The sequence below is a fragment of the Telopea speciosissima genome, chromosome 1 (genome assembly GCF_018873765.1).
Source record: "Telopea speciosissima isolate NSW1024214 ecotype Mountain lineage chromosome 1, Tspe_v1, whole genome shotgun sequence".
Taxonomy (NCBI): Eukaryota; Viridiplantae; Streptophyta; class Magnoliopsida; order Proteales; family Proteaceae; genus Telopea; species Telopea speciosissima.
Genome location: NC_057916.1, coordinates 21,653,843 through 21,776,245, shown reverse-complemented (window position 1 = coordinate 21,776,245; position 122,403 = coordinate 21,653,843). Strand labels below are relative to the sequence as shown.

General features: G+C 39.3%; 6 protein-coding genes and 1 long non-coding RNA gene across 13 annotated transcripts; 4 read left to right on the top strand and 3 right to left on the bottom strand.

The window, feature by feature from the left end:
- Positions 1-5,708: 5,708 nt before the first annotated feature.
- Positions 5,709-8,038, bottom strand: LOC122648868 (pentatricopeptide repeat-containing protein At3g09060). Its single transcript, XM_043842152.1, has one exon. It carries the CDS (start codon positions 7,973-7,975, stop codon positions 5,870-5,872), a length of 2,106 nt encoding a protein of 701 aa, XP_043698087.1. The 5' UTR covers positions 7,976-8,038; the 3' UTR covers positions 5,709-5,869.
- Positions 8,039-25,113: 17,075 nt separating this feature from the next.
- LOC122647958 (protein OCTOPUS-like) lies at positions 25,114-27,386 on the top strand. The gene has a single exon (XM_043841250.1). The coding sequence runs from the start codon at positions 25,196-25,198 to the stop codon at positions 27,197-27,199; it is 2,004 nt and encodes a 667-aa protein (XP_043697185.1). The 5' UTR covers positions 25,114-25,195; the 3' UTR covers positions 27,200-27,386.
- Positions 27,387-33,762: 6,376 nt separating this feature from the next.
- LOC122658868 lies at positions 33,763-34,566 on the top strand. Its single transcript, XM_043854009.1, has one exon. It carries the CDS (start codon positions 33,877-33,879, stop codon positions 34,210-34,212), a length of 336 nt encoding a protein of 111 aa, XP_043709944.1. The 5' UTR covers positions 33,763-33,876; the 3' UTR covers positions 34,213-34,566.
- A 5,506-nt stretch (positions 34,567-40,072) lies between these two features.
- Positions 40,073-53,886, bottom strand: LOC122662053 (alpha-glucan phosphorylase, H isozyme). Of its 3 annotated transcripts, none has more exons than XM_043857619.1 (16): positions 53,530-53,886; positions 52,519-52,739; positions 51,148-51,327; positions 50,493-50,669; positions 50,320-50,405; positions 49,970-50,159; positions 49,454-49,546; positions 47,711-47,895; positions 47,438-47,555; positions 47,223-47,351; positions 45,710-45,928; positions 45,404-45,607; positions 43,924-44,082; positions 43,083-43,346; positions 42,210-42,400; positions 40,073-40,262 (listed from the first exon to the last, which is right to left on the bottom strand). In XM_043857619.1, exons 2-16 carry the CDS (start codon positions 52,726-52,728, stop codon positions 40,136-40,138), a joined length of 2,532 nt encoding a protein of 843 aa, XP_043713554.1. In that variant the 5' UTR covers positions 52,729-52,739; positions 53,530-53,886; the 3' UTR covers positions 40,073-40,135. The 3 variants fall into 3 exon arrangements, with proteins under 3 accessions (XP_043713554.1, XP_043713546.1, XP_043713562.1); XM_043857611.1 differs by lacking the exon at positions 53,530-53,886 and adding an exon at positions 53,380-53,442 and having other exon boundaries at positions 52,519-52,756; XM_043857627.1 differs by lacking the exon at positions 53,530-53,886 and adding an exon at positions 53,053-53,058 and having other exon boundaries at positions 52,519-52,756.
- On the top strand, positions 42,407-43,135 carry LOC122662075. The gene is made up of 2 exons (XR_006332969.1): positions 42,407-42,553; positions 42,592-43,135. It is a non-coding gene; the product is annotated as an uncharacterized LOC122662075 (long non-coding RNA).
- Positions 53,887-63,621: 9,735 nt separating the features above from the next.
- LOC122648850 (mitogen-activated protein kinase-binding protein 1) lies at positions 63,622-83,518 on the top strand. 5 transcript variants are annotated; one of them, XM_043842124.1, is made up of 20 exons: positions 63,622-63,748; positions 64,042-64,260; positions 65,363-65,471; positions 65,618-65,980; positions 66,084-66,139; positions 66,447-66,693; positions 66,783-66,838; positions 67,083-67,356; positions 67,626-67,786; positions 67,915-68,060; positions 68,143-68,244; positions 68,431-68,569; positions 74,481-74,567; positions 74,647-74,808; positions 76,106-76,435; positions 76,729-76,847; positions 76,950-77,068; positions 79,356-79,726; positions 80,904-81,116; positions 82,927-83,518. In XM_043842124.1, exons 1-20 carry the CDS (start codon positions 63,704-63,706, stop codon positions 83,341-83,343), a joined length of 3,735 nt encoding a protein of 1,244 aa, XP_043698059.1. In that variant the 5' UTR covers positions 63,622-63,703; the 3' UTR covers positions 83,344-83,518. The 5 variants fall into 5 exon arrangements, with proteins under 5 accessions (XP_043698059.1, XP_043698057.1, XP_043698058.1 ...); XM_043842122.1 differs by having other exon boundaries at positions 76,654-76,847; positions 76,953-77,068; XM_043842123.1 differs by having other exon boundaries at positions 76,654-76,847; positions 79,368-79,726.
- Positions 83,519-84,555: 1,037 nt separating this feature from the next.
- Positions 84,556-120,759, bottom strand: LOC122669809 (protein DEFECTIVE IN EXINE FORMATION 1). The gene is made up of 13 exons (XM_043866666.1): positions 120,512-120,759; positions 120,081-120,191; positions 119,716-119,798; positions 119,118-119,235; positions 118,855-119,015; positions 118,016-118,521; positions 117,827-117,897; positions 104,551-104,807; positions 93,994-94,175; positions 85,692-85,975; positions 85,417-85,534; positions 85,136-85,318; positions 84,556-85,036 (listed from the first exon to the last, which is right to left on the bottom strand). Exons 1-13 carry the CDS (start codon positions 120,658-120,660, stop codon positions 84,719-84,721), a joined length of 2,541 nt encoding a protein of 846 aa, XP_043722601.1. The 5' UTR covers positions 120,661-120,759; the 3' UTR covers positions 84,556-84,718.
- Positions 120,760-122,403: the final 1,644 nt, after the last annotated feature.

The following is a 122,403-nucleotide window of genomic DNA, read 5'->3' as shown; positions in this document are numbered from 1 at the left end:
GATTGATGAGTACATTAGTGAGATGAGGAGTATGTGAGAGACATATGGGGTGACTATAATGGCAAATGGATGGACTGGGCCTACAAGAAAGTCCATCATCAATTTCATGGTTTATTGTGATGGGAGGACAGTGTTCCTCAAATCTGTGGATGCATCCAAAGAGATAAAGGATGCAAAATATATTTATAGATTGTTAAAGGAAGTAGTGGAAAAAGATGTAGGTATTGAGAATGTTGTCCAGATTGTAACGGACAATGGAAGCAACTTCAAGCTGGCCGGTGAGAAGATGATGAACAATAGTAAGTACCGGCTCTTCTGGACTCCTTGTGCAGCCCATTGCATTGACTTAATGCTAAAGGATATGGGAAAGTTAAAGTTAGTGAAGACTGAGGTTGAAAGTGCAAGACAAGTCACCAACTTTGTATACAACCACTCCTATGCACTCAATCTATTGAGGGAAAAATATGGGGGTGACTTGGTTAGGCTTGGCATCACAAGATTTGCCACCAACTATATTGCCCTCAAAAGTATTGAGACAAAAAATGCCGGGCTGAGAAGTACGTTTGCTTCTAAGGAGTGGTTTGGATGGAAGGGTTCCAAGACTGTAAGTGGGAGGGAAGCACAAACAACGATGTCATCTGAGGACTTCTAGACCCAACTAAGCAAAGTGGTGAAAGTTTTGGAGCCAGTAGTTAAAGTTCTACATGTTGCTGACTCAGCTCTGAAGGGCCCAACCATGCCAGTCCTATATGCTGCAATAGACTTGATGAAAGAAAGTGTCTACAGTATGGCTCCTCGCAGTAGTAAACACTTCTTAGATATCATCAATGCTCATTGGGAGAATCAACTTATGCATCCACCGCATAAGGTCATGAGTAAATTTGTTTTATGTTTACTAATTCATAGTATTATTATTTACTAATTACCTATGCATTTGACAATACCTCTATTCTATATGTCATATTTCGCATACTACTTGAACCCTAAGTATCAATATAACAATAGGCTTGGGTTGGAAACTCAACTTATTGATGCTGTGCAACAAGTAGTGAAGAAGTTGGAGCCAGATGGTGTACTACAAGCAATTTGCAACAATGAGGTGAGTCTTACAATTCATTTAGAAACTCAACTTATTGATGCTTTCAAACAAGTAGTGAAGAAGTACTTACTAATTTTCCACATGGGTGTAGATCAAGGTATTTAGGGATGCATTGGGAAGTTTTAGAACTGAGGCTGCGATACAAAGCAGAGCACATGGTGATGCTGGTAATTCTTTTAAGTTTTAAATTACATAAGTATTGAAATTTGAAAGTTGAAACAACATTTAACACATGTCTTTTTTGTTGTAAACTTGTAATGCAGCTGAATGGTGGGTGTTGTATGGGGAATCGGCTAAGAACTTAAGAAGAATAGTAATTAAAGTCCTTGCCCAAACATGTTCTGCATCTGGTTGTGAGAGGAACCGGAGTACCTTTGCACTCATCCACTCCAAGAGGCGCAATGATTGGGGTCTCAACGCTTATCCGACATGGTGTATGTGCACTACAACTTAAGGCTGAAATCGCAACACATACGCACGGGACATGAGGGACGAGGGGCACTATTGATCTCGCTGACATCTTTCAAGTTAACTCAGACGATGAGGACCATATTGTGGATTGGGTGAGGGATAGAGGTGAGCCAGTGTTGGATGAGGAGGGAGGTAGGCCCGACCCCATGATAGCTTCTGAGATTGGTGCTGATGTGGATGAGTATATGGCTGACGAAGGTCAGATACATGCACGGGAAGCCTCACCCATACCATTCCAGCCCACTGGTGGCAATGTTGCTGATGATGAAGACTGGTCTAAGTCCTCAAATGATGATGATGCTGGTGGTGGTGATGGTGATGCTTGTGGTGGTGGTGGTAATGCTGGTGAAGAATTTAACGGCATGCGAGAGCGTTATGTAGTAGGCCAGGATACGGCGCCTGTAGAGCCACTCCGATTCACTAGAGAGACACAGTTTGATCATGCCACACAAGATACGACCGACGGAGCACGTGCCCCCGCACCCCCACCCTCAGGACGCCCCCTACAACCATACAGCAGGAAGTGTAGGGGTCGACAAACACAGTTGCAACCTGATCACATGGACATTGATGACCTATCTAGCTCTATTGGTGGTTTAAGTATGGGTAATAGGGAGGGAGGACCGATTGGACATTGGCGTGCCCCATCTTTTGACGCACATACCACTCCATTGGCATCGGATTATGGTGCATCACAACCTTACGGTGGATATGGATCATCATCATATGGGCAGTTTACTGGGGTAGGGGACTATGACTACCAGTCCCAAGGACATACTGGATCATCTTTTGTAAATGACATCTTTACATACCTTAGCGGGACTAGCTACCAACCTCACTAGCCATACATGCAGCAAATGCCAACGCCTCTTGCGCCGGCGCCGACATCATATCACAGTGGATCATCTTCTTCACGGATTGGATCGATTAGTAACCCTAGTTTATATCCTAGGATTGGATACCTACAGTATGTTGATGACTCCATTTACATGACACTTGTGGATGACTATACTCATTTCTTCTCCGATTCTATACCGTGGTCCACATATGTCCTTCAAACAGAGAACAATGGACGTCGACTCCAGCGGGGTATGAGTGGGATTGATCCTGGGAGGCACAGTAACTATTATTAGCACTTGTAACTTATAAGTTGTAATTTGTGAACTTGTGACTTTGACACTTTCTGTATTGCCTTTAAGGCTTTAAGCATTTGAGCTATTGAGTTTTGACTTTTGAGTTATTGACTATTAATGTGTTATGGAGTTTATGAGAATATGATTATGAATTATGTCTTATGAGTTTTAATTAGTTTGTTTACATTTCTTTTATGTCTTTAAGACTTTAACTGCCTAACCAATGTGTATTTAACCAAGGTTTATACATTAGGGTTGGCGACCGTATGTCAATCAAGGGTGCAAGCCCACAACACCAATTTCAATTCATGTTTTTGTAATTTTATGGTTTAAATGTGTTTATTTATCTTAAATAAGGGTGTCCATGAAGTTTTAGGCCTAGATATGGCCAAATAACCCCCGAAATATTGCAAAAAAAATGCAATATTTCGAGAATATTTCGCGATATTTCGGATATCTCGGTAGGCCCGAGATACTAATATATCGCGAAATATTAAACCTTGCTAACAATACAACAACTCAACCTTATCCCAACTAAATGAGTTCGGCTACATGGATCCTTGCCCTCCAATCAGCCCAGCTAATAGTCAACTAGTACTGTTTTGTCATCTGTTGTGATTAGACCTCTTTATAAGGTACTGTTGGGTATAACTGAAGGTTGTAAAGGTTTAAATACCACATTGTTCACCTACTGATGGGTGATTCTTTTATGTGTCGTTGCTGGAATTGGGTGTTACGTGCACAGTTGTCAAGGCGTTGCTTAGGCGCCGCCTAGGCGTCTAGGCAGATTTCTGGGGCTCTAGGCAATTGTGGCTTTGAGGTACTGAACGCCTTGTCCCTTATTTATGCCAAATATCATTTAAGGAAATGGTTTTTAAATTATTATTTCATTTGTTTTTACATTTGTTATTTCATTTGCTTTTATATTTGTTATTTCATTTACTTAAGATATTATTCATAAATCAGCAAATATCCCCTATTTGAATTCAATAAAAATAGTTTAAAAAATAAATTTCCAAAAGGATAAAAAGTCAACCCACCAGTTCAAAAACAAAAAATGTATTTTCGAAGATAGGAGGTGAAATTTACAACTTTCTAATGTTGAAGTTTTTCTCAAATCTAAAAAATTTCATAACTCTTAATATGGTAAAACATTGATAAAAACAAAAAGGGAGGCAAAATATTCATTTGTTTTGATATCTAAAAAATATATTTTCATTCAGAGCGATTTTGACAGCATTCGCGCATACCAAATAAGGTTTGACCGGATCATAACTCCTTCAATATAAATCAGATTTAAGCAATCTTGGATATGTTGGAAGGCTGGTTTTGTGCTCTATCTAATACAAAAAGTCTCATGTAAAAATAAAATCATTTGACTAGTCAAACTCCTTAGAGAAAAAGAACATTTCTCTAAATCAAGAACAGTTTAATTACTAAACAAAATGTGAGACTAGGTATACCATGACAATGACTAATTCCAAGAGCAATATAAACCAACTGTATGTTTTGATTGTTTCAAACTTCCAATAGCTTGATTCTTCAGTTCTGCAGTCTTCTAGTTCTATGTTGATTTTTTATGACTTGATGTGGCTTAATATTGATTTTTGACGACTTAATGTGACTTAATGTTGATTTTTAATGACTTGATGTAGCTTAATGTTGATTTTTTATTACTTGATGTTGCTTAATGTTGATTTTTGATTACTTGATGTTGCTTAATGTAGGTGTGCCTTGTCGCCCAAGGGCTTAAGCACCCCTCCACTGCCTTGGGTTGCCTTGCCACCTTGACAACTATGGTTACTTGTTCTGGTTTGTTTGTATAAGAGACCCTACCTGGGTTAGGTCACTTGTGACTTGGCCTTACATTATCTTTGTATTTCCTCCTGTCCAGCTGAATTTTGTATCAAACACTCTGATTTAATTGATGCTAGTACCTCAGCACTGTGTAGCTAATCAGTCCTATAATCTAATTTGCATTTAAAATGGGAAAAGGAAAAGACAGTTTACTTCTCTTACCTTTTTAAAGGTAAGACCATTTGATTAATGCATATGACAAAACTAGTTTAACTGTGCGAAGAAGGAACCTATGAAAAAAACAACAAAAAAGTAAGAATAAAAAGAGCATGTGAACTATTGGAAGTTACATTGATACCTCAATTCCTTTGAACAGAAATGCTGTTATGTCACATCCTCAACATTATCATGCACATCTGCAAGCAATATTTTTGGAATGAAGCAGCATCCTGCAATTCCAGACCCTTGGCAAACTGCAGAAAAGATAAAGGTTACAGTAAGATACGCACTCATCCTTGTAAATGTCATACACAATGAAGGTATAGGGTAGCTCACTCGTTTCATACCTTCTTCCCAATGCATGAACATTCTTGGCCTAATCCATCACACAATCAAGACCAGTCTTAACACCACAGAGCCACCACCCTACACACTGATCCTCCTACTCCCCTAAGTCCCCAAATAGGTCAAAACCTACTTAGCCAGCACATGAGTTCGAAATGCCACAGCTAGCACCCATACCACTACAAGGTTCCCGTATATGGCATCACTGTGCAGCAAAGGTCTTCAACTTGCTAGGAACCCATGCAAGTGCAATAGCCTCAAGCCCCTATCCAGTCAGCCAAGCACACATCAAATAAATCTGTGAGTGTCCACCATATGGAGGGCAACTAACCCACAGCACAATTTTTCAGTACAATCCTGGACAAATAAAGGCAGGCTGTAGCACCAAGACATTAGTGACATTACCAAGGCAAGTATAGCAGATAGCCACCAAGTGACTGGGCATGCATATAGATGATCCTCCTAAAGTACACCTTATTGAGGCCCCAGTACTGGCAGATCTTAGCTCCAGGGCCAGATGACTTACTCAGCCAAGTATTGGTTGCTCTGAGAGCGAAAGACATCTAATGGGTAAATGCATATGCAACCCCAGCACTGCACTTCTAACAAGTTGAAACCTTTAGTGCAGTGAGTTCCTCTTCTTGTTAGCTGAGTTCAAAGAACTTTTTTCATCTTAGTCTCACTGTAGTACTTTAAGATCCACCACCATTCCACCTACTACAACCACTTCAGAAACGAGGGGCAAGTCAAATCACAGCCTGTCCAGCAGTACCTAGCCTTCAACACATTGTATCTTTCTAAGAGATCAGGTTGAATAATTGCCAGTACTGAGAACTGTTTTCACAAGTATGTGCCAAGTGACTTTAGTTGGAAGTACTCCCTGGGCCAAGGCATCATCCAACAACCTCAAAGCATCACAGATTCTATTGCAAGAACAGAGCCCATTGAGAGATATATTATAAGAGATTATATCAGGCTGCAGCCCATCTTCTAATATTTGATCCCAAATCTCTGACGCTTTTTCATAGTCTCCTGCCTTGTACAGCCCATCCATGAGTGTGTTATATGTCACAAGATTTGGGATGCACTTTTTACGTTTCATCTCTGACTGGACCTGCAGAGCTTCTTCTACTCTACCCACAGAGCAAAGCCCATGAATTAAAATATTGTGCATGATAACATCAGGCTTGAAGCCCTTATCAAGCACTTCACCCCACAACACAAGAGCCTCTTTGGTCTTCTTGTCACGACAGAGACCATCCATCAAAGAGCTATATGTGACCATGTCCGGTTCAAAACCTTTTGCTAGCATGTCTTTCACAAGAGTAAAGACCTCATCAAATCTTTCTGCCCTACACAAACTGGATATGAGAGTATTGTAAGTAACAACAGTAGGAATGCAGCCCTTGCCAACCATTTCCTGAAAAGTGCGGAAAGCATCAATGAATCTAGAAGCTCGAATGAAACCATTAATTAGTGCATTGTAAGTCTCAGAATTCGGTTTGCATCCATGTTTAACCATTCGATCAGTGATACAAACAGCTTCATCTACTCTATTTTCTCTGGATAGACCATTAACCAATGAGGAGTAGGCAAACACATCCAGATCTGCCCCTCCATCTTCAGCTTCTTTCAGTACTTGCAGTGCCTTGTTCAAGTATCCGTTTTCACACAGCCCATGAATTAAAACCCCGTAAGTTGTTGCTTCTGGGATGCAACCATTCTCTGGCAACGATTCCCAAATTGAGATTGCATCGTCCACTTTTCGATTCTCAAAGAAACCTCTAATCAAAATGTTGTAGCTAACACTGTTAAGACAACCCCTATTTCTCATTGATTCCCACAACCGAAATGACTCACTAATATTACCAGCTCGACAAAGCCCATGCAGCAGCGAATTACATATAACCACATCAGCAGCTGCCCCACCTTCAATCATAGTTGTATAAACCCTCAAAGCCCCGTTGACATCCCCAGACTCACATAACCCATGTATCAAAGTGCTGTAAGTAAATGAATCAGGGAGACGCCCATTCATCGTCATCCTTTGCCATATCTTTAAACTCTCATCGAACTTGCCACACTTACACAAACCATTAAGCATAATATTATAAGTGACAACACTAGGATAAGCGGGAGATGCTCTTAATAACCTCTCCCAAATCTCCATGGCCTTGACGAAATTCCCTCTCTTGAAGAACCCATCGATCAGAATATTATAACAGACAACATCAGGGGAAATACCCCTGTCAAACATTTCCTCGAACAGTTCCAATGCATTCGATAAATTTCCACACTTTGTCAGACTACTTATAACCGTACCATAACTGACGATGTCAGGTTCGAAGCCCCGAGTTCGCATCCAATCCAACAGGCCCCTGGCCTTGTCAAACCGATTTCTCTTGCAGAAAATCTTGATGAGGACATTGTAGGTCTGTAAATTGGGAGAAACCCCGGCGCTTTCGAAATACCGAAAGAATGACTCAGCATGGTCCCACCGATTCGACCTAACGAAAGCATTAAGGAGGGAATTGTAAGATCGAATGCCCGGTTGGCACCCAAAAATCTCGTTCATCCGGTGGAAGACTGCCAACGCTTTATCCGGCATCGAGTTCTCCGAGTAAACTTTGATGACCGACAAGGCAACGTCCTCGGAGCATTTGCATTGCTGAGCTCGGATGAGGTCGACGAGCCGGGTGACCTGAGCTACGAGTTTCGAAGCGGCTAGGCGTCGGATGATATAATGGAAGACGTGGGGTGTGTGGGAGTAACCAGGATTTTGAGAAACTGAATCGAAGAGGGAGAGAGCGGAGATAGTGTCTTTCTCCGCTTTGAGGAGCTTCAATACCTCTTTTGGCGAGAGGGTTTTGGAGATGCGACCAGGGCTGAAAGGGGTTTCGTTGAATTTCATTTCTCATTTCTGTGGGAATATTATCTGTCCTCCAAGTTTCATGTTCGTGTTCATAGCAGTCGAGGCGTTTACCACTCACCCAGGCACCATTTCCCAGCAACAAACGAAGGATAATAAAGCTCACCACTGCTAATCATCGGTGAGAATTCTTGAACTAACGGACGAGCCGCCATAGCTAGCTAAAACAAGCACCTTTGCTACCACGTGTTTACAGCAGCTGAAATTTTTGAAGAAGAAGATTAAAAAAGACCGAGTTTCCCTCCATTTACCGCGGGGCGGGGGAGGGCGGGAAAGGCATCGGAAAGGTATTTTGCAACATATCAAAACCCTAGATGGTGAGTGAACCATCCACTATGGGTAGGTGGAACCTTAATCCGTATAAAAAATACGGACTCCAACAGCTGTTTAGTGCAGTTGGTGAGTTGTGATGCGCTTAATGCCCATGTTCACTAGGATGTTTCGAGTTTAAGTCTCCTGACTGGTACCTTTCCCCCTCTTTAATCCCCCTCACCCCCTAAAAAAGTAAGCCTATACTTATTAAATCGGTTGCCACAAGTATCCCCATATCTGGGATATCAATGTTCATTGTCCCTAGTAGCGACACCTGCAAAACTCACATTTGCTTGATATTATAGGAACTTATCATGACAAAGGCCAAATATATCCCCTAGAGAGTCATTTCCGAAAATGTGTATGTAGCACATGAGTTGTTAAACCAAATGCACATCAAAAAGTAAAAAAGGAGGCTTCATGACGCTTAAGTTAGACCTTAGCAAAGCCTAATGCTGAAATCGGATGGCCTTTTCCTGAACAAATGCTAAACGGATTCGAACTCAGATACGGAAACGGATTTTGACTATTCATTTACTCCCCTACCCTAAATGTCCCACTTATTATTCGCATATGATAGTATGCCAATGAAGCTTAAAGTAGGGCCATCTCTAGAGTGCTCATGGAATATTGCCTCGTATCTGGCCATGAGATTAGTCTGGGCAAGTCTAGTATTCGCTTTAGTCTAAATAGCCTCCAAGAGATAAAGAGGGCATCCACTCTTATATCTGGTTTTAAAGAGGTCACTAGTCATGGCAAGTACCTCGGATTAATCCAGAACATGAACCCATTCCATGTCACGTTTGGCGTGGGTTGCAAATCATTTAAGCCTACCCTTGGATTATTAGATGGGCCAAGGCCCAGATAAGTTTGGCCCGCATGTTTATATATATAAACTGGGCTTTATGCAGTGGCTGGTAGAACTAAACATCGATGCAGTAGCGCAACCTGGGCCTTTGCCTTTAGGATGGACTGTTTGGTACGGTGCCAAGATTTTGAGATCCTTGGCCTTCGTAGTTTTAATTCAAGGATTAAGTTTTTCTACACTTGTAGAAAAGATAAATCTCTTTTCCACTGGTGATGTGACCATGTGATTGAACTCTTAGGTTATTATTACTTTCACCTTTTATTGACGAAGCCGAAATTACCCCTCTCCAATGCAATCTGATGGTATCAATGAGAGTGAATCTTGCCCATAGTTTAAAACACGTTTTAGATGCCCCATCTGACCAATTAAGTTTCAGTTAAATCCAAACATGCGAGGGGTCAATACTAAGACAGGGTTTGAAGTTAATACAAGATTATGAGAATACCACAAACCTCTATTATGATATAAGTTAGGGAAAAATTACACTATTTGGTTGAGTGATCCTGTGCCCAAACACAGGAAAGCGCAAAATCAGCACCCGACGGCTGGGTTGCCTGGTCATGTTGACTGGGCACCAGGCAGCCCAGCCGTTGGATGCCTCATTAGGCAATCTCCTCATTGGAGAGGATCCAGATCCAATTAGATTAGGAGACATGAAAGCATTTTCAGGTTTAAAGTTGTAAAGCCATGGTATTAAACTCCTGAGGTTCAACTCAAAATTCTCTTTAGGCATCTTAATGTTCTTAAATCGAATTGATTTACAATTCATAGAAGAATTTCTTGAACATTCCTGTGTAAATATTCTCCTTTCTCGTACTTCCTTAGCACAACTCATTAGGGTAACCACTTTAGTATAATTAAAAAAGAAAAGGTCAAAAAGGAGAAAAAGCAAGACTACCCTCTTGCTTTTCTCCACTCCCAGACCACCAGACCCTTTAAATCCCATTAAGTGATGATTTTCATGCAATCTAATCTAAAATTTTATTATAATAACACACTACCTCTTCATATTATAAGTAATTTATTTTTTATTTTTTGTAAATTCCAAAGCATGCCCTTGAATAATTGGCTCCCTTAACACTATTTTAAGTACCCAAGATCTCAAATGGAATATTTGTAAATCCCTAAGAAGGTGTACCTTGGAATTACCCCCTTTTATGCTTCTATGAGCTTTGTCTTCCTCTACTAACATGCCAAACTCTACTTTCTTTCTTGGGATTCCTTTACAAATAGAGTTGCAATTTTGTATCATATATAATTGTCCTTTTCATAGAACTCAAGGTTTGGTGCTTGCCCCATATATATGAAATTATGAACTAACATACTAAGGTTCAACATTTAGGGTTTGTTTATTAGTAGGCTTTCATTCAATCTAGGGTTAAAAAAAAAAAAAAAAAAAAAAAAAAAATCTAAAATTGTTTTTGCGTGAGAGGTAAAGTCCTTAATTGAAGTTGTTGGGAAAAGAAGATCCATCACCAAGAAACAGAGGCACAAACATCACATGCTATAGGGGTTCCCTTTTTCTTCCATTAACCTTTGTAATCATGAGGTTTACTGTTCCTTTTCTTGTTTTTATTCACTCCTTTTAAAATTCTTTTTATATAGATTTTTTATTCTCACCCTTGCTGTTCTATTTGTTAAATACAATAATGATCAAATTTGATGAGTAATGCTCCATTATTGTGTATTAGGGCTAGCTCCATGGAGTGTATGCTTCCTAACATTAGCTGAATATTAAGAATCCAAAGTTTTAATTAGTAATTAGATGCCTAGATCTTATTTTTCATCTTTGGTCATCTTAGGGATAAGCCTAGATGATTAATAAGGTTGTAAAGTTTTGGAATCCTAGATTTAGATGTATTATTAGTTAAGGTGATTATGATTATCTCCAATACAATGATGGGATACCTTGATAGTAGAAGCATGTCTCTTATCACAATTTTTAGATCATATTTAGCTCTCTTATAGTCTTTGTTTGAGGAAGCGAAATCCGTTGGAATCGACCTGAACCCTAGAATTCCCAATTATTTGAAGTAAGAATCGAGAATCATTCGCAATCGATTCCAAGAACCCTAGAATTGGCTAGAATAGAGATCGATAACAGCCGATTTACACGATTCGCAATTTTTGAAACTGTTCTCTCCTCCCCTCTCCTACTTGTGTCATTGATAAGTCCTTACAGAGAAGCTGGTTTTGATGGACTAAAGCAAGTAATGTGGGCCTCAAGATAAAGCCTTCAGAAGGTGCTCGTGAGTAGTGATCAGTAGTGAGGAGTAGATCATTGATTATCTACGGTTTCTTCACACACTTCTTGCATGTAATAGAATTGTTTGGGGGGAACTAAATTACAAAGCAATGGATTAATTAGGAGCCTAATAGCTTCAATTACATAGTTAAGGTACTAGGACCTTCAATTCTTATAAAGGCTCTGTGTTAGGTTAATTATTCAAAAACATAAGAGCTTTCTTCATTTCAGCGATGAAAGGCTGGAAAAAGTGAGTTTTCCAGTAATAAAAGTTTGATCATGGAGCTCTATCTTTCTGGGGTTTGCCATTAGTAAACTTTACATTTCAATTTGAGGTAGCTCATGCCTGATGTGATTTTGGAAAAACCCTTTTGCCCTTAATTTCCTTCATCAGTAGAGGAGAAGATGAAAGATTTCAAGCTAAAAATAAATTTTTTTTGGAGGGATAAAGAATGCCACCTGGTCGTGCATGTCACCCCTGTGCCCAGACACATGGGTGTGCTAAATGATTGCCACACCCTTGATCATTTTTCGTTTTTCCAAGGGGGTGCAATAGTCATTTAACGTGTCCCTGTGTCTGAACACAGAGGCGGCGTGTGCTACTCCAACATGTGGCATTCTTTCTCCCCCCCCCCCCCCTTTTTTTTCTTTTTTTTTTTGGTCTTTGATAACAACCAAAATTGTGTTACCATGTGGCTACCTTCGATCAATATAAAGATAAAAATTAAGTGAAATATTAGTGTCACTAGGGTTTATTATTTATCCGAGTATCATAAGATATTTGGGATAGTTACGTGGATAGATAATGTGTGGATTCTGATCATTAAATAGAGAGGGTATATTTTAGATTAACCATGTGACAATTTTAGAGTCTAATTCAAATATTCAATCAAATACTCTATTCATGCACAATTGCACATATACCAATACTTAACCATTACTATGTCTTCTTGCAAACTCTGAACAAGAACAGACGATTTAGATAGAAAATACGTACCATGAATATGGATGGCTTGGCTCTTTCTTGTGACTTTTGGAAACGTCACAACACTTGTGACACTAACTATTAATTACCTTAAAATTCTTTTACTTTTTCCTTTTTAACTTCCTTTGCTTAAAAATATCATATAATATTGAAAAGAAGAAAAAAAACAAATTCCAATTGTATAAAGCTTCATATGAAAACTCAATATGACGATCTGATCACCGAATCTTCATAAAGTAATATAAAATTAACTAAATAAAAATGACCCACAAAAAATAATAAAGTTGTCGACCCCTAACTATAAATGCATGCTTGAATAGTTTAATTCTCTTTTACATATCATCGTCGTATGAGACTATGAGGAGGGAAAAAAAATAAAAGGAAAGAATAGAAACAAATTGGAGACTCACAAGAGATTGGTTTGGTTGGAATTCACACGCACGAGTTAACATGAGACAATCTTCTCTTATATTTTAGTGAGTGTGTGAGACACTGAACAAAGAATATATCTCATTAGCCACATCTATTTTGGGAATGAGAATCACATACAATCTCCCTCCAAGGATTCTTATTTTTTATTTTTTTCTAACCCATGATTGCCTAAACAAATATCTTAAATAAAAGACCCAAACACCATTGTTTTTGCTGGGCTGATCCTCCAACTCTCGCCACAGCTAGAAAAAAATCGAATATAAAATAAAGTGCTTTTAACAGTAAGAGTAAATTCTATAGTCTAAAAAAAATTAAAAAATTCCCAAAGGAAATTCTATAGTTTAAAAAAAAAATTCTATAAAATTGTTTATGTTTTCAACCTATGTTAATATTTGAATATTAATAATTTGCATAAATAATATACGGAGTCATATTAATTTTTATGTTATATATGTTGAAGTATTCATTGTATTTTTAAATGATTGTAAGATAGGTGTGTGTGTGTGTGTATTTTTGTTGAGCGGTCAAATTTCCTTTTTTTCATTGATGAAACCTGGAAACTAAAACCCTTACCATAAAGCTATGAAGTCAAAGATTACAACTAAATCCATTGAGTTTGTTAAAACTATTTAAAAAAATTCACAAGGGTTCCTTTTGAATCTTATGAAAGTAATGATGAGATATATTTCATATAAATTTTGGTTTTAGTAATTTATCTTTTATTTTTTCAGACAAGGAAATGGAGGGAAAGTTATTTCCTATCAACTTTTGCTTGTTCATTCTTTGGATTTTCCATTGGAAAACTAAACTGAGTCAATCTATTTCTTTTATGTTTTAAGGAGAGGGGAAAAAAGAAAGAAAGAAGCAAGTCTACAATGTTAGTCTTGTTTAGGTACCCTAGACATGGCAAGTTAGATCATTCAAACAAGAATGGATAATTATAATGAAGCAAAGAAGAAGAAGAAAGAAAGCATATGAATTGATATGCTAATTAATCTAAATCCTTCATTTAACACAAGAAAATGATACTCCCAAGGCAATGATTGAAATAACTAAGATGGCCATGTTCTTGTATTCCATTCACAAGTTGGCTTCCTTCATAAATTCAAAGAATGAAGTACCATTGAATCATAGAGAGAGAGAGAGAGAGGGATGATGCATGCAATAGCTATAGACATTTAACATTTTAAGAAAGAAAAGAGAAGGCAAAAAAGAAAGACATTTGAAAACAAAGGCTAAAAAATGTTTAAAGTTGGGGTAGGGAAGACTGAGGAAGGACAGAGGTGATGTGTTGAGACTTGAGTGGGTCCACATAGAGAATATATGTCTCCTTACTTTCTCCAGTTTCCACCATTTTAGTCTTTCATGCAGGTTGGTCTTAAAGGGGTATTTTTTGATGTATCTTTTTTATATATATTTTTATATCCTTCTCATGAAGAAAGACAAATTCTAGAGAGACTACAAAGAGAATGCCCACTATGTTCTTCACATATATATTCTTTAAAGAACACAACAACAAACAGAGAAATTTTACAGAGAAAAAACCCACAAACACACACAAAGGGTAGGTAAGGTTGAAGACAGAATTTCACTTTATGTCTCACATTTCCTTGGCCCTTACCCACAAATACAAAATTCCCTTATCCTATTCCCCCACCAATAAAGACATTTCTCTCTCTCTCTTTCTTTGGTCTTTTTAATTGTTTCTCTAAAAGGGAGAGGTGGAGAGAAGAAAAAAAGAAACTCTTGCTTATGGGATTCATGGCATCCTAGTAGTGAAGGGAAGGTTGATAATAATGTATATAATGGGGCCACTAAGGCATGAATAAGGCAAAGATTAGAATAGTATATGGGTACCACTATAATTAATCATCATAGCTGATCTCTATAAACATTTAAAAAAAATATTGCAGAATATCTTATTAGTGATTACTAATTAGTGATCTGTGACCAAACCCTGAGGCTAGTCTTCTTGGGTCCTTGATGAACTGTGATGCCATTAATATGATTGACACGTGTGAAATGAGCACAAGATTTCCCAATCCCCACGTGTGTAATCCACAGTATAATAGTCCACATATTTACTACTCAAAGTTGTAGATTGGAGTGGGAAGAAAACTACTAATTAACAATTGGGCATGCATGAGCTATGGAGGCCTCACAATCATCAGTAGAGGAAATCTTTATCCCCAGCAATTTCCTGTCCAGTCCAGCTAGTTTCCCTAGTGCCCTAATAAAAAGGCGCAATGACCATTCCACCCTTGCCGGGTTGGCGTCCACCTCCTTCTTATTATAGGCACTAGAGAACTGGACCGGATAGGGAATTGCAAGAGATAATTTTCTCAATGGAAGTTCCTTCCAAAATTAATTTCCTGCCAAGAAGGAGAAACTCATTAATTATAAGGAAGAAAGTTTTATGGTCCGCTGACCAGGTAATAGACTTCGTGATCTGGAGTGCTTGACCACAGAAACTGAATATTTCTCCCCCTTCCTTTATTAATTGACGAATCATTTATAATATCCCTGCATTTTGTGTTTCTTGTCAAGATGTTATATGTCCTCTCATGCTCTCCCTCCTACCTGACATGTGGACCTCCTAATCTTCTGTACAAATCATGTGGTGCGTCTTTTTATGCGTCCATTCGCTTACTGGTGGAGGATTCCATTCCACATGAACAGTATAGGGATACCCTGCCCTAATAATAGTTTCATCTTTATAAATAAAACAAAGAAAAATGTTCTCTATGCTACAGCGTAGGTTGCGCCCAGGCACATGGGGAAGAGCGCCCATATGCCTGGGCGCACACAAAGAACAACCCCCCATAAAGCAAAATGGCATTACTAAGAGGCAGAACTCCTAGGACGAATTCCATCACTGAAGCACGCAGTAGTAGTACATAGAGAATCTGAATTCAAACCATCTAATCAATGGTCCAAAAATGGGTAGGTAGATGGCTCACCGACGTTCAGGGAGCTTAGTCGTACAACAAACGTATAAGAAAAATGTTGCTGTTCTTGTGGCTGTGAGTCTGTGACCTGTGGTAGTGGTAGATAAATAGATTCATTCCATTTCTGTTTTCTGGTCGGATTTCGGAATGATATCTATAAATAATTATCAGACAAATAGCAGCAATAATGGACGCCGCATCTCTCTCTCTCTCTCTCTTCACTATCACACTACCTTTTCGTTTTTGTGAGGCGCACATCCCGAGGAAACGCGTGTTTGCCAGCCTCAGATGACTCAGATTTGAGACTCCCATTAGTGACTTCTCTCCATCGAATCATTAAATAATTTTCCTTTTTTTATTTTTTACCCGTTCAGTTAAAGTCTTAAGAAGAAGGAAAAAGAAATAGCGATTCTGTATATCCACATGTGTAGTGTAGCCACTAGCCACCATATATGCTACTGATCTCATCTTCTCAATCTCAACCATCCGATTAATTTGTAGCTCACGGGATCACCGACGAAGTAGCTTTTATTTGTTGGGTGACGTGGACATACGTACGTACGTACGTACGTACATGCATGCAAAGGTTAAAAAAACAATAACTCCGTAGCTAGAGAGATAGAGAGAGAGAGATACGCGTGGCTGCACTCATATCGTAATTATCAGTTACCAAATTCCACGCTTGAGATGTTATTTTCATGGGAACAGAACAGAAGACAGAGTGGGGCTCTATGTTCCGTAACGGCTCCCCAAGGCAAACATACCGGATGGGACGTTTTTTCACATTTCCCTTTCTGCCCTTCTAACTTTCTTTTAATTTCCTTATTTCTCCCTTACCTCTTTTCTCTGTCAAAAAATTTTCCACCTTTTTCTTCCTCGGGTAATCAATCATCTTCATTTTCCCATTTGATTCTCTCGTATTCCAAAGGATTCTTAATTCTCAGTGTCTCTCTCTCCATCAGAGATGTGGCACGGCTCAACATGTAGTTTCAACTTTCAAGCTGGCTAAGAGATTTTTTTTGTATTTTTCTGTATCTGGGTTGGACTGATGGAAATTGGACAGAAGTTTATCGGTTTTCATGGCATTGATCTGATTGGGTTCAAATGACAATGTGTCACTATGCTTAGTGATGTGTACCGCTTTAGTGTATTTGTCACTTGATCATGTATATCAACTTGGCTCTCCTCCAGCCATGACAGAAGCGGGTTTTTGCTGGGCTGGATCCTCCCGCTTCTGCCATGGCTGGAGGAGAGCCAAGTTGATATACATGATCAAGTGACAAATATATGTTTTTGTTGGGCTGGATCCTCCAGTTATCACCACGATCGTAAGAGAGCCAGATCCCATTTATGTGATCAAATTTTAGTTCAAAGTACGAGGAAAATTACTCATACTTTAGTTCAAATTTTAGTAAAATTATTAAAATGCCTTTAAATGAAGATAAATATAAAATATAAATTGTCATTTTTTGCAATTTTAGGTATTTCCTCTATTCAATTAAAGTTGAAATTGTATTAATGAGATACTTGTCTAGCGGTCTAGCCCTTTATTACATGGACTAACCCATTTACTGTCTGTCATGTAATAAATAATGAAATGTTATACTTCACTAGGCATAGTGAAGGGGGGAAGAAACCCTTTATATTATTAGGATTTTAATTTGGCAAACATTATAAAAGTGGTTGAAGGGATTCTTCCTCCACCTGTTAGATAGATTGTAATAAATGAGAGATTAAATAAATAATTTGTTATTTTAGAAAAAATGATTTAGTCCCACATCGGAAAACTACATAAATTATAAATGGTATTTATTATATTACCTTCTTTATCTCTTGAATTAAATCAGAAAAGGGAGACATTCTACAGTGTATATGCGAGGATGGCGTAGCCGTCCGCACACGCGCACGCACACACGCGGCGTGGGCAGTGGGCTGTAGAGGCGTTAGTGGCGTACGCACGCACTTAGCACTTTGCACTTGCCCCACACGACAAATTCACCTTTAGGAATCACCTTTAGGAATCAACAAAGCAATAAATATAAAACACATAACTCCACTTAGAGATACTGAATTGCAAGAGGGAGAGATAATTTGTTTGAACACAGGACTCCTATTTTATAGAAGTGGAGCACCTCTTCTGAATAGACATATCTATTCATTCTGTATCCATTAGATCGATTGTCATCTGATCTAACGGTCCAGATTAAACCAGAGATGAACCTGTTCATAACAGTCATATCAGACCTTAGGATCTTCTAATCCGACGGATCTGATCATTTCAAAAAATCAATGTACCAGATCAGATCGCTTGCAAGTGCTAAGTGCGTACGTACGCCACTAATGCCTCTACAGCCCACTGCCCACGCCGAGCGTGTGCGTGCACGTGTGCGGACGGCTACGTCGTCCTCGCATATACACTGTAGAATGTTCTCCCTTTTCCGATTTAATTCAAGAGATAAAGAAGATAATATAATAAATACTATTTATAACTTTTGTAGTTTTTCGATGTGGGATTAAATCATTTTTCCCAAAATAACAAATTATTTATTTAATCTCTCATTTATTACAATCTATCTAACACCACCTTCGAAAGAGCAAATGGAAGTAGATGAAAATTGAATTCCTTTTGCCGCATTATGGTCTAGTTGGTAGGACCATATTTGGTCACAACTCTTCCGTCATCTGGTACGTCCACTTCTAACATTACTTAAATATTGACTTCTTCTTTTTTTCTTTTTTTTTTTATAGAGGAAAATGACTTTTGTTTTTTTTTCAACTCTCGTTTTCACAATAAAAATATAAAATAATTAAAAAATATATATGATTTATTAAAATTCAAAAAATAATAATAATCTGGTGGAGCACTGGAATTACTTAAAAACCAGCATGGTTTAAAATTTGAAAATGTGGATTATTGTTTGGAGCAATCAAGTTGATGATAAGGATTTACCAAAATAAATAAATAAATGAAGTCACAATAAGGCATTTATCACAAACAAAATAAGGAAAATTAATTTCTATGTTCTTAACTTCTTTCTTTAGCAAAAGAAAAAAAAAATCTTAACTTGATAACTTCTTTCATAGTTATGTCTCTTTTCAAATCACTTCAATTGGAAAAGTTATGTAAATTATCAAATTTATTTGCCTTGTATTATAATATTTTTTTACCACATTTTAATGTTTCAATTTTCTCACATTGACAATTCTATTGTTTTTCTTAAAAAAATTGTTTTTCTGTTTTTACCCCTATGAATGAGAGGAAGTTTAGAAAATTAGTTTCAATTGAGGGTATTCAATAGAATGAAGGAGTGGATTGTACATGAAAGAAGTTAAAATTTTGAGTTCCATGAGAAATGTTCTATCGGGGAATTTTACACAACTAAAGAATGAAAACCTTACATTGTAAATCTATGAGGCACACATGCCATGTGGCTATCTCTCTCCCTTTTATTTAAATAAAAAACATTATAATCATACGGCGAGTTGGTTGAGCCAATGTGTAAATTTCAATCCAATGTCTTCTCTTCATGTGGCAAAAGAAACCCCCCCTTTCTCTTCCCATTTCGGTGGACAATATGTTACTTAAATTTGAAACTCAATATCTTTTTTTTTTTTTTGGGGGGGGGGGGGGGGGGTGGAGAGGGGGGAGGGTGAATTTTAAACTTAATATCAAATACAATAAGATAGGGAGTTGGCATTGAGGGTAACCCTTCACAAATTCACAAGGTCTCTTTATCAAAAAAATAAATAAAATTCACAAGGTCCTATAATTCAATGGAGTAACCGAAATATAGGAAGCCATCTAGCCATGTTTATATATCTTTGAAAGTACATGCTTTACAATTGAAATTAGGAAAAATGTGATAATTTTTAATAATTTTTTTATTCTATTATGTAGTTCTATTAGAAAATACAAGCTCCCCAACCTGTTGATATTGAAGGTTTTTTATCGTTCGTTTTTCTAATTATGTTAGATATTTTTCTATCAAAATAATAATAAAAAAATGAAGGATTAGGTCTCTCAATTGTTTGCTTTTCTAAATTTTTTTTGTGATATTATACGACCCAAATAACATAGAATTAACTCCCCTCCCCTGTTTATGACATTCAACAAGAAATGCTTGGAGGACACCAAGATCCATTATCTATATAACCCATAGCATTTTATTGACTATCATGACTTCCACATATGGAACTTGAAATTTTATGTATATTTTTTATGGGAAAAGGCTGGGCTGGATCCTCTGACTCCCGCCACGATCAGAGGAGAGCCAGATCCCATTTATATGGCCAAATTTTAGTTCATAGTACGAGGAAAATTGCTCATACTTTAGTTCAAATTTTAGTAAAACTACTAAAATGCCTTTAAATGAAGATAAATATAAAATATAAATTGTCATTTTTTGTAATTTTAGGTACTTCCTCTATTCAGTTAAAGTTGAAATTGTACTAAGAGATACTTGTCTAGTCCTTTATTACATGGACTAACCCATGTACTGGAATGTAATAAATAGTGAAATGTTATACTGCCTAGTGAAGGGGGGAAAACACCCTTTATATTATTAGGATTTTAATTTGGCAGACACTATAAAAGTGGTTGAAGGGATTCTTCATCCACCTTCTGAAGAGCAAATGGAAGTACATAACAATTGAATTCCTTTTGCCGCATTATGGTCTAGTTGGTAGGACCATATTTGGTCACAACTCTTCCGTCATCTGGTACATCCACTTCTAACATTACTTGAATATTGACTTCTTCTTTCTTTCTTTTTTTTTATAGAGGAAAATGACTTTTGTTTTTTTTTTCAACTCTCGTTTTCACAATAAAAATATAAAAAAATTTAAAAATATATATGATTTATCAAAATTCCAAAAAAATAATAATTTGGTGGAGTACCGGAATTACTTAAAAAACAGCATGGTGTAAAATTTGAAAATGTGGATTATTGTTTGGAGCAATCAAGTTGATGATAAGGATTTACCAAAATAAATAAATAAATGAAGTTCACAATAAGGCATGTATCACAAACAAAATAAGGAAAATCAATTTCTATGTTCTTAACTTCTTTCTTTGGCAAAAAAAAATGTTCTTAACTTGATAACTTCTCTTCATAGTTATGTCTCTTTTCAAATCACTTCAATTGGAAAAGTTATGTAAATTATCGAATTTATTTGCCTTATATTATAATATTTTTGAACACATTTTAATGTTCCAATTTTCTCAAATTGACAATCCTATTGTTTTTCTTAAAAAAATAAAATAAATTTTGTTTTCCTGTTTTTACCCCTACGACTGAGAGGAAGTTTAAGAAAATTAGTTTGATAAAAAACAATTGAGGTATCCCATAGAATGAAAGAGTAGATTGTACATAAAAGAAGTTAAAATTTTGAGTTCCATGCGAAATGTTCTATCAGGGAATTTTACACAACTAAAGAATGAAAACCTTACATTGTAAATCTATGAGGCACACAGACCATGTGGCTGGCTATCCCTCTCCCTTTTATTAAAAAAAACATTATACTTATATTACGAGTTGGTTGTGTTAATTTAACTCAATATCTTCTCTTTTTTTTTGGGGGGGGGGGGGGGAGTGGGGAGGGTGAAATCTTAAACTTAATATCAAATACAATAAGATAGGGAGTTGGCATTGAAGGTAACCCTTCACAAATTCACAAAGTCTCTTTACGAAAAAAATAAATAAATAAATAAAAAATTCACAAGGTCGTATAATTCAATGGAGTAACCGAAATATAGGAAGCCATCTAACCATGTTTATATATCTCTGAAAGCACATGCTTTACAATTGAAATTAGGAAAAAAGTGATAATTTTTAATAAAATTTTTATTCTATTATGTAGTTCTATTAGAAAATACAAGCTCCACAACCTGTTGATATTGAAGGTATTTTATCTTTCATTTTTCTAATTATATTAGATATTCTTCTATCAAAATAATAATAAAAAATGAAGGACTAGGTCTCTCAATTGTTTGCTTTTTCTAATTTTTTTGATGATATTACACGACCCAAATAACTTACAATTAACCCCCCCTCCCCTCCCCTCTTTCAACATTCAACAAGAAATGCTTGGACGACACCAAGATCCATTATCTATATAACCCATAGCATTTTATTGACTATCATGACTTCCACATATGGAACTTGAAATTTTATGTATTTTTTATGGGAAAAGGTTGGGCATGACGTTAGGGTGCGTAACATCCTCTCTCCTCCCCCTTCATAAGAGACCTCCTTGACCTTCTATGTTCAGCCCTATGATTGGTATATGCCGCTAACTTATCCCAATCTGGTGGCATACCCAACTCTCTCCCATTTTTTATTTAACACCATAATCACACGATTCAATCATTGTTGGGGATTTTCCAAATACACAAACTCATGGCTCTATAAACATTTTCCCTCCATTCTCACAACATATTATAAAGAACCATACGACCTTACAACAATGTTTAAAACGCGACTAAGATTATTTGGTTAGATTGAATTATTCCCACAACAAAAACATTTCCATGCTTTTTTTTTTGGAAGGTAATTCACACTAATTATAATTTGGGAAAGGGTTGTCTAAGCCTACAACATTTCCTACACTTTATCACAAAGTAGTTATTTATTTATTTTTTTAGATAAAGAAAAAATTGGTACAAAAATTCATATGTGAGAGGCTTTAAGAAACGCATACATTATGAGTTATGACCCTCTCCCAACCCTATAGTGTTGGGAGCTATAGGGTTGGGAGCCTCGTGCATAGGGATGTAAACGGATCGAACTCGGTCGAATAGTGGCATTATCATATTCGTATTCGATTATATTCGGATGGATTCGGATAATATTCTATCGGTTTTCGGACAAATTCGGATAATTTTCGGATAGTGATTTTTTGAACACATGTTCTCCTAAATGGATATGAATACGGATCGAATATGATTTTTCAACTATCCGTTGATACATTTACCGTTTTTATGATGAGGATTAGGGTTGAGACTTGAGAGTTCAGTAACTACCATTTCTTCTACTTTTCTTAGTCTTTTATTCTCTTACGTTTTTTACTTTTGATTTTTTAATAGATATGTAATTTCATGTATCACATTGCATAAAATAATATATATAAACCAATAGCAAATCTAGAAAAAGAATCACATTATCTTAACTTATAAATTTATAAAAATAACATAACAAAATCCAATAAGATAACTTAAAAGGATAGACAAATATAGAGTTATATTTCAGATATTTTATTAATGTCGGACTGCTAAACGAATCGGATAATAATTGGTCGGATAGAGGGATTATCATATTCGTATCCGATTAGTTTTGGATGAATTCAGATACTCCTAAACGGATACGAATGCGGATCGAATACGGATTTATGAATATCCATTTACATCCCTACTCGTGCACTAGGTGTGTCTTTTTTTTTTTTTTACTCATAATCTTTTCAAAAAGATAATGACCAATTAATCAAGGAAAGGGATGTAGTATAATTCCTTTTCTGTGGAAAAAAAATCCAAACTTAGTCAGAAAATCTAACTTCCGGTTATGGTATTTTTTATTAGAAATTAAATGGTGTGGTTTAATGTTAAGCCGTTTATCATAAACTGTGTGTCTACCAAACTTTATGGTTCAATTAGATTTTAGAAAAACCAATCGCACCACCCAAATAACCAAATACAATTAGTGACCCTACCTAAAAACACTAATAAATAGCAATGGAGTTTAGATGACCTATGGGCACATTTGATATAAGGAATGATTTTGATTTTTTTTACTATTTAAAGGAGCTTCAACTATAATCATTTTCTTATTTTATTAACTGGGGATGTAGGACGGGACATGATATAGGAGGGGTACGGGAGGAAGACAGATATATAATGTCGCTGATTATTTAATTGATGTCTAAGGAAATTTGCCTACAAGTTTGTTTATGGTATTTAGTAAGTTCAAGGTAGTCTAACTCAATCAAAATCTGTTCACCCAAAGATGTAGCTTCAAACATGGCATGTTTGAATGTTTGATTGATCAGTCTGAGACATTTGGCAAGGGAAAACAATAACTTCAATTCTACAAGCATGTTTGTCAAAAAATTGATTAATCTTTTCACTGAATCAAAATCTGTTCATTTTCTGTTATAGAAATAAAAAAATTTGAATTTGGTTTCAATTTTATGTGAATAATCATCCGTTCGAACCTATCGATTGTAGTGTAACTCGTATAAATTGAACTTGAATTGAACAAAAATCATACTGAACCCTTAAAAGCTAAAATACGAGTTCTAAGATTTCAATTTTAATTTCATCTCTTCTGCCTCTGTCTTTGGCTATCAACTGCCCTCATTTCTCTTTTCCTGTTTTGCATTTCTGTTCGATTCTTCTTTTGTGTCTTGCTTCTTCAAGACCAATATTAGATAATATAAAATCTAGTACAGATTGAAGAAATTTACCTAACCAAAAAAATTTGAATTACCAAAATCACATATGAACTGAATGAAACCGAATTGATTCGATTGGGTTTCAATTTGAAGTAATGAAAAAAGTATTCAAATTCGGTTTGATTTTGATGTGTACATATTGTATTATGAACCAAACCAAAACCGAACCGATTATGGTTGATGTATAAGAACCATTTGGAAAGAAGTGCTTCACAAAAAGAATACCAGCAAACGCCAAACGGGACTTTCCATAATAACTAATGTACATATTAGCCAAGCCGAGCTTAGTTGGGACCCACAACAAAATCCCAGACCCGTAAAAACAAAAAAAGATGGGAAAAGGGGAACCAAAAAAACAAAAAGAGCAATGAAAAAAGAATCGAAAGAAAATTATTAAAAAAGAAAAGGGGAAAAACCAAAGCAAAGTTATTAATAAGAGTGGAAGTGGCCAGTGGGGCGTGAGTGAGCCGTGAGAGATTACTTTTGCTTTTTCACTTTACAGGAATCTTTGAAATTCGGGGACTTGATAGACGGAGAGTGTTTTTGTTTTTGTTTTTTTTTTTATTTATAATTTTTCTCATTTTATTTTTCTAAAGAAGTAAAGAGAAGGGAAAGAAATAGAAGAAGAGGCTAAAGTGAGAGAAACGAACAGCAAAGAATTACACAATCTACAGATTGCAGAGGAAGAAAACAAGAAGATAAAACGGAGAGATAGAGAGAGAAAAGGGTTTTTTGGGGGGTTGGTTTTGTTTTATTTTTCTAGTTTCTCAATTCTGTTCTCCTCTTCCTTCTCTCTGTGAAGTGTGTGAAGTGTGAAGTTAAGCTTCGTTGCAACCGAAGCGCTCTCTTTTCTCTTCTCTGTGAATTTGTGAGTTCTCAGATCATCTCTGCTCTCAGCAAATCTATCCTTTACAAGTAACATGAACAGAAGCACCATCAGTAGGGTGCGCATTGTACGCAATCTGTTATGAATCTGGAGCCCCAAGCTCAGCGCTTCACCTCCTGCGACCGTCACCCGGAAGAGAACTTCACAGGCTTCTGCGCCTCATGCTTGCGCGAACGCCTCGAAGGTTTGGACCCGGCGACCCGCCGAGGGAAGACCAACAATCCCTCTGCTTCTACTTCCAACACCGCTGCCTCCGCCCTCAAAGCCATCTTCAAGGGTTCTTCCGCTGCTGCCGCCGATAGTAGCCTCGCCAACCACCGTAATAAACCCTCCTCCTCCTCTTTCTTCCCCGAGCTTCGCCGTAGTAAGTCCTTCTCCGGCGGTAAAGTTGAGGGCTTCTCCGGTGTGTTTGAGCCTCAGCGCAAGTCCTGCGACGTTCGGGTTCGGAGCACTCTCTGGTCCCTCTTCCACCTCGACGACGAAAGGAAGGTCGACAACATCAACCACAGCAACAACAAGGAAGCTTCGGGCTGGGGTGAAGTTGAAGTCGAGACCAGAAACTTAGGGTTTTCTGGGGTTGGAGAGCCCGTCTTCGAGTCTAGGGAAGAAGAAGAAGAAGAAGAGAATGACGAGGAAATTAGGGTTTCCGAGGAGCCCGCTGTCCCTATTGTGAACCCTGTTGTTGTTGTTGTTGTAGAGAGAGCTCCAGAGATCGAAGAGGAGCAGGAGCAGGAGGTGGAACTGGAGCAGGACCAACTGGTGGAAGAGGAAGTGAAGACCATGAAGGACCATATAGATCTCGACGCCCAGATCAAGAAACCCCCCGGCAGGGACTTGAAGGAGATTGCCGGGAGTTTCTGGTTGGCTGCTTCGGTTTTCAGTAAGAAATTGCAGAAATGGAGGAAGCAGAAGATAAAGAAGCGTGGCGGTGGCTCGACGACAATGCGGACCGAGAAGCCTGCTGGGAGGCATTACAGGGAGACGCAGTCGGAGATCGCCGATTATGGCTTTGGACGGAGATCTTGCGATACTGATCCGAGATTCTCTCTGGATGCCGGTCGGATGTCCTTTGACGATCCACGCTACTCTTGGGACGAGCCTCGGGCTTCTTGGGATGGTTATCTCATCGGCAGTAGGACTCTGTCGCGGCTTCCTACGATGCTTTCAGTGGTAGAAGATTCCCCTGCAGCCCCTGTTCGAAGGTACGATAACCTGATCCCCGTGGAAGAGCAGCCCAGAAATTCCACCGCCAATGAGGATGACACCACCCCCGGTGGATCGGTTCAGACTCGGGACTATTACTCCGATTCGTCCTCTTCGCGAAGGAAGAGCCTCGACCGTTCCAGTTCCATTAGGAAGATGGCGGCCGCTGTGGTGGCAGAGGTTGATGAGACTAAGTCAGTATCGAATGCGAAGGTGTCTCCTGCAACCATCGATTGTGTCCATGGGACGAAGCTGTCTGTTACAGACAGAGATTTGAAGGATTTGAACTCGAAATCGAATTCTAATTCTATCAGAGATGACTGTTCGGAGAGCTTAGAGTCTGCTTTCAGAGATGGAGCTCCTGTCGTCGGAGGTCTTGATCGCAAGGGTTCTAAGAAGTCCAGCAGATGGAGTAAGGCGTGGAACATATGGGCTTTGATTCACAGACGCAACGGCAGCAAGGACGACGACGAGGATGAGAGATATTCCAGGGGAAATGTGGTGGAGCGCTCCCTCTCTGAGTCTTGGCAAGAGCTGCGGAGGGATTCCAATGGAGATCCCAGGGGGACCTTCAACAAGAAGGTCTTCCGCAGCAATAGCAGTGTCAGCTCCAGGAGTTCCTTTAGCACCGGTATCATAGGTGGTGGTTCAATTGGCAGTTTGAGGACAAGTGGCAGAGAAGCTAATGGGCATGGTAAGAAGAAGAGAGATGATTTTGTATTGGAACGGAACCGGAGTGCAAGGTATAGTCCCAGCAATCTTGATAATGGCCTCCTGCGATTCTACTTGACACCACTGAGGAGCAGTCGAAGGAATGGCTCTGGGAAGAGTAAATCAAAGAATTCACATTCTATTGCCAGGAGTGTATTGCGGTTGTACTGAAAGGTGCATCAGGTGTTCATCGATCAAGTGTTGATTTACCATTTTTGTTGTGTAAACACATATATAATATATATATCCTATATATTTCTTGTTGTTGGATAGATAAAAGCACATGTTGATGTTGCCTTCCCCATGCTTAGCATGCTTTTGTCAATCGCGTAAATAATGAGAATTTCCATATTTCTTCGTCTCTACTCTTATTGTTCTTTGCACTTAAGTTTCCTTGACAAATTTGGTTTCCCGGCATTCTAGCTTTTTTGGTCTTGTAGACATCAAGAATGCAAAATTGTTAAAGCATGTAAATCTCATTCTCAGCGACTAAATGTTTGTTCTTCAACATCTTATTTACATGGTTGTGTGGAATGATGGAACTTGCAATGTTGATTGTTGCAAAAAATAACCTTGAAATATTTGGGAGCTCATTCATCCCAAGAAAGGGATAAAAAAAGGAGCATGTAGTTTTAGAATACAGATACAGATGGGTATTGGTAATGAAGCAGTAGTGATTTTCTGATGGAATGATGAGAACAAAATTTTAAAGTGAATTTACCTAGTTCACTAGATGGTTAAACGCCAAAATTAAGTTCAACTTTGGGTCTGGCTCCAACATGTAAGGACCTTAGCTTCTGTCCTTGGTTGACTTGAAGCTATGAGGTCCTTGCTTTGAGTTGAGTGCTCCAAGTTAAAGTTTTTTGTCTTTCAAATATTTCTTTGAATTAAACTTCACTTCCTGATAATCCTTGTGAGATTAAGCTAAGATGATCAAATGTATTTGAGGCTTCTGTTAGGTCTACGGGGCTTTCCAGGGTTACTCCTGTTTCCCTTGAAGTTTCTCTGCTGTGCTTTTGCAAGAGTACACCCTTTTAACAAATGCTGATTAGTTCTTTCTGGGACCCCATGCACATAATGCATCTGATGTGCTACTTTAGGATCTCACACAACTATGTCACTTTTTTGGGCTCAAATGATCCCCTGTAGTCATTTGGTCAATGCATGGTCTTTTACATACTCCTGAAACAGGTGTTTTTGCTACAGTAAACAAACCCCCCCCCCCCCCCGGGGCCTCTTCTTCCCCAAATAAAAGGCTACACTTTACTGTTGCATGTATTGAGAATAAGATAAAGCCAAAGACACATCCAGTATTGGAGATTGGCTAGTTAATATAGATTTCCAGGAGGTTGTTCATTAACATTGGACGAAAGAAACATTTTCAAGGAATAGTTTTCTACCACTTGGATCTTTTGGACTAGCATATTACAGAATCACAAACTGCAAATAGACTCTTGCTCCATTGCAAGTTCGATGGGTGACCTACTTGGAAATCTACTTATTTATTAGGGTCATTTCGTCTTCAAAGTGACTTGTCTTCTTCCCAATGTTAGAATTTAATTTTCCTGCATGTGCTTTTCAGGAAGATACTAGGCCTCATTTGAAGCATTGGCATCACAATAGTCCGTCTAAAGATTCTTGTCTGCCTACCAGTGGTATTGTGACTATTTCTTTCGTTCGAAATGTTCCTGCTTCCTTTCGAAGGTAATTAAGATGTTCCGTTGGTGGGCTTTATCCTGGATAACTAATCCATTAACTCAGTTAGTTGGTTTCAATCCTCCAACCTCATTGCTGAAGCATGGAGGATTTCCAGTAGAGGGAAGCATCTCATGACTAAAACTGAGATCTAGCATTTCATCTGTAGGCATTGAGCAACCATTACCATTATTGCATAAAGGCAACTTGTGGATATAAAAGGAGCATTGAACAGCTTATTACCTCTGATGATCTGGATGATTTGCTGCTTCTGAGGAGATGAAACTGATGTTGCCTTAAATGTGAAGTTGGATCTGATCGACATCAATGCTCTTGATGATTCCAGAGTTGCAAATAGAGTCTGTAATTATATTTTTTAATTCTTCTGGATGACTAAAGCTGGGAGCAGGAGCCCTGGCAGTGGCAAAGACCCTCCCCAGACCCCGCAATGGCGGGAGCCTTGTGCACTGGGTACACCTTTTTAAATTTTTTTGGCTGAAGCGGAAGACCTGGCACCTGTTCTGGTTGGACAGATGATGGGCTGAATGAGATTGTTGATGCCTCGATGTAAGCATATACACAGCCTTGAAGCATCACTCTGATGGAGTTGATGAAACCTGAAAGCTTCGCTCTTCACTGAAGGCCACAAGTGTAGAGCAGAATGGTGAACACTGGTGATCACAGGGAGGTCTCATCTGCGGCTAGATTTGAATTATGGGGGTTGTGGCCCTAGAACCTGGTGTTCCTGCTCTTCTCTCAGAGCTGTTTTAGGTTGCTTCATGTTTTTCATTAATATGGTGCCTATCTGTTGCTGGGGAATAATAAATGGAATAATTGATTCTTCTTGTATCTCTGTCTTCTCTTTTATTTTTTGGTGGGCAGTGAGGACCTGGGCGTGTTGTAATTGTGTTGAGTTGATGATCAAGTGAAAATTGATGGATTTATGTTATATTTTCTGTTGGCAAAATAACACTAACTGTGGGAGCAGTACTGGGTTGCCACATGGGTTCTCTACTGTTGATTGGCAGATCTTGAGCATCCATGAGAGTGTGGCTTCCATTGAGCCTCTCATCGCAGAGGGCTATCAAGATGGAACAGGTTCCTATGGGGTCTGCACACAAGCTTCTATGCAGGAAGAGTAGTACTTTTCCTCTTCTTTTTAATGGGAACGGTGGACCCAATTACTGTCAAACTCCCATTATTATCCATGTCTGAGAAGAGATGTATCTGGATTCTGGGGAGCTGGTTCAGCCATGCCATGTTTCATGCCTCTACTGAACTCAGCTGGCCATACCATTATGATTTAGTATTGAGAATGTTCGACAAAAGCTCTAGCTTGGTTGCTTGATGGAAGTGGACTTGAGCATACAATGGGTTTATATCATTATATGGATGGCTGTGGTTGAGTTCGGATTCTATAAACACATTGCAGAGATTAATTCTTCCTCACTGGTGAATGTGGCATTGTTTATGGAATATATATTAATTGGCAACTGTGATGACAGTGACATTCCAGGGAACATATCCATTAGCGTGCACTTCTGCTATTTCGCTGTTCTTCCTGTCTCCCACAATTTCAGCCTTAAGGTTACTCCTGGCATTGTCATTTTCATTCCCTAATTTTAAGCTATAACCTGTTATTCCTATAAATTTCTGCAAATGCATTCATTTTTATTTCTTTGTTCCAACATTCAACCACATAAAGCTATGCTGGGCTTTTTATCATCTTATGCCATTTATCCTTCAGTGTCTTACCTCCTATTATTCTTTTCCTCTTATGTTAACTGTTTAATTTGATACCTCAAATGTGAGTCCAACATTAATCAAGAAACTATACTGCCTGAAAGTTGATATTGACTGAGGAAAGGACTCTTGAGTACTCCATCACTTTGCCGCTTCCCCCCACCCCTTTTTAAGCATTTCATGTCATTAAAGCGGGATGCGAAAATGGCTAAAAGCGGTGTCCAGTTTTGCAAATTTGCAGCATCAGAAGGCAGAAGGAAAAGAATGCCAACTGATGACGCGCTGATAGATGATGGATCGTAGAAGTATTATACAACCACCTTGAATAGTTTGAGTTTTGGCCGGGACTTGAGTAAGAGACTAAGACAGGGGAGTGCAGTCTAAGGCTGTATGCAGCAGCACTCCAGCACCAACAGGCACACCTGCCTTGAGACTTGACGATCCATATAAAGTTTCTTCAAATCTGATAATCTCATTCTTTGATCTATAAGCAACTTGTGTTCTGTCATCAAGATTAACAATCATCCAGTCCAGCAGAGACTGAGTGCCATCGCTGCTGTTACCTCCAAATTTCTCTATCAACAAGCCCAGAGGAGCCACCTCAAACAACAACCTCAGCCTGGCTTTGGCATGCTAGTTAGTAGTTCCCATGACCTCAATCGAGTAGACCCAGTTGTTATTATTATTTTTTTCTTTCTGCTCAAGCTCTCACCGTTGGATGAAGCATTTTCCACATGTCGAGCTCGTAGACCCGAACTGCAAAGGCACCGCAAGATAAAGCACTGCAGAGGATTTTGGATAATAGCAGACAAGCAGTGAACTGGGCTAATGCCAATTGCCTTGCTGAGTAGATAGATAGCAGCAGTAACGGGTAAAGCTCTCGATTTCAATTATCTAAATATGTATGGGCTCTTGCCTTGCCCTCCGGGCCTCCATAATAAAGAAGTGGCCTTCCACTGTTTTTGTTTTGGACTTTTGTTGGTTATTTGTATTCCCAATGCCTCTGCGTACATAGTACGGTAGGTAACCCTTGGGTAGGCCTGTAAACGGATAGGATTCGGCTCGGATACGGATCGGATGTAATCGGATTCGGATATTTCTTGGTCGAATTCGGATACCTCTAAACGGATCGGATGCGGATCGAATTTGGATTTTCGACCATCCGTTTACACCTCTGCCTTGTGTAACCTGAACCTTCCTCCCCCTAGTGGATACAATTCACTCTCAATCCATAGTTTTAGATCATGATTCTCTTTTCCTCATATTCTAGAACCTGTTGAATCTTCAAAAACCCTCAAAATCATTATTTACTTAATTTTTTATAATTAAGTATTCGGATTTTTTTTTCCGGATATCTCTAAATGAATTTGGATGCTCCGAAACGGATACGGATGCGGATCGAATTCGGATTTTCGATTATCCATTTACAGCCCTACCCTTGGGCCCACGGGGCTGGATCAGGTTCACGTATGAGAATCATAAAGCCATTCTCGTATGTTGGATGCCGCACAGATGGAATCTAAGAGAGTTGGACTGGGCTTCCAGTGTACAGCATCTGTGCTGCATCCAGCGTACGAGAACCTGAACCATTCTTTGGGCCCACGATGTTTTCATGCTTTGAAGGGATGAAACTTGGGCCAAGTCAGCCTGTGGCCCAGTTTGTCCTCCCGGAATTTAGACAAATAGCCAAGCCCAACATATAAATTAGAGCTGGACTGAGCTTCCTAATGGGCTGGCCCCGCCCAACCCAAGCTATATAGGGACAGGTATGATTAATAGTTTTTGGAAGATATTAGGCAAAGACATAAGGTTGCGGCCCCTAGTAAAAAACACACCACTTTGTGAAGGAGAAATTCATTGGTCTTCACTACACTAGGGAACCTTAACAATCTGATCAGCCACATGACTGGGAAAAATGTCATAAATGACTTTGTTTTTATTATTTTTGCCCTTTGCTCAAAATAATGATTTGTTCAATCAAAATCCAGCTGAACCAGAACCAACAGTATTTCAATCAGGGTTTTAATACTCAAATCGGATTGGCCAATCCAGCCTATCTTGATTTCCCCGATTTGGCTCGGATTGATCTTGTATGGATAAATCCCAGATGCTTAGAATATGCCGATTTCGAGTTCGGTCAAAACCAATCCAGGCTGATTCCGATCCAATCTGAATAAGAATCTACTAGATCTCGAGTCTGGGTTTTGATACCGAAATGAAATCGGTCAAGACCGATCCAGATCCTGATTCAAGGTTTTAAACCCTTATTTCATTTCACCCTCTGGTTTTTTAAACCACGCAATCATGGTTTGAGGTATCGGTTTGGAATTGGTTGTATCTGTGGACTCAAATTGATATTGGTGAAGCCCAATCCCAGAGCAGTATCACGGATCCATATCACGGTATCGGCTGATCCAGCAATATCCTCTTTATAACCCGCAATCCGTGGTTCACATACTCAAATCCAGGTTTTTAAAGGTTTTTGATTTGTAGAACTTATCCACCCCTCCCCCATGGATCTTCCTACTCTTGAGTCTGATATTTAAAATATGTTTCTATTCTCGGTTCAATTCGATTTTGAATTTTATATTTTGTATCTTGAATTGAATCGAAATTAAACCAGAGAATTGAAATCCAACTAATTGACATCCTTAAGGAACTTCTGATTGGTATGATACGTTTTAAAACCGTAAGCCTCACCTGCCATAGCAAACAATATCATACTATATGTGGTGACTTTCATGCTTTACGATATTTTCTAGATTCTTGTATTCCGTATACTCTTTCACTACGTCGCTGTTAGTATCTTCGAAAATATCTAGTAAATAAATCACTAGATTCCACCTTCCCCTCCCGATCCCTCGATCACACGTCTCAGACTTTCAAATGAAAACAGAAACCGACTCATCTCACTGTAGCTGTGCAGCACAAGAAACTTACACCTACCTATCCTACGCCTACCTTGAAAGCAGAAGAACATTTGAACCCCATACTTACAATCTCTCTCTCTCTCTCCCCTCTCTCCAATTCGAGGATCGATCGGTGAAATAATTCTTCTCTTCTCTTCTCTTCTCTGAAATTTCAGTCGCAACGAAACGGCAGGGGTTGGTCAAGAGATCGCAAAGTTTTTCATTTCTACTGAAAAACTTCCCTTTTCCCGCTAGAAATCACTGGAGAAACAGAAAGAACTCATGGGCTGGCTCCGTTTTCGTTCCTGTTTTCTGGGGAAATTCAATTCGTCTAGGAAAATCTGTTGAAGCTTAAAAATCCAAATACAAATCTTGGGATCTCATTCTTACCTCGTAGACGTTGATCCAAAACTCGTCAGAGGTTTTCTTGGTTAGGGTTTTCAAGAATTTCCAGAAATCGAATCTTGATTTGGGATAAGTTTGTTTCTCTTTAAGGAAGATATGAATTTCAGAAGCTTCGATGAGTTCTGGCCGTTCTACGTCAACCAACATTCAAAACCATTGACGAGGCGTTGGCATTTCGCAGGTACGCTTTTGGGATTTAGCCTCTTGGTATACTCAATTTTCTTCAACTGGTGGTTTGTGTTCCTTGTGCCCATATTCGGCTACGGATGTGCTTGGTATAGCCATTTCTTCGTCGAAGGGAACGTTCCGGCTACATATGGGCATCCCTTTTGGTCTTTTCTTGGTGATATCAAGATGTTTGGGTTGATGCTCACTGGGAAAATGGAGAAGGAGATCAAGAGGCTTGGAAAGAGGCCATTGCAGGTCTTCTGAGATTCCTTTATATGTCGGGTTTGGTCGTTACTGTACGAGTCTTTCTGGTATACCCCGCAGCTGTATCTGGTGGTGCTTTCATTTCTATGGGGAGGACTCAATATTGTTGCCTGTTCTTTCTCTCTTTATTTTTACCCCCTCCACCACCTCCTCCTCCTCCTCCTCCTCCTTACAGGCCAGATGAATGTTATCTTTGTATATGTTTCTTTAGAGTTTTATCTACATACTTGAATGTATAGACATGGTAAATGATTTCAGCTGCAACTCTTTCTGGATTGGGTTTTGTAATCATAAAATTTACTCAGAATTTTATGCCATGCGTCTATTGCAGAATACGTGCTCCTTTTAGTTTTACAGCACATAAACAGAATTTTATGCCATGGTAAAGGGGGGGAAAAAGAAATTTAGGGCAAAATTGGTTGATAGACTTAGTAAGTGCCTGTTCGACTTCCTTTGTAGTTACTGTATCTGCAGTTGCTCTAGACCTTCACTGAGTTCTTGCCTTTTTTGTATTAAATCAAAGTCAGATCCAGACTTCCTGGACTCGGAAGAAGTTGTTACTGTTTTATTCAAATCTTTGGCTAATGATTGCTATAGTTATGGGCTCTGCTGAATAAGCTTTGTGTCCAATTTCAATTTATTATGATGTCAAGAAGTCGATCCTCTGGATGTACTTGAGTCCCCTGATCTTTAAAACTGAAAACTATTTTTTGTTCCTTCAACACTTAGTAGCTATGTTTCAGATTCTTGTGGTGGACCTTTTAGAACTCCATTCTGCATGTATGATGAATCTTATTTCCCATACAAATGATGTGTGTTTTGACCCACAGCCAGTGTCACAAACCCTATGAGATGTGGGATGTGAAGTTAAGAAAGATTTGAGACAGGACATGAACCGTTGACAAGTTGGCTTTCAAGATTAGAAGTATTGGTTCTTGGGCTTGGGATATGCTTGAAAATTTTGACCTGGGGAACCCCGTTTGATTGATGTTGTCCTCTCTCCCAATCTTTGCGATCCTCTCAAGAAGACATGTTCTTTCCTCCTGAAGTATGGTTAGTGTGCACATTGCGCAAGCTGGAACTTTTTGAGGAACATAGGTTCTATATGAGATTTAACTTCTTCAAATGCTTCTGTTGGGTAATAAGAAGAGTGTGAAGGCTATGCTTGACTTCATGAATGGTGCTTCCAGAGGTTTTTCATTCCATTTGGTATACTCTGGTATGGATTAGATTTATGTGCTTGGATAAAGATCAGTCATGTAACTCTTTGGGTGTCAGAGAACATATAATTCATATGCTTCATTTAGTATTCTTTGCATGGATTGGATCTATGTGCTTGGCTGAAGGTCAGTCATGGTGCCCAAGTGTTACATTGGTGGAAGGTTTTGCGGAGGTAGATACAACCCGTAGTAGACTTCAAAGCCATGTTTAGCAATCTTCACCACTGAATCCTGGTCTGCACACTCAGTAGAGTAATATTTTGTTCCATATGTGAGAATGTGAAAGCTGATAACGCGGGGAACTTGCTTCGGCCTGATTGGCATTGGAGATCATAGCAAAGTGAGAGCTGACAACTCTGACGGAGTTTCTTAATCTTTGGCTACTAATTGAGTGAGTCGCGTATCATTGAGGGATAGCATCTCTATTTTATCTGTTTGGTGTCAAAATGAGCTTCTTATCTGTGGACTTTAAATTTTATCATGTAGTTGGAGAGAGAGAGAGAGGATGGTGTATCAGTTTAGGATGGTGTACAAACAAAATGATCTTTTTCTTCTGGAAGCAAGGAACTTAATTGGTCCCCTCAGCCTTCCATTGACTAGTTTCCCCGAATGGATGGTGTACGGTGTACCAGTTTAGGTATGTGTGCATGAATTCATGAGGGCTTTCATTTATTGGATGGAGCACCTGTAATGCATTTTTTTGTAGAACTTATTCCTAACATTTCCTGTCCAGAGATTGCAAATGTTGGTTTGGGGTGTGGGGCCATCCCCATCAAACAACAACAATTACTGAGAAACCATCCACACAGTAGAGTGATCCTATTGATAGCTAGAGCTATGCTCGGAGGATACCCATTTCATCTATTTATAATAGACCATCGGGCTACCTTGTCCCATGTGAACCTTATGTTAGTACTTATGGAATCAGCTTTTACTCCAATTCTGCTCATCTCTGTCATCATCATCACTGTTCTCTCTCTTCTGCACGGCTTCTTGGACACTATTGCCACTGCCTTGCTTCCATAGCCATGGCAGTTAAATGTCATTACTCGTATGTTTAGTTCAGTTGAAAGGAAGGAAAGAAACAGAGATAATGTTAACGTTCATAAAGAGTTGCTGACTTAAACGAAGCATAGAAGCTTTGAGGGTGCATTTAGTTATTTTACCAGCTTCTTCCAGGGTCTTACTACACCTGAATCCAGAGCGCCTGAGAGTCATTCACCACTCTGTCATGCTTGAAATTTCATGTATGCCCTACCAAGAGTGTTCCTTCTGTGGATAGCTGCTTCGTTGTGGTGGTGGAAAAGCTGGAATCTGGAAGTGTATGGTTGGATCTGAAACTTTGCTGGAGAAAGGTAAGATGCTGTAGTTCCATTGGTTTCTGGAAAGATGTCTCCACAACTTCTTTGATTGAGAATCAAATTCTCTCTATCGAGTGGATTGTTGTGAACTTTAACATTATCCTTAACAGCATAAAGGCGCCATAAAAGAAAGGTAAAAAATGATGCTGCCAAAGTAAAGCAAACAGAGAAAAGGGTTTAAGCTTTCTTTCATCCTATGCTTCCATTCCTTCATCTCCATACATAAGCATTGAACCGATTCTCTCTAGTCTGTTGGACCGACCTCGTTCCCCATTATTTCGAAGCAGGAGGTTACCCCTCCAATCAACTTCCTTCAACAACGTAGAGTCACTACTCTTCCCTCCCTCTTTTAAGGTTCAGAGGACTCTGTCCATCCATGCAAAGGATTCATTCTGATCTGTTCCAGAACCTCCGTTTTTTGCTCATTACCTGTTGCTCATGGAAATTTCGCTTATGCCACTGTCACCGGAAGCTTTTGAAACCTTTATTGATTTTAGACTCAGAGAGTTCTATCCATACAATTTTATTTAGGGAAAATTGTCTAGATCTACGTGATTAGAAAAAGATTTACAAACTTGGTAGAAATAAATTATGTTTTACAATCGTCAGTTACTAAGTTGAATAGATTTACCAAATTTCTATAAGAGTAATAAAAATTAAATGAATAGTCTAAAATACCCTTGGCATCTTTCTCTTTTCGCTATTTTTTATATCTTTATTTTACCTCTCTCCTCCTTGTTCTTCTTCTTCTTCTTTGTTAGGGGATGAGGTTGCAGCGGCGGCTGTCACCACACTCCCTGCTCCCGCCCTCCCTCTCTCTTCCCTGCTCCTCCTTCCTGTTAGTTCCACAACCTTCCCTTTTGCCCCTTTCACCCCACCCTCTCTGTAGTCAATTTTCTCAGAAATATTTCAGGAGCTTGATATCTTCTCGATCTGCTCAGTTGGGGAGAAGACAATTTACCTACATATAATATACAAATCATAAACTATTCTTTCACAGGATCAATGCTGTGATAAAACAAAGTGAAAGGTGGGGAGAAGCCAATTTACCTATATATAAACTCCATTGGGACAACGAAGGTGAAAGGTGGGTATAAATTGGGATATGAACAAAGGCATTGCCATTTAGGATGTTATGAGGTATGTGCAACCACCTATTTTCACCCCATAAACAGCATTGCTTCTAGCTCTTGGAGCCAAAGGAAAATGCTCTGTTTTGTCCTCTTCAACCTTTATGATAAAGCAACCAATTGCAAGGTTTGAAGGTCACGCAATACTTTACCACAAAGAAAAAAAGGTCACGCAATAAATGTTGATTTTGCAAGAAAGGAAAACCACTTGAGCAGATTGAGGAAGATATCAAGCGTCCGAAATATTCCACAGAAAATTGGTTGTAGGGGATAGGGTGAAGGTGCGGCTGGAGGGAAATTCGTAGAACTAACAAGAGGGAGTGACGAAGAAGAGGGATGGCGGTAGCAGGTGTGGGGAATAAAAAATCAAAAGGCAGGAGCAGGGAGTGTGGTGACAGCCACCGCTGCAATCTCATCCCCTGGTGATGAAGGAGGAAGAGGAGGGAGGTGATAAAAACATATATAAAAATGGTTGTAAAACGCTAAAATGGAAATAAAAAAATAAAAAGAAAAGACACAAAGGGTGTTTTAGGTTATTCCTTTAGCTTTTATTATTCTTATGAAAATTTGATAAATATTTTCAACATAGTAACTTATGATTGTAAAATATAATTTATTTCTATCAAGTTTGTAAATCTTTTTTTAATCAAGTAGATCTAGTCAATTTTTCCTTTATTTAAAATCGTTTTAATCTATTAAACTCACTGTTAACCTCCCTCGAGATGCACAGTTTTACTTATTACCTCCCTCTTCCCCGCCGCCTCCCCCCACTCTCCCCCAACAGTCCAACACCCCCCTCCCCCACAAAGGAAAAAGACAAAACAAAAAACGAACTGCACCTGGACGTTTAAGTGGAAGACATGAGAATGGTCCCATGCTACAAAGACACCTTAAATGGAACCATTCTACACGAATCTCCTTTTTTTTTTGTAATATCCTAAATTGGGGACCATTTCTTACATGTCGGTTGCGAGTTGCGACCTTTGTAGATGTTCTAAGCTTGAGACGTTAACGGAACAAATTTCAGAATGGATACACCCATACTCGAATTCGTATCCTATTAGTATAGCCGCTATTTGGATTTGATATTCAATTAGATATTTCTCTAAGTATACGAATTCGTATTTTGCCGAGTATTCGGATAATTCCAACCATTAGTCTATTCTATAATATAAGTAAAAATAGCATAAAAATGATATATAATTGTTCTTACTTGATTAAAGTGTAAAATTAACAAATAAAAAATAGATAATATATAAGGGGGAGGGTTATCAACATTAATGGGTGTAGACTGTAGAGGGTTTCTCTACACTAGCATCCCAAGTTATACTAGGCTGGAATTTTATGGACAGGTTAACCTGGAAGTTTTCTACTCCCATGTCAATGCCAAGTGACAGTATAAAAACATTGAAAAGTTCTTAACCTATTTACCAAAAAAAAAAACTTGTTCTTAACCTTGAAAAATTCCCAAATGTGGAGTGAATATGCATGCCCACATGGGATGGTACGTCATTAGATGGGAGGATATATGATTAAATGAGAGTCTAAAGTTTAACATGCGGCCAATTCACACCATTATTTAAATATTCATATAATCATATGATAAAAACTGCCACATCATCTTCAAAATGGGAAGAAAAGGATTTTAATAGCAAAGTAAGGTAAAATTTAATACTCAAATTTGAAATATTTCAGAGTTAATTATACAATCATATTAGGTAATAATTATAAAAATTTCCATTTTAATATTGATATGATTCCATTTTTCTTTATTTGACAACAAAGAAAGGTAATTAATTATACAATCATGTTAGATAATGATTACAAAAATTTTTATTTTAATATTGTTAGGATTTCACTTTCCTTCCTTTTTTTTTTCCCCTTGCAACCAGATGGAGCTTATATATGAAGTATTAATTCTAAAATAAGTATTATAATATAAATTATAAGCATAGATGATACATCGGTTTCGAATCCATATTCGATTACCATCTAAATATTGAAAGGTGTCGGAATTCATATCCGATATCCAACTATTTAGATAAATATCTAAAAAACAGATATGAAATTGAATTTAATCCTACATCCCTATCTGAAGCAAAATGCCAACTGAGATATAGAAGCGTCCAACCTTTGCACGTCATTTCTGTTATTTTCAAATAAATGATAACTGTGATATGCAAGTGCAGCAGAATCAGAGCCTCATTAAGATTTATGGTACAGGGCACTCTTCTATGTTCCAGATATCCTTTGCATACTGTGAGATTGTCCGGTCACTGCTGAATTTTCCGCTTCCAGCAGTGCTAAGTATTGACATTCTGAGCCATTTCTTCTTATCCCTGCAAGATATGATCGACACAAATGAATGTAAGCAGATTCCATGGTAAATCAACAAGTCAACAAAGCATTTCATTTAAACAAAAAAAAAAAAGCCAAGAAAGCAAGCTAACAGATCTCTACTACCATAAAAATTACTAGGCAAGGGCCAGGTCTGGAACCTAAACAGTGCAGAATTTCTTTAGTTCTGAACAATACTAAATGAGAGAGAGCTATGTGAATAGCTCATTCATGCATCCCACACCACACAAACTAACCCAACAAAGTAAAAATTCCTTATTAGCTAGCAATGTATCATCTTTGAATTTTATAATTCCTAATTTTCAATGGAAAAGAATTGTTTGAAGGGTGCTGTTTTAACATGGGCAGCAATATCCTAATGCCCATTATCTTTCAGTGCATAGCATGTCTGATATGTCTAGTTGGCATATTTCACATGTGCCCCTAAGTTAAAAATCGTTTTAGTCATCCCAGTTTTTCTCTTTCCACCTCTTCCTTCTGTGTGCGTTCTCAATTATCCACTGCCAAAATCAGAATCATTCTACTTCTCACCTTACCTCTATGCTGATGCTGCTTTGAGAGAGAAAATGTAGGGTAAGTATGGACTAGTAGCACTACCAACTATCTGGGGGGGGGGGGGGGCAAGTGGTGTTAGGTACAACCTATGCAGCAGGATAATCCCTACTTTCATGGTAAAGGAGAGCTGCGTGTAGGGATTGGGGCACATCACACACAATGGTTAACTTGAACCAATTAATTTAAGTACTGAATCTCAAAGCATTTGGTCACTGGTTCCAGCTATGGCAGTAACCATATCTTTGGACAATGGAGAGGCCAGGAAGAACAGATATGAAAAAGAGGTTGGATCACTGTTTCTGTTGTTTGCCATTGCTGGTGGTTGGATGCTGACTGCTGCTGTCACTCTCTGGGAACATTGTGTTGGTAACTGGAGTTGGACTATAGTTGCAGAAAAGGCCGTTGGAACTTGGAACAGAATGATGTTTAACTGTCACTAAGATGTGGATTTTGAGATGGATGACAGACAAGATTATAAAGTACCGAATTAGAAATGGAAGTATTTGTGGAAATCTACGGGTAGTTGAAGGAAGTTTAGTCATATGCCAAATGCATTGAAATGTGGTAAGACAGGGTTTTGTAGTTATGTCTTCCCAGGATACGAAGACTGACATAACCACAAGCAACCTAAGCTTCCAATTTTCTCGTTACTTTTCTCAGTAACATAATGAGAATGAGAATGAAGTTTATGGGGACCCTCTGAATGAGCCGTGTGCATAACTTCCTTTGCCACATCAGCTCTGTACCTAGTGTATTTCACTTCTTTCTTAGCATTCTGCTACATGGCAGAACTCTGTGGGGACAAAACTGGTGGAAAGGAGCATGTGTGATTTGTGAAACATGTAGAGCAAAATTTGGCTGCCACACGCAAAATTTGTCTGGTTTTTTTTGTTAAAATAGCATGGAAAGCATCAAGAATACAGAGTAAACACAAAATGAACTAGTTTGTTCAGAAACAGCAAGGAAAGCATCAAGAATTAATCGAATATACCCCTCCCAAATCATTAAGAATTTAGTGTTCCAATTTCCAGAATGTGAGTAAATTAGATGGCCATGAGCAGAAGGCATGACAGGTTGTGTACGAGGCATATTGCCAACCAGTTCTAAGGGACACAGGGCCAGCCCAAGCCTCACGAAGTCCATCCTTGCACCTATGCCAGAAATCTTGGTCCAACCATCCTGAAACCCAAGGTGGACGAATGGTTCACCTAGCCAGTGGCTAGATGTGAATCTTAGCAATATTCAATTATGTAACCTCCCACAGAAGACCCATGAAGAGTCCAAGAGGTTTAAACTGCACCAAAAGTTCCAAAACATGACCCAATATTGCATCCACCATCAGAAAATCGAAAACAAAGGTATGTGTTCCTTACTTGTAAGCTTCATCCACCTTTGCTTGAGCTTCCATATAGCTAGGGAAGTCATGACCAACGAGAAAATAATCACCGCGCCCATATCCACTGTTACCCTCTAAAGATTCAAGGAGTGGATTATAGTCATAGCTTCCAAATGCACCACTCCTTATAAATTGTTTTGCCTCTTCGAACCGTGGATCTGGTTTGAACTACACAATTGGCAAGGACTGATGTCAGATCATGAGAAAAAAATGTCTCCAGAATGTGTGAATGAAGAGTTCTATTTCTGTTATGTTGAGACATATGAACTTGTGCCTCTACCTGATTGTGGTAAAAGAGTAATATGTGAAATCCAAATGAGGGTGAACACCAAAAAAAGAGTCTAATCATCTGTTGCCAGCACTGTAAGGATTACAGTGGCAATCATGAGTCAATAAGCAGCACCCATGATTTTAATCAATATGGAGGGTGTGCACAATTATCAAAAGATTCAAAACCGACTAATGATTAGAAAATCTCCTGATTAATGTGCAGGAACGTTTCCTCCTACAACCAATGGCAAAGGATGCAGGCACCACAAAATGCAACTACACTTGTGACAATAAAGGACATGTAAATGTTTCATAAAGAAAAAAAGCTTCTGTAAATGGACACTCTGACAGACTTGGAGAAGGTCTGATTCGGCTTTCATCTCAGTGACTCAATTATTTAATCTTTAAATAATTGAGTTGATAAGCTAGGTTTTTCAACAATAGTGTGAACACGAGGAGGATCCCAGCAACTGCAAAGACCTAAAGTTTCAGGTGAACAGAAGGATTTCATTTTTATTTTACATTCCAATAATATGTATGTAATTCCTTTGTCATTGAGTAGGACATTGCAGCACATTACCAGTCCATTTTCTCGCTCCTTGCGCAACCTTGGGACTTCATCTGCTTTGGCACCAAAAAGGAAAAAATTCTCTTCCCCAATTTCTTCTCTGATTTCCACATTGGCCCCATCCAGTGTTCCAATTATGATGCAACCATTGAGAGCAAATTTCATGTTGCTAGTGCCACTTGCTTCCATGCCTGCAGTGCTGATGTGCTGTGACAACTCACTTCCTGGGATTAGCACTTCTGCCACAGACACATTGTAATTTGGAACAAAAACAACCTGCAAGTTATAAGGATTAGAAAAGTATCAACCATTATAATTTAAGCGTAACATCAAAGAACGATGAATGCCGATAAATTTAGCATAACTTCAAAGAATGATCAATGCTGAACGGAGGAAATATATCTTGAGAAATTATCCATAATTTTAATGTTTGACCTACGAACATTACCATATATATATATAGTAGTTGCATTTACAAAATGGTCTTCTAATCTCAGAGGCATTGAATTAAGGGTTTAACACTAAGTGAAAATCTCTATTAACCTATCCTTCAGTGGGTTTACTGCCAACCTCCTTCAGTGTGAAATTTATAGTGAAACAGGCTAAACTAAATTTCAGCCCCTTATTTTTATTGGAGCAGTCCACCTGCATCCCTTAGCTGGAAATTTTGAAAGAAGGGTAGTCCAGTGTTTTAACTGCAAAAAAGCAGATATTTGGAGTACTCAAAATTTTATGTAGTGGCCTCATCCATCATGAGTGGCAGAGATGACACATCCGTAACAGAGCAAAGGAATGATATTTTTTTAAATGAAATCATGCGTATTCATAGAAAAGCAATATGAAATATTTCTACCTTCAAATAGTCATTTACTTCAGGATCAGTGTTGACAACATCACCAACATCATTAACCAGCTTGACAATTCTTTTGGCATTTGTATACGTTGCAAATGCTTTTCCTCCGATCATGATAGTACGTGGGGTTGTCTTCTTCCTTTCTTCTGGGCTCATTTCCTTAAAAGATCAGTTCCAACATAAGCATCTCAGCTATAGCCACCCAAAATACGCTAAATGAAAGATGCTTCCAAAGTACAAACTGGATTTTTCAAGTGATATAAAATGCAAATATAGCCTTCATTTCGGTGTTTATAGAGAAACTCATTTTAATTGTTCAAAAGAGGTCTACAGGTTATTATCTTAAGCTAAAGACAATAATCATGACAAATACCAATCTGAGGTAATCAAGACACAAATATCAATCTGATGCAAACCTAACAAAACCATAGTCTCCTGATAGCATACACAGGCATAAGCATTAATTAAAAATCAAATGACCCTCAAAAAGTAGATTTGAAGCTATCTTATAATTTCACGTTTCAAATAGGCTGAAAAGATAAATATTGGGATAAGATTTTGGACAGACACATCGAATCCGTGCACATCAAAATTTCTGAATATGAAACATAAAAAAGCAAATTGATTTATAAGCCTTAGCCATCAGTACATGGTAAACCGTTAACAAAGAAAGGAACAGAGCATGTCCTACTTTTTCCTGCTAGATCAAAACCAATTCAGTCAAATGACCTCAGCCGTCTAAGCGTGACAATCCAGAAAGCAACTACTTGGTAGGTCACAATTTAATCTTCTATTTCTTCATCTTCAAATAACAGAATTTTTAGAAAAAAGAAAAGAAGAGAAAATGGGGAACACAAGGAGTTGGCCAAGGTAGAGCAAAACGTAACGGCGAGCATCTCCTTAGAAATTCAGACAAAACGAACTTGGACTGCTAGCTTTGCTAGGTCATCTATTAGAGAGTTTTCTGTTCTACGCATTTATGAGAACAAGGTTTTCAATTAGTGGTAAGGGACTCATAAATGAAATGAGATAGTCTCAGTTGTGCAAGATGTGAGCAGGCTAATGACTGGCAGAATCTCCCTCCATTTTACAAGTCCTGAAAACCCTGTGATGAAGCCAAACCATGGCTTTATGCAATAATGCAAATCTTCAACCTCATGGGTCTCGTAAGCCATAGGGCTACCCAAACTACCAAATTTAAGGAATTCTTTAGAGAAACACCATCAAATTTAAGCTCGATGCTTCCCAAATCATACACCCCGGAGGTGGGGTTTGAAGGCTGGATAATCCCATTCCACATCTTAGATTGTAGGGACCATTGGAGGAGTTACATTACTAAATCTTGCATATGTTTTAAGAGCAGTGAAATTTACCAATAAATGATGTTGATAAATTATACATTACTTTATTCATAAAAAAGGGGAAAAGTTACGTAACCATGGATAGTTTACGATTATATTGGCAAGTGTGCCTGGTATACCTTTAATTTCTTGTATCTATAAATTGCACCCAGAATGTTCAGCAGCTGTCTCTTATATTCATGGATGCGCTTAACTTGTATGTCAAAAAGGCTGTTGGGGTCAATGCTTAAACCCGTCACTTGCAAAACATATTGTGCCAGACGCTGTTTGTTAGCCATCTTGGCAGCTGCCCATTCAGCGTGCAATTCCTCATTGTCAGCAAACTGTTACACATTGGTTGGTCAATACTTTTAGTTACAATAAGTATTTGATTAAGAGGGAAAACAAAGTAATTTTAATTATAAGAAAATATTTCAACTGTGTACCTGTCGAAGCTCCAAAAGAAGGTCAAGATTGGTAACCCATTTATCAGTTTTTAACCATTTTGTGATTATGCTACTCAATTCAGGGCTGCAAAAACGGAGCCATCGGCGAGGAGTGATGCCATTGGTTTTATTCTGAAACTTGGCAGGCCACATAGAAACATAGTCTACAAACAACTCTGATTTTAAGATCTCACTGTGCAACTCTGCCACCCCATTTACCTACAGAGAAATATACAGAAAATATTATATTCAAATCTATATCAACTGAAAGAAAACTCAAGAGGTTTTTAACTTTTTATTACTACTGTTTTCCCAGAGGCGCAGCAATGTAAAATGGCCAGAAGATAACAAAAGAATATATACAATGTGGTTATGTATGGTATGGTTTGATATGACCTACTAAGGCCAAAGGCCCTGATGGACCACTCTTCTTGGCAACATCTTGATGGTTTTGGTAGTATGAGTCGGTTCCTGATTGAAATTTGTGGGGGGGAAAAAATGAAATTTGCCTCAACAAACTGTAACTTTTTTTTATCATAAACTCCTATTCCAGCAGAAAATTAAGACTCACATTTACTGAATTTTTAAGTTAAAACAAATCTGTGGATGTAGATTAAATGCTTTTTAAAATGAGAATATATATATATAATATGTACTGCCTTATGAAATCATTTCATATCATGTGATGGTGAACAACTTTTGCAATTCAGCCATCGACTGATGCCTTGGCAAAATTCTGTTCATTAAATCAAAGACAGTTCACAACCTCAAAATGACTGATACGGAGTAGTTCAGATCAGGGATTCACTCTGTTCTGTATTCATTCAATCCAATCGATATTTGGATCCCAACATCAGATCTGCTTTAAGAATTTGGTTAGTCGGGCTCAGATCCAGAGTTGGGATCCTGGATTAGAAGAGTGCCGATGTATCTTTTACATAAAGTCAACTAAGATTGAGCTTAGACATCCAGAGTTCCAGATCTGAACCATATACATCGTCGCTTCTATCCTCTGTTCTGCAGCAGAGTGAAAGAGGAGAACTCATCTCCGACTTATTGTAAGGTAATGCACATATAAAGATATTTTCTGTTCTATGACTATTTTCTTTCTTATCTGTTCTTGACTATACAAGCCGAAGACTACCTGCAACAACGGTAGATCAATAAGGGTTACCCCCTTTGAGTGCAGCGACGGATCTTTTCGTAGATCTCTAGCACCGGCTATCACACAGTCCATATTTAGTATCTAATAGGATTTGGATCAGAAATGGATCAAACATTATGGCACCGACTGGGATATAGAGCTAGACCTTCCAATGGTGAATAGGATCTAGGATCAGATCTATGTTAATCTGACCTGTTTATGTCCTATCTTTGATTCTCAAATAATAATTTGCTTTGTTTGTATTTTATAATTTCTTGAAATGCAATTACAGTTTAGTAGCACCAATGAGACTGGAGACAAAAAAGGCCAGTTCCACAATCTTGGTGCATCAGCAAGTGATTATCTTACCGTGTGTGAGGACACCACACATAAGTTTGCCATCCGCACAACTGGCTTCTGAGGATTACTGTCCAGGATTCTCATGCTATGAAGCTTACTCTCAAGATCAGGTCGGGTGGAACGTATCATGGCCACAAACTGAAAGGGAGGAAATTTCACCATTCTACTCAGCATACATAAGATTATGGATATGGAATACATAACAAAAGGGTGTGGAATTATACTTGTTTATCTATTTCTTCTATGATCTCCATGTGGCGAGGGAGAAGCTTCCACATAACAGATTGTGACCATTTCTCTAGCGCTTCAGGGAGGACTGTGTGATTGGTATAAGCAATTGTCCTGTTTGAAGAAAATCTCCCATTACATTGTGAGCAAGCAGTATCAACAAGAATGTTACAAGTATGCTGAAAGTCAACTCCAAGATTGCAGTGTCAGACAGCTGAGTAAAACAGTGCTCTACACTTTCAAAAAGAAGATGGAACTAAACAAATCACCTAGTTGTTATATTCCAGGCTTCATCCCATCCAAGCCCTTCATCATCCATCAGTAGCCGCATCAATTCTGGAATTGCAAGAGTAGGATGTGTATCATTCAGTTGCACTGCAACCTTGCAAGGAAACTCAGACCACTGCCATGAGCCCTTTGCAGCTCTCCTCTCCTTAAATCTGAAAATTATGTCCTGTAAGCATTTCAAAAAAAGTAATCAACTTTATTTGATTGGATTTGAACCCTTAACTTTGTCCATTGTATATGTAAGAAAAGTTCTATATCAACTCATGGCTCAACCGCTATCTGAAAAATCAACATAATGGTAGGTTTTGCTTTGAAGTTTCAGGTAGAGATACTCCCAAGGACTTGTGCATTCTTACTCGTTAGTGCACAACACCTTAAGTCATAGTATAATTTTATTTTCAATAACAAATCCATTCAGATGCATCATTATTTACTCTCATTCTTTTGAAAATGGTAAAAAGAATTCAACCCACGGTGAGGAAACCTCAATATTTGAGATCTAGAAGTAATTGGATTCTGAAAAGTTCATCAGGTATCTATGTTAGCCCTCTTAAACATTGAAAAACCTAGACTTGGTTTGCCCTATCCCAAAAGGCATGATTCAGTGGCAAAACAAATTGTCATGGTTTTTGGATGGGCCTGTCCATAGGGTATATATGGATGGGCCATCTACTTGTGCCATGTGGCAGGTCAGATGGGCCTGAAATTTTGTGGACAGGTAGATCCGAGGATCCCCTGATCACATGTCAAGTCTCAACCCAAATGGAGTTGGCCAGTGGCATAAGAAGACAATGAAAAATCCAGTACTACGAAAAAGGGTGCACGCCAATGCTTGGACAACCTTGGTGGTGAATAACAATACATGGTAGGATATAATTGGTTATTTTTGTCGAAGATCTTTTTTTACTTCACAACAACAACTACTCAGCCTTATCTTTTTTACTTTGTTGGTCATTAATTTTTCCTCTGAAATATAAAGCCAGCAAACCTAAGTAGAACAAGTTGTCTTGTATCACAAAAGTAAGAGCAATATCGTTCTTTTTGCTTTATAATTTTAGTACTTTCAAGTATGGCGAAAGGTTTTATTTACATGCCCATCCCTTGGGTATCTATGGGTAGCCTGTGCCACATGGAAGGTTTACTGTGGCAATGTAGGGAAATGGTCTGGATTGGCCACTTGTCAAATTCCAAACTCAAAGTCTTAGTCAACAACTCAAGGACAATTCAGCTCCAACCAGTCTAACTCACATTAAATTTATGCAGAAACAAGTCTTTTCAGATCATGACCTGGTTAAGCCTAAACTTTGACTCCACTTAGTGACTTGCATAGGTCAAGACCTGGTTTTCTAACCTTGATTCCCATTATGTACTGCATCAACATTTGTTAATTGCATCTCACAGATTTCTTGAGTAAGTGAAGTTTGTACTAGTGGCACTCATTAAGATGTGTCATGTTACCTAGGCTGGGGTACAGTGTAGACAGGCCCTTGGTAGATCACGGGGACAGCAGTTACAGTTAAATTATAGAGTTCTAAGCAGATAGTATAAATACACTGGGTATATTTGCTGAATTAATTTTACAAACTCTAATTAACCATTAAAATCCCTCATTACTTGCAGAGATTTTATTTCCTTTTTTTGGTTAAATTTTCAGAGAGAAGCTGTAAGGAATCAGGAATGTAGTTCTAGAGAAGACAGGGACACAATAAAAGGAATAAGAATACCTGAAGTGAAGCACTGCAAAGGAAAAATTGTTGCTTTAATCGTAAAAGCTTTCCACTTTCTGTAGCATCTCCAGGATACAGAACTGCACAAATCTGTAATGCCAAACTTTGATATATTGCATTACAACATTGAATAATATACATGTAACTAAGTAGATCTATATGATTAAATGTGAACATGTGTGGTGTGGAAGTAATGCCTGATTGCTTTCAAAACTTTGAATTACTGTTAAACAGGGAATTTATAGGATCCAGCAAACAAGTTCCCACAATAAATTTGATAAGAATGTGACCTTTAATAACTATTCATAACATATAAACAGAAGAATTATAATGCACATTGCTTTTAATTGGTGGAAAGGCTAGCATACTAGTTCGATCCTGTAAGTATTGACACCACATGCCTCAGTTTGGAACCCATTCACAGCAAATAGTCAACAAATAAATAACACCCTTAATTGAGAGGGGCCAAATGGCTGTACTAGTAGCCTTTTGACCAGGGCAACAGTAACCAACCTGCTGAGCACTAGAATGAAGCTGTGCAGCAGACTCATATTGTCCATCGTTAAATTGGAATAGATTGAAATCTTTAGCTCCAGCTTTTGCTTCCCAAAGACGAAGACTAATGGTGTTCTTGGTCTTGTATCCTGGAATGGGAACATCATAAGCGAGAGCTTGAATAACCTCTCCCCCAACCCACTCTCGGCTGTTATTCATTTAAAAAAAAAGGATCAAGATTGAGTATAAGGATGTGGGTATTTTTTTATCCCAAAAATTGAGGAAAAAAAGATATAAATATTAGTACAAGAAAGTAGCATAAAACATCAAGTTCTTGTCAACAATTGCATGAAGGCAATGATGCTTACGATCCAGTAGGAGAGACCTCCACGTGACCAAAAAACCTAATAGGATATATGATGTCATGTCTGACAACTTCCCATGGACTGAACTTCTGCACAGTTCCCATCAGCAATTACTGATACAATGTATAAATGATCCAAAAAAAGAAAAGCTTAATAGAACTTGCATCCAAACAAACCTCGAGCCAATCCTCTGCAATTTCTTCTTGGCCCTCCCTTGTAATCCTTTGCTTGAACAGTCCATATCTGTATCGTAAACCATAACCCCATGCAGGCAAATTCAGTGTAGCCATGGAGTCCAGAAAGCATGATGCAAGCCTCCCCAAACCACCATTTCCGAGGGCCGCATCTTTCTCCTAAAAAAAGCAACCATCTAAATTAACGAGAAATATCAATGGTCTCTCTAGAACAAGACCAAAATACATTATTATCATCTTTATCCATGGATGGATGGATGTAAAGATGGTACCCTCACTGCAATGCAACCATGCAAATACAGGTATTCTGAGGTTACCTGAAAAATAGAACCTCAATAAAACCAATATGGAGTGTCTATACGGAAACTTTACTGTTAGTATAGAAACATCACTGAAGGAAGTAATATCCATCAAACTTGAACCCTAGTTTTTCGGTATGTTCTCATGGATACTTCCAGGGGATTAGTCCAAACTAATTGGGTGAAAGATAGGCCCTTCATGAATAAGAAACAAGATGAAATGAATAAGAAACTGAAAAACCTCCTTAGTGGAACTCTGTGCATATATGTGAACCTAGAAAATAAGTCTTCTAACAACACAATTATTTCATGCAAAGAATTGAACAATACTGGAATACCTGTTCAGAAATGTTCTCAAGTTCATGTCCCAACTTAATCAGAGCGTCGGCATATGCATCTTGAATGTCCAGATTTCCAATTGCATTTGTTAGAGCACGGCCTTGAAGAAACTCCATTGACAGGTAGTATGTTTGTTTTGGATCAACTTTGTGAAAATGAAAGTATGTTTCATTCCATTGCTGCAGAAGGAAATAGTGAGTAAATATCATTACCATTAAAAGGCTTCATCCCAAAACCAAACCATTTGGTAAGATTCTAGCTGCTGGCGAATAAAGAAATGCTGACATTACTTTTGCAGCTAAGCTACACCAAAGCAATAATTGAGATGGTTTGATGACTTAATGATATCCAAGCGTTATGCTTGATATTCCAAGTCTTGGACTTCAAGATGCTTCTATTTTATCAGAATAAAAGAGCATGGAAACCATAAATACTTAAACTAGAAATAAATAAATAACAGAAGAGGATTTTTCAAATAAATCCAATGATGGACACTTATTAGCCCAATTTATTAATAAAATCTTTTACTTTATTTTCTTCTTCCATATGTAGACATCAACCATATTGCCATGACAAATTCTGTTCATTAGGCACTCTTCACCACAGCAATTAAGATTATTGCCATGACAAACTCTCTCTCTCTCTCTAAACAATTAGAGTAGGTCAGATTAAGATTAATATGTGTAGCTAAAAGTTATGCCATGTTATTTTTTCATTTTCCATAATGGCATCATGTCCACATCAGAGCATCGTAGGCTGCAGACATAATAAAAAAAATCCCCAACCTGCAATTGTCACATCTGAGGGGGTATATAAACAAACGGCAATATTAGATTATGTTGGAGACTGAATAACTTCACAGGTGACACAATGGTCTTTGAATCCTGTTATGGCAAGTTTTGCTACATGGTAGATGAGATGAGCTCACAGGTTTCTTACCATCCTCTTTCCACATAAAAAGTTTCATCTATTGGTACTTCAGCAGGAGGAGGCAAAAGGAGTCCATTTCCTGGCATTATCAATTTAAAACACAAGAAAATTCACAGATTCATTATGGAAAAGTGAAATACATGTAGGGCAAAGGGACTTGAGAGTTTGAGGTCAGAAGATCCCCGTCTTAGCAGGTTTCAAAAGCCTCAGCATCATTCATAACAGAAAACACAGTCCCCTCAAAGCAATTTCAACTTTTGGTAAGGATTCATTTGACATAATAAATCAGAAAAGGAATAAAAAGGATCAAAACTAAATAAATCACCTTCCTAATAGAAGAGGCGTGATGTAAAAATTGATAAATATGCAGGAAAGAAGCAAACTGACAGAAAATTATATGCTAGAAACAAGGAGTTTCTCTAGGATTTTAGTAGGCTCACTTGTATGAGGCGGTCACGAACACTCTCTGCTGTTGCATAGTATACTTGCTCCGGATCAAACTTGAAAAGAGAAAAATGAGGACTGTATTGTGCGTGGTAATTGATATTGGCAGCAATATCTGATGGTTCTCCTGCCAAGGGATGTGCCACTGCCTGGATTTTTGTAGAAATTCCAGGAGCAGAACCATTGGCTTTTGCAGTAGTTTCCATCTCTTGTTCTGCTAGCAATTCAGTGGTACTGCTAACAGCATAAGAAATTTTCCCGTTAGTTGTCTATAAATAATGCAGTGAAAATCTAGCAAAGAAGAAACAGCAGGAACAAATGAGAAATACAAAATCAGGAATTGTAAACTCCTTTCAACCAGAAAACAGACACGTACCACCTGAAAGGTAAATTACTACCATAGAAAGGAAACTGACTATGACCAGAATACCTCATTTTCATTTTTATGTGAATATATAACTGAACCATTTCATTAAAGGAAAAAGAAGAAGAAATAAACTGAAACAGAGGACTCATGATGGAAGAAACATAAGTAGAAATATTGAAACAATCTTTTTTTCAGTCAGAATTCAGAAAGACCACGGTATGAAGAAAACTGTACAACATTATAAACTATAAACTCGTCAAATTTTCAGTTTATCTGAAGAAAACTATTAAATATGCAGGCCGAAGGGATCTGTATGAAATTAATAGAACTTTCATTGGCAAAAGAACTACAAATTCCAGCGGAAAAGAAAAGTAATCCAGTTTACATCAAACTAACTTGTTAATTATCGACCAGCAAACCCAAAGAGAAATGAAAACCAATTAAGATAAATCAAAAACGGTGAAACTGGGATAATAATTATCAAGCGTACAAGAAGCTTCTTCTTCAAAGATTAACTTTAGATCTACTGGCTTCGATATTCAAGCTCTCGAGTTTTTTTATTCTTATTTTTTCCATTCCAATTCCAGAGCAATATAATTTATGAGAAAATTTGACGATAGAGCTCCAGGAGATCACTCACCTCACGGGATCCAAGGGAATACAGTCACGAGGAAAAGAAAAACAGCAATGAATGAATGCGGAAAGCTTGTCAAAGGAACTCTTGCTTCAAAAAATCAAATCTGAAACTGAGTGGAAGAGATATCAAGAAGGCACATGGACATGACTGAATGAGATAGGTTTGAGAAGATATTTACAGATAATTCGATCGAGGAAGATGAGTGGGTGAGTGTGGGTGCGTGTGTGAGATTTAAAGGAATTGCAGACAAAACAGAGTGGTTTTTGGCGCCCTTGGAGACAACGACGTCGACGGCTGATCGCAACGAAAGTAAACTATCAGAGCTTAAGCGAAAAGGAAGAACCAAAAATGATTGAAAAAGAGCTCACGCAAGCGAGTTCTCTTCTCCAGAAGTGATTATTAGAGTCTTCTTTATATGGGCAATTGGGGCTTGGAGATGAGAGGAGTGGAGGAGTGGGTCACTCTCAGTCACAGAGTTGCAGTTGCCACGAGAGAGATCCGGTAGTTCTATAAATAGGACACGTGTCGCTGGGTCATCGGTTTGGGAGTTTTAAAATGGCGCGGAAGTCAAGGCAATATTATATGGTTCTTTAATTGGATATTTTCTTCGTGGTGCGCTGGTATACGTGCTCAGTAGTCTGCGTACCACGTCACATAGGAATAACTAGGGTTGTAAACGGATTGGATTCGGCTCAGATGGTGCTATGTCTGCATCCGCATCCGATTAGCTATCGGACGGATTCGGATAGTGCTAAACAAATACAGACGCAGATACGGATCGGATATTTTATCCGTTTATATGTAAATATAACTTTTCGGATAACTATAGCCTATCCGTATCCGCATCCGTTTAGCTTTCAAACGGATTCAGATAGTGCTAAACGAATACGGACACGGATATGGAAACGGATTTCGATTATTCATTTACACCCCTAGGAATAAAAGGATTGGGGGAAAAGGCATTCTATGCAGGGTTTCAAGAATCGACGAATCTGATTGGGAATCGCCCGATTCAGATTTGAATCGGTGGTCAACAATCCTGATTTTTTGATGATTCGATCAAGTCAATTCATGGATAAAAACATCAGAAATCATTGGAATATTCTTTAGATTTGCCGATTCTAGATTTCTAGGTCTTTTTCAGATTGATTTAAGCCGACTCAGATCCGAATCGTATCAAAATCGGTACTGACTGCTTCTGTCACCAATTCCATTGCATGGCTCCGCACTGTGCGAACGCCACACCTGTCTCTCCTCTCACATGAGTTTGTTGAAATGACAAATCCCCATTATTTACGCAACGTAACTCGTTCCCTGATGCGATTGTGCATGAACAGGCTTTACCTGTGTTTGTTCACTTTCTTAATACACAAAAAATCAAACAGTTCTAAAAGGTACATAACATCAGTTAACAGGTAAAATACATTGTCCATGGCCAAGTGTTGAAGAATTCTCCACCTTCAACCAATATTCAAGTTGAGCAGAGTCAGTCTAGATTTCTACATTTTTAAGGCCATCCATGTTCTGCTGCATTTCCCAGTCCTTGCTCGATTGCTTTCCCTTCTGCTTCTTCTGCTGAATCTAAGAAAAAATAAGAGAGCAAATTAAAGGATATAATATTCATTCCATGATCCAATGAAGTTAAGGATGCCTATCCTTCTTCCTCTGTTTCCTTCAGCAAAATCCCATTTGTGGCGAAGATTGAATGACCATCCAATGGACTTAAATGGATAAAAAAGAATGAAGAATGTGAAACTAAGCTTTTTTTCCCAGAGAGAGGCATACCTCCAATAAAACAGAGTTCTATCACACTTGAAGTGGCTACTGAGCTTCCCTGCTGGCACTAGGAAGGCACACGATCAATTGAGAAGCTTGTAGAAAGATGACAATTATTGAACCTGGGGCATTTAGCATGTTCATTTCCTATAAATGGCAGATGTCGACGTGCACATTAGCATCTGAAGTATGATTCTGAAGACCAGACCAGACCAACAGGTTGATCTCAGTGAATCAGAACACCTATTTGGTTCCAGTTTTATTGAAACCAGCCAGTAAAACTGATCTAGCTACCTTTTTTATTTGCTGTATAGTCCAGTTTCTATAAAAATAGTCAATGAGATGAGTTTGGACACCTAGACACCCCATTCTAATCAGACTGCCTTGTATCATTATCGCAAACCCATTTCAGACAACAGAAAAGATAAATTCTACATAAATGGAACTTAATTACATCATGAGAAGATTCAAAATATCTATATCATCACCAGCATGTAATAAATGAAAATCAAAATCCACCTATCCAACTACTCATAGGAGGCATTTACAATCCTTCTCACTTCACTAAAATTTGTAATCATGTCAGAGTACCTTTTTCCTTTCTTTTCCCATGACCTATCACCAAACCTCCCAACTTCATTTCATCAATTTGCAAAGGGATCCAAGAAATATATTGAGTACCATAACAAAATATGCAAAAGGCCCAGCAAAATGTTGTTGCTGATCAAAACATCTTGCCAATTTATAGGACCTTAGTCCCATTTACCAAATCCACAGCCATGTCTACAGCTTTAGCCAATTCCACTGCAGCTCCAACATAGGTATGGGGAGTTAGTTTCAATAGATTACTCTTTGCTTCCTCAGGCAATTCCAACCATTCGATAAAATCTTGTATACTTTCTTTGGTAACTGCCCTTCCTCGGGTTAGCTCGTTTAGCTTCTCGTAAGGCTCTGGTATGCCATAGCTTCGCATCACCTAAACAAGAGAAATACAAACCATTAGATACACTCAAGAATGGGTTGGCCCTACAAGAAACATCGGACAAAATAAGAAAAACTGTACAAATCTACCATTTCAACTGATATGTGCTAAAGTTGAACTCATCCAATTATTCACAGAATTTACACAGTGACGATACACAAGGTAAAAATGCATCCTATTAACAATAGGAGCAACAATCGACAAAATTCTGTTGGATTGGGATTATTATGCCTCAGGAAGTCAGGATCATTAAATTACCAACTTTCTGTGAATATTCTGGATATTATAATAGGCCATTTGTACCAATGAGTGGCATTTAATTGAAAAACTTGAATAAAGGTGAATAACCACTACAGCTCAGCATTTAGGTTACTTACCATTTCTTTCATATATGAATGTAGATCATAATACTTACTTTCATTTGTACTTATCACTGATACAGCAACTAGTAGAAACACTAGAACATCGTGCAGGAAATGTGCACATCCTATCATCTTCTAGAAAAAGGGATTTCTAATAAGGTTGTTGAGAATTGGGGGTAGTTTAGTCTTATAGTTTTGGGATTCAGGTCTCTATGTAATTTTCTTGATTTTCTGTTCTTAGTTGTAAGGTTATAATAGGTTGGGGGTTGGGGGTTAGGGGTAATATTGTAAAAACCCTAACCAACTTATCTTACCTTTTTCTATTTTATTATAAATTGAAGTTTAGGCTCCTACAATAGATTATTCTAACTTCTATCGCAGGCTGCCCTTTCACACTCTTGCGGCTGGCTTGTTCTTCTCTTCTCTTCTCTTCCTCTTTCTCTTCTTCCTTTCTTCTCTCTTATTCTTCTACTGATTAGTTAGGTCCTGGTTCGTAACATGGTATCAGAGCTATACTGATCACTAGAAGGGTTCTTCTAATCTCCTTCTGCTGATCTCTGTTTTTTTATTTTTAGTTTTTTTTTGGGATGTGGAGCCACCGTTTGCTGCTCTTATTGCTGATGGATTGAAGCCTCCTTGTGCATTAATGAAGTGCTATTTTTAATACATCCCTTGTAATGTGTTGCTGCTGATATGAAGACCCTCCTTTGAAGAATCGATTGGAGTATGAGTTGGTTTTCTTTTTTTTCTGGAATCGATGGAACTTCTTCATCAAATTTGATTGCTGTTGGTTCCTTTCAATATTCCTTGCTAGTGGATTGTTGATGGTTTGCTCATGGATTGTTAGTGATTTAAAAATCTCATTAAATTCAAACAAGGGGTTTAGGGTTCTGTTTTTTTTTTGAGATCGATAAAGTGCTTCTTCAGGCTTTGGTTGCTGCTGCTGGTTCCAGGGTTGATATTGATTTTTTTTTGCTATTGGAATTCTGCTGCTTCTACTCCTGGTATTCTACTACCATTAGTTGCTGGTTCTCCATGCTCCATTGTGACAGTATTCTAGAACCCTGACTCTAGTCGGTTTTTTTCTGGAAATTATTTTTGGTCGTTTGGTGATTGACCACTGCTGCTCACTTGTTGCTGCGTATTTGGCTTTTAAACTAAGCCCTGTTGAGATCCTTGTTTTTCTTGCTGGTTTGGTTCCCTGGTTCTGGTTCTTGCTATCCTATATTTGGGTTATTAATTGAAGGTTTTCTTGTTGGTTCTAATGCTTGCTACCCTATATTTGGGTTATTAATTGAAGATTTTCTTGCTGATTATTTCTGCCCAATCAATCTTGATAAATTTGCTAGTTGTTTGAGTTGATTTTTGGTTGATTATTGGGACTATGGATAATAAACCCACCCCTGTTACTTCTCCGGCTGAGACAGTGAATGTCACTATTACTTCCATTAAGCACAAAGGAAGTTCAAATTATTTGTTGTGGGCTCAAGCTATGAAAGTGTATATTATGGCTAGGAAGAAGCTCAAGTATATTACTTCAGACCCTCCTGCCTTTGATTCTAGTGATTATGAGGATTGGATGCAAGAAATGTTGTTATTTTGATATGGTTGTGGAACAACATAGAGCTCGATATTGCTACGAATGTGATGTTTCACACCACTGCTAAGGGTGTCTGGGATGATTTGAGGGACACCTATTCTCAGGAGAAGAACATGAATCGAGTCTATGATTTGTATGAGAAACTATTTCAGTTTCGTTAGTCCAATAAGCCTCTCTAGGACTACTATAGCTCTTTCAAAGGTCTTGTTGAGGAATTAAATGTTTTTCAGCCTCTCATTACTGACATAGACAAACTCAAAGCACAGAGGAATGAGCTCTTTGTGTAACCATTAGAATCTGTTAAAAATTTGATCAAGTCTTTCTCAAACCCTAAGAGAGACTCGATTCAAATTTCAGCACCATCCACCCAGCCGATTGTCTGAAATTACAGTTTTACCCCTCTCTCCTACTTCTACTAGGAAACCTCCATAACTCCAAATCTGTCCATCAGTTTCAAACCAAACTTTCAACATACATCCCTTACATCATTGTTGACACTGATCCAAGTTTCAGCCCCAAACTCCCACTTTATCCCCTCCATTCCTTCACTCCATTAAAACCCAAAACCTGCAACACAATTCTGTCCAAACTGCAGAATTTTAAAACCTTCCCAAATCCTATTATTTTTATACCATATTGACCCCCTAGACCTGCCCATTAATACCCTATAAACCCCTTTCCCAATATCCAACCCTAACCCTAGGAATTGACCTAAATCCTAGTGCTGTCCATTCTGAACCAGCAACCCCTTTTGTTATTTGATCTTGTTGTTTGGCTCCTAGTAGGCCTCCTACCTATCTAGGACTACATTACTTTGTTTCCAAATTTCTGGCCGGACTGGATTCTGATTTGAAGTCTGTCAAAGGACATATTCTTGCTGGTGAGACAGTTCCCACAATTGTTGACACTTTCTCCCGCCTTCAACGTATCTCTTCTCCTGGGAAGAATGATAATGCTCTTAAGGATAACTCAGCCTTTGTTGCTGGTCGTGGTCATGGTCGTGGTCGTGGCCGTGCTCGTAGTTCAGGAGGAGGTCATGGTGGTGGTGGTGGTTGAGGCACTCGGTGGTCAATCGTGTGACAAACCTACTCGGAAGTGTACTCATTGTGGCAAAACTGGTCACACTATTGATTTTTGTTGGGATAAGCAAGGTAAACCAGATTGGGCAACTCAGTCAGCCAATCATGCAAGTCTCAGATGGTGGTCATAAACTCATAATGGTGCTTCCCATAGTGATTCTCCACAGGGTCCGATGACAGGTAGTAGCTCTACTACAACTTCTCACCGTGATGATCTCTCCCAGATATGACGGCATTTACAGAACCTGGAGGCATCCAATCATACATCCACCGAGCCCTTATCTTCCTGTACTACTCTGGCTCATGTAAGTACCCCTGCCTTCTTTACCACTACTACTACACCCTGGATCATTGACTCTGGGGCTTCTGCTCATATGGTTGGTGAGTCATCATTGTTTACATCTTACTCACATACTCAATTAAGTCAAAGCGTTAGATACTTCTGACAATAGAGTAGGGGAAATATTTCCACCATACCCCTAAACCGGGTCTTCTTCATCACACCCACACACTTTTGCCATATGGAATCATGATTCGGCAGTCTAACCATTGGATGGATGGGATATAACCTGAATATTCCACCTAAGGTTGGTGGCATATCTCAATCACATGGCCCTCCATGTATGGTTCCGGTCCAGCCTACTTCCCCAGATTCTCAAAATTTTTTCTAACATTTAGAACGATTTTTGCATGTCTGACTGATCTGAAATTTAGATATCGATGCAAACAACTTGTCCACCAAATTAGATCTAAACTAAAGTGCCATGTGGCAGCTATTTGTGAAACTGCGAAGAACCCAGATCCAACATAAATATATAAAAAGTAAGGCCTCTTGTAATAATCATAGCATTAATTTCTATGCCTCAAGCTTAGTGTTGGGAGGCTTGTTTTCTCGCTAGTTGGTCAATTTCTTTGAAAAGAGTCATGTCTGGTTACGGTCTAGGGTGGTTTGGATGTTAAGAGTCATTGAGACAGTTAGACTCTATGAGTCAGTTGAGTGTTCATATCATTGATAAACATTTTGTCTTGTAAAGTACTTTCTCTAACAAAGATCTGCTAGGTTATCAACAGAACAAAAATTAAAATTCTATTTCTCTTTCAAAGAAATAGCCTTCACAAATCCAACCAAATATTCATTTTTGTCCAATTTCCATGTCCATTACTATAAACTAAAAACTATAGCAAATAAAGGTTTGGATATGTTTCAACTTGTTTTTCTTTCTATAACATGATAGTATAAAAGAGAGTCAGTTTTTATCTGTTTCAAGAACAAAAACGTGTTTGTATGGTATATAAGCTTAAGTATAAACCTGCTTTTGAAAGAAAAAAACATTAAACTTCAAACCCAACAATTGGATATCGTCTATAAGAGAGAGAGAGAGACCCACTAGCACCTCCAACAATCTCTTCTGTCCCTCTAACTCTTTCAATTTATCTTTGAAGAAGGTAAACCCTATGAGTACAGTCGAGTAAAACAAATAAATAAAATTCAATAAACTCAATGCCATTTAAATTCACGATATTCACCCATGTTACTGGAAAACAAACTATAAGCTCCATTAAATTAATAAAATTCAATAAACTTAATGAATCTGTTTGACATGTAGAGTTCTATGATAATCGTCAGATTACCAAAAACACTGTCTGCATCAGCCAAGAGACTCAAGTTGTGAATGCAACTCCTGAAACATTGTTACTATTGCAAAAGATTACATTCCCCGTTGATGGAGAGATATTGAAGTCAATGGACTCATCATTCCCATAACTAAGAAATGGCGGAAACCAGGGCCCGGGAGGAACCCCCAACAAAACCTCTTTGCTAACCAGCTGAGATAGTTCGAAAATCATGGCCCCTACCCTGTTTCTCGTCGTCAATTGTACACAGAGAGAGAGAGAGAGAGCTTTCGCGTTACAAACACACAACAAAACCCCTTATTTCAAATAGGAGAGACAGCGGGAAAGCATGGTCCATAACCCACGGTTTCACCACAATCAGGACACAGAAAAGGAGAAAGGAACAGAAGGGGAAAGGATTACCAGTCGTGGGTTCTATTCTTTCTTCGTCTGCGTCGCTGTCTCAGTCTTAGTCGAGTCTCCACTCTCCGCTTCAGAGAGCGGGCAAACGTTAAGAAAATACATATAGCGGTAAAGTGAGCAGTCGGCTCTCCTCCCAGCAGGAATTTTTATCTCCTACAATTCTGATCCATGTTGATCCCTTGCAGAGTTGCAGGCACTCTTACAATTTGGATCCTCTACAGCGAGGCAGCTAGCGGCCATTGTGCTGCCTACACCCAGACAGTGGCATGGATCCCATTCAGGCATGGTGTTCGGGCAGTGGGTAGCGCGGTCATTTTGTCCTTTACCTTGGTGTAGGCAGCACAATGGCTGCTACTTGCCCGGCCGTTGAATATTAGAATCCGGCACTCTTATTGGTCATCGCACTGGTGTAGAGCTACACGACCAACAACAACTTTTTTTTTTTTTTTTTTAATAATAAGGAAAATCAATAACTGAAAAGGTCAAAATTACAAAAGTATTTTGATATACAAAAAAATTGTCTTCAAGGAGGCAAAATGAGTTAAAATGTTCGAGAGTGTTGATATGTTTGGGTAGGGGTTAATATTGATCCGAATCCTGAGTATCATGCCTATGAGCTTCACAAAAAAGGTATCAAATATATCTAAATTGAGACGTGTCACGTGTTCAAGCCCTTTCTTTAGGCTAAGAGCTTCAGCTTCAAAGTCCTTGGTCGTTTCCAAAAAATCTATAGCGGTCAAAACAATATGTTTATCAAACATGATGTAGTATGTCCACCCCACTTGGTCTAGGACTGAGTTAGAAGCTCTTGCGCAAATCAAAATAGGATAATTCAATACAGGAAGAGACCTAATAAAAAATAATGGAAATTTGTTAACAACATTAAACTTAGATACATCACCAGGGATAGATGGGGATGGGGAATAAATCCCAAGGTCATTCAACCATCTAGAGCAATTTTGAATAACCCACATCAAATCAATTTTTACTGCTTTTATGAACTACCTTATCCGATGTTGCCAATAAAATAATAGGTACTAATAAACACACACACAAAAAAAAAAAAACCCATTTGAGAAGCGGTTTGTTCAATTGTTTGTTTAGCAATGCGGTAATGCATAGTTGTTCGAGAGAAACTCTGTTCTCAATCCCTAGGGAACTATAGCCAAGACATGCTTAGTTCAATCACACGATAGGAAAATATGCCATATAATCTTAATACAAGAACCACAAATACATAGTAGGGGTTGACCAAACTCCATTTCAAAATAATAGTTTGACTGAAACTCTTGCATGTTTACGCAAAGAATTTTTTTTCAAATTTTGAATGCAATAAAAATTTCATAAGATAACGCCACCATAAAGAAATCTTAGAAATAGTTGGAGACTTGTTATAAGAACTCAGAAATATAGCAATTAGTCGAGTGGAGAAACAACCATCTTTGGATAAAACACACGACCATCTATCATTACCAGTGGAAATATGCACATCAAGGAGGCATAGGCGGAAGGTAAAAGAGAAAAAAGAGAATGCAAATTCCAATTATTGTTCTCAGTGAAAGAAATCTTACCACTAGCAATCTCTTAGCCCAATTTTCAAATAGTAAAATAAGAAAAAATAGAGTAAAATTATAAATAATTTGTAGGGAAAGAAAATGCTACCTAGCCACAGACAGTGCACCGTCGGCCCTACACCTAGATGGCCAGACACAAGGGCACACGAACTGTTTGGGTGCAAGGGCAACGTGTGTTGCATGATCAGGTGATATTTTTTCTCCCAAGAAAATATTACATTGGGTAGGAGCACGCTACCTGGTCACTTGGCCTGCACGAGTGCGGGGGCCAATTGGCGCATGCTTGCAAGCATCACGGGTGCGATTTCTACTTTTCCATGGTGTGGGGCTGTTATTACGTCCCTTGTATCTAGGTGCAGCCGTGCAGGGGCCACGTGACCAGGTGACCTTTTTTCCCATATTATAATCTAGGGAATTTATTGACATTGATCGGCGACCAGATGTAGACTTATCTTTATCTATCTATCTGATTTCCTAGTACTCTACAGTGTTGATCCATTCTATCAATCCCCAGAAGGAAAGATTCTAATCGAACAGGTTTGGCAGTGAGACTACGACACATGTCGTTTCCATGCTAACATGATCCGTCAAGTCCCAAGTCAAAAAAAGATCACGGCGTACGTTACTGTCAATTACTTACTTTATTAATTTGTATATATTTCCCGCCCTGGCCCGTTTCATTATTTCCCTTAAATTTCATTTTTAGTCGTTGAAGGCTTGAAGCTATAAGCTCCATTGTCACTGTGTTAGAGGTTTTGGCGTTCAATATGAAGCCTAATCGCAAACGCAAGAGATCGGATACAACTCCCATGGTACGCATTCAGATCTCCGTTCACCAGTTCTTCAAACCCTAGTAAAATCAGGCCTCAAACGATTCAGTCTAGCTTGTTCATTTTTAAATACATTGTTCATCCATGAAATTCAAGGCTATTACTTGATTGTTAATCTTTTTTCCCCCCCCTTTTGATGTTAGTTTTAATTATAAAATCTTGACGAACTTGCTAATCTCTTAATCTCTTTTAACTGTTACTAATGCTGCATTCCATATTTCAAATGGAAGAACTTAACGTTATTGGATTCCTCCTTGATCTTGTCGAATATGCAGTTGGCTTTGGAGGAAATCATTGGTTTGACGACTAAGAATTCCAATGGCTTGGCTTCAAACTGTTCGACCGGTGACTGCATCTACTTGGCCGGTTGTGTTGTTGTGATTTACAATGTTGATTCCCGTACTCAGTCTCACCTCTTGGTGTCAGCACGAACGCCTAAAGCTTTGAGTTGTGTGGCTGTCTCACAGGATGGACGTTACATTGCATCTGGAGAGGTAGAGCTTCTCTGTCTACTCACACACTCAAACATACACGCTTCGTTTTTGGTTTTTTTTTTTTAAAATCTGGAACTAGGGGAAGTTATAACCTGATTCTTATTCCATTTGAAACTACAAGATTAACACAGTTGGCAGGTGAGCTTTCTATTGAGTATTAACACTGGTAATTTTTGATAGAAGTCCCATCCTCTCCCTTTTATCAGATTGGTTGATTATTCATTTATTTGGGCTGGGACAACAGAAAACGAAGTGTGCCGTACAAGAGTTGTTAAGGACTCTGCCGTTGCCATTGACCGTCCATGAATGTCTATGATGGCTGTAGGAGACCTGCTATCTGTCAAGGAAAGATGAAGCCCTTAAGGCTGATTTTGACCATATCTCCTTCCATTGTGATTTTAGAGGAACCAAATGGAGGACTGCCTTTGCGAGCGTGTATCTATTTTTATCTGTTGTATTACGGAGGAAGAAATTAGAGAGTGTAAATGCATTTGTGCATGTTACAGACCTGTAAAATGCATGAATGCGATCACCTTCCTCCTCGCCATAAAAAAGATGAAGAAGAGTGCTGGCTTGACCACATTGTTGTTTATGCAAATTTTAAGGCCATTCTCATTTTGTAGGTCATTAGGAAATCAATAGTTACAAAAGAAAATAAGAGAACAGAAGCCAAAAAAGGGAGGACGATTTACTGACTGGAAACAAAGAATTTACTGAAGAATACATATGAAACAATATACCATGTTTATTGGGTTGTAGCCACTGAGGGCGGGCCTTGGTGCAACGGTAAAGGTTGCTCCATTGTGACCAAGTGGTCACGACGAGTCCGGAAACAGCCTCTCTGCAAAAGCAGAGGTAAGGCTGCGTACATTATGACCCTCCCCAGACCCCGCAGTGGCAGGAGCCTCGTGCACTGGGTACACCCTTTATTGGGTTGTAGCCACTACATAAGTTTAATATTGATTATGTAGAATTATCAATAGGAATACCCAAAAAAAAAAAAAGAAGCTGAGTTATTCTGTGATAATGACATTATGTAGTATACACTGTAAGAGTTCTGGTTTAAACATCTTACCCATGCATATCTAACATGATGCTGCAGTCAGGGCATCAGCCAGCAGTGCTAATATGGGACTACTCAACTCAGGCTCTTATTTCTGAACTGAAGGGCCATCAGTATGGTGTGGCATCCATTGCTTTCTCACCCAATGGTTAGTCAGGAATGATCAACAGAGTTTATCTATTCCCTCTATTATCAAGTGTCTTTATAGCCTCTTTATTTCTCATTTTGCTTGGAAAATTTATAATGGGTTTTGAGCATTTCTATTATTTCTCTCATTTTCTTTTCTCTTTCAAGGAAAACATATGGTTTCTGCTGGATTTCCTCGTGATGGGTACCTGTGTCTTTGGGACTGGCGGAGTGGGGCACTGGTTGCAAAGCTTAAAGCAAGTTCATCTTGTTCCACCATTGCATCTGTTTGCTTCTCATCAGATGCAAAATGTTTTGTTACGGCTGGGAAAAAGCACTTGAAGTTCTGGAAAGTTGGATGTACAAATATCAGGGCTAACTTGCTGCCTTTGGATGGAAAGCTAGCTATTCTTGGTTGCCAGAGAGGAAGCTCTATTGTATCTGTTACATCCCCCACCTGGACTGCTAATAACCTGGTTGGTAGTGACCGGGCTGGCAAATTCTGTCCAATATATGCATTGACTGATGCAGGTAGTTCCCCCACCCCTCTTTTAGCATTTAACCAGAGCTGTTCAGAAAATAGTTATACCTAGATTGGTTACAATCCTATAGTCTTCTTCCCCTCATTGTACAGGTGTTCTATGCCTTTTACATTCTGGGCTTTCAATAAACAAGTGGGTGGATTTAAAGGTATGTTGGGTTAACTTTAAATTATATTTCAATTACTCTGCAATTCAACGTATGAACCAGACAAGTGAAGCTATTTTTCAGGCCTACAACTCTACAAGGTAAATAGGTGAGGTCACAATAACACTTAGGCATATGAAAATCTTTTAAGTGAGTCTTATCTCTTCAAATTGTCTTATTACGATGCAAGTCCCTTTTCTCCCTTCTCCCAATTGTCTGTTCATTCGATACCGAGGAGTTAATTCACTTACTATTTTTTCTGTTGGCTGCTTAACATGTCTAGTTTCATTATTCAAAAACTAATTTTCAGGTTCAGAAAGGCTTTGCGCTCACAGTATCAAACAAGCTTATTGCTTGTGCATGCAGTAATGGGGTTGTGCAACTACTGACAGTTGATACTCTCAAACATGCTGGAAGTCTGCAATATGCTGATGTTAAAGAATGTCGTGAGGCAACAGATATGGGCTATCATACAAAATACTCTGATAAAGGTTTCCAACATTCTTCGGCTTTCCCTGATGCAATAGCTTGTCAATTCTCAACCTCTGAAAAGCTCGGTAAAAGCATTTTGAAGTGTTAGAATTGTCTTAATTACTTGGTCATTCCTTTCATTGAATCTTGGAGTAAAAAGTCCCGCCTTTTGCAGTGGTTGTTTTTGCGGATCGCAGTCTCTATGTATGGGAAATACATGATGGATACAAGGTGATCTCATTAGGAATTTTCCTAGTTTATTCTTTCCATCCTCTTCTCTCTCTCTCCATACACACACATATTTGTTTTGTTCTTACTAGTTGTACTTCCAGCTTGATTTCATTTATTGGTCAACTGTATTGTATGGATTTAGTGTTGTTAAGTTATAGAAATCCATAGCAGTTAATTTTTGAGTTTTTTCTTTTTAAAAAAAAAATGTAGCGTTGTTTGTTTCTTTTTCTTTTTTCCCCCACAGGTTTGTCAGTGTTATGTGCTTGCTTCACACAGTGCTTGCATATGGGATGTTCAGAATCTCCCTTGTGAAAACAGGCATGATTCTGTTGTTTCATGTAGAGGTTGTTCTGGCAGAGTTTCTTTTGCAACATGCTCTGCTGATGGAACCATTAGATTTTGGCATTTCACCTCACAACCTAATTCAGTTAAGAAAGAAGAAGATGGAGATCTTTCAGTTGACCAACAAATTGGTGGTAATTCATTGAAAGCTGGGTCTGTTCGTGCTATTCGTTTGGGTAAGATCCATGTTAGCGATACCTTAAATCATAACCTCTCTCTCTTATGCAAGCGCCTTAGTTGCAAAATATTTTTCTTAGGTTTGGTGTTGATAGTTAGATATTTGACTGAATAAGCCTGCTAGCATCTTCACATTTGGAAACAGACATTTTATCTGTTGCTTAAAATCTCAGGCTGTTCTAAGTTTTTCTGTTCAGCTTAATATCCATGCATACCATCTGTGAATTTCTTTTGTGACACAGTTATCCTCTCTTGTTTTCCTCTACAGAGAGTGGTGGAATATTTGAATGTGATATTGTGATTGACGTTGGCAGTCGAGGCTTTCGATCCATGGCAGTTAGTTCTGATGGAAAGTACTTGGTGGCTGGTGATTTTCTGGGGAACCTCCATATTTATAACTTACTTGATTCTGATTATAAATGTTTTCAGGTATGTCGGTTAAACCTGAATTTAAAACATGTACTTCCCAGTGGGAAACTGCTAGTAGATATTGTGCAGTATTTCCCCCCCTTTTTTTTCATCTGAAGCATGAAATATAACTTCCTGGACAATGCCAGGAAGCTCACAATGCTGAGATCCTCTCGTTGAGCTTTAGCTTGTCAGGCAAGAATACATTTATTTCTGAACAAGAAGCTTCAAAAAACCTTTACTTGCTTGCTTCAGCAGGAAGAGATCGAGTCATCCATCTTTATGATGTCAATAGGTCTAACTTTGTAACCATATCAATTTTCAAGAATTCTTTCTGTTTTAGATGTATAAGTTATACAATCTCCTCTTTACATCAGGGGTTTTGATCTCATTGAAAGCCTAGATGATCATTCTGCTGCTGTGACTTCTGTGAAATTTACTTTTGATGGTCGCAAGATTCTCAGCTGCAGTGCTGACAGGTAAATTCCATGAGGAACTTTCAAGTTTTGAAATTTTGACTTTCTTTTTTTTTTGGGCGGGGGGGTTGGCAGTGATGGGTAAATAACTTCTTTCCACTTCCACTATGGACCACAAATCTATGAATCAGGAGATGGATTGGTTCCTGGTTTCCTTCCAACTTAAGCTATTGTTCGTCTTTCCAACAGGTCCGTTGTGTTCCGTGATGTGTCCGTAGAAAATACTGGTTGTAAGATTTCACGACGTCATCATCAAATTGCATCTCAAGGCACAATCTATGACATGGCTATAGATCCTGCAATGGAGGTTGCCGTCACTGTTGGCCAGGTCAATTCCTTGCCAATATGTAATTATTTTGTATAATGAACCAGTGGTAGCTTGTAAGGACTTCAGTGACCATATACCATGCAGCCAGTATATATATGTGAACTGTTAGATATATGGCCAGAATACCGTGGGGGTATTCTGGACCTCTTTTCTTTGTTATTTTATTAGTTTTGTATTATGTGGTTTAGTCCCACATTGCTACCATACAGATGTTTACTGTTTTATTACTCTTATAAATAAAGAGTGCTTGGGATGAATAGATTATCCAAGCTTTCCCTAATTTTAAATCTGTCCACATGGTATCAGAGCAGATTTCGAGTTAGGGACAAAACCCCTCCTTCGAATTTCAGTTTTCTTCTCCCTCTCTCTTTCGATCTTCTTCTCTTCTAGTTCTCTCTTTCTTCTCCCTTGTTCTCCATTCCCATATAGGGCAGCACTGATGAGGTGATCATACGATCCAGTTGCTGCCCCATTACCTCTTTTATGCACTATAATTCTGCTCGATAAGGACCTGCAAGCTCTGCTGCGATATTGGATCTTCAGTTTTTTGGAGCTTGCTTCTACAACAACTACAAGGCATTAACTCCTTCCTTTGAAGACCACAAACTGCAGCAGGATTTCTTTTTTTATTGGTTCAGTTCTTATCTACAGATTTGAAGACCTCCTTGAGATCGATCCTACTATCACAGGGTTTTTTTGCAAAACCCTGACACCTATCGATCTTGGAGTTGTTGCAGCCCAGTGTTCCTGATTTTTCTGCAGGCTGTTTCTTCCAGTATAGAGGGTTAATTGACCTCAGTTGAAGCCATTTTTCTGCAGAATTTTGGACTCCTTATTATCCTCATCGATTTCAGCAATTCAGGTTTTCTCAAAAAACCCCGCCATTATCGATATAGGACTCTTCACTCGCTTCTGTCTCGATTTTGGAGTTAGTTCAGCCTTCACTAAGACATTATTGGACTTCTTCTCGGGCGTATGGGTGATTGTCTCGATTCTTCGACTACTTCGATCAGCCACCTACCGATGGTCACCACAAGACGACTACCACACTTCACACCAAATCCTATTAAACTTGATGGCTCGAATTACCTTTTATGGTCCAGTGCCGCTTTTGCCATTGCTGGCCGTGGTCTCATCACCATATTAATGGCACTAGTGTTCAACCCATCGCCCCAGGCCGCTCAGACAGTGGCTTGCTAATAATGGTGTTCTCATGTCCTACTTAATTGGTTCAATGACTACAGATTTGCAAAGATAACTTTCTTCTTCTAGACACACGCACGATTTGGGCTGCTTGCAAGGAAACCTACGGGCGGCTTGGCAATGATGCCCAGGGTATATGAACTTAGGCGGAAGGTCCTCCATACCACTCAAGGTGAACTTTCGGTTAAGTACTATGCTACTCTCTACGCGATGCAGTGGCAGCAATTAGACCACTTCTCGACTTCCACCCGTCTATAGTTGCTTGATATTGCTTCCTATAAGAAGCATGTGGACAAGATCGGTCTATGATTTTTGGCTGGCTTGAATGTGGAGTATGATCCAATTCGTGTTCAAGTGTTGGGCCATAAGCCTTTTCCCACACTCGAACAATCTTATGCATTGGTTTCATCTGAGGAGAACCGTAGGGCTGCCATGTTGCACCCGCCTATTACTGATAGATCGCTCTCAAGGTCGCGCCGCCCCTTCTGCACCTAGCGCACTGCTTCTCTTGGTGATTCTACTACAGGGACTATTGTTTGTGAGCACTGTCACAAACCCTATCACACCAAAGAGAAGTCTGGAAACTTCATGGGAAACCGGCTGATTTTGAAGCTAAACGGCGCAAGACAAAGATAAAGACAAAGACCAAGGCCCATCGGGATCGAGATCACATTACAGCCCCTACTATCGACACTGGTCTATCCCAGGATGATCTACAGGCCCTCCTACGTATGCTCAGGACTTCGCGCGCCCTCTACTACATCGCCTCGCCAATTCCTCGCCTCCTTCAGGTTCACACTTTGCCCGGTCAGGTATTCCATTTGTAGGTCATTGTGCTTCTGTGGCTTCCCATCCTTGGATCATAGATTCTGGAGCCACAAATCATATGATTGGTTCCTCTAGTCTGTTTCACAGATATTCTCCCACTTCTGGGAAAGATAAGGTCAAAGTGGCTGATGGGTCCCTTTCTTCAATATCTGGAAAAGGACTCATCAACTGCACTTCCTCTCTTCCCTTGTCTTCTGTTTTACATATTCCTAATTTTACTACTAACCTTCTTTCCATTAGTAGTATTACTCGTGATCTTAACTGCAAAGTCATTTTTTTTCCATCTCATTGTGTGTTTCAGGATCTGGACTCTGGGAAGACGATTGGATTGGGTAAAGTGCATGGTGGCTTGTACCTGCTTGATGACGGTCGCTTCTCTCCACCACCATTGCCTTCTCCGCTGCATCAGAACTCCTTGGTCTCTTCTGAACTTTACCAGTGGCACTCTCGGTTAGGTCACCCCCCTTTAGGAATTTTAGCTCATTTATTTCCTAATTTGGTCGCCCTACATACTAAGGATGACTTTTTTTGTGAGGCTTGTGTTCTGGCCAAACAGACACGTTCAACTTATCCTATTTCAAATAAAAGGAGTTCTTCTTGTTTTAATTTGGTACATTCGATGTTTGGGGCCCTAGTCGCATGAAGCCCTCTATTTCTAGTCATCGTTGGTTTGTCTCTTTTATTGATTGTCATTCTCGGAACACTTGGGTATATCTTTTGCACACTAAAAATCAGGTTTTCTCATGTTTTCAGCATTTTCATAAGATGATTCAAACTCGCCCAAGCTACTCTCAAAATATTGAGAAGTGATAATGGAACCGAATTTATGAATCACAATTTCAAAAATATTTGGTTGATCATGGCATTATTCACCAAACTAGTTGTGTTGATACACCCCCCGAAATGGTGTGGCGAGAAAGAAAAAACCGCCATTTGTTGGAAATGGCCCGGGCTTTGATGTTTGCGAGGAATGTTCCTTCTCATATTGGGGGGATGCGGTTCTCACTGCCGCCTATCTCATCAATAGGCTCCCTTCTCGGGTTCTTAATTCCCGTACCCCCCCCGATATTTTACTGGGCCATTCCTCCTTTATTGTCCCTCCCAAAGTATTTGGGTGTGTGTGTTATGCTAGAGATACCAGATCTCCAGGCAAGCTTGAGCCTCGTGGGCTCCGTTGTATTTTCTTGGGTTATTCTCCAACCCAGAAAGGTTATAAGTGTTACCATCCCCCTTCCCGTCGTACCTTGGTGAGTATGGATGTTGTTTTCTATGAGACCCTTTCTTATTATTCTTCACCACCTCTTCAAGGGGAGAGTTCTAGTGAAGATGTGCCCTTTGAGATTCCTCCACTAGAGGTTCCTCTGGCTGCTGTCCAGCCTCCTTTGACTGATGCCCAACCTCCTTTGGATGATGTCCAACCTCCTCCGGCTGTTCCTCCCTCACCTAATGGGAATCCTTTACAGGGGGAGACCATAGAAAATAGTGTTGTTAATGTTCCTATTCGGGGAGTCGACTCGTCCGAGAACTATTGGTGAATTTCGAAGAGAATTGACAATTCCAACATACTCACCTACACAAGGGGCGAACCAATAGAGCGATCGCATCCACTTTAGCACCAATACCCATCCAATTGCGCTCCAGATCCGATCCTCCATCTCCTGGTAATCCCTCTTCTTCCGACCTACCTATTGCTCACCGCAAAGGTACTAGGACTTGTACTTTACATCCCATATCTCGTGTTGTTTCTTATAGTTCTCTTTCTCCATCTTTTCGTGCTTTTGTATCTTCTCTTTCTTCCTGCTTCGATTCCTAAAACTTGGCAGGAAGCATCTACAGATGGAAAGTGGAAGGCAAGAATGTTGGAAGAAATGAGAGCACTACATAAAAATAATACATGGGAGCTTGTGACTCTTCCTCCGGGAAAGAAACTAGTTGGATGTAGATGGGTCTTCGTGGTCAAACAGAAAGGCGATGGTTCGTGGATCGATATAAGGCACGCCTCGGTTGCAAAGGGGTTCACTCAAACTTATGGAGTTGACTATCGGAGACCTTTGCACCAGTGGCGAAGCTCAACACCTGTCCGGGTGCTATTATCCTGTCTTGTAAATCTTGGGTGGGATCTTCACGATTAGATGTAAAGAATGCCTTCCTCCATGGGAGCTTGAGGAGGAGGTATATATGGACATTCCACCAGGCTTCTCGATGATAGGACCAGGGCAAGGTCTCGTAGACAAGCGTGCACTTTATGGGCTGAAACATCACCTAGGGCATGGTTTGGCGATTTCACAAGGTTATGATTTCAGCGGTTATAGGCGGAGTAATGCTGATCACACTTTGTTTATCGAGCGAGTTGGTGACAAGGTAACTCTTCTCATAGTCTATGTGGATGATATTGTGGTCACTGGTAATGATGGTGATGCTATCAGGGATTTGAAGCTCCTCCTTGGCCGTGAGTTTGAGGTCAAAGATCTTGGTCCTCTGAAATATTTTCTAGGGATAGAAGTTGCTCGCTCTTGAAAGGGCATCTTTCTTTCTCAAAGGAAATATGTCCTTGATCTATTGATCAAACAGGGCTGCTAGGTGTCATCCTTCAGATACTCCTATGGAAGCTACTACAAAACTTAGGGAGAAAGAAGGTGAGCCTGTTGACAAGGGTGTTTATCAGCGGTTAGTGGGCAAGTTAATCTACCTTTCTCACACACGACCTGACATTGCAGTTGCTGTGAGTTTGGTGAGCCAGTTCATGCATGATCCCTATTCCTCTCATATGGATGCAGTCCGTCGTATTTTGAGGTATTTGAAGTCTGCTCCAGGAAAGGGAATCCTTCTATCTCCCACGGGTCACCTTAAGATTGAAGCCTATACTGATGCCGATTGGGCTGGTTCTCCTGACAGGAAATCTATCTCTGGTTACTGTTCCTTTGTTGGTGGGAACCTTGTCACATGGCGTAGCAAGAAGCAGAATGTTGTGGCCAGGTCTAGTGCTGAAGCCGAGTTTCGTGCGATGGCCCAAGGAATTTGTGAACTTCTGTGGCTTAGAGGATTATTACAGGATATCGGTGTTGCTTTCCATCTTCCCATCATGCTTTATTGTGACAATAAAGCAGCCATTAGCATTGCTCATAACCCTGTCCAGCATGATCGTACTAAGCACGTGGAGGTTGACCGACATTTCATCAAGGAGAAGCTTGAGGCCGGCCTCATTTGTGTTCCTTTTGTGAAGTCTACTGATCAACTGGCTGATGTGTTCACTAAGGGACTGAGTAGCAAGCTGTTTCATCCTATCTTAGTCAAGTTGGGCATGCATGATATATATGCTCCAACTTGAGGGGGAGTGTTAGATATATGGCCAGAATACCGTGGGGGTATTCTGGACCTCTTTTCTTTGTTATTTTATTAGTTTTGTATTATGTGGTTTAGTCCCACATTGCTACCATACAGATGTTTACTGTTTTATTACTCTTATAAATAAAGAGTGCTTGGGATGAATAGATTATCCAAGCTTTCCCTAATTTTAAATCTGTCCACATGAACCCACGCAGAACGGCAGTGAGTATGCCAAACAAGTTTCAAATATGCTGCTTAGGCCTTTCCTAGGCCCACAATTTACCCAACCAGACGACCATGACCATTTCTATGACTATTCACTGTTTTGTTTTCATTCCGTAAATTTTTTTTATTACATTGGACGGTACGTTAAAATTCACTTCCAAACCACCCCCCATATTGGAGTCAATTCTAGCTTCCCTGCACCTAGCAGGTCGCCGTTTATCCCTGTATGCCAGCTGGTCAACTATTTTTACAGTCTTCCCATATGGTACTTTAGCATCCTTTGATAATATACCCTGTATTCAGCTCATTGTTAACTTTCTATTTGTAGGATAAAAAGATCAACACATTCAACATTACTGCTGGAAAACTTGTTAGAACATTTAAGCAACAGGGGGACTTTGGAGAACCAATAAAGGTTAGCTACTAAAATTCCTCGTTAGCAACATACCTCCACATCTTCAGGAACTTATTCCTACAATAATTTTTTCCCTCAGGTAAACATAGACCCAAGCAGCAGCTACATGGTTTGCTTATATTCCAACAGGTCTATTTGCATCTATGACTTTACAAGTGGAGAATTAATTGCAAAAGCTGTGGGGCATGGTGAAGTCATAACTGGTGTCATTTTCTTGCCCGACTGCAAGCATATAATTTCTGTGAGTCCTGTTTTTGCTTAATTTCCATGGCGAGAATGCAAATTTTTTTTTCCTTTTGACTCATTGTAAAACAAATAATAATAATAATAATATTAATATTAATATTAAGGGTAATGTTGGTAGATCTAGAATGAAGTTCACTCTTAACTGCCATAATGAAGGGGTTACTTGTTCCATATTTTGTAATTTTTCTCTGATGTATTACTGTGTATAATTCAACGAAAGTAATTTTATGATGCTAAAACAGTGTCAAACAATTAAATTTACAAAAATCTAGTTAAGCTTTGAGACATTATTATGGACTTGCATAATGGGATAATGGTCATTATAATTAGGATAAATATGGCCATTATTTTCTATGAAGCTGTTTACATTTGAGCTTTAACACTGTTAATTAAACCATACTTGATGCATAGAATGGGATCACATGTCATATACATTTTATAAAAATGCAAAGATTGTCATTCTTGTAGTTAAGAAAAGCAAAGATTGTTATTTAATATTTCCAAACTAAATATCTTGAAAATAATGTCTGCTTTAAAAAATTTAAGTCAGATCCAGTGAATTTCTCATTATCCAAAGACCCAAAGCTTTAACCTGAAGACTTGTATTGACAAATAATATAAGAAGTTTTTTTTTTTTTTTAAATAATTTTTGGAATCAAGATTCAAGATATCCAAAAGGTTTCATATTTTTCTTTAGAAATTTCAAAAACATCATTCGAAAGTCCAAGCCTTAAGACTACCCTACAATGTCTTAATTTTTTTTTGGGGGGGGGGGGTGTTCATGGAGGACAATAAAGCCCAGCAAATGCATACTATAAAGGTTTTAGGAAAAGGTCTCTGAGCTGGTGGCATAGGCTACCTCAGCACTTTCTATCTCCTCCTCCTGACACACTCTCTCCTCTCCCCTCTTGTCGTCGAACCATCTCCCACCCTCCCCATTGACTGGCTCCCCACCCTGCCAGCTCAGAGATAACTCTCCCTTTCTTAATTCCCCATTTTTAAGCTTTAGGTATGGATAGTAAACAAGAAGCAGTCACTCTAGAAACCTGGTGTGCAAACACATAATAAAACTCATTCTACTAGAAACGTTACTCTTCAGCTAGAAATGCATCCAAATAACCAGGCTTAAAATGAAGTTCGGTGACATAGGTTGTCATGGTTTATTGGTGTCTCAGATTTCATTCTTTTTAAACTAAGTGTCTTGTTTCTCTTCTTCTTTTTGACCCCTTGGTCTATATGCCTGTCTGCTCTACTAAAATCAGTGACGAATTGGAATTGGATATTTATTATAGGTAGGTGGTGATGGTTGCATTTTCTTATGGAAAATACCAGCTCTTTTGTCATCAAAAATTTTCCACAGAATGAAGGAACTTGCAGATAGCAAGTCTGCAATAAGCATGGACAACCCTTTAACTTCAAATGAAAGCACATTGCATGATTCCAAACATACATGCATACTGGAAAAATCTGTTCAGGCTGTTCAAAAATCGCTTTTTCAAGAAGGGAATACTGACAAAATTTCAGCTTTCAAATTTAGCATTTCAAGGCTTCCAAAGTGGGCCCAAGCCAAACTAATTAACAAAGAGACTGTCCCTGCAGATCCTCAGCCTACACCAACCCAGGTATTTTCTCCTAATGTGCCAACAATATAGTTCTCAGGATGTGCAATTTTGTTGTAGATATTCTGACTCGTGGGACGGCATCACACACCTGATGTCACAATGATACTCTTGGAGATTATATGAGATTCGTAGGAACTGAAACATCTAGAACCATCATTATTTTTTTTTTCATCATCCTGATTTATGTATCTTCCATTTTGATACATCCCCCACCATAGTGTCTGCAAGTAGATATGGGATCTTGGTCTTCGATTGTGGATAATGGCGGGACATCTGTTTCAACGTGTCCTATGGTTCAAAGACCATGTCAACGTGATTTGGGAGGCACTGACATATGCTTTACTGATGTGTCTAAAACTTCATTTGGCACCCACACCAGCCAAAGTTCTCCGATGTCAAATGAAATCCCAAGGTCAGTATTGCTGTAAGTAGTTTTGCCAAGTTATGCTAGCTAGTTCATGGAAGATGCTCTAAAATATTCACCGCTGTATGGTTTCTCTTGCACCTGCTTCAGCAACTTTACCATGGGCAATCGCTGGCTCACTATTCATACTGTTTGTTTTGATCCACTGGATTCCCCAGAAGAGAGGGATTTGAAGGATGCAATGCTGCCTGCTCCTGTTCCAAAATCCTGTAAGCCCATGGCCTCTGCAATCATTATATCCATTAATTTTTTCTATTTAGAATAACTTTTCTTATTTTGCTTGACTGGGATGGGCTATTACATTTAGCTTAGACATGATACATGATCTGATGTTTTGACAGATACTTTGGGTGTTAACCATTGCAACTTTGCCAAAATTCTCTATGTTCATTTCCACCTACAAATAATAATCATGTAAGAAACTCTAGCAAAAGGTTGGCAAAACTCTCTATCCATATGCAAATGTGCAACAGATACTTTAGGTGTTAGCCATTGCAACATCACCAAAACTCTTCCTGTTACATTTCCACCTGTATAACAATAATCCTGTATGAAACATTAGCAAAAAGATATTAATGCATAAAAGAAGCAATAAAGCATCTTCATGTCTTGATTGGGCAATCTTTGGGCCTAGGAAGCCCTCCAAGTGGGATCCCCTCAGCACCCAAATGTGTAGAATTTAGTTGGAGTTTATATACCCAAAAACTGTTTATGAATTATCTTCCCTCTCAAATCAATTGAAAGAAATCCAATCTTTATACTTCTTTTGACACCTACAATCTCCTCTGGACCTCTTCCCTCCCCAAATTACACCATTAAGCCTCTTTTGGAAACTAAAGCACTACTTGGAAGAAATGTGTTTGGTAGTCAGAAAAATATACTAAATTTGCCATCAGAAATTGAAATATGAACTCTCTCTCTCTACTCACAAGTGTACATCATTCCCTCTTTTTGGGAACTACAGCACTAATACTTCGAAGAAATTTATTTGGGGTTCAACTTTAATTAGAAAACTATACTAAAATTGCAATCAGAAGTTCAAATATGAACTTCATGTGATTGTGCAGATCCTCAGCAGGAGAGCCTGATGTTGCTAACATTCATGCATATATTTCAATTTAAGATATTGTAATTTTGAGGCAATATTATTTCCTTCGCAATGATGGTTGGGCCCCCCTCCCTTCCTCCCAGCTGGCCGCTGTTTGGAATGCCTTGCCTTCAATCTTAAGATGTCCCAGAGGTTCAGGTGATATTGTTAGTTGGTCTCCTTCTTCGGGCTTGTTTAGTTCCAAATCTGCTTGGGATCTCATCAGAACTCGTGCTCTGGTCTCTCCTTGGCGCTAGTTGATTTGGTTCAAGGGGCATATCCCCCGCCACAGCTTCTCGGTCTGGCAGGCTCTCTTTAACTGCCTCCCAACACAATCTTTTCTCATCTACCAGCAGATTCCTATCTCCCCCAGCCTGTTGTCTTTGCTGGAATGCTTCAGAAGATGTCGATCACCTCCTCTTCACTTGTCCCTTCTCTTCAATTTGGTTCGGCCTTTTGGATACATGCTGGCTAAGGAGGAGAAGGATTTTACCCTTTGTGGTAAATAGATTTGGGTTGATATGACCTTTGCTGAGAAGTCTTTCTGTGATGTGGAGGGAAAGCTTGCTTTTGGAGCTGCGGTCTCTCATATTTGGATGGAGCGTAACCTCAGGAAAAGGACTTCGAATTCAAGAACCATCCAGCAAATTTGGGACTCCATAGTCTTTGATGTCAAAAGTAAAGGGTGTGGGATTTCCTCTAGATGTAATAGCTCCCCAAGGAACAGTCATATTGTTGTCTCCCCAGGCCTCCTCCCTCTCCTTGCTCCATCCCCTGGGCCCTTCCTTCTTAGGGTCTTAGGGGTCACGCTTTGTATTTCTTTGTGTCTTGTATTTTCTTTTTTGTCTCCCCTCCACCCTAATTAGGGTGGTTCCCTGTTTTTCTCTCCTTTTGATAATGAATTTTTATTCACAAAAAATAAAAATAAAATTGAGGCAAGTCTTTTTGAGCATAATAATATTTGTGAAACAGTACTGGAATCCAAAGAAAAGTTAAGAAGACATACAATAAAGAAACCATTACAAGAAACATAAGACCTTTGTTGGTTTTCAGAGTCGAGTACTTTTGCCAGAATAGGAATTGTAAGAAGGGAAGGTTTTGCAACACAATCATTAAGTCTTATTCTGTAGATGTATGGATGTGCTGCTCCTTTTTGTGAAAGTTCCAGGATGGGTTGTCGTCCCTAACTCTTTGTTTTTAGAAATTGATCCAGGTGGACTTTTATCTTCAGTCCTATCTACTGGATGGATGATTCTATCCTGGTGAATGGATTCTTTTCTCACATCACAATTTTGCTTGTCTTTGGCTACTAGTTTAATTATTAGAAAAATCCTGGAGAATTTTTATTTGTCTTGTTCATCACCATTGTGATTATATGATCATAATTATAATTGACTACCCTAATGCAGTGCAAGACCCAGCTGTGGAGAGAGTACAAAACAGTGACAGCATGGAGATTGCATTGGGTGCTCCAGTTGTGAGGAGGGACCTCCTTGTGGAGCCTCCTTATGAGACAAGTAACCGGCTTGTGAATGACAGCCAGGTTCTCTCTCTAAGTGAATCAACCTCAAGTGCTGTTGACAATTTGTGCAAGAAAGAAGGCCAATTAGGTATCCATAAAACAGAAGCACGCTCTGAAGCTGTTGCCAGAGATAAACAGTTGCATTCTTGTGCAGATGAAATCATGGCCAATGCCACCGTTAAAGAGAAAACTGACTCCATGTACAGAGGCAATGATCTCTTCAATCAGCACTTTGGCAATTTATCAACAGCTGTAAAGGTTGGTGCTGCATGGTACTCTGTTACTTCCCTTAATTTGTTTTAATATTGCCATTCAGTGTCATCATGGTTGCAATTTTCTCTGAATTATCAATTGGATTTGAACCTAATTATTATGTTCAGATACCATTACACTGTCCCAAGCTGTTTATTTGAAATCTTGAATCTTGTGGGATCTATGAACATGAAAACCACCCAAGGAATTCCCAAGGTCCCACAATCTTCATCCTGATTTTTCCTGACGATCTTATCAAAACTTATAATATATTCAATTTATCTTGTCCATTGATTATGTTAGAATGCAACTCTCTGCCGCATCATCACACAGATCTTGGCCTTATAGAAAGTGCAAACTGGCTTGAACTTAGTTACACAGGAAGGTAAAATGACTAAAATATAGTACATGGACTATCTCCTGGTCACTTTAATTCCAAACCCGATGTTGAATGCTTAAATAACTTTTCTCATGACTATATCTTACGATTGGCAATTATTTCCTAACTTAGAAGCAATGAGATTAGTTGGAAAGTTGCTCCTTGAATGGCTTATGTAACCCTGCATCAATCTGATAACTTGCATCCATTTGGACCTGTAAAAACCAATGGTCTCAAGAAATCCATTAATCAAATAGTTAAGGTCTGTGTGTGTGTGTGTGTGACTCACATGCACATAACAAAATTACTTGAGTCATCTCCACAACTCAACTCCCAAGACCAATAAGATCTAAAATCTCCATCTAAATTTTGTGAAGTTTAAACTCTAGTGAAGAAACCACTTCATTCATTGCAACTATAAATAGTCAAAGGACCATCCTTATAATTATTGAAAGAGCCATCCTAAATTTATAGGAATTCCGAATCAGGGCATCAAAATAACAGCCTTGAGGAACCCCATGGTTGGATGGGTGTGCTGAAATCCCTCCATAGGTGTCACATGCTTGCTACAGTAGTATAAAAGTTTTACTTAAATATTATATGTTACATCAGATTGTTTCTCTCTCTCCCTCCCCATTTTCCCCCCGTTAGATAAGTTCACTTCCTCCAAGGTACTTAATTTGTTCATCTCTGGTTTCTCTGTGTGTATTTTATCATAAATGTGTCTGCATGCATACACAAATACCTCTCATCATGTGTACATGAGATGCTTAAACCATACTAGTATATTTTGATCTGTTTTAGCTTGCGGGCAGGAAATCGTCAGCGAGTAGAAGCTACTCAGGACGCTTCATAGTGCGTAATGACCATCTAATGGGATGCAAGAAACTTTTTCACACACCCAGTCAAAATTTGGGTGCTGAGTCCCTGAATAAATGGGACAAAGTTGCGCCTCATAGTTCATCAAGAGGTCCACTAAACCAGGGGCTAGGAGAACTATCAGATGCTTGTGATGAGGTATGCCTGTTAAATTTAAGGTAGTAAAGCCACTGGCTTGTAATAGATGAACCAAATGGCTCCTTGGTGAAAGAAAGTTTCTCATTAGTTGATAACTGTGAAAGCATGCAAACTAGTTGGAGTAAAGCAATTTAGTGAATCATGTAAGGGCAATTCTGTTACTTACTGAAGATAAAAGACGATTAATTTCACATCAGCGGTTCAAACAAGGCCATGAAGAGTTGTTTAATAGGTGGCAATTAACTTTGTCTAGTAATTACTGGGATCCCAAAACAACTCGTAGGATACTCCTCAATATAGTTGTCAAGGCGTCGCCTTGTGACAACATGCCTTATATTATATCATGTTTTTGACACTTAACGAGCTTACATTGATTTATGTTTATTGCTTTGTTTGTCGATGGAGATGCTTATATTATATCCTTTGCTTTATTTATTATATGTTGGTCTCCTCATATTAGGTCATTACTAGCATCATCATATCATATTGCACTGATATAGCTTGGAAGTTGCATATAAGAAAAATTATATAAAATATATTATTATATAACATGTATTGCATATTGAGGGTGCCTTGTCACCTAGGCGCCCCTCCAATGCCTTGGGTCACCTAGTTACCTTGACAACTATGCTCTTCAGCTAGGGGTACAAATGGGGAGGGTAGAGTCAAATAATGGTCTTACTCGTACCCTCCTAGTCGGTACAAGCCTTTTACCCTTATCATATAGAATACGGGTAAGAAATGCCACTACCTGGCACTTAAACAGGACAGATAAACCTATATCCAAATCAAATTCCATCTATTTTCCTAACAGACAAGCATAATTAATTAGCAGTACATACATAGTACTAGTGTACTACATTATTCGTCAATAAAACCTCATAAACAACCACAAAATAACCAAATATTGGGCCTACTATGTAGGCTCGATCACGCTGACTAAATAAATCATGTGCATAATGCATGTAATATATATGTATGTATGGGTTGGTCAGAATAAAGCTCTTACCTTACCCTCCCCGTTTACCTTAGTGGTATAAATCTTTTACCCTACCAGCCTAGGCTAAACAGTATAAAGTTTTTACACTTACCCTCCTAATGAGGGCCAGGTAAGGCGGATAAGTCAGGTACTGGTTTCCTTGGCAGCCCTATCTTCTGCTTCTCAATATAGATTAGTGTGGCTATGTGGAGGATAGAGTTGGGTAATGCCCATACCCTTGTCCTCTAAGGAGTCTTTTTAAAACAAAAAAAATAATAATGACTAGTTTGGGGGTATTTTCCCCTACTCTTTATGGTAAGGTGGATGAAGTCTCAATGATGTTCTCTTAACTTGTAATATCAATCTTTTATCCGTTTGGGTAGGGGATTTTGATTGGGCTATGGTCTTAAAATTAAGAGTATCCATGCATATTAGATAGGATGGGGGCTACGGATATACAGGCTTGATAATGAGTTATTACATATAAACATGTGTGCATTCAATATATATGTCTCAGATTGCTTAATTGTTCCTATCTAGATGGGTAGAGGAGAGGGAAAGACTCTTCCCTTACCCTCCCTGTTTTCTTATAAGATACGAAATCTTAAGCTTAACCCTCCACACTAGGGTAGGTAAATTGGGTAAATGGGAACTGCCCCTAAATTAATGGATTCACAATAGACATGCTGCTGATTATATAAATTCCTCCTCCCCCTCCAATGCCTATAAGAAAGAACAATGAAGAAGGATAAAAATAGCTGGTGGCTCATTTTGCACAACCAATAGCATAATACCATGCTGAAATGTGGCTGTTCTGGATGACTACTACAGGGTGTGAAGAATGCAACAGGAAGCTTGGTGAACCCTGCTTGCGTTATTCAGAGAAGTGATTCAACTAGTTCTGTGAAAGATAATTTGATGAATATGGAGAGAGCCAGAGAGAAATACCAGATGGAAGGTATTCCACGAATAACTGAGGTCCAGGAAATAATAACTGGATGCAACAAAGCATTGCTTAGCCTAAATGATGCAGCACAATGTGCACTCCAGTTATTTTCCAAGTTGGAAATTCTGCTCTCCGGCCAAGATGCAATTGCTGGGGCCAAAACTAAATTTTACACTCAGGCAGCCGAGCTCGTTCCATCAATCAAAGAGAAAGTTAATGCACTAGCTGATCTAGTGCAGTCTGACAGGAGAAATTCCTGTTCTAATAATGGGGCAGAGCCTTCCGGTTTTGAACCTATATGATGAAATTTTGCAGTCTTTCTCATTGCATTCTTAAGTTGGTCAGGAGGAATACCATCTAATACTCGTTGGTTTGTATATAGATCTACCAACAGTTGTATATGAAGATGTTATTGCCTTGAAACAATAAATTGATTGCTGAAAGGATCCAATGGGATTTTTTGGCTACTTGTTCTCACGTTATCTTTTCTTTTATTTTATTTTCAATGAATAATGCATGTATTAATCCGAACCTTTGAATCCGAGTTTTGTACATTAATTACTCGGACTGACATAATAAAAACTCGTTTGATCAAGAATGTGTTATAGATAATATATTAAGAGAAAGTTCAGAACGTACTTGACGTAGATCAATTATATCGATCTGCTATGGCGAGTTTTGGATCAGAAGCTGTGATCAAAACCAGATGACGAAAGAGATGGGGAAAAATAAGGGGAAAGGTTTCAGATCGCAAATAAAAGAAGAGAGCATGCAGATTGTGGGGAAAGAGAATGAATGGGGTAATAAACTCAATTCAAAAACAAACAAAATCTAAACCATTCATTCAATCATGTGTTTTAGATTAACCACATGTCAAAATTCATAGCATAATTCAATAAAATACCCGGGTGTATTAGCATGCTTCCCATCTATGAATATGGATGCTTACCAGTACTCTAATATCATTATTGCACTCTCCCAATTCTGAGTAGATTTAGATATGAAAAACCATGAAAAATAGACGGCTGTCTTGTGACACCAACAACTTACCATAGTTTATTTAATAACATTGAATAAAGGATTCCCCTTACTTTTCCTACTAAAGTATCCGAATCTATTTCAACTCTCACACACAGCATGCAGCAGGATCAAAAGACTTTACTAAATAAAATAGGTGAACCATGTTTCCCTTTTCCTTTGTTGGCCAATCTAACCTGTTAACTGTCAGGAATTTCCACAATATTTCAGGAATTTAAGATATTTTCTGTTCCAATCTCAAACTAGAAGGAGGTGACACAGAAACCTGTCCCATTAGATCTTCTCTATCAAGGAATCAAAGGGTAAAAAATTCCCAAAGTAAATTATCCATACTCTCAATTTGCTAATATTTCACAGTACAACAAGGGAAGTTCTAGGAAAGTAAGCACATTGGCAGCAAATAATTCTAGGATCAACCCATATAGCCGATTTTCCATCTTAGCAACTCCTATCCAGTAATCAGATGAACACCCCTCCAGCTTGAGATGCGGGCGAATTTGAATCTGTTCAACTTTGTTGGGAGATCTGTACTGTGGATTTGGAAACTCCAATGCGCTAGTTCAGGCATTTCACCAAGGTGATGTCTTCAGAGCCCCAGGACTCAGAATCCCCAACTGAGTGTCAGATGAGGGTGAATCATCACAAGTCAGTATTCCGTGAGAATGAAGGCAATGGCATGGCTTCCTGTGGACGAAGGATAACCAGCACGCCAAACATCCCAAGCATTGGAAGGACCAGAAGCCACTTCAGTAGTTTGTAGTAATGCATATGGAAGGTGAGGGAGAATTCATCTGAGAAATGGAGTCCATTCTTGTCAACCATCTCCACCAAAACAGTCCCTGTAGTCCGTACAGCTACTGCTGGAAGCTTTATTCGATATTTGCCTGGGCGATCGAAAACCTGGTTACTTGTTATCCGCCTGTCTCCTTGATAGTTCCCCGGAACCAATAAAGTAGTCTTCAATTGATGACAAGTTAAGAAAACAAGTATCAGTTATTCCACCACATTTAACATAACTCCCAATATATCTGAAGACGCGAACAGAAGAGGGCTTACAGTGACGTTATAAGGTGCTTGAGACCCTGATGGAACTCTGTATCTGTCAACAATCTCAATCTCCGTCCAGAAGTTCTTACCTTCCTCATCACGGAAAGCTCTCGATGAAGGCAAAACATAGATCCCTTCACGGTTGTGTCGGTTTGCAAAGTTGTTCCTTCCCTGGTAAGGTGATCTCCATGTCTGGAATAAAATAATATATATATATATAACAAAATTAAACAAAGTAAAAATATAACTGCCCAGAAAACCAAACAATTTCATGTTGACATTTAACCTGCCTTGAGGGGGTGATGTGGAGCAGGAGTAGAAAAGCAGAAGACGTTGCCATTCATGGTAGTAACAATGAGATCAAGATCATCTCCACCATCAACATTGTCCGCCAAGACCATACTATATCTGTCGCACAAAAAAAAATAAAAAAAATATCATATTACAAAATGTGAAAGTAAAAAATAGCATAAGAGTATACCACAATCAGGATATTCTATAAACAGGTCCATTTTCCTTAAAAATAAAAGAATAATTATAGCACTAGACTGGAAGTAAATCTTACGAGGTCTCGCCAATATCAACAACATCTGCACATGATGTGGGTCCATCAATTAGGTACAGATAACCATCAAATGATGTCGTAATAATAGTTAGCCCCTTCTGTTTCTCCCCATGCTTATTTAGATCAACCAGAAGAACTTGATTCATTACTCTTCCATGAGTACGATAGGGATACGGACGGACATAAGAACCATCCTTGCCACTAAGAACATATATATTCCCTGATATTGTTGGAACCACAACATCTGTGCGACCATCCCCATCAACATCACCAATTGTTGGGCCCTGATTGAGACAACAAAATGTGTTATATCATCATTTACCATCAAATAATATTAAGACCAAATATCTCTCGAGTCTGAACTGGAAAAAAATTGGTTTCATTTAGTGGGTTTCTTAGCATTAATCATGAAAAGAAGTGTGAGATCCAGAGTAACATGCTTGCGTTGTTAGGGAACTGATGCGATCCTGGGTTTTAAAAACTTTAAATTTGAATCACTATGGGCCCATCAATGACCAATAACTCAAATTGGGTGAATAGCGGCAATTCTGTAATTATTCAGAGTTTTTTTGGGTTTCTTTGGCTAAGGCAAACAGACCCTGGGACAGTATAGTAATTAAAGCAATAGAGATAGGACAGAATTGGGATTTTCAGAAAGAAGGGAACAAGTAGCAACAAATTTCAGAAAAGGGGCTTTTATGCAAATAACATACTTTATTGCCTTACTTATAGATAACAGAAGTGGTCATCCCTTGCCTCTCGACAAACAGCAAACCAGCAGTGAATGAGCTAGGTTGCAGGTGCGAGAACTCATCAACGAGGAATCGAATTGAGCTGAAACTTTGGGAGGTTAATCTTGACTGCCAGTCCTAGTTCCAACTAACAATCACCCAAAAGGGATCAGTTATGGAGTGAATATGACAACCCTGAAATAATATCCGGTGGATGTGAGCAGAACTGATTGGATCTCAGATATGATACTCACAGTCAGAGAGGAATCAGGAGGCCTAATTTAGGGTTTCACTCGCCTAAGAGAGGGCTACCTTCGGTCCAAACTGCAAAGGGAAAGTCGGATGAAAGGAGTATGGTGAAGGGCTTGTATATACTATTTAGGACCTGATCCTACTGATTAATACCCTTCTTGGGGTATCTTTTTGGCTTCGGCCATATGCTGTTCTTGTATACTGCTGTCGTACTGTCTTGCTTCTCTCAGTAAAATCTAGTCAAAAAACAAAAAAAACTGATAATCTAAACCCATTTTGGAATAGTACAAGGGTAATGAGAAAAAACAACAGAACAAACAGTTCTAGAAAACCCATCATGAAATGCCAAGTTAGGTTGGAGCATGACTCTAAAAGCACATAGCGATCTCTGGCAGAAAAAAACAAGAAAAATTGGGAAGTTTACAAACCACAATTATGACCAGCACCGAATGGCTGCAAATAGGGGAACTGACTGGAACTTGAGGAATGACAAAATGGTTGCTTCCTCTGATATTTTCCACGTTTTCATATCCTAGTATAGCATTTTAGGTCAGAACCAACACAGAAAATAGAGAATAATCCTAGACAACACTAACAACGATATCTACATTCAACCAAAATTATCATTGTAGTTTCTAGTGGCTCAAGAAATGGTCTAATCTGAACAAAAGGGAAACAAAGGGTGCACTGATAGAACAATGAGAAAGGGAGTTGATGCGGGCCCGGTTTCCGAAACCCTTAAATTGGATCGCTATGGGCCCACAGGACTGATGAATATTTCAATTTAATGGCTAAGTGGCAAAAGTGTAAATATATTGTAGTTTAAGACCAACAAGTGAAGATATATGCAGTGTGGACTTAACAGGACACAAAGGTTTAAGGATATTTCTGGTAACCAATATCAAGGAGAGGTATTAACTAAATAAGGAGAGAACTAGGGAGTATTTATGTCAATATGAGAATAAGTTTAAGAATAATGAAGGGAGGTTGCCTTCTACCTTTAATCACAGCAGAAAACCAGTGGAAGTCTGGTAGCCTGCGGCCAATAGAACTTCCACATACAAGTTCCAACCGACTGAAGATTTCAGGCGAAGGAAACTGACTCGATTCTCTACTGATTACAAGCCCTAGTAGCATTAACCATCAACAACTGAAGAGATTTAATTTCTGAAAATAATTCAGGCGGAAGAAGGGGGGCAGACATACTCGCAGAGTTCGAGCTTGCAGCAGTAACGGTATTGGGGCTTGAGACTGTAGGGTTCAGTCTGTCTTCAACAAGGCTTTGTTCACTCCAATTCTCAAACTCAACAAACTGTTTATTAGAGGGATCGAACAAAGCTCTTACTAGCCAGTTGGTTCAACAATCACAGAGAATAGGCAATTGACTGAACACAGCAAGGAAAGAAGAAAAGAATAGATGAAGGAGGAGTTTCGAAGAAATAGATAAATATGGAGTGATGAGAGAGAGAGGATCAGAGGAGATGCGAGGATTGCGCACACAGCTCTTGGCAGCCAATGGTATCAATTCAAACTTTATTCATTCCAATCTGATCCTTCATTGGTTACAAGCATCCATATATAAAAAGAAAGAAAGCTCCCTACATAAACTCTAAAACTGAAAATAGAGCTACAAGCTCATTTGGACTCCCACTCCTACGTAGCTAACAAGAGATACTATTAAAATAAAAACTGACAAAAATAACCTAAGCAATTAATAAAATCCGTATATGTAACTGCATCAGGAACAGCAAAGGCTCATCCATCCAAAACACAATTTTACCTCATCCATGCAATACAATTTAGGTAAAGCATAAAATAAGAGAATCAAATATCCCCCAACTGAAAATTTTCTAGTTACATGTAGTCCCCATTTAACTTGAACCGACAGGACACCTGTTGGGGAAATGCCCACATGGGAATCCCACTCTCCTAAGTTGGTCACAACTAAGTTTTGATAATAACAAACACTTGAGAATATTTAACAATCATCTTCCAAGTTTGATGTCTTGTAGTAATCCAATATGGAGAATCAAAGAGTAAAACTTCTCCATTGTGAAGAATAAAGAAGGAAGAAGAAGCCCAAGATTTGGAATGAATTGAAGCCAAAGGAAGGACGAAAAGCGAAGACATGAAGAAGCCCAAGAATTGGAATGAATTGAAGCCAAAGGAAGGACGAAAAGTGAAGACATGAAGAAGCCCAAGAATTGATGTCATGAAGACGTTCTCGTGCACTTAGCCTGGGATAGATCACTTACTTTGCATATTGTAATTGCATATCATTGCATACATTTCATGACTTAGAAGGACCTTAGGTAATGGCCTACAACCTACTAAATTGACCCAAACTTAGTGGAAATAGGTTGGTAAAGAGATCTCTAAAGTCAGACTGAAGAAAGCAGGGCTAAGAGTCTGACGGTCGATCCTGAATGTCGACCGTGAAAACAGACTGCTTCAACCGTCACAAACAGTGACTTAACGGTCGACCGGACCAGAGCAAAAAGATCCCCCAACAGCTATATTTGTTGGTCAACCGTCAAAGCAAAAATATGACCATTTTATGACAGTTGGAACCTCCTTTTCATCAACCTTTTGGGCTATAAATAGAGCACCAAAAGAGAAACTTTATACAGATTTTTTACTATCAACTAGTCAAGCAATCAAGTCATTTTCGAAAGCTTTTTGTCATTGAGTTCAAGTTTTCAAGTCAAGCCTTTCATCAAAGTCAACTCAAGCATTCAAGCCTTCATAATTGCTCCAACATACATCATCAAGGGGAGCAATAAAGCAGCTTTCATTTGTGCATCCATTTCACATCATATTGCACATTCACAAGGAGTACTTGTCACACTCCTTGATGGGTAATACCCAACCTTTCTTTTTTAATTGTTGTAATTGTTGCATTGCTTTGATCATGAGTTTGTAGGATTCTTGATCAAGCATAGGTTTTGCATTGGCCTAAACTGCACTTAGGTAATGCAAGGATCCTCTTATCCTTAAAAGAGTTGTAAGGATCCTCTTATCCTCTAAAAAGAGTTGTCATGTAGTTCTAGATTGGTAGAAAACCAACTAGGAGCCAGTACACCAGGATCTGATATAAACTGGTAGTCCAAATAGGCCAAAATACGATTTTTTGTCAAAATTAGGGTTAGGGTTTGAGGTGTTGGTTATGCTAGGCAGGTGTAGGGGAGTCTATCAATGAAGTTCCTGAGATGTTTTGATAGGTGGAAGTGTGTAAGCTTGATTGGGCAGCAAGTTAGATTTAGGGTTTTGGGTTTTGGGTTTTGAAAGGTGGAAGATGATGGAATCTAGGGTTTATAATAACTAGAAATCAGGTGGTTGAATGGGCTTAATATTTAGGTTGAGTGTGGAGAGGGTGGAGGGGAATATATGCTGAAAGTTACGGCTAAATCAGATGGTTAAATCTGGAGTTATGGAGGTTTCCTAGTAGAGATAGGACAGAAGGGTAAAAGTGTAAAATCAAACAATCGGCTGGGTGGATGACAATGAAATTTGGATAGAGTCTCTCTTAGGGTTTAAGGAAGATTTGATCAAAATTTTAGCAGGTTCTAACGGTTAGATTTGGCTGGGCAGAATTCTCGTGAAAATCACCTTACATGTGACCTTCTAGAAGGGTAGAAGAATAGTTGCAGGTTTTCAGTTCTAGACTTACTTGTGGATGAAGAACAGATTGGATCAGACTTGGGGTGATGTTGTAGACTTCAACAGTGCTTGATGATGTAGAATCACTCTTGAAATCAGAACTTGAATTTAGAACTTGAACGTAACAGCAATTGGAGAAAACAAATAACCAATTCGAACCACCCGGGCTTCACACCGCAAGGTGTCAATCGGATCAAACACCGATTCCTTCAAACGATCCACCCGGGCTTCACACCGCAACGTGTCGATTGGATCAAACACCAATCTCACCAGCCTTGATCAAACACAAGACAAAATAACTTCAATGGAGAAGAAAAGCAGCAAAAAGCTTTTCATTAATCAAAATTCATGTTCAATACTTGCCCCCTTACAACCTTATATAAAAGACTCCTACACTAAAAAGGAAAGGCCTAACTCAATCCTTAACCTATTAGGTAACTTAAACTGACTAAGACACTGAAATAGACTCAAAACAGTCAAAACAGAGTCCTAATCCAGCCCCAATAAACACTTGAAAGAAAACTACTAAACCAAGTATGGACTAAAACAGATAATCCCGTATGCAACCTAATTACCCTAAACTATGGGTAATTATGAACAAAAACACCAAAATAAAACCAAGTATATAACCCAACCCTAAACTATGGGTAATAAAACCAATTCATGAACAAAAACACCAAAATAAAACCAAGTATGGACTAAACAAATAATACCGTATGCAACCTAATTACCCATAGTTTAGGCCCATAAAAGTGGTCTATTACATTTAAAACCTATGGGATCAAAGGTCCAACATGCATATAACCCAACCCTAAACTAATTCCTAATAAAAGAAGCCCAGTTTGATGATAAATCTGCATCAAGTTGTAAAGGTGATATTTCCCCACCTATTGTATTGAAAGAGAAATAAAACTAATGGAATTTTCTTAAGTGTTGAAAGGAGTGGATGCAAACCCGTAGAGTTGAACTACTATAATTCTTGTGTCACCCATATTTGTGTAATTTATTCTTTATTTATACTACTTAACATTTTCATAATTCACTCATTTGTATAGTTAATTTTAAAAAGAGGCTAAACCCACAAGTTATAACCTATTCAACCCCACCCCACCCTTCTAGGTTATTTTACAGCACCATGTTACCATCAATTAAGACCCAAAAGATGGATTTAAGAAAGAAGCTAAAATTTTACCTCTTGCGTTACTCATTCACAAAATAGTGCCTTTGCACTAGTCAAGAGATTTTCAAAAGGATATTTATTTTATGCTGGTCATAGTTGTCACGGCGGTTAGGCGACCCAAGGCGTTGGAGAGGGTCAAAATTCAAGGCGACACCAACTAGGCGAACAAGGTGCCTTGACAACTATGATGTTGATGATGAGGATATTTATTTTATGCTGATGATGAGGGACTGGTGCAGTCCAGCTCCTCTGGCTTTGAAGTGGCCCACACTTGGTCTCCTCCCCTCTCAGTTTTCCATCAAGTTTAACATGGAAAGGTGCTCAGCAAAGAACCTGGTCCTCCAAGTGTTGATAGAGTTTCACTTTCAGACATGGTCACATTGATTGGGTTGGGCAATTTGATGCTTTTACAGCCTTGCAGGGATCGGAAATGTGCTATTTCAGGAGTCCTTGCATGGATTGGATATCCTATACATAGCCTATAGCTCTCACAAGCACTCTTTTACAAGGCTGTTACCTTAGTTTTTAGAGCTTTTGAGTAGAGTTACTACTTGTGGCTATGGGAAGGTTCATGACAAGAAGCATTAGGCCCTGAAGGCTTGCTCTATAATTTAGATGAATCTGTCAACTTGTTTCGCTCTAAACACATCGTTCAAGAGGAGTCGGATATCTATCAAAACTTTAGCAGATAAGTGACGAGTAGACCTGATGCAGAATTATCACCAAACTGGGCTTCTTTTATTAGGAATAAGTCTAGGGTTGGGATATATATATGTTAGGTTTTTTATCCCAAGGGTTTTCTATGTAATAGGCCACTTTAATGAGCCTAAACTAGGGGTATATAGGTTGCATACGGGATTAGCCCAATACTTAGTTTATTTTTATGTTTTTTAATTGAACCGGTTCAAATTGGTTGCATCCGATTGATTCAATTTAAGTGATCATGTGACTTGGTTAAGTGGTCATGTGATGTAAGTTGGCTGGATTAGGACTCTATAAGTCCAGCCATGTTTTGAGTCTATTTCCTTTAGTATTCTAGTTTCCTAGTTTGTTTAAGTTACCTAGGGATAGGGTTAGGCCTTTCTTTTTTAGTGTCTAAGTCTATTTATGAGTCTTCTATATAAGTTTGTAAGGGAGGCCAGCATTGAATACGAATTTTGATTAATAAAAACTCAGCTTTATGCTTGCTGCCTTTGTTGCTGCTGTTGCTCCTTGTGAGTGTGCATCCTTGTGGATCTCAAGGTGAAAAGGGATCGGTGGACTCCGGTTGACTCCTTACGCCGTGATGGCTGGGAGGATCTCTCACTGAAGGTGGTTCCATCCTTCTTTAATCAAGCTGCTGCTGGTGGATTCCTGCTGTAAGTTTGAATTTTTAAATTCTGTTTTCATTCCTTTTCCTTCCCCCCAATCGATCCCCCTTTATTTTTATTTGATTTTCCCCATAAACCCTAATCTAACATTGTCTCTGTGAAACCCTAGAACCTGTCCAGCCTTCATCCTACATCTGTTTTTCACCAAAATCAGATCACTGCCTCCCCATACCAATCCCTCCACTCGACCAGACCTGCAGCCCATTCTGATCAGTCCAAACCCTAGTTTTCAGCCTAGATTCTAACCCTAAAACCCAAACCCTAACCCTAAATTCTGGAAATTGAATTTTGTTTCCAAACTTGTTAAAATCTGTTTTAATAGCTTCCCCTAAGCCTGCCTATTAAAATCAGATATACATTACTCCATTACCCCATACCTAACCCTAGAATTTAACCTAAAAACCCTAATTCTGCCCAATCAAACCAGCAGCCTTTTTTTAGATCCTATTGCTTGGCCTCTAGTGGGATTTTTCTCCTATCTAGAGCTACATTAAGACCATGATTGTTTGTTAATCCATGGAGATCTGCCATTTCATTGGAAGAGAAAGTGGGTGATTCTTGGAAGTAGTTCTTCGTCAAATCGAACAAACTAATGCGAAAGGGAATTACATTAGTTTCCTATCTTATGTGGATGATGAACATGATTAATTGGGATTATAGGGTTTTCCTAGTGGAAATTGTATTCATAGGGAACAAAAAAGGGATCTGATGATCAAAGAGGCACAAGGAATCCGGACTCCCTCCTCCTTGTCAGGGTGGACCTAAACATGTCATAGCTAGGAGCGAGTCTGGATACTCATTTGGCTTCACTGTGCATCAGCCTAGTCTTAGTATTGGTCTTACTATTACTTTGAAGTTCATTCTGACTGTTGGAATGCCATTTTATCTAGCCGAGCATTCTGGGCTGATGCTTCTTGGACTACTGCTTTCTTCTACTTGGCCATAGCCCTGCTTTGTCAGGCTGTTCCTCTTACATTCAGTGATGAATATGTATGTAACTTATGGATTGAATTGCTCCTGAAAATCATTATCTTGTTGATGGACATCCTATCTGACTTGAGATAAAATATATTGCTTAACAAATCGACGAAGGTGATACAAGGACTAACCTGTGGAATGAGACTCTTCACATGCACTTCCCAAATTTCTTCCCCCTGTGCAGTCCATGCAGCAACATTTCCATGTGTATCAGTTGTCACCAGTTCAATCTTTCCATCATCATTGATGTCAGCAGCGACTACAGATCCCTGAATTTCAGCCATCTGAAGAGGAAACTTTTCTCTCACCTTACCTGAATGAATCTCACCAGTGTCAGGCCCAAACCACTATTTAAATCAAAACAAAACTCAATAAATGAAATCTACCATTAGCTTCATCAACAAAGATGACGTATTCTTGCATATCAATCCTGTTCATATTATTCAATAGTGCCCTTGTATAACATTATCTTCACATATGCTAAATAGACACATAATTGGATCATTTGTAGTAAGTAGGCTTCAATATTAGATGGTGTTTCAGGTTCCAGAACTCTCTCTCTCTCTCTCTAGCACATTAGAAAAAAATTTGGTTGCTTGTTTCACCATATCCAAACATTGTATGAAGCAGGAACTAAACTAAGCAAGCATTGCAATGGTAGGTCACAAGAATCTGCCCCTTTTAAAAAATAAATAAGCATATTGCACATGCATTTGCTACAAGAAAAAAACAGTAATAAAGAAATGCTTCCATCTTTCATGTGAGTGATAATATGTTGTGCACTTTCATAAGGAATATCTGGAAACCAGTGAGACACACTTCCCTAATCCACATCCAAGGAGGAAAAACCAATAAATAAAAATAGAAATTGAAAAATCATAATAAAACACATAGGTGTTAGAAATAGAAATGGACCAGGAATGAGGACTGTGATCCAAACATACATTATGTCCATACCTAAACCTAAATGTAATAATAAAGTACTATGAAATCAGGTGGTCAAAGGAACAACCAGCCATAAGAGTACTTTTGGCCATTTTCATGTAATAACATGGTGTTTCTTGTATCTGTATGTGTGGTTTGAGATGGTAAGCATGATATTTTTTTTTTCCCCTTTTTTTGTGGGGGGCTGGGGGCAATTCACCTTTTGTATTAGTATACTATTTATTTTTTTCCATTATATTGGGAATTATAAATGGCAAAAGTTTTCATGCACGGCTGTGCATGTGTTGATGGAGTTGATGGGAGAATCTCCCATGTATGAATACTTTCCCAATTATAAATTTTACTACTTCTAGTTGCTATAATTTTACTATCTATAGTAAGTAAGAAATTTCTATACATGCTAAGAAGTATTTTACTATTTTTTAGTAATTTTTTTGTTATTGTCATTCTATTATTCTAGGAGTTCTACTTTACTAGAGAATTAAGTTTCTGAGCCCTAATTTAATTTTCGCTTGGACCATGTTAGAAGTCTAAGTCATAGAGTTTAATTGTCTTTATGAATATGGGTTTTATGACTATCATGTAAACCACAAATTTTAAGAAAATGGAACAGATTGACTCCTAGTGGATAGATCGCCAATTGTAAATCAAGAGGTTTTCCTCTTTCTTCAGCTTCTTCTGGTTATCATCTATCTTCTTCTTCGTCTCCTACTCCACCACCTGCTTATATTCTAATCTTAGAAATATGAAAACCTAGGCTGTACTATATCATAAGGTTTTATAATTCCAGTCTATATTCATAAATTCCTTACCAACCATTGCATATGTATATCACAGCATGTCAATGGTATGTAGCACAATACTTATTTACACAATTATAAATTTTCAGAATGTCCAATCATATTGACTGAAGCTTCAAAGATGCATCTAAGTTCACCATGGATCTTCCAGGACCTTGACTTTCAGACACACAAACACTTGGATAATCATATTTTTGTATAAAAAACAAAAATTTACATACATGTTCTATGTCATTAATCCACAAAGACTTTCATCTTATCCTTTGTCATCAATAATTAATTTTTGTTTCTGTTTTTGACAAGAGATTTTTTTAATAAAAGGATTGCTACAATATTACAGGGCCCACAAACAAAACTATACAAAAGCCTGGAAGTTGCACAAAAAACATGTTCTCTCCTAATGTTAGAAGAAGACCAACCAGAGAAAGCTTTACATAGCGATACCCAAAAGTCTTCCCCTTGGTTCTCAAAGCGAACCTGTATTCTGGTTTTGCATGGTTCTCAATGGCTCTGCTGTACCTTTTCAACCATATACTCCAAACAGTGAACAACTAGCTTTTCTTCCACCTCCTACTGAAAACATGACTTTCCAACTCCCAACACATTATAAAAATCTATAAGAATGGACCAGCAATCCAAATCTCCAAGAGTAATGCCCCATAGTATACAATGATCTGACAATGGACCAGCAGATGAGGTACTGATTCAGCACTCTAAGACAGAGAAGGCATACAATGGGCTGGCAAAACCATCTAGAAATAAGATGATTAATTATGGTAAGGGGCGGGGATATCTTCTGCTGAAGACCACATAACCTACTAGATCTTGGTGGGACTCCATTCACCTAAACAGAATCAGGGGATAAAGGACTGCTTAGACACTCCAAAACATCAAACATAGACTTCAGTACTTCACAGAGAACAGCCTGGAGCTGGTAAGAACCCTTTTGTCTCTTTCATTAGTATAAAAAATGGCCTTCCAGCACCTCTAATAAAAGAGCCATTTGATTCGACTTCCAGTCATTTAGATGCCTTGGAAAAGAAGGGGTATGTACAAGCAGAGTCAATTGGACTGAGCTTACTCCAGAACCAGCCTGTTTATCCCTTGCAACTGCCAAAATCAGAAAGAACGTCACTTTAAGGGGATCATCCACAAAGGACGCATCCTCCCAAAATAGTAATCTTTCCATCGCCAACTGAGATAATATGTTATTTAAATGCATTATACACCCATAATTCCTTCCCATAAGCTGAGGCTATGGCTCTTCCTCACTTCCCTAGTCTCCAACTGGTTTAATAAGCCATATTTAGCTTCAATAAGCCTACCCTGCAGGCTGTAAGGTTTGTTGCTGAATCTCCATGACACTTGGCTAAAAGGGCTCGATTGAGAAAAGTTTACTTTCTAGATCCCCACTCCATTCTTATTCTTGGAGTGAGAACATATTCCCAATAATGGAACTTTGAATTACCCTGCCAACTATTCCCCAAGAAAATATTTTGAATTTGCTCAGGTCTATAACTACCAAGACTGAGATTATCAGAAGGGACAAGGAATTGGATTGGCTGCACTTGCAGAAGCAGCTTTGGTAAGTGTAAAATTTTCCTCTTTATATAAATAATCTTCTTCCCATGCTGACAATTTATGCTTCATTCTTTGAAATATGGATCCCAAACACTTCTTTGATTATAAGATGCACCAAAAGAAATCCTTAGTGAGTTGAAGTGTATACATTGAAGACTACTGGAAAGCTGGTCCAGTTCTGGTACCTCACCTACCAGAATCAGAGGCTTTTGGCAAAATTAACTTTCAAGCCTGCAAACACTTCAGAACATCATTAAACGCACCCCAAAAACCTAAGCCACATGTGAACAGCTCCAGACAGAACAAAATTTATCATCCTCATACTTGAATGGGAGACAGAAAGCATAACTCACTCCCTCTGATATCATTCTACAAAATTTTCCTGTAGCCAGCAAGAACAAAAAAGGGGAAAGGGGTTTCACTGACAGAGACCTCTAGAGAATTCGAAGAAATTCCCCAGTACTCCATCCACCATTACTGCGATGTCAGCTGAAGAACAGCATACCTCTAGTCATTTCCTCCATCTCAATCCGAAATGCATTCTTCTCATCTTCCAGTAATGAGCTTACAAACCACAGCCAGGACTCCACTTCTAATCCTTGATTCCAGCAGCTCATTAGCAATGAGAATCCCATCAAATTTAAACTTCTTTAAGCAAGACAAATGCTACGGGTATTGAAGTATTGATATGTCCATAGAAAATTGTTATTAGCTCCATTTATAGATTAAAGTATTGCAATGATCTTAGGAAAACTCAGAAGTATAATGTCTTTTACGGATGTTTAACATGAGTAATGAGCATGATTTGTGCGACATTGAGAGTTAAGACTGTGAAGAGCCTCAGTATTACAGATGCAATCCGGGTCATAAAACCCCGTTTTGGAATCACTATGGGCCCACCCAAGTGATAAACAACTCAAAAATTAAAGGTAATGGCAATTCTGTAATTATTGTGAACAGTTTAGGATCCTTTAGAGAGAAGAAACAGAGTTGAGCAACAACAACAACAACAACAAAGCCTTATCCCAACTAAATGGGGTCGGCCACATGGATGCTTGCTCTCCAATCAGTTCTATTCAACGTTATTCCTCATATGAGGCCTAATCTACGCATGTCTGTCCTCACCACTTCTCTTATGGTTAACTTAGGCCTGCCCCTGGCTCTTTTAACACCTTCAATCTGAATCAAATCACTCCTCCTTACTGGAGCATCCCAAGGCCTTCATTGAACATGGCTGCGCCACCTCAAACGACTCTCACATTACTTACCACAAATCAAGGCTACTCCCAATTCAGTTCTAATATGGTCATTCCTTACTTTATCCTTCCTAATCTTGCCACACATCCATCTCAACATCCTCATCTCTGCTACACTTAGCTTATCTATACGACACTTCTTGACTACCCAACATTCCTCACCATACATCATTAGTGGTCAAGTCCTATAAAATTTTCCTTTTAAGCTTTAAAGGGATTCGTCGATCACACAGCACTCCGGACACACCTCTCCACTTCATCCATCCTATTTTAATCCTCTAGGCAACATCATCCTCTAGAAGAAACAGCGTCAAAACTCAACTGAAAACAATTGTTTAAGGGGTATTTCTGGAAACTAACAATAAAGGAAACTGAATGAAGTAAAATAAGGAATATAGGAGCTAGATCGTAAATATTGAAAGATTCTATCTTCTTCAACCTATGATAGAACTATCAAACCAGCAGTAACCTAAGTCTGTTCCGGATGAGAGAATTCTCTCATGCAAAGTCCGATTGAACTGAGATGTCAGGGTATGATTCCAGTTCATAACCCTCTAAGTGCAACTAATGGTCACCCCAAACAGCAAGTGAAGAAATAGTTTTTATAAGTGAAATCTGAACTGGCGGCGGTAGGAGTATGACCGGACCTGAACTTCACTTTGAATCTCACGACAGAGGAGGACTTAGGAGCTGGAACTTGAGGGCTTGGGATGCCTATACCAGAGGTACTCTGAACCCCAAACCCTTAGGAAGGAAAGACATGGGATGAGGGAAATCGAACCTGATATAGAGGGGGCTGTCGGTACTGCGGAACAGGGTACCGAGGATAAGGGGTTAGGAAACTCAAAGGGGAAGCAGGACGAAGAAAGAGAGAGGATAATATAGAAAAAGAAAGGAAATAACGAAACAAAAGAGGGAAAGAAGAGTAGAATGGGTTGCAAGAAACAACGTAAGGAAGAGAAAGAAAGTCGTACCTGAAGAAGGGAGAAGAGAGGCGCAAACAAGAGCAGAAAGAGGATGAAGAAAGAACACTTGACCAACCTGGTCAAACACACACAGTTCCACCCCCGTGAAGAATCAACTCAAATTGCTAATGGAGTTCTAGGTCACCCAAGGATTAGGGATCAGAACTCCCCAATAAAACCAGAATTGACCAGATTTCAAGAGAATTAAATTAACAGACTAAACGCAGATCTGATCCAGTTAAGACTCAGGTCAAGTGTCAGTACTATGGAGGAGAAAAACTCAAAATCTGGTTCAGATCTGATGGTCTGATCTGAAGATATAGCAATATCCTACTGAAGACAGAATTCTTGAATAAGGTTTCCAGAACAGGATATTGATCACAGAATGAGAAGGAATCAAATCAGAAATTAATGGTGGGTCAAACCAGTAACAGAACTCAGCACTTACAGAATATCAACCAGTAACAGAATCCAAAAGTCAATCATAAGTAAGAGAAAACAGAGAACAGACCTGTGTTAAAACTCATCCAAACAGTAACAAGAATTTTTTTTAACACAAATTAATACATCACAAGGTATAATTGTGAGATATAAATTCAGATCTGCAACTGATGGAAGAGATAGAATAGAAGAAGAATAAGAAGATGATAGAGAAAGAAAGATCGTAAGACGAAGAAGAGAGAGGAAAGTCACCACGTGAGGAACGGAGAGAGGTGAGAGAAAAGAGGGAGATCCCAGGCAATTTCAAACTGAAAATCCAGATTTCATTCCAACACAAATCTTGGTGGGGGTGGATTGGTTACATTACTATTTATGAAAACAGAAATAAAATCTCCTAAAAATCAACTCCATTAATGACTCTTAACCTTCCTAAACTAACTTAAACACTGAACTTGCAAGGAGTCTTCTAGATTAAACTAACTCAACTACTTCATAGCACATGGGACCCACACAATCTTATCCATATCCTTATCCTGTGTAGCCCCCTAAATCTAAACTTTAGGGCTCATAAAAGAGGCTCATTACAATTAAAAAAAAAAAGTTCAAAAATAACAAGCTCAAGGCCCATAGAACCCAACCATGGGCCTAAAATATTCCACGGCCCAATTGGACACCCTTAACTGCATCAATTGCATGCCATCTAATTCTGTCTAAGTCATTGGATTACACGCATATAAATAAAAGAAATCGTACTAAAACAAGGAAACTATACAAACTAAGAAACTTAAACCACTCCTACACAACTTTCTCTCCAATATAAAATAATATGCAATTACAGAAATATCACAATTAACTTATTGGACCAAAAGCCTGGTTGGATTTCTCCTCAGTCTGGGTTTCCAGATAGGGTCATGCCAGTCCAGCCATGATAGTGCTACCATCAATTACCTTTTCTCATTTGAAATGACTATATTAATAGCAAAGTCTCTTACTTTATTTTATATTTTTTTGTACACAAGCTTGGTTCACGTGAACAGTGTCACAGCCCATATTGCCTTGATGGGAATCCTTCTAGAAGGCCCAAGTTGAAGATTAAAACACTGTTCACGTGAACAGTGTCAAAGCCAAAATTTGCCTTGTTTGGGATTGATTTTTGGAAGATCTTGTGGGTCCATCAAGTGGAGAAAGATTCTATCCTAATGCTGCCATAGTTTAGTTTCTATTTTTAGTTTATATTAGGTAGTTTCTAATTTCAGTTTGTTACTATTTTTTTTTTGTTTTGTTCTCTAAAACAGGAGTTTCTAGTTTGAAATAAGGCAGCTAGATTTTAAGAAAGTTTCTATTTTTCTACCTTCTATTTTGTAAGCTAGCATACTTCATTAAATAGGCGGCCCTTTTTGTAATAGTTAGACAATGAACTATTGAATGAAGTTTTGAGGGATCCTTGCACTCAGTTATGGGAGTAAATCCTTGTTTCAAAAGCTGGGATAGATGTGGGTGAGAAACCCAGGGCAGAGAAAGCCCTCCCCCTACCCCCTTCTTCTTCTCCTACCTCTACTTGATCTCCATTGCTGCTGCTGCTGCTGCTGCTTGTGACTGCAACAAATCTCTGTGAGAACACACCCTGAAGATCAGAATCCATTCCCGATCAACTCCAAAGGCTGCTGTTGCTGCAAACCATCGATTGAAGGCTCCTGCTGCTGCTCCCTACGATCTGATTTTGCTGTTGTAACTTGTGAAGGACATATCTCAGCAACCCCCGATTAGGATTGGCTGAGATTTTGAGGGCTTGTCACTGCTACCAGGGCCTATACTTGATCCCTGTTTGGAGCCCAAATTGCTGTTGGTTTGTGAGATACTGTACACCTTCTATTTGTGGCCTAGGTTTCTATTTTCAAGTCCCCTTCATATCTCAGCCTTCAGCCATCAGAACTAGCTGAATTTTGGGGCATAGAACATGTTCAACATTACCTCCACTCGACATAAGTATGGTGACCTTCTGCTGGCTGGTTTGGTTGTTATTTACTAAGTTACTAATTCTGATTTTGTTTCTAATTTGATGTTCTGCCAACCTATCATCGATCCTACTGTAGAGTGATTCTTAGTTGAACCCCATCTACATTAGTTTCCAATTTTTATTTTAATAAATTATCACAGATTTCTACAGTATCATACCATTCTGAACAGACAAAGCAAACTTCAATATGTAAGTTTTAATCGAGCTCCTCAACTACTACATGAATCAATGGTGGACTGGAACCTTGGGGAGAACAATGACAATCAATTAGAGATTTATAATGTATTATAACATTAAGTCTCAACCTTATTTCAATACAGGAACTGAAAGTGAAGGAAATCAATTGCTGACTTGCAACCAAAACACAGGACTGAATGTGGTGGACCGGGAAGATTGACCAATTATGGGAGCATGGGCAGAGTTTGTTATCATCTGGTATGCAGACTAAAGTCAAAAATACAAGTTCCAGTGCAAGCCACCGTGACTGCATGCATAAAATAATATAACATGTGAAAACTGGATAACATGCCATCATCAACACGCTAAAGCTTAATTTTGATGATGGCTTCTTGGATAACCAGGGGAAGGACATTGCCGGGACTTATACAAACTATGAAGGCAACATGGCACTGATTTTGTCTCAGCCTGATTGGTAACTGTGATTCATCCACTTAATTGAAGGTGCAATTACTAAATGTCTAGAGATATTCAACCCACAGATAGTATGTTATGATTGTCAAGGGAATGCAGCTCTGGTAATCAAAAGTCTCCCTTCCAGCTTTGACGGCCCATGGAGATAAATAGATAATATCATATCATAACAAAAGCTAGATGATGCAGGTTCATCATAGATATTGGCTTATTTCTTCAGAAATAGGCCTAGGGTTGGGTTATATACATGTTGGGCATTTGTTCCCAAGGGTTTTCTATGTATTAGGCCACTTTAATGAGCCTAAACTAGGGTTACATAGGTTGCATACGGGATTAGCCCAATACTTATTTTATTTTTATGTTTTCTAATTGAACCGGTTCAAATTGGTTGCATCCAATTGGTTCAATTTAAGTGATCATGTGACTTGGTTAAGTAGTCATGTGACAACTTAAGTGGTCATGTGATGTAAGTTGGGCTGGATTAGGACTCTATAAGTCCAGTCATGTTTTGAGTCTATTTCCTTTAGTATTTTAGTTTCCTAGTCAATTTAAATTACCTAATAGGTTAGGGATAGGATTAGGCCATTCCTTTTTAGTGTCTAAGTCTATTTTTGAGTCTTCTATATAAGTTTGTAAGGGAAGCCAGCATTGTACACGAATTTGATTAATGAAAAACGCTTTTGCTTGTTGGCTGCCATTGTTGCTACTCCTGTGCTCCTTGTGAGTGTGCATCCTTGTGGTTCTATCAAGGTGGAAAGGGACTGGTGGAATCCGGTTGACTCCTTACGCCGTGACGGCTGGGAGGATCTTCTTCAAATTCGAAGGTGGCTTTATCCTTCACAACTATCGAAGCTTGCTGCCAGTGGAATCTTCAGAAAGTTTGACGCCAAAATTCTTCTTCTAATCCTCTAATCCTTTTCCCCAATTGATCCCCTTTATTTTTTGTTTGAATCCCATAAACCCTAACTCCATTAAAGCCCAAAACCTGCAACTCAATTCTGTCCAGAATTGCAGAATTTCAAAACTCATCCAAACCCTAAATTTTTTATACCATAATAGCCCTCTAGACCTGCCCATTAATACCCTATAAACCCCTTTCCCAATATCCAACCCTAACCCTAGGAATTGACCTAAATCCTAGTGCTGTCCATTCGAACCAGCAGCCCATTTTGTTATTTGATCCTATTGTTTAGCTCCTAGTAGGTCTCCTACCTATCTAGGACTACATTACTAGATCTCTTATCTCAGCTGGTAATGCCTCTTTCCTATGGGAGATGAGACTGGCTAAATAGGGTGATGAAACGTTAGACAAGTCAGGAAGAATAGGCAGCACATTTTCTGGGGCTTTATCCCATAACGTAGTTGTTTTCTTTTCTCTTGTTGTGGTCCACTGGACTGTTTGCTATTGTTGCACATTATGTTTCTGTGACACTGTAACTTTGCTCCTCTGATAAAAATGAGTCATTTACCCACAAAAGGGGGGGGGAGGGGGGAGAGAGAAGGGATAGCACGCCCTCAGTCTAAACTTTGGATAAGGAAACAATAATCCCAATTTAGATTGCACACCACCGTTCTTTTGATAGGAATAAAAGAAACAACTACCGAACAAGGCAAAATGTAATAATAATGGAATACCTTTAGAAAGTATAGCTCAAAATCATTTGCAAAACCAATCTTACTGATGGAACTACAATAATACCACATGACTTTGGAATTACAACGACACAAAGTGAGAAAAAAGGGGGATGAGAGAATAGCATGCCCTCGGTCAAAACTTGGGATTAAGGAAACAATAATCCCAATTTTGATTGCACACCAATATTTCTTTCTGGTAGGAAAATGAGATAAAAGAAACAATTACTGAACATGGCAAAATATATCCTGGATAATAACCATGTTAATAGTCGCAGGATAACTTAAAGGTTCAGCTCACAAGCATTTGTAAAACTAATCTTAGTAATGAACTAAAATACCACGTGATCCTTCAAACGTATAATAAGAGTGAGAAAAAGTATGCAGCACTGGGAATTACCATGATGATCCAGAACATAAAACAAGCCATAGGAAGTTCCAACAAGAATATCCAAATTCCCGTCCCCATCCAAATCAACCACAGTGGGGGAAGAATATATGTGTGCACGGAAGCTTCCAGCGTCAGTACTAAGATCTAGTGATGCTGTCCACTTAACTTGCTTTGTATCAAGATTGAAAACCACAATAGAACTGGCCACATATTTACCAATATCTATACCACCCAATTCCTTTAAATGCACCGGGTTGTCATAGTACCTGTCATCTTATGACCAAGACATTACTTCGTCATCAGTTGAGACGAGTGTAATCAACATTGATAGTGATTAACAATATAACCAACAAGCAAAAGGCTGAAAGATATTTGCAGCAATAGATAATCCAACAATTTACAAAGGATATTTTTTTTGGCAACTTTGCAGCATCCCATACACATCTACTGCCATCAACATCAAGCAACTTTAGAATAAAAGCACGGATTGTACCTACTGTTTGCAGAATACATGCAATTTGCAATTAATGGCATCCAATCACTCATCCATCTAGGTAACAATTATTCATGCCTAAAGAAGTTAGTAAGATCATAGGTTTCCAAACATCTTATAATGTAGTATAAACAAAGTTGTTCTTTACTTTGGTAATTTTCAGTGACACATTTGTCCTTTTAATTTTCAAAAACGCTCATTCAGAAATTTATTAGAAATAAATCATTGCCAAGTTCCATTACCATATAATCTAAAGTCAAGACTCCCCAAAGAGTGACAAAATAATATACTGTTCCTCCAATCTGTATAGCATTTTCCCCATCTTTTGGATATTCATTCCTGCTTTATTTTAAATTTTGGTGCATATCTTTAAATCCCAATTTGGCTATAATTTAGAGTATAAAATAAAGGGAGGAAGGTATCCTAGAGCTAGCAGTCATGAGATGTCTGTTTCCCAGGGTTTGGGACTCCACTTCTACTTCTTCGCTAGATATATTGTTATCTGTGACAGACAAATTGTTGAGCAAAGTGTTACAGATGTTTTCATTGTTGTCAACGCGCTCAGTTGGTCAGCACACTCACCAGAGGATTGGTGCATTGCCAATGTGAAAGAGGAAGAATGGCCAGTTGTGAAGAAGATCAGAAGTTTCAGTAAAGTTTCGGCAACACTGACAGATTCGACGCTAAATGTTCTCTGTTAGACGTTGAATGGAGTGGTTTCGATCTTGACAGCAAAGTGCTTGATTCACACTTGACGTCAACCAACTGTCGAACAGAATGTGCCCCATGTCAATCCGCATGTCTAGGAAACTTGAAATTGAAGATGTTCTGTTCAACATCAAAAGGAGTCGAGTCACCATCAAAGGAGAGCTGGTCGACATGCACTTGACGTCGACCAAGTCACATTGGAAGTCGAACGCGGCTACACATGGTTCATTATCTTTAAGCATAGCTCTTAATCTCGGACAAAACTTGCAGTATTGACAGAAACCGAGACGAAACCTTGAGTCGATACTGAGTCACTGACTCGTACCAAGTTTCGACCTGGTTTCAACCATATTTCGCACATTCCGGTAGTTTCGACCAGTTTAGTTAGAAAAATACCAAGATTTGACCAATTTTGACCAGTTTCGACCAGCCCACTTTCGACCAGTTTCGGTAGTTTTGACTAGTTTCGACCTTCCCATGAAATGTCGAGTTTTGCCCAGAAAATACCAGGTTTCGGTCAAAACCTGGGAACTCTCAGTTTCGGCCAGGGTCAAAACTGGCCTTGAAACCAAAATTTAGAACCTTGTCTTTAAGTCATTTTGGGCCATATAGAAGGGAATAAGTTGCATATGAAAAGAATAGAGAAAAACTCTTCTCAAGAGAGAGGAGAGAAAGAGAGTATCCAAGAAGAAACCCTAAAAGAGATCCCTGAAGTCACTCATTGATCATCTATTTGTGAGGAGGATTCTTCATGTTTCATAAAGAAATCATCAAGGGTTGAGAAGGAAAGAAGAGAAGAAGTGGAGGTCAAGGCAAGGGTTTTGTGGAAATCACAAGAAGCTTTCAAGTCATCATTGTGTGATTGATTGAAGCTCTAGAAGTGAAGAGGAAAAGAGTTTGAGTGGAAGAAAAGAAGAAACAACTTGATTGTAAGTAACCTATTTTATGCTTGACTGCAGGTAAGGTGTTTGATGAAATACCTCAGCCAGTATGGTGCTTATATTGGGGACATCTTTGTATGTTATTTTGCTCATATCACTGTAGCCATCAAGTGGTGCTTAATAGAGGGGGTTGGTGCTCATTTTTAGTAGATGCTATATAAATTGTGTATTGGTGTCCTCTATGGTAGATGCCACATAAATTGGGTGGTCCTAGCAGTGGGTGCTGCTGAATTGAAGCGTATTGTGTATTATAACCAGGATAGATTTGAGTCGTAGTCCAAATAGCCATTTGCACCGTGGACATACCATCTTGGTGAACCACGTTATATCTTGTCTTGTGGATGTTCTTTGTGGTGTGTTTTATGTGATGGTTTTGTGAATGTCTGCCGGCTCAACGTGTGTGATTCCCCCAATTGAAGAAAAGTTTTAGAGAGCTCTCTGTCACTGGTTCACTTCCCTCTCAATGGCTGTGTGAGTTCAACATAGATCACTTCACCAAGAAAGCTTTCCTTGACAGGAATGGAAGGATGATTTGTACATTGTGGACATGGATAGGTGGGTTACTCACTGGATTTGCCATGTGTTGCCCCATCTTAAACCTATGGCCAATCATGTATTGAACTACCCTTACATTTTCATCTAACAATTGTTCTCAAAACTGTTGACTTTTCCACCATTTACCAAAGCTTTATTCTACCACATGATGATATGCATCTAGTCTGAATTTGTTTTGGGGGACAAGGGAAGGGGGAGGGGGAGGGGGAAGGGGAGGGGAAGGAGAGGGAAGGAAATCGCGTCAGAGGTTTAGCAGTGTTAAAGATCAGACTCGGATCAGTCGAATCGGCGGATCCGGATCAGAATCTGCCATGACGGATCCCAATTTGAAACGGTCTTAGGTGGATCAAATAATAATCGATGATCCAATCAGGGTGGGATGATCTGGCCAATCTGTTTAAAATTATGGTGGACACATGGTATGAGCACGATGCATGGTGGCCATGTGTCAGACTACCAATTGGAAGAAAAAAATCATCTAAAACCAGATGAAACGAGTGTGCAGGGAGGGAGGGGAAGGGAAGCCGGAGTGATGCAGATTCGTCAACAAATAGGGCTTGTTTCATTGGGAATAAGTCTAGGGTTGGGTTACATACATGTTGAGCCTTTGATCCCATGGGTTTCTAATGTAATAGGCCACTTTTATGGGCCTAAAATATGGGTATATAGGTTGCATACGGGATTAGCCCAATACTTAGTTTATTTTTATGTTTTTTAATTGAACCGGTTCAAATTGGTTGCATTCAATTGGTTCAATTTAAGTGATCATGTGACTTGGTTAAGTGGTCATGTGATGTAAGTTGGGCTAGATTAGGACTCTATAAGTCCCGCCATGTTTTGAGTCTATTTCCTTTAGTATTCTAGTTTCCTAGTCAGTTTAAGTTACCTAATAGGTTAGGGATAGGGTTAGACCATTCTTTTTAGTTTCTAAGTCTATTTTTTAGTCTTCTATATAAGTTTGTAAGGGAGGCCAGCATTAGATACGAATTTGATTAATAAAAATTAGCTTTATGCTTGCTGCCATTGCTGCTGCTCTTTGTGAGTGTATATCCTTGTGGATCTCAAGGTGGTGAAGGGTAGGTGGACTCCTGCGACTCCTTGCATTGTGAAGATCGGGAGGTTCTCTCAAGTCATCAAGCTGCTGCCATTGTCCTGCAATACAGTGAGTTTGAACCTGTTTTCTTATTTTAAACCTTCTTCTATCATCCTTCATCTTCCCTTAGACCTAATCCACAGTCCCCTCCATCCATCAAACCCTCGTCTCCATTAAACCTGCAACTCCTACTTCAACTAGGACTCCCTTATAACTACAGATCTGGCCATCAATTTTGAACCATACTTCCAGCCTATATCCCCCCACACCTCTCCCTACACTCGACCTTAAACCCAGTCCATAATCCCCACTATATCCCCTCCATTCCTCCACTCCATTAAACCCAAAACCTACAACTCAATTCTGTCCAGAATTGCAGAATTTTAAAACCTTCCCAAATCCAATTATTTTTATCCCATAATAACCCCCTAGACCTGCATATTAAAGCCATATAAGACCCATTCCCATATTCCCATCCTAAACCCTAGAATTAACCTAAATCCTAGTGCTGTCCATTCGAACCAGCAACCCCTTTTGCGATTGATCCTGTTGTCTGGCTCCTAGTAGGTCTCCTACCTACCTAGGACTACATTACTGAGGGGCAGACCGGGAAGGGGAGGGGAAGGGAGTGTCGCAGACAGAGGAGAGGGAGAGAGACGCTGAAACTGCTTAAAGAGAAGGAAAATAAATTCTCATAAATCAGCTTATGGCTTGCTTCCACCGATTCTATCCATGAAACTTTTGATCTTACGTAAGTATATCAGTTAATCAACAATCAATTAGCTCATGGCTTCAAGCTGCTAACTTGTTTCAAAGAAAAAGGAAAACTTGATAGGTGATGATTGTGTAAAAAATTATTAAGCTTTTTGAACATCAACAAAACCATCCATCTACTTCACTTCTTGTGAGTCAATTTCTCTGCAGTTTTTATACATACCTGGGAAAGAAGTAATTGAGGCAGAACAGCCCATAGGAGGGTTTTTGTAATGGATAAGATACATCATATTATAAAACTATGTGACCCAAGCGAGGCCCCTGCCAGCAACAAGGCAGAACAGCCCATAGGAGACAGCAAGGACACCGACATTGGATATATGGATCTGGATTCTGGAGCGTTCGCGGTCAAAGTAGATAGGCAGTAAGGGTTGGAGGTTGGGAAAGGTACAGGAGCCAGGCGGCTGACGAATGAGGGGGTGGGCACAGGGGTTGGGATTCAGGAAGGGGAGGGTTGCAGGGGTGGGGTGGGTCGCTGAAGGGGGGAGGAGTTGCAGTGGGAGGGGGAAGGGGAGGGAGACGAAAACGGAGACGGAGAGGGAGAGGTAGAGGGAGAGAGTTGCAGGGTAGCATGGGAAAGGGGAGGAAGGCAGAGGGTGGGGTGGCGGGGAGGGGAAGGGGACGGAGGCTGGTGTGGGGTCAGGGGCTGAGGAGCCTGGGGAGAGGAAGAATTCGAATTTTGGAACTTCTGTTGTTTGGTTTCATTGGTTTTTTTTTTAAGCGATCCACTACCGTTAAAAAAAGCGGCCAATCCAGGCCGATTCGATCCGGATTGGATCGGAATCAATCAGGACCGATCTGGATCCCAATTCTATTTTTTAAAACCCTCGGACAGGGCCTGGGGCAGGGCAAAGGAGCCCGGTGTCACAGCCCGCCTAATTATGGCCCAAGGCTAAGACTTGCAAGGCCCATTGACATGGACCTTGGGCCAAGGAAGAACCAAGGTCTAGAACTCTCCATACTGGAAGAGGCTAGACTCATTCTAGAAGTATTGAAGAACCTCTAGAAGCTAGGAAAGATCTAGCAAGCTTCTAGAGCATTCTTGTAAATATCTAGGATTATTCTAGACTCTATTCTAGAAGGTTCTCCACCGTTGGATGGAGGACACATGTAAATATCATAGCCATTCATTGTAGGCTTGGTTGCCTATAAATAGAGGTGGCCTCATTTGGCCAAGGCATCAAGCAAGTTAGTATTCAAGCTTTGTACTCAAGCTTTCTAGTGCAATACAAGTTCCATTCACTCAAACTCTCTTGTGTTCTCTAAGTTCTCTTCCCAAGTCCCTTGCTAGAGTTGTGGAAAGGCTGACTTAGTGCTAGTGTGAGTGCTAAGTGCCGCGGTTGCTTAGTAAGGTCTAAGGCCGTGACAATTGTGGTATCGAGCTTGGTTGCGAGGAAGATACTTGTAGATTCGACATCATGGCTAACGAATCGGAAGTGCTAGACATGATGGTGTGTGAGCAAGCCCGTGGGAGGGAGGCCATTCCCACCAAGGAGAGGCGAAGGGCAAGGACAAGTCTGTGGGCGTTAGTGGAGCTATGGAGCCACGCCTAGCTCGGGTGGAGCTAGCAACGGCCGAGGTGAAGGAGCGCCTCGATGTTGTGGAGCAAAGTGGGGAGGAGCTCGAAGGCCACATGATGGAGCTCAAGGAGGAGCTAGTGGGCCAAATGGGGAGCTCAAGGAGTCCCTACAAACCACTCTCAACACCATAGTGCACGCCCAACAGGAAGAGTTTGCCGGCTTAGGCTCAGTATGGGTAGCATTGGCCAAGATGGATGCTCGCATCGATGAGGTACAAGCGGATTGGGCAATGTGTAGGAGGGCAGCGGCGGGAGCCACTACCTCGCGTGAGGTACCTAGGGTGGAGGTACCAAAGCCCAAGCCATTCGATGGGAAGAGAGATGCGCGGGAAGTCGACAACTTTGTGTGGCACATGGAGAGGTACTTGAGGCGATGGCACTCGAGGACGAGGCGACTAAGGTGCGGACCGCAACACTTTACCTCACCGACACAAGAACTCTATGGTGGCGAAGGAGGCATGCCGACATAGAAAGAGGTACATGCACCATAGACACTGGGATGAGTTCAAGAAGGAATTAAAGAAGCAGATTCTACCCGAGAAAATGCTGCTTACTTGGCTAGAAAGAGCCTTAAAAGGCTGAAACACACTTGGGTCGATTAGGGATTATGTCAAGGAATTCTCAACACTTATGCTTGAGGTCCCTAGTATGACCGATGAAGAACTTCTCTTCAACTTCATGGATGGTCTCCAAGGTTGGGCCGCGCAAGAACTACAACGCCGAGGCGTGCAAGATCTTGCTTCGGCCATAGCAGCACGCGAGTCATTGGTGGAGTTCAGGAGAGAAGATACGCTAAGGCCAAGAAGAGCAATGGAGGAAATGGTGGGGAGAGAAAGGTCCCAGAAATACCCTCCCAAGGAAGGGAGTAGTAAGGCTACTACAAGCAAGGAGGGTAAGGCCAAGTTTGACAAGAAGGATAAGTTCACCCAGGGACAAGTGCTTCTTGTGTGACAGCCACACTGGGGCTAGGATTGCCCCAAGAGGAAAGCTCTCAATGCCCTATTGGAGAAGGGTAAAGAGGAAGCACACATGGGGTCTCTACAACAACTGGGTGCTATCAAGGCCAAGGCGACGGAGGTCAAGGCCACTACCTCTCGGAAAGGGCTTATGTATGTGGAGGTGCACATCAACGGGAAGCCCTCGCGAGCTATGGTCGACACAGCGCGCACACAACTTTTGTCTCAATGGAGGAGGCAAAGAAGCTTGGACTAAAGGTGTCCAAGGAGGAGGATGGCTCAGGCGGTTAACTCCCAAGCTCGTCCCATTGAAGGTGTCGCTCGAGGGGTCGAGATGAGCATCGGGGCGTGGAAAGGCAACATAGACTTGTCGGTGGTGCCTATGGATGATTTTCAGTGGTGTTGGGTATGGAGTTCTTAAGGAGGGGTTAAGGCTATACCCATGCCATTCATCAAAGACCGTGTGCATCATGGAAGAAGGTGCGACCATGCATGGTCCCAACAGTCGCAGGACCAAAGAAGGCCCCAAGCTACTCTCGGCTATGCGATTGGAGAAAGGGGTCAAAAAGGGGGAAGACACCTACCTTGCGGCATTACTTGAGAAAGGAGAATAGCCCCACGGAGGTGTTGCCCAAGCTGGAGAAGGTCCTTGAGGAGTTCAGGATGTCATGCCACCAGGGCGCCAAAGAGACTTCCACCTAGGAGGGAGGTGGATCATGCGATCGAGTTGGAGCCGGTGCCAAGCCACCGGCCATGGCACCTTATCGAATGTCGCCGCCGAGTTAGAGGAACTAAGGAAGCGGCTAAAGGACTTACTTGATCTTGGTTCGTCCGCCCGTCCAAAGCTCCATATGGCGCCCCGGTTCTCTTTCAACGGAAGCATGATGGGTCACTCGACTATGCATCGATTATCGGGCGCTAAACAAGGTAACCATCAAGAACAAATACCCCATTCCTTTGATAGCTGATCTATTTGATAGACTTGGTGGGGCAGGTACTTTACGAAGCTAGACTTGCGGTCGGGCTACTACCAAGTCCGCATCGGCCGAGGAGATGAAGCCAAACCACATGTGTGACACGGTATGGCTCATATGAGTTCTTAGTTATGCCCTTTGGCCTCACCAATGCACCAGCCACATTTTGCACATTGATGAATAAGGTCTTCCATCCCTACCTCGACAAGTTCGTGGTGGTGTACTTAGGCGACATCGTGGTCTATAGTAACACCCTAGAGGAACATGTGCAACATCGAGGATTGTCTTCAAGGTGCTAAAGGACAATCGTTATATGTTAAAAAGGAGAAATGTTCTTTTGCCCAAGAGGAGGTGATGTTCTTAGGGCATAAGATTGAGGGTGGAACACTAAGGATGGACGAGAGTAAGGTGCGAGGCTATACGGGAGTGGGAGGCACCTCTGAGGTTACTGGGCGAGGTCTTTTCTTGGCCGTGAACTACTATAGGCGGTTCATTGAGGTATTCAAAGAGGGCAGCTCCACTCACCGATCTTCTAAAGAAGAACAAGGCATGGGAATGGTCGGACTCATGCCAGGATGCCTTTGATGATCCGAAGAAGGCCATCGAGGAGAAACCGGCGCTTGCCTTGCGGACTATGGCAAGCCATTCGAGGTGCATACGGATGCATCCGACTTTGCAATGGAGGGGTGCTGATGCAAGAAAGACATCCCATTGCATATGAGAGCCGCAAGCTCAATGACACGGAGCGGCGATACACCGTCCACAAGAAGGAAATGACCGCGGTGGTGCATTGCCTAAGAACATGGCGGCACTACTTGTTGGGGTCGAGGTTCGTGGTGAAGACGGACAATGTTGCCGCTAGCTACTTTCGAGACCCGGAAGAAGCTAAGTCCCAGCGGGCTAGATGGCAAGACTTCTTGGCGGAATTTGACTTCGTCTTGAGTACAAGCGGCGAGGCCAACGAGGTGGGCGATGCGCTAAGTAGAAAGGCGGAGTTAGCTTCCCTTAGCCAACCGGAAGGAGAGCTCATGGGCTTGATCAAGGAAGGTCTACAACATGACCCGGTGGCTAAGAGCTTACTTGCTCGAAAGAAGGCGAGACACGGAGGTTTTGGGAGCAAGATGGTTTGCTCTACGCCAAGAAGAGAAGACTATATGTTCCTAAATGGAACAACTTGAGGAGAAATTTGGTTGGGAATGCCACGACACCAAATGGGCTGGTCGCCCAGGCAAGCAGCGCGAGCATTGTTGGAAGCGGCGTACTATTGGCCTCGGATGCGTGATGACATAGAGGCCTATGTGAAGACTTGTCTTGTGTGCCAACAAGATAAGGTGGAGCAACAACCACCTGGGGATTGTTGGAGCCACTCCCAATACCCGAGAGAGCATGGGAGAGTGTCTCCATGGACTTCATCGATGCCCTACCCAAGTCGAGAGGGGGTGGGTCAATCATGGTGGTTGTGGATAGATTTTCTAAGTATGGCACGTTTGTGGCGGCACCAAGAGACCTGCACGGCGGAAGAGGCGAAGACTATTCTTGAAGCACGTCGTCAAGTATTGGGTGTGCCACGATCGATCATCGCGATCGAGATCCTCGCTTCACAGGAGGTTTTGGACGGAGCTGTTCAAGTTGATGGGTCGGCACTACACTTCTCTCTACAAGCTTCCATCCACAAACCGATGGATGATGAGCGCATCAACGGTTTGTTGGAGCTTTACTTGAGGCATTTCGTGAGTGCTAACCAACGAGATTGGGCTAAGTTGCTTGATGTAGCCCATTCTCCTACAATCTCCAAAGGAGCGAGGCAACCAATCAAAGTCCATTTGAGATTGCCACGGGCGGCAACCCTTAACGCCACATACGGTGATGACGAGTTACATAGGGAAGAGCCCATCGGCGTTCAAGTTTGCCAAGGAGTGGCAAGAAGAAGGTGGATGTGGCTAAGTCATACTTACAAAGCCACTAAGAAGATGAAGAAGTGGGCGAGACAACACGGCCAGCTAGGTTTGAAGTTGGGGACATGGTACTTGTGAAGCTTCTACCTCAACAATTCAAGTCCTTACGGAAGGTACACAAGGGGCTGGTTCGTCGATACGAGGGCCCATTTGAAATCACAAGGAAGGTAGGCAAGGTGTCTTATGAGGTGAGCCTACCTCCTAAGCTCAAGATCCATCCGGTCTTTCATGCAAGCATGCTAAAACCTTATCATGGAGACATGGAAGACCCAAGCCGTGGAACGTCAAGGGGCACCAATGAGTGTCACAACTTCCTACGATAAGGAGGTGAGTACATGATCGCAGGCCGAGTTGTGCGAAGCGAGGAGTACCTCCTAGTAGGGAGTACTTAGTCAAGTGGAAAGAGCTACCGGAGAGGCGAAGCAAGTTGGGAACATGCGGACTCTCTATGGCAGTTTCGGGAGCAAATACGAAGGTTCCACGAGGAGGACGCGACGAGGGCGTCGCCAACTTAGGTGGGGAGAATGTCACGACCCGCCTAATTATGGCCCAGCTAAGACTTGCAAGGCCCATTGACATGGACCTTGGGCAAGGAAGAACCAAGGTCTAGAACTCTCCATACTTGGAAGAGGCTAGACTCATTCTAGAAGTATTGAAGAACCTCTAGAAGCTAGGAAAGATCTAGCAAGCTTCTAGAGCATTCTTGTAAATATCTAGGATTATTCTAGACTCTATTCTAGAAGGTTCTCCACCGTTGGATGGAGGACACATGTAAATATCATAGCCATTCATTGTAGGCTTGGTTGCCTATAAATAGAGGTGGCCTCATTTGGCCAAGGCATCAAGCAAGTTAGTATTCAAGCTTTGTACTCAAGCTTTCTAGTGCAATACAAGTTCCATTCACTCAAACTCTCTTGTGTTCTCTAAGTTCTCTTCCCAAGTCCCTTGCTAGAGTTGTGGAAAGGCTGACTTAGTGCTAGTGTGAGTGCTAAGTGCCGGCGCGGTTGCTTAGTAAGGTCTAAGGCCGTGACACCGGGGAGGGAAAGAATCCAGATTCTGGAATTTTTGTCATTTTTGTTTCGTTGGTATTTCTTTAAAAAATTAATTAATTTCGGACTGATCCAATACCTATCCAGAAAGTGGACGATCCAGGCCGATACCAATCCGGATCTCAATTCCTTTTTTTTTAACCTTAAGGATTAGGGAGAGAAAACAGCCATAATCCCAACAACCCCCCAAGCAGTTACAATGATGTCATTAGACAAAATATTAATCTGAATCAGTAAAAAGTAATAAAAGTAGTAATAATAATTACAATGACAAAATCAACAGGAACATCAGCTAGCTTCTACTCAAAGCTTCACAATTCTCTTTAAGGACTCTAGCTGAAACAACAAAAAGATCTGCAAATAATTGACACGTGAAACCAAAGTGGCTCAGTTATCACGTCAAAAAGACCAAGTTTCATATCAGTGCAATCTCCCTTGTAGCACCAAAGATGATTCTACACTGAAGATAAAACTGTTGCCCCCGCCCCCAACAATTCTGTCCATATTACTAAGATGAAATGAAGCATAATTTCTTTAAACAGGCCAAAATTGCATTGGAAATTGCACCCAAGCAGGAATGCATGTTTCTTTTTGTCTGAGCCTAAGCTCACAAGTCACATAAAACTTTTAAGTTTCATTTGTTGAGATGTGGAGCCCTCCTCTATCTTCTAGTATTAGCGTCAATATCTTCATCACAAATCAAAGACCACTGAAATTTTTTCTTTCCTCCTATCAACTTTAAGAGAACTTGCTTGAACTGAACTTTTCTTCTTTTTATCTGAATCAGTTTTTCCTTCCTAGCCTTGATGATTTTTTCGGTTCCCTCTTCCACACCATCAAACGAAACCAAAATATGACAACCAATGGAAGGCATTTGAATTACTCATTCTTCTACCTTGACTGGATCGTCTCATTCCGTTGAGAAATATCCCAATATCTAGTGGCACAGTACAATTATTAGAATCTGGTAAAAGTTCTGGGGTATTAACCTCATTCACTGGTTCTGCTTGTTTAAGAAACTTTGCAGCTCCAACGGACTTCTGTGAATCTGCTCTATCCCATAGATTTACAAGGACTGAAACTCTGTAGACCTGTGAACTGGGATTCTTCATTCTAATTGATTAGCATACTCCTTGCATTTGTACATTGTTTGGCCATCTTGATTCCATGCCACAGAACAGGTGTTTTCTGGTTTGAAATTTCAGCAAATGAATTTTGTTGATAATTGGGCCATTCACCTGCTATGCCACATCTTATAATCTTCCTTTGACCACATTGTTTCAAGCTAATTATTATATTGTAGATGGATAACGAAAATTTAAGACAAACATCAACCTCAACTACAACGTGGCCCACCAACTGAATTTTCTGAAGTACATTTTTAGCCCCGACTCTACATGCATTCCTCCCTTGAATTTTTTGGCACCAGCCCCTTTTTATAATCCCTATGCTGATATTTGGGCTGCAACATGGCAGTGACCAGTACAATTGCGTGGCTCCATCAATGAATTGAAATGATGTTGACAGAATTATCCTTATTTTCACTCTTCTCAACGTTTTTTTCCCCCACTTTTATTTTACTAATTTTAAAGCTGAATCCATATAAACCAATGTTTCCAACTGAAATCCCCAAAACCCCTAAACTCCATCACAAGTTCATAACCACATCCACTATATCCTAGCCATCACCCTATTCAATTGACCAACTTAATCCCAAACTCATATGAATCACCAAACCTATTACCACCCATAAAAAAGCCGTCTTCAATTAAACCATTCCAAAATTTTTCAAAATCCATTACTACTTAAAAAATTAGGGAATTCTCAATCTCAATCAAGAAAACCTAACCCTAACAACAGAATCCCCTAACTGAACCCTTTCATGGAAAGATGCCACATGAATAAGACATAACCATACGGATGGGACTGTGATTGTCACTTGTCAGGCTTAAGTATTGAATATAATATGCTTCAATAACTGCGTATGTGGTATCCAGTGTTCAATTTCAGGACACCATGCTAAGCGTAAAGCTGAAAAGATGATCACTAAGATCATTGATAAATGATAATGGCAACGATTATATAATTATGATGTAAGCAAGAAATGCAGGAGAGTGATTATGAATAATTTTATCAGATTTTGAATTTAAAACTTTCAGCATAGAGGAGAGAAAGAATGGAGATCTAGCATGGAAGAAGATAACTTACTCATGATCAAAGAAGTACGATACTGCAACAACCATCTCAGATATCCCATCATTGTCAATATCCGCTATAACCTGCAGAGAACAAAATTATCACTACTAATCACATAATTATCACTACTTCCATCTATTTAGAAGAAGATGATTAAGCACATCTTTAACCAAACACACAAATCTAAGAGCCTGCACTCACTGGAGTGCATAGGATGTGTGAGTCAACATCCACATAATCCTCTATTTTCTCATGGTTCTGTTCAGTCCACTCCTCATCTCCCCACATGGAATCATCAACATAATCATCATAGTCGTAGTTGTACTCATCAGCTAGCTCATCATTATCGCGGAATAACTCAAAAGACGAATCAGCATCTGCTTCCAGAGCTGCATCATTTTCAACAGTTGCACCCTTCACATCCCCATCAGAAGCTTTCGATTCGGAGCCACTCTCCTGTCCCTTTGAATCAGTAACTTGAAGAAGCCTCCTTGAAACTGTCACATTCTCTGTTTTCATGGTGCCTGTTGATTCAGCATCTCCAGATGAATTACCCATTCCACTTGGCAGTTTAATGTCTATTTGTGTCTGAGTAGAATTTAGTTTCTCTTCATTCTCTGGGTGGGACATATTCACTGAGAAGCCCGGCTTATCTTGCATGGTCAAAGGGATGGTGGTGTTTGATCCAGGTGTACCTCCATTGGTTTCTGCGATGAACAACAATTATAGAGATAGTTTGTGCCCTTAAAATAATTATTGATGATGGCAAAACATAGGCTTCAAACAGATATTCTGAAAGTCCTTCACCCACCACCTCCGCAGTTTAAACAAAATTTGAAAAAACTGTTATTGTGCAACAGTGAAGAAAAATTATGTGAATTATAAATAAGAGCCTACCACACAGATACGAGCTCCTAAAAAATTTTGACTCTTTGAACACCTTGAATATAGATGGGTCATGGTAAAGCATAGGAGTGAGCTCCATATCTGACTTCACTTTTAAGCCATTACAGAGGTTATCTAAACAGTTAATTACTTACGAGATGCTAATTTCATGTCAGTGGCCTCCTGAATAAGCAATTTATCATCAACATCTGGATGGGATCTGTCCACTGGATCTGTATGTAAGCCTACATACCAGTCTTTACGAACTTTCCGCCGAGGTACCTCCAGCTTTTCAGTCATCAAGTAGCCTGAGACTCTGAAACAAAACAAGGAGGACCAGTCTGAGTTAGGAGTGGATGCACCTCAACAAATACTACATTATAAAAATTACTCGTACAACCAGTAATGAGACTGTTACCTGAAAAAAAGCACTTCACCATTGTAGGTAGCCAAAGCAATTTCTCTTACACCATCCTTATCAATATCAAATAGGAGAGGAGTGGAATGAACGGTTGACTCATGAAAGACAGGCCACCCTGACAAACACAAAAATGTCAGACATTGATTTATTACATCGAGCATTCTTAAAACTGGTACTTCTTTTCGTGTCTGTGTGTTGCACTACATTTCTGCCAGTTGAGTGTTTGATTGACGAAAAGAATAAATCTACTAGAAGAGAAAACATAATCATCGTCATGTCTAAAGTCCCTTTTATTTTATTTATTTATTTAAACATTTTTTTTTCTTTTTGGGTGGGAGTGGTAACATGTCACTAGAAGATAAATTAGTGTAAAATACAGATACCGCTCCCTCATGGTCTAAGTCAATGGTTCCATTAGTTAATTAATTTGTAACATTGTAAGCAGTTAGTAATTTAGTATCCAGTGGAAGAAGATATTGATTGAGGATAGTAAAGAGAAACACAAAGGAGATGATAAAACCTCCATGGTGCTTTAAAATGTGTACAAATACAGCTTCAAATGAAATAAATAAAAAAGTAAAGTATCAAACTGTACCTGGCATTTTATCTCCATCAGAACCCTCTAGCACTTCCAAGTAGTGAACAAAAGATGGCACCACTATGTCGAGCTTCCCATCACTGAGATTCAAAATAGGTTATCAGAATAAATCCATGAATGGATATTCATATAATATCAATCCAAAATTACTAATTTAAACCCCAAAATAGTATCGGTCCAGGAATTTTGAGAGTGTATTAATTGGATATTAGCAATTCAAATGCCACATGATAAAACATTTGGGGAAAGGAAGGCAAACACAAGTATCACATACCCCCCCCCCCAACACACACACACACAATTCATTTGAGTTAGATATAGCAGCTAGCTACACCGTATCCTGAAGAGTGAAAAGCATTCACCTGTTGATATCGGCAATCAAAGGGGTTGCATATATGCTAGAGCTGACTTCCGTCTGCCATCTTAGTTCCAAATTACGAGGGCATTTTGTGTTTAACAAAGCATCCTCGTCTCTACAAAAGAAAATGACGCATTAACCACTACAAAAGTAGGAAGAAGATTTTAAGAATACCAGCTACATCAATACATCTTAATTCATAATAACCCACAAAATTTACGAACATAAACCACCTCCCATCACCCTCCTCCATAAATTTTTTTTTTTTAAAAAAAACCTGAAACACTTGAATCATCAGATGCCCAAAAAAATTATGAATTGAGCTTCATCGGTAACACCCCTAATGTGCAGTAAGTATGAGTCTAATTGGATCTTCCGGTTCTGAAATGAACTCATAGAACAAATTCAGAGTGGGGGTGGAAGTGTGGAACTCACATGACAGGATATCCGAGGGCATCATCACTTGCATCTCGTTCCCGAAACTTATTTTTCTTCGTCTCATCTGGCTGCGAATCAGATACGCCGTTAATGAGATTCAAAGAAATAGAAACAAGGAAAAAAAGCAGCAGAATTGTCGTTTTCATCGGATCCTCGCCAACACAAGAACCTCTGCCGTTCTCAGTTGAGGAAACCAACTGAAGAAGTTAAAGGAACAGCTGGTAAAGAATTAAACAATGATTCTGAAGAATGCCCAGGGATCATCGATATAGAACTCGATATAAAACCCTAGATAGGGTTCTGAATAATTTCGGATCTATGAGAGGGAAATGTTTGTCAAGCATTGGCCATTGTCCGTTGATGGTTGATACAGTTATATTTTACAGACGGAGTTTTCTAAGGAGGACGGTAAGGTTGGTCGTCCTTCGATTGAAGACGTCGGATTAGAACCATTTGTCCATCTGATTGGTACGACAAACAGATTCCGCCTGATCCAAGAGATGGAGATCGAACGGCACACAACAATCCACATCCGTAGTTCCACACACCTACTTATACACGTAGAAAGTTGATTCGGCATTAGCTCATGAGACATTATTCACCAGATTAAAAATCTTGCTTCTACTCTTGGAGAATGGAAAGTCCTCCTTCGCATTTTGTTATAGGGAAGGAAATCATTGTGCAAATTGACTTGCTAACCATGTACAATCTTCCACTCTGATTGACTTCTATATAGATTTATTTCCCCAGCCCTTGCGATATCTCATTTATAAAGATGTTGTAGGTCATTTTTACTATAGGATGTAATTTCCTCTTTTATAACTAAATTCTTTCCATTTCTTAAAAAAAATTAGTTGTTTATTGAGATCGATGCTTGGTCATGTAGGCCTTGCACTAGCACATTGCCTATGAGAACGTAAACGGGCATGAACACGAATTAAATTTTTTACTTCAGAAGGGGTTGGGCATTAATTTCTTGCGCTCTTGTGTCTGGGTGCACCACTGCTTTCAGTATATTGAATCATCTATCTCTTCCCATGTATGCTCATGCATTCTTGTATTACTCAGCCTCCATGCATCCAATGTATGCCCAAGCATTATTGTATTATTCAGCCCTCCATGTTGTCTTTTGGTCAACTCCATTTGAATTGAAACTTAATACATGCGCTAGGAACCTTGGGATAAGAGTTCTAAGACCCATTGTTGAAATAGGAATCAGAATCGAATCGGCCAAGCTTGATCTCCAAGTCTTGTCAATCCGAAACTGCTGATCCATAATAGATTTATAGGGTTCAAGTTGATTCCCCCGACTATTGACCAATCCCAACTGAATCAGAATTGGCTGATTAGGCTGATCATCTTGTCGATTCCACATATTTGAACCTTGCTCAGGTTCTAATTGTTCATAAAATTTGAACAGCATTGAGTTCACCACATGACAAGAAATGTGTGCAGACTGCGGATCAAATAATTATCCGCTCTATATAGAGCAACAATCCCCTCCCTTACAGCAATCATTTTTTCTCAAACAAATTAGTTTGGTTTTACTAAAAGAAAATTGGGTAAAGATTTGAAAAAAAAATTGTATATGGGTTTTCTTCCTTGTCACTATGCCTAGTGAAGTATATATACCCCTTCTCACATTACTGTACAGTGTTTTAACATAGAACAATTTTGTAATTAGACTTGAAAGTTTGGGATCACTCCCAAAATTCAGATTTCATTTTAGAATCGAAACAATGTTAGTCATGTAATTTCCATTTGCAATTGTTCAAGACCAAATGACTAACCCTTCTACAATTTTGTTCATTGTGTTCTCGTACATGATCCCACTGTCCCACGTTGCAAGAAAGAAACAGTCATAAATAAATTTTAACCATTAAATTATG

Bases quoted from the DNA above. Each gene is read 5' to 3' on its own strand.
- LOC122648868 (XM_043842152.1), bottom strand. From the start codon at position 7,975: ATGAAATTCAACGAAACCCCTTTCAGCCCTGGTCGCATCTCCAAAACC.
- LOC122662053 (XM_043857619.1), bottom strand. From the start codon at position 52,728: ATGGAAACTACTGCAAAAGCCAATGGTTCTGCTCCTGGAATTTCTACA. The intron at 50,160-50,319 runs GTAAGCATCATT...AATGAATAACAG, and splicing joins GAGGTCTCTCCTACTGGATC to CCGAGAGTGGGTTGGGGGAG. The intron at 44,083-45,403 runs GTATACCAGGCA...TGATCTTTTAAG, and splicing joins ATAGATACAAGAAATTAAAG to GAAATGAGCCCAGAAGAAAG.
- LOC122648850 (XM_043842121.1), top strand. From the start codon at position 63,704: ATGAAGCCTAATCGCAAACGCAAGAGATCGGATACAACTCCCATG. The intron at 67,357-67,625 runs GTAAGATCCATG...TTTCCTCTACAG, and splicing joins TGTTCGTGCTATTCGTTTGG to AGAGTGGTGGAATATTTGAA. The intron at 67,787-67,914 runs GTATGTCGGTTA...GGACAATGCCAG, and splicing joins CTGATTATAAATGTTTTCAG to GAAGCTCACAATGCTGAGAT.
- LOC122658868 (XM_043854009.1), top strand. From the start codon at position 33,877: ATGAATTTCAGAAGCTTCGATGAGTTCTGGCCGTTCTACGTCAACCAA.
- LOC122669809 (XM_043866666.1), bottom strand. From the start codon at position 120,660: ATGAAAACGACAATTCTGCTGCTTTTTTTCCTTGTTTCTATTTCTTTG. The intron at 85,976-93,993 runs GTTAGTCCTTGT...TGTCTCAATCAG, and splicing joins TGAAGAGTCTCATTCCACAG to GGCCCAACAATTGGTGATGT. The intron at 85,319-85,416 runs GCAGGTTAAATG...ATTTTATTCCAG, and splicing joins CTCCACATCACCCCCTCAAG to ACATGGAGATCACCTTACCA.
- LOC122647958 (XM_043841250.1), top strand. From the start codon at position 25,196: ATGAATCTGGAGCCCCAAGCTCAGCGCTTCACCTCCTGCGACCGTCAC.